This window comes from Archocentrus centrarchus, chromosome 19 (assembly GCF_007364275.1).
Source record: "Archocentrus centrarchus isolate MPI-CPG fArcCen1 chromosome 19, fArcCen1, whole genome shotgun sequence".
NCBI lineage: Eukaryota > Metazoa > Chordata > Actinopteri > Cichliformes > Cichlidae > Archocentrus > Archocentrus centrarchus.
The window spans coordinates 20755627-20895673 of NC_044364.1; the positions used below are offsets into that span (position 1 = coordinate 20755627).

At 41.6% G+C, this 140047-nt stretch overlaps 6 protein-coding genes and 1 pseudogene across 11 annotated transcripts; 6 read left to right on the forward strand and 1 right to left on the reverse strand.

Moving 5' to 3' along the window:
* Positions 1–10796: 10796 nt before the first annotated feature.
* htra1b (HtrA serine peptidase 1b) lies at positions 10797–40511 on the forward strand. Its single transcript, XM_030754903.1, has 10 exons — positions 10797–11402; positions 17641–17740; positions 17953–18067; positions 18991–19080; positions 33411–33605; positions 34329–34361; positions 34962–35076; positions 36931–36988; positions 38158–38253; positions 39863–40511. Exons 1-10 carry the CDS (start codon positions 10946–10948, stop codon positions 40029–40031), a joined length of 1428 nt encoding a protein of 475 aa, XP_030610763.1. The 5' UTR covers positions 10797–10945; the 3' UTR covers positions 40032–40511.
* A 12833-nt stretch (positions 40512–53344) lies between these two features.
* On the reverse strand, positions 53345–62027 carry c19h10orf88 (chromosome 19 C10orf88 homolog). Of its 2 annotated transcripts, none has more exons than XM_030755666.1 (9): positions 61765–62027; positions 60670–60856; positions 60292–60489; positions 60098–60167; positions 59788–59979; positions 59323–59451; positions 58466–58589; positions 58087–58297; positions 53345–53841 (listed from the first exon to the last, which is right to left on the reverse strand). In XM_030755666.1, exons 2-9 carry the CDS (start codon positions 60816–60818, stop codon positions 53619–53621), a joined length of 1296 nt encoding a protein of 431 aa, XP_030611526.1. In that variant the 5' UTR covers positions 60819–60856; positions 61765–62027; the 3' UTR covers positions 53345–53618. The 2 variants fall into 2 exon arrangements, with proteins under 2 accessions (XP_030611526.1, XP_030611525.1); XM_030755665.1 differs by lacking the exon at positions 61765–62027 and adding an exon at positions 61527–61676.
* Positions 61713–69910, forward strand: asb3 (ankyrin repeat and SOCS box containing 3). The gene is made up of 9 exons (XM_030755663.1): positions 61713–62109; positions 64191–64358; positions 64463–64575; positions 65019–65151; positions 65304–65481; positions 65759–65977; positions 66077–66379; positions 68269–68402; positions 68492–69910. The coding sequence occupies exons 1-9, from the start codon at positions 61908–61910 to the stop codon at positions 68722–68724; spliced, it is 1683 nt and encodes a 560-aa protein (XP_030611523.1). The 5' UTR covers positions 61713–61907; the 3' UTR covers positions 68725–69910.
* Positions 69911–70054: 144 nt separating this feature from the next.
* On the forward strand, positions 70055–106939 carry abca5 (ATP-binding cassette, sub-family A (ABC1), member 5). 2 transcript variants are annotated; one of them, XM_030754728.1, is made up of 38 exons: positions 70055–70187; positions 72288–72457; positions 83169–83355; positions 83448–83621; positions 84915–85012; positions 85583–85809; positions 85894–86035; positions 86349–86537; positions 86893–87040; positions 87947–88124; positions 88410–88468; positions 88873–89159; positions 90027–90146; positions 90980–91118; positions 91976–92066; positions 92263–92402; positions 93621–93740; positions 93840–94041; positions 96668–96834; positions 97612–97739; positions 97964–98101; positions 98184–98297; positions 98432–98602; positions 98693–98806; positions 99001–99138; positions 99655–99723; positions 99810–99898; positions 100176–100299; positions 100456–100573; positions 100684–100775; positions 101135–101289; positions 102057–102132; positions 102251–102345; positions 102643–102762; positions 102851–103003; positions 103093–103172; positions 103259–103314; positions 103460–106939. In XM_030754728.1, exons 1-38 carry the CDS (start codon positions 70175–70177, stop codon positions 103598–103600), a joined length of 5022 nt encoding a protein of 1673 aa, XP_030610588.1. In that variant the 5' UTR covers positions 70055–70174; the 3' UTR covers positions 103601–106939. The 2 variants fall into 2 exon arrangements, with proteins under 2 accessions (XP_030610588.1, XP_030610589.1); XM_030754729.1 differs by having other exon boundaries at positions 70063–70631.
* A 902-nt stretch (positions 106940–107841) lies between these two features.
* On the forward strand, positions 107842–120303 carry LOC115798907 (uncharacterized). Of its 4 annotated transcripts, none has more exons than XM_030755920.1 (6): positions 107842–108029; positions 111615–111760; positions 111836–111910; positions 118348–118891; positions 119016–119185; positions 119378–120303. In XM_030755920.1, exons 1-6 carry the CDS (start codon positions 107909–107911, stop codon positions 119921–119923), a joined length of 1602 nt encoding a protein of 533 aa, XP_030611780.1. In that variant the 5' UTR covers positions 107842–107908; the 3' UTR covers positions 119924–120303. The 4 variants fall into 4 exon arrangements, with proteins under 4 accessions (XP_030611780.1, XP_030611781.1, XP_030611779.1 ...); XM_030755921.1 differs by having other exon boundaries at positions 111845–111910; XM_030755919.1 differs by having other exon boundaries at positions 111615–111910.
* On the forward strand, positions 112129–114444 carry LOC115798910 (zinc finger protein 235-like; annotated as a pseudogene).
* A 5407-nt stretch (positions 120304–125710) lies between the features above and the next one.
* Positions 125711–136955, forward strand: LOC115798464 (zinc finger protein 260-like). The gene is made up of 5 exons (XM_030755308.1): positions 125711–126070; positions 129257–129340; positions 130721–130860; positions 131289–132184; positions 136740–136955. The coding sequence occupies exons 1-5, from the start codon at positions 125889–125891 to the stop codon at positions 136953–136955; spliced, it is 1518 nt and encodes a 505-aa protein (XP_030611168.1). The 5' UTR covers positions 125711–125888.
* Positions 136956–140047: the final 3092 nt, after the last annotated feature.

A 140047-nucleotide genomic window follows, 5' to 3' on the forward strand; every position in this document is an offset into this window, starting at 1 on the left:
GACTTGTGCCTGTGGATGGAGGTGGAGTTCCTGTGATGTGCTGTGGCGGCTGAGACTGGGAAATAACAGCAAATCCTTTGGTCCTCGAGGTTAAAGGTTCACACCTCTGTGGGGTCTTTGTCGTGCTCCTTGACTTCCTGATCGCTGTACACCTGGCAGTGTAGTGAGAATTGCAGTCGCACCTTTTGTTGCACTTTAAAATGTTCTGATGAATTATTCAACTTTCTTTGTGGTGCAGACCATCAAAAAATTTTGTGCTTCAGTTTTTTGGTGAGTGTACCTGAGAACTTCTGGCTCCAGTTTGAGGCATTAAAATGCATCAGTGATAACAGAGGTTACATCTATCTTTTATATACAGTCTCATATCTTAGGTAGGTTCAGAGAAAATTCTCTTGCAAATCTCTGAAAATCATTCTGCAAGGTGACAGGCAACCATCCAAGACAGATAACAATCACTAAAACACATGCTGGAGCAGACTGAGGAATAGTAATGAAGATAAAGTCTGTGTGAGTGTGTGTCCAGTCCACTAGGCGTCACTGATCTGAATGTTGGAAAGCACCTCACACACATGCCTCCCTTCAGGCGTTGTATCCTGACTTACAGTTGGAAGAAGCCTTCATTCTTCATCCTGTTATCTCATCGGGTGGAGGCTCTCCAAACGAACTCTTCTGAGGCACTTGCTGGTCATTTGGTCATGATTTCCTGATCACGGCTGTGGAGCATCGGTCCCTCAACACCGTGAAGAGTTACATAAGATGAACATGATCGTGTGTAATTAGGACATTAGTCTGAGCTAAGGCACAATGCCAAGTTCATGTCCCTGTTGGCTTATTCAGACTGCATGTTCCTCAGTGCAGTAATGAATCATTGTTAACTGCTCTCTGATTTATTTATTTATTTTTTTTTTGGATGGGGGGGGGAAGCTTCTCAGGAACCTTTTAAAGCTGGTGTACAGGGTGGTCTCTGTGGAACTTTTTTTTGTTACTGTCTATTAGTAGTAGTAGTGGAAAAAGTCCTTGTGAGAAGACGTGGTGCACAGAGCAGACAAGGTTCAAAGAAACTGGCTATTAGTGACACAGCTGACTACATAAGTGGGAACAGTGACACTAGAATTTGAAGCGGAGGTGAGGATAAAGTAATACTGATCATACAAACCACCTATCTATTAGTGCGTTGACCTTGTTTCACCAAGTCAGCTCTGAGCCATCTGGGATATCCTGTAGTGGCTGTCACCAAGATGCTAGCAGGAGATCCTCTGGGTCCTGTCTGTATTCCACTGCATCCCAAGGATGTTCTATCAGACTGGAATCTGCAGAGTTTGGGGACTTGGTGTTCATTTCAGGTTTTTTGTGGAGTTTCATGGCCAAAAAAACTACAGCTGCCCATCTGGAAGTTACAGTCACCAGTGTAATGTGTCTGAAACGATAGATGGTGACAGCTTCCTGAGTTCAGCATCCAGGTACTTGTAGTGCACAAGGTGTAACCTCCTGAGCTCAGAAATGAAGGGTAAATATCAAAAACTGCAGTTCCTCTAATGTCCACTTGAAGCTGGCTCCAAAAGTGATGTTAAAATGGTCACAGCAGAAAAGTTCAGGTTTAGCACCCACTGTGTTTTAGAGCTGTGACCACCAGTGTATGGAATTGTAGTTGCTATTATGTTGCAAGATGATAACCTAGTGCTCCACCTTCATGACCAAACTTCTGGCTCCGAGTAACAGTGGCAGCCAAAATGCTAACACTCACGCTTCAAAATATGGAGTCCAGAAACAAAAACCAGTGATGACAGGATGGGCACGTCCATCTTTTATATACAGTCTAACAGGAGCCAGTTACCATACGTGAGAAGCTGAATATAAATGGAACCAAGCAGCAATTTAAAAATACAGAAATCAGGAAAAAAGGGAAACTTGTTTAGCCTGATATGTAACGGTGCAAGATCTTAATTAAGCTGCATGTGTCTGTAACCAGGAAGCGTGCCTCTAAACACGGGCTCACCTCATTATGTAACAGCTGTTCTTCTCCAGCTGTTGCACTCAGCTTTGTTAGAAGAACTATAACTTCATATTCAGCTTATCTAAACTTCCTGAAACCTCTGTTATTTATTGCAGAGGATGAATCAGAGTGAGTCCCAGAGGTCTTTTAAAACACGTAATCTGAATTATTACACTGTAGGTTATCAAACATTAATAAATTATCAGAAATAAATAAATAAAAACAGATTTACAGCTTTTGGAAAATCAATTCAAGCTCCAAGTTTCACTTTGTAAGTACAGACAGAAGTAAATCAGATGAAATGTAGGTTTTAATTGGAGCACTTTGAACCACTTTCCACTGTAAGAATTATGTCAACAAATCCTCGAAAAGTACATTTTATTAGCCAACAACTCCTGAAAATAGCTCTAAAACTGACTACAACTTCTTCAGTTTTCAGCTGTAACGTTTTGTGCTGCTTCAAAAGAGACGGGGTCGCTTTCTCAAATGACGCACGGGTCGTTTTAAGACCAAAGATTGATGTTGCTGAGGTTCACTTCAGGTCAGCCCCTCAGCTCAGCCAAAGACCAGCCTGGTCCAAAACCGCACAGCAGAATGGTTCATGTAGTGGAGCGAGCAGCCTCCGTCTCAGATGCTCTGCTCGTGTGTCTGTTTCTATTTATCAAAAGATTAAAAAAAAAAAAAGACCTGAAATCTCCTCCAGATGAAGGTAAAATGCTAGTTCATCAATGAAAACAGAAGGATGTGTTTTCATTTCATTTTCACGATGTGTAGATCTGGACACATTCCATCTGTCATGACCTTTCACTGATCAGCAGGATATCCAGAGCTCACTCTGTACACTTTTTGGTACTTCAGTTCTATTAGGAAAGTTATCAAATGAGCCATTACAGAAACAAATGTTAGCTGAGTTGAGATCATCTGAAATTTCAGCAAACAGAAACACGTTCTCTTACTGGACACGGTTGCAGTTAAAGGAATAGTTCAAAGTTTTGGAAAATGTTTATTCTCTTGTCCGTCTCGAGCAAGCAGCAACCTCTGAAAAACGAAGCCAGAAACTGCAGTTCCTCTAATGTCCACTTGAGGCTGACTGACAGACTCTCATGTTCAAATGTCCAAATCACAGCAGATGCAAACATGTTCACAGTCTGCTACAACAAACCGTTTCGGTCTCTTTGGACAGTTTCCCCCTTCATAACAACTGTGCAGTGGGGTGATTTTTGAATTCCCCCATTTGGTTAAATTTGGTTGGTTGTTCGGATACACAGATGCTGACAGCTATCAGCTATCAGCTGCTGCTGGTGTACAAATGTTGACCACTTTATTATATTTGAAAAACTGCCTATCAGATATATGCATCTGTGTGTTGCATCTGTAATACTCACTAGTTACTTTTTCTTAGCTGGGCACCGTTATGTCCTGGAGTTCTTTCCACCTCTGGTTTTAGTACTTATTCACTTCTTGGATGTTTAATTTTTCAGGCGTGTCTACACAGAAGAAACCATCAAAAAAGGCCTTCATAATGTCTTGTAGGCTTTGAAGGTGGATTGTGATGCAGCTTAAAGAGATAAGTTATTTTTCCCTTCAGGGCCAGAAAAGGACATTTGTCTTTCCACCTGTTGTTCTTCCCATGTTCTTCTGATCTCATTCTTCAACTGAATCTTCTGGTGAGGTTGACCTGATCAGAGCCTGTCCCACAGCCTTAATCGAACACACTGGAAACCTGTTTTTTTCCTTGTTGCACAACCTGCCGTCCTCCCCACGGTGAGTTAGATTCAGTTTACGCTGAGGTTTGATCAGCGCTGGACCGCAGCCACCTCTCATCTGTCTAATGAAGAAAAACTGGCTCTGGATTGATATTTTCAGTGGTCCCCTGCTGATAGATTTTAGAAGGAAGGACCTCGTGTTCCTTTACCCAAAGAAAGAGAGAGAAACCAACCAGTGCTGCCAGCTGATGATTTAAGAAAAACCTGTGACACTGCCAAAGCAACAAGTCCCAGTCTGAATTCAGTCAAAGCTCCTTCATGTCAAAGCTGAAGCTGCTGCTTCATTTTCACAGAGAGGGCCCATGAATCCATGTATCTCCACGCCATAGCAGATTCACAGAGTTAGTACGTAAACAAAGGCGGTGATGAAGGAATGAGCAGCTGGTGCGCAGGTGGGTGGGGAGGTAAGGTGATGCAGATGGCGAAAACAATGCAGTAACTGCAGGGTCTGAAATGACTGCAGAGGCACCAGCTCTCCAAATTAATGACTGTTGTTTTGTTCCCAGTTGAGTGGGAGCTGGAATGACCAGTTAAGATTTTAAAATTCCAAATCCAGTGGGTGTCGGGGTGGCTGTGCCAGTTTTTGTTTTTTTATATGGATTCCATGCTTTATATGCTCTAGGTACCAAAATGACTGGAGTTAATAAAAGATTACGGTTTAGGTAAACATATTTTAGAAAGCTCAATTTTCCAGCTTAGCAATTAAAAAAAAAAACTATAGATCATAATTAGCCACTTGCACAGATGACTTATGGGCTTGTTTGTCTTAGACGACAGTTACTGATTCATCATTTGTGACTCAGGCTCAGTTTGAAGAAGCATCACTTCTGGCTCTTCTGTCAAACTGTTATCCTGATTTAACTAATATGGATTGCAAACAGTACATTCCTCACTGTTTTACTTGATTTCCACCAAAAATCTGCATCAAAGCTGTGATGTTTTCTGTGGCCTCTCACTTTTACTCAGTATGCAAAACCACAAACACGATGCAGCCGAGAGGCTAAATACTGCAGAGCGGCTCCAAAGCCAACGTGAAGACCTCAATCGGACTGTTTGGGCAGGACGAGGTCTGCGTCATCTTACGGACAAACGCGCATATACAAACGCAGTCACACATATACACAAGCACGCTCTGTACAGCTGCGACAGCTGCACGGTAACATGTGCCAGCTCTGACTTTGTTGTCCTCTCTTTTGTGTTTTTCACACTCTCTCTCTCTGAAACTCGGACACGCACATGCATAAATCAAATCACTATTGCTGACTGACTCAACTTGAGTGGAATTAGATTGATATTTCACACACACACATGCTCTGGGTTTCTGGGAAAAGCAGAGCAGAGTGTTTGAATTGCCTCCAACAGTCGTCACATCATAAACACGAATGATGAGCTGTCCAAGTGAAGCTGGAGAGTCAGACAGGCAGGAAGAACTGGAGCTTCTTGTACATTTGTTATATTTTAGCTGTTTTACGCTAATTCTGACTCATTGTACACATGACTCACATTTCAAAATCATGTCTCCAAAGTCGGTCATGAACTTTCAATCCCACCGCAGAAAGCGGTCAGAAAAAATTGGAATATGATGAACATTTTGAGACATCTTGTAGTGTTTCATATGCATTTCTAAAGCTCCAAAGAAATCAAATGTAAATAGTAACTCATTAAAAAAGATGTAAATTTGGCCATATTTGGTCCTGAATAGAGGAGGAGTTTATTGCACAGAAATGCACATAATTTAATTAAATGGAGTGGAACAGTTTTGAGTAAAACAGCCAAACTCTCCCTGCTAACTTTTCTTTACGATTACACCAAAGTGTCAGGTAACAGTAAATTAAACATCCAGCAGTTTGTGTGTGAGCAGAAGAATCACATTATGCTTGTTTCCTCTGTGCATGGATTATTATGTAACAGAGCTAAATCATGATTGGAAAACACGAGTCCATGTACGCTCTTGGCGGTGCTGGCAGACGTTAAATTTTTCCTCATGTTGCCGAGGATCTCGTGAACTCTTTCAAAAGTCAAAACCCTTCAAGATAACGAGTTTTTCGCTAAACGGTTGCCAGAATTTCTCAAGCACCAGTGAAATCTCTGCAAGACCTTTTTGAACTTTACCAACCAATAACACGTCTTCATAGTTCCCTGGTAACTCTTGAGTGACCACTGGAATCATTTTGGAGGATCACAGATGACAAATCCTTTACAGGACCACAAAAACCATTCAATAGTCTAAATAACTTGTTCAGGGTTTCTTAAATCTCTCCAGTCGCCAGTAGCGCCCCTTCACTGTCCCATGGGAGCCCTTCAATGATCACAGAAACCTACTAAATGATTCTGTAACTACTTCAGTTAGAGTCAAAGATCAGTGAACTCCCTAAGCACCATCTAAATCACTAAAAAGATGACTTTCAAGGCATTCAATGACCACTGAATAAGAATGGGCCAATTGTAGCACCTCACAAACCAAAGAAGACCACTGAGTGATCATCAAGAACTACTGGAACTGCCTGAAAGAGCCATGAAGCCAGTGGGTGGAGCCAAACTTGGACACTTTGAACCAGTGGGGAAGCCTTGTAGGGGACAAAACGTGTCAAAAGGTTTTTAAGAATAGAAACAGTGGTATCCTGAACAAGTAAATGGTAAAAGAACCGGTTCTTATATCACTTTTCTACTCTACCTGAGCACTCAAAGCTCGAGTATGTCATGTTACTGATGCATTGCATCATTGGCTGCTCATTCATTGTGTTCACTACATTTTTAATGCACCTGGGTTTGTATACACACCTGAGAGCAAAACCACATCAATGTCTGTCATCCAACCTGGGAACTGCAGCAAAGCATTGTGCATGCCCATCAGCCATCAAACCCTGCAAGAATCCATGAAACTCTTTCAAGAATACATGAAACCTCAGTTTCAGCTCCAAAAACCAACACAAAACCTAAGCACTCAAATCAATGAGCCCTGGAGCCTTGTAAGAGAATATTTAACCATTTGGACCTCTTCAAAGACCACTACAGTCTCAGCGTAACATTTTTAAGGATCATTTTAATATCTCCAACTCCTTCAGCGGCCACTGCAAACTCTTAATGGACCAGATTCCCCCTCAAACACCCTTAGACTAACTTTAAGGAACATTAAAGCCTGTCGAGGTCTTGAAATACTTAAAAACACATACACCCACATCTTCCTCTTGTTAAGTCAGTGAGCCTTGACTTCATAGAGACCCTCTCGAGTACGTCTCTATGGCAATGAGGGTGGTAACAGGAACACACAAACACAGAGGAAGAAAGATGGGTGAAAATCCCCTCTGCATCATGTTTTTTTCTGGGAGTGATGGGCTGCAGCAGGAGCAGCTGAACTGCCCTGAGGGTTCGGGAGGGAAGTCTTGAATCATTTGCCAGGGTGTTTACAAAATCAGACCCAAACTCTAAAAGCCTGTCTACTGACCTCCAGAGGCTGAGCTGCTCATTACACTGTCACCACTTGCACAGTGCATTCAAAGCCTTCGCTGCTGTTTTTCCCTGCAGAGAACCATTATGACTTCCTTTTTCCAGGATTTCTACTCTCATTGACATCCAGATTCAAGAGTAGAAAAAAAAATGTGAAACCAGCTGAGAGCAGTCTGCAGCTCTTGGCTCACCTGGATTACTCGTACATACATTGACCTCATATTTAAAACTTTGACCTTGTTTAGTAAAAACACCCACCAATGGAACTGTATAAATATGACAGCAAATATGGAAAAGCACAATACATCCGCACTGAAAACATGTAGGTGGTGTTTGTTTGTTTTTCTCAGTTTTTATGCAATATTTTCAGAGTGCCACATAAAGTCATTTAAAAACTCTTAGGACAGGGAAGATGGAGGAGGTTAACTTGCTCTCAATTAAAGTTCATGTTGAAGGGCAGTAATAAACACCATCATATGGCAGGAAGAAGGCACAGAAAAAAGGACCAAACTTCAGCCAAGAGAACATCTAAGATGATCCACCTACATGAATATGTTGCTGGATTATCTATCTATCTACTCCCCTTTGTGCCATGTAGGACATAGGGCATCTAGAGTGGCTCTCCATCTGACTCTGTTCTTCAATACTGCCTTCATCTCTCCCCAAGACAGATCTTAATTGGGCATCTAGGTTTCGCCTCCAGGTCTTTTTGGGTCAACCTCTCTTTCTTTGGCCCTGAGGGTTCCATTCCAGTGACTGGTATGTGATGTTGTTCTGGTCTTTTCAGAGCGTAAGTTGCTGGATTACTCACTGTGAAAAAGTCCTGATCCTAAGCTAAATGTCCACACTGAAATTTTAGTTGGCCTGAGAGTGATTCTTTTCTGACGCACTCTAATATTTGATGTCTAGGGCCCAGATATTTGAACCCTGCAGGCTGTAGATTGGTGCTAATAAAAAGTGGGAGGTTTTGGGGTCTTGAGTCTATTAGAAAGAAAGCACAGCAGCACGTTTACAAGAGAAGAGGCTCATTCAATGCAGGAGACACTTGGACCCAGAAACAGGGCTCTCACATCCTCGCTGTTTTTAATCCTGTTTAACCAAATCAAAATAATCAACTTATTTTCATGAGCACGAAAATTATGTGAATCATATGCAGCCACCAGATATAAACCCAGCTGAACACCTGATGATGTTCTCTATCATCATCATCAAACACTAAACCTTTGAAGAGAATGGTGTTCAGTTCTCCAGGGAAGACTGAAGTTTATATGTGGTGGGCCAACACCACCCTCAGACACTCCATGCTGGTTTGCCCTTTAATTTGCATTATGACATTGCAGCATACTGCGACACACATCAGGATCTCAACCGTGTTTCTCTTACATTTTGAATATTTCATTATGCAATTTCTTTTAATTACATGAGATAACCTCTTCCAAAGACAGAATATCTGCAGTCAGTTTATGGCCTGGCAACATAGAAAATTATGATTCATAAAGGTAATAACTGAAATATGAGTTAACAGAATTATGATCCCTGGTTGAGGAATACTGTGCTTGGCCACTATAATGCATGCAAAAGTCAAATTTGTCAGAAACTCTTTCAAACGTTAAAACCTGGACCTTGCTAACTTTCAGCTGCGTGTTCATTTAACACACATGTGCACACGTGGAGTCAGATAACACATCACAGAAAACACACACTCTTTGAAGCTGGTTTCAGAAGCTTTAAAATCACTCACTTTGTCACATTTGTGGGCACAAATAACAGCTCTCGCTTTCACCCTTTCTCTCTATCACGTCCTTCATCACCCAGATTTATTTGTCACCACGTTCATTCCAACACACACACACACACATACACACACACACACACCCTTCGGGGATCAGACTCTGGGTGGGTTTCCTTGGCTTCCTCCTACATCAGTAAGTCTACAGCTGCTGGAGAGGCCTGACTCAAACACAGCAGCAGCAGCTCAGCGCTGATTTAAACAGACGGGAAGGAACCGAACCCAGCAGAGGCTGTGCACTTGTATGTAGATGTGATTGTTCAGTAATTGTGTGTAAATATTTACCTGCCAGGCAGGAAGCAAAGAGCAATGAGAGAATCATATTCTTCTCAGTGTTGAGTTTTATTTTCATAAGTGTGGTGGATAACATCAGAAAACCTCTGATTTATTGGGCCCTGAATGCATGAATGAAATGAAACATCAAGTCTGTTTTAAAAACCTGCATTTCAACACCTCCAACACTGTCGCCCGCAGAGAAACCAAAGATCTGTTTGTTTCCCTGAGTATCAAATAACAGCATTATGTCACATGTGATGTCACAGAAATACTTTTCATTGAGCGTTTGGGGTTCAGAACAATTGATTGCTTCTGTAACAAAGCTTCATCCCAACTGTGACGTATCAGCTCTCCTCTGCAGACGCGTTACTGCTGCAGACTTTTTCGTGCTGAGCACTCCAGTTCAGTGAAGAAGCAAAGTTTTGCATTTCTTACTAACAAATGAGAGACCGAGCTTGTAGAAAGCTTGGAAAATGTTTTTCCTGATGGAGCTTAGATGTCCCATGTAATCCAGAACTTTGTCTCAGAGAGACCAAACATCTGTAGCTGATGAATTTCTGCTGATTTCTTGTTGTAATTAAAGATTTTTGCTTGGTTGAAGACATGATAGAAAATGTTTAAAAGAATCAAATAATACAAAAGCAGCCTCTGAATTTAACCAGTCTCACCACTTGGCAGCTACCTTGAAATGCCTCCAGGAGCTTATCTGGACAGCTATTTTTAAATTAACCTGAATTTCAGTGCTCACAGGACACAGAAAGACATTTATAGACTCACCAGCAAAATCTGCGAAAAATGCTGTGTAAAAAGTTCGCTGAATTTGCCCTTAAAGTTTTTTTTTAAGTTTTTTCAACTTCTGCCACAATCTCATAATAGACAGTTTTGTTTTGTTTTGTTTTTTAAACCACAGTAAAAACATAAAAAGCAGTTAAATTACAGTTTTCTTGCAGGTATTTTAAGAATTTTAAAACTAAAGATTTTCTTTTAAAATAACGCTGTTTTGTTTGTTTGTTTGTTTTCTCTTTTTCAGTCTCGGGCAGTCCAACATTTCAGTCACTATACTGACCTTTCTCTCTTTTGCTGGAAAAATCAATTGCTGTTGCATTAACTGTCTGCAGGTCAATGAGAAAGGCCTTCCAGCAGCAAAATGTATTCAAGGCAACAAAAGTAAGCAGTGGGCTCATTGTGCAGGCAATACATGTAATGTGAACTACTTCATATTGACTCTTCAATGCATTGCATCATGTTTTATAACCAGGTCATATGATTTGTATACAGCTCTGAAATCAGGTTAGTGGAGTTAAATGTGCAACATTTAAATAGCTGAGTAGAGATGCCAGAATTTTAAGTACAGGAGAGTTTCGAACACAATTAAATGTAAAATATCTCCAGTCTAAATGTGTCTATTCCGTGCACCATTTTAATCACATACACCTCCACATCATCCCCTCCTTCTCTCTGACAGACGTCACTTAGGTCCACCAATCGCCTCCTGTGTTTATCCTGCAGCTTTTATAAATCAGGACGGCGAGAGAGGCGCCACACTGCGTCAGTCTGTCCCACCGGTGAAGGTGTCCAGATCTCCACACTGCCCCGGAGCACACTTTACACCAGAACGAAGTGTTGCACATAGAAGTTAACTGCAGGACTGAGTTTCTGTCGGACGGTCCCATCATGAGTCTCCGGTTTATCCTGTGCGTAATGGCTCTGCTCGCCTCTTGTCTGGTGGCCGAAGCGCTGAGAGCCAAACGCCTCGCCATCGGCTGCCCGGAGAAATGTGACAAGTCTCAGTGCGCTCCCATCCCCGCTGACTGTCTGGCCGGCGACATGCTGGACCGCTGCGACTGCTGTCCCGTGTGCGCGTCAGGCGAGGGCGAGCAGTGTGGCGGCACCGGAGACCGTGAGTGCGCCGAGGGGATGGAGTGCGTGGTGACCGATGGCGTGGAGGTGTCGGCCACCGTCCGGCGGAGGGGCAAGGCTGGTGTGTGCGTTTGCAAAAGCTCCGAACCGGTGTGCGGCAGCGACGGCGTCTCGTACAGGAACATCTGCGAGCTGAAGCGCGTCAGCAACCGGGCAATGAAGCTGCAGCAGCCGCCGGTGATTTTCATCCAGAGAGGAGCCTGCGGGAAAGGTATGTGTGTGCGCGTCTGCGTGCGTGAGTGCTTGCGTGAGAGAGATTATAGCTTAAGGGAAAAGTAAAAGTTAAAAAAAAAAAAAAAAAGCAGGACTCAGGAAGCGCACACAGAGCCTGAAGTGTGATAAGACAGAAATATGTCAGTAATGTGTGTGTGTGTGTGTGTGTGTGTGTGTGTGTGTGTGTGTGTGTGTGTGTGTGTGTGTGTGTGTGTTGGATCTGAACTTGAATTACCTCAGCAGGAGACTGAACTCTCTCACCCAGCAGAACATCATCATACAAACATCCAAAATGAACCCAAATCTCGTGGAGAATGCATCCTTAGATCTTTCATCCAGACAGACTGGAGTTCACCCTGAATCAGTTTCAGGTTTGAGCTCTGCTTCTTCTGTCAGCAGCAAATTAAACAAGTGACGCTCAGCATATATTCTTTGATTAAGTACTAAAGAAAAGCCCAATGTTTGGTCTCCAAATACCTCATTTTAACCTTTTACATTAAAAGTAGGAGAAAACCAACAGAAGATCCTCACAGTTGACTTGAGACTTTACTTTCACAGCTGCCAAAAATGCATCAAATTATGAGATGAACTTTTGAAGGAAAAAAAAATCTAAGCCCAGGCTGGAGTGTCTTAAAGTGCTTTTCTTCCAGTGGCCACCAGATGTTGCTCTGTGAAAGCTCTGTTTGTAGTAAGGAAAATAATAAAACTTTATTTTCAAAGAAAATAAAATCGACTCAAAACACCTTGCTGACTCTATGAGGTTCTAATATTTTCAAAGGAGAAACCAGTATATTTCTTGCATGATGCTCCACTCCCACATAAACAACACTTACGAACATATCCCTGTTTATACAGCTTAGAGATAACAAGTTAATTAGTGTGTTTTCCCAGAAGACATCCACATTAACATCTGAAACATCTGAAAGTCTAGTAAGGACATCATTTGAATGTTTTGGATGCTTTGGGGGGGGGGGGGGGGGGGGGGGGGGGGGCACCTTTGTTAGACGTCTGCAGATACAATCAGAGTCTGTATATAAAAGATGGAAAGATGGATGTGGCCACTGCACTGTCACCCACTGTTTAGTGAAGGCATGTTGTGATAACATTTTTCTGGCTGCTCGGGAAGCCTTTTCAATATTCAAGGTAGAGGTAGAAGTCAGGCTAGTTATATTAAACCTTTATTCAACCAGGAAGTTAAACTCTTGAGATAAACAGTCTAAGTTATCCTGGGCAACATAGGAAACAATAACACTGCATGTTTTTCAATGCTGGGAAAAGCTGGAGGTCCAGGAGAATACCTGCACAAGCACTCATGTTTATATTTGTGCTGTTGGCCCTGAAGCTTACCCTCCACCACCGAGAAGACAGAAGTCATAACAGACAACAAGCTTCTTTGTAGAGAAAAGAAACTGAGTGTTAAAACTTTTCATTTCTGTTTGATGGAGTTTGTTTGCTCACTTTTTCCATGTCATGGGGAATCTGCTGTTGTTCCCTTTCCTTCATTTCAAATCAGCACATAAGCTAAACACATATAAGAATAGTTACCTACAAGAATATGTAAGAAAACACGTACTGAATTGTCATTAATTAGTAAAATCACCAAAATTATTTGCACTTGTTTCCTGAGTTAATAGTTATCTCCTAGCCTCACCTATGATAATTGGAGTCACTGAGCCGGACCTCTCCCCCCATGCTTGTGTCTTGTTGTGTGGTACAGCATATCCGAGTTTGTGTCAGTGCTTTGCTCCTGTAATGCAGCATGTTAGCAAAGTAAGCGAAGATAACTAGCGTTAGCTGATAACTTAGCATCCACCCTCTTGTCCACATTTAGCCAAAGAGTAATAACAGCATGGTGGAATCCTAAAACACTGAGGCTTCAAAATCAAGTCCAGTACCAATGGGTGACGTCACAGTGGCCATCTTTTCTTTACAGTCTATTGTTACATCCTGTAGTCTTGCTTTAACATCCAATCAAAAATTTCTCAGTGACAAATGACGCTGCAGAGTTTTTCACGGCTTTGTGATCTGTGTTTTTGTAGTTACATGTTAAACAGCAGCAACCTTTACTGCATTCTTTCAAGGTTTTAACTGATTAAAAACAATATTTTAATATTTTAGAAAGTTGAAGCCAATATCTGACATCTATTACATTATAGGAAACTGCTTTCTCATTATATCTGTAGCTCTCCTCCTGCTTTCTCTCTCAGTGTCTCTGGCATTTCTCCATCTGCTGATCGGCCCCTCAAACTGCACCAAACTCAAAGGAGGAACATTTTCCCACATATAAACCTGCCTCTCTCTCTCTCTCTCTCTCTCTCTCTCTCTCTCTCTCTCTCTCTCTCTCTCTCTCTCTCTCTCTCTCTCTCTCTCTCTCACACACACACACTCTGACTAATGTTATCTTAACAAGGCCATAATGTCTTGAAATTAGGCCAGGAAGTCCTGAGTGACTGCCCTGTGCTGTGAAAACAAATAGTGTTCTCCTGTGAGACCCAGAGTCATGAAACGATTTGAAGTAGTGAACCCACACAACCTTCACAGTTACAGCTGTAAATACAGCAGTTTGCTGAGGAGGTTTGATTCAGATTTTGTGGGGCGGACTTTGTTAAGCAAGGTCAAAATTGTTGCCCTCCTCCTGTCCTGCTTCTCCTGCAGATCCCAGCCATCCTCTTTCTTCTTCTTTGCGTTCTCCTCCTATCTTTGATCTGTTTGATCCAACATGGACAAAGCAGTTGTGTGTCAGTTATCTCCTTGTTTTTCTACTTTTTTCCATCTCATTCCTTTCTTTCATTCCCTCCCTTCACCTCAGACTCCTCACTTTCTTTCCCTCCCTGGCCCTTCATGTCTTTTAATCTCTGACCTGTTTAACCAAGAGGGATGTCCAAACCTTTAAAATGCCTCTTTGCCTTTGATTCGATTTGAACTTGAGTTTAGGAAAGAAATCTGGACCATGTCACAATGAGTCTGTAGTGATTCATCTCTTGGAGCTCATTGGTCAATTGTGTAACTTCCTAAACAGACACAGATCTGGGTCAAACAGATATTTAACCCAGATTTGAAGGGATCAAAATGTTTTTCTCCCTTTTTTCTTTTATTTTGACTGCTTCCTGCACAGACTTGCAGGCTGCTTGTAAGATTGACAGGCTTGGATACAGAGTCAACAAAACACAGTTGCTTGGCATTTCAGCTCTTTCAGGAGCCGGAGGGCTCAATCCCTGAAAACCAGGCAATTGTTTGATGTTTGATGTTTGAGGATTTCACCTTTATAAAACAAACCCAGAATATATACATATGCAGCATTTCCTCTTCATTTTACAGTGCAGTATCAGCAGACATCTGTGTTCTCCCAATTATAGAAAAAATACTTAAAATATTATTATTACTCTAAGATTTTTGATGAGGTGATCAAAAAAGTTCTCAAGAACAGGTCCATAGTATTCAAAAGCCTTGCCTGCTTTAAATTTGACTGATCAAACACTCAGAGTCATCTTCCTGTGCACCTCTGGATTGTTTTGAATGGAACTTCATTATTCGGATCTCCCACTAGAAGTTCCATCATGTCCCCTTGTATTTGTACACGTTTCCTCTGAATGTTCTCCAACAGACAGCTCAGGACTTTAAAGTAAACGTCCACATTGACAGTCTGACCCTGGGAGACAAATTTATGGTGCAAATTGCTTCTAGGTTTGGAAACTGGACTCTGTTGCAGAAAACTGCTTAAAAATTTCTTGGTCATAGCTGGAGACCCAGCTCTCAGCTCTCAGAAGCATAAGACACTTCAGGCTTTACACACACACTAAACTTGCTGAGTAGTGATATCATTCCAGAGTTTGGGTTGGCTCTTTATATGTGATTTTGACAAAAAAAAAAATTATACACTAAAGATCAAACAATACTAAAAAAACACACATTTTGGCCCCTACAACCATTTAAGCTCATTATTCATTATTTTTGCACTACTGTGAGCTGAAGATACAGTGAAACTCTCCTTGTTGGATCATTGAAGGTCACTGTCACTGAGCAGTGAACCTGCTGCAGCTTCATTCAGTGTGTGGAAATGACCTCTGTTGACCTCTCTGCATGCGGTGCTGTTACTGACACCTGCGGCATGTTTGTTGCTGCGCTGTTTCTTTGCACGTCTGACTGACTCCATTCAGTTCACTTCAAAGCTGCAGCAGCTGGTGAACCGCTAATCTGCAGCCAAACACCCGAAAAGCCAAACACACATAAATACATACAGCGTTTTCCAGATGGTCAGCTGCAGCAACGGCTGAAGCAGGGCCTCAGGAAAACTCACCACACACTCATGTAAGACTGAACTGAGTCTGACTCAAGCACTGATGTGACCTGGCCTTCAGTCAGAGAAAGAACGTGACGGCCTCGCTCTTGATTTGAGAAAATGAAATAACATTAATGACCAGATGCTTGGACTCGAGCCTCGCGATCACCGACAGATCACCAGCAGCAGTTTCTTCCAGCTGTAAAATGACCCCAGCGACTGGTTACTGTAAACCAATCAAGAGAGGTTTCATAATCATGGACTGGAAGCTGAAATTGCTCTGAAGGACTGGTTTTAACTATAGGCTGTGTGTAAAAGATGGGCGTCTTCACTGTGACATCACTCATTGATTTTGGACCCCGCATTTTGAATCCTCCGTGTTAGCATTTTGGCCCCTGCCATGTTAGGTCGAAGGAAAAGTTGTTTCTCATCTTTTTTTTCTAAGCTAAAGGAGCGTTATCAGCTGCACAGCAGAGTTGGTATGAAGGTGATCACAATGAAGCATGAGCTCATGGATTCTTCATAATTCATGGAGATAAGATCTGCAGACAGCTGAAATATGTGGATAGAATCAGCTGAGATGTGATACAGTGTGATCCTGCAGATCTGTGACCCTGAGGGCAAACAGAGGCACGCCTTCACTATCACATTGCTCCATCTGGTGTCGTGGTTCCCAGTGGTGTGCTTTGAGGGTTCTCAGTGATTTAATTTACTAGATCAGTACTTTGCACTCATTTCTCCATACTAAATAAATAAACTTTGCACAGATCCTAGATGGTGGGAATGTGATGCTTCAAAATCCCTGATTAACATCAAGAAGGATAACGATGGGGAAACTGATCACTTTGTGGAGCAAACCGCAACTGACCACCAATGCAGATGAATCACCACCTAAAAAAAAAAGAGGAAAAGTATTGTGAAAGTTAGCTCTTTTAACCAGACCGTGGATGTGAACAGGCCACAGACGCCACATGATGAGGGGGAAGAGGGCGATTATTAAGATGGTGCAGCAAGTTAAAAGAGGTTCTTTGAAACCAAACAGTCCTTCTGAGAGAAACTTGGACCCCTTCAAAGAGCCAGAGGCAGCAAGAACATTTTGTTGGACTGTGTCTGATAAGAAGATGGAGGGAAGGTTTTGTAGGATAAATTAAAAGTTTCATGCCAGATCAACAAAAATACCATCAAAGAAGAAGTGAAAATTTTCCTTCTAGAAGAAATTTCTGCAACTTGGGAGCCATCTTCCCCCACAGCCCTGGGCATCCATTTGAGCATTTTACTGGAGTGTAAGCATGGTTTTGTCTGGTAGCGTCTCAGCGTCTCACCCCATGTCACGCCACTCTGAGGAAACATGTTTACAACACACACAGATGAGGGAGGCTGTGTGATAACTGGCCCCGGCAGATCAGAGTAGGACAGACAACTCACAATCAGCTAAATGTGAAAAGAAAGGTGTTGCAGATGTTGCAGCACCTCTGGGGTCAAACCAGAAGGGGGTTATGTAAGGTGACGGTGACAGTTATGCATGAACATCCCAGCCTCCCTCCCCTGATATCTCTGTATCTTCTGAGGCGCTGAGTCATTTCCTTAGTTTTATAAGCATCAGCAGAAGCTGCAGCTGCTCTCATATGTACTCCTCATATACACTGCACTCCACATCTGGATGTAATTTAACACAGCAGCTACAGTTTGCAGCATCCTGAACCACGATGAAAGTCTGTCTGATGACAGATGATGATTGTTTGAAACGTTTAGATTTTTTTCTTATCGTCTCTGTGACTGTGGTCAGCCAAAATCCACCAGATCTTTATTTAAGACCACAGATTTACAGTTCTCCTCTCCAGCTGGTGCAGCTGCTGATCACAATCCTCGTGACTGCGGTTTCAAATTGCGCTTTGAGGATTACTGTGCGTGTTTGTGTGCAGTATAACACAATGACATTATGCTTTCCTCCCTGCAGGTCAGCAGAACCCCGACAGTCTTCGTTACAAATACAACTTCATCGCTGATGTGGTGGAAAAGATCGCACCTGCCGTCGTTCATATTGAACTGTATCGCAAGTAAGAGTGATCCAACTATTTCTAAACTTTTAAAAAATTAATGGAAGTTTAGGCAACACACCGACTCAGTTGTTGGCATGTGTTGCCTCACAGCAACTTTCTTGCTTTACACCCTTACATCAAAGCCTATTCCAGGAAAACTGCTGTTTATTGATTGGTTGATCGATCATGTCCTTGTGATATAAGCCTTCGTCTCTCCTCTCTCTTCTCAGGATGATGTTTTCTAAGCGGGAGGTGGCCGTAGCCAGCGGCTCCGGGTTTGTTGTGTCAGAGGACGGACTCATCGTCACCAATGCCCATGTGGTGGCCAATAAACACAGAGTGAAGGTGCACAAACCAGGAGAAACATGTTCACAACATCCTTTTTTACTAGCTGTCATGTGTTATTATGTTGCAGATGTATAGAAATGTGTCAGCAGCATAATTTTATTACTTGGATAATAGTTATAGACTTTTAGATTTCTTATTGGACCTTCTCTCTCTGTGACTGATGTGTACACAAAATGAACATTATCAGTGGCGGTATATGAAAACCAGCTGAATTCATGCAAGCTAAAAAATAAAGAGACCTTATCTTAATTATGATTTGTCATCTTATAATAAAAAGATTTAAATCACCTAATTATAAGAAAAGATGAAGGTAATGTTCAGTCATTGCACAACCTTCCATATAGTCAGGACTGAAAGCAGACTGTTGTTTCTATGCAGATCAGTCAAAAACAGCATGAAAAGAAGGAGCTGGGGTGGGGGTGGGTTGCAAAGCAGCTTGCAGATACACGGCACCTGTAGCTTAAATTGTGCACCCTGTATGGGATTTGTTAATCGGATATGTAGAAGGATTGTGGATTACGGCTGAGACCGGCCTGAAATCCCTCTGTGCTGGATTTAAATTTATGTGATGATTTCTCATAATTAATACGTCGTAATTATGAGATACAAGTCTGTTGCTACTTTGAAGTCTTATTGAACACAACCTAATATTTGTTATTAGGTTGTGTTATAATCCCATTTAGAATCAGGAAGGAGGATAAAGCAGAGTGTGGTACTGCACGGGAACGCGGTGTCACAGTCACCCCCCTCGATCATCACATCTGCTGACAAAAAGCAAAAAAATTCAACTTGAGGCTTTAAAAACTGGACTTTGTTAACCAATCAGTGACAGCTTGGTGGCTTCCTCCATCTTCTATATACAGTTTATGACAGCTTCTGATCAGGTGTTTTCTTTTTGTTTTTATTTTATTTTCATCCAGGTGGAGCTGAAGAGCGGAGCCACATATGATGCCAAAATCAAAGACATTGATGAGAAGGCAGACATCGCTCTGATCAAGATCGATACACCGGTGAGCAGCTAGAGATTTATTTCTGTTTTCTTATTGCCTCTGCAGGGACTTCTCTTTTTATCCTCATGTCACCTTGAGCTCACAAATTACTGTGACTGTGGAAGCAAAGAAATCAACCAGGTGCTGAGCTGAGAGCTGAGAATGACTCAGTTTATTTTCTCAGGATTCAAATCTGAGCCGCTGCTGGTTATATATGAGCAAAACCTGGGAAAATGATGAGAGGGGAGCTGTAGCACAACACAAACATAGTTTGGCATGTTTTCAATCATTCATAGAAACTTCAATGTTTTATAAGTTATTTTTCTGTCTTTGTTTTTCCACCTGTTCTTTCCTTTTAAGTTTCTGTGTTGTCTGTTTTAAGATAAAAGATAAAACTGTCTTTTCATGATTCCTCATTTTTAAGTTCTTCTCTGATTTTTTTCTCATCTCTCTCTTTTCTCCTCCTTTTCCCCACTTTCTGTCATTTTCCAAAACAAGTATTTATTGTATTTATACCTTGTTGCAAGAAATGGTTTTTGTGAAAACTTCTGGTTTTGATTTCGGTTCAGAGGGATTTTTTTTAGGCACGGCGGTTCAGCAAAATAATCATGAGTCATGGAAGTGGGGACCTGTGGAGATTTGAATTTTTGCTTTCTCACAGCTCTGTGTTTCAGTCTGGGATGACTGGACGTCCAGGTTCAAGTCAGGAAGCGAAGTTTTCACCAGCATTTATGTAATGGGACGACATTTTTAGAACGACTGGGTGGGTGTGTCCCATTTTGTCCAGACAGTCGGAGCTGCTACATCCTGTACAAGGTTAGAAATCTGTTCTAACCTTGAGGTAAAATTAGTATTTAAACCTGATGTGTGAAGGTTGAGATTTAATAGTAAAGTGAAAACAGAACAGATAAATCCTTCTTCTCTGTGTCCAGCCTGTTTGTGATTAAACACAGGTTGTTAAAGATGTCCATGTATAAATAGAGTAAGAGAAAGAATGAGGGAAATGAAATCCAGCTGTACTTATGAAAGCAGAGTGCTTTATGCAACCCTGATCTGAACTGTTTTCGTAAGACTGAAAACAGGAAAAAAAAAACTTTAAGTCATAAAATGTAGATTCCACACACAGGAGTTATAAAAGTATTACTGTAGCATTTTTAGGGGCCCAGAAAATATGTGAGAAAACAGGAAATTAATTCAAGTAAATCAACTCCAGCTTTGCTTATGAAAGCATGCAGAGTGTGTTATGCAAGCTCTGATCTAGATCCTGTTTCACAATATTAAAAAACACAGTTAAAGTTAATTTAAAGCCATAAAATGTAAATATAACTGAATTATGGTCAGTCTGTGTAAGAACACACACACCTCTGCATTACTCTGCATAAACTGTCTCTGCCCTCTGGTCTGTTAGGAGCCACGGTCAGACCTGTTGATGCCATCAGCCAGACGGAGTTGCATGCAGGAAGTTTTAGGAATTTTCCAGAGTGTCACATCAAACACCAGCATGAGCATGAATGGGATATTCTGAAAGTGATGGTGCCACTGAATTTATGATGAGCAAACAGAATGTGCAGAAACTGCTAACTCGTTTCCAGGTTTTAGGACTCATTTCTGTGGCACTCCTGAATGTAATGTGAGTCAGAGCTTAATCACCAAATCTTAAGCAGGGCTGTGTAAATCTTTCTAATGTTGGTAGAAAGTAGCATATCTTCAAATATCTCGTGGAAAAACCATCATGCATCTAAAGCTGCTGTCAGACAGACTGACAACAGCCATCCAGCAGTGACAAATTTGTGCTCTTTGTCATCAACCACTAGCAAATGAAAATTTGACAGTCGTTTAGTGAGTGCTGGATTTTGGCGAGGGGGTCACTGACCGGTATCGAGGCCCGGAGTTCAAATGAAAGAAAAAATAATAATAACTGTCTTGATGCACACAGGTTTGAACTTTATGGTCATGTCCAGCAGATTTAGTACAAAGACTGACTGATTCAGTCTAGCCCAATGTGGAGCATCCAGTGCAGTCAGAGATTCATATTGTTGCAGCTGCAAATTGAAAAGAGCCTTGAGAATTTCAGGTTTTCACATTAACATAATAAATCTCCAGACAGAGACACACCGACTGTAGGATGAGTTCATGTTTTGCTGGTCAGACAGAGACGGTGGTGGTTTTCCGTGGCGTGTTTGGGCGGCTGGCGAGGTGTAACCGGAGCTTTGCGAGATGAAATTGTGTTGGAATCCACAAATTGCTGAGCATTAGTGGTTTTGGTTTACAAGCACAGGGAAACCAAGAGGCATTTGTACTCCTGCACAAATCGCTTTCGGCCCTCCACCCATCCACCTCCACCCTTTCACAGCGTGTTACACGCTGACACCAGCGTTTGTCTGGGTCCATCTGGTCTCACCAAAGAAGCCCAAAAGCCTGAAGTGGTAGCTGTTGGGCGCAGTGTGTGAAGAAGGTGACTGAAAGCTTGACTGCAGGCTGTATTGATTAAATGATGGTCAAGTTTCACACATGACTAGAGGTTTAGCTCAGTTTACCACAAAGACAGTGTCCACATTAGGCAGAGCCATCAGCCTCATTTCCTGCCTTTAACAATGCAGTTCCAAAGAAGAAGTTTGGATACTGGATTGATTTGGAAATCACAGAAAGCCTACGTTCACTGAAACTAGAACAAGAACAAAATATGAAATGTAGAAACTTAAAAATGTTTTTTTTTGTTTGTTTGTTTGGTTGGTTTTTTTTAGAAAATGATATGCATGTTTCCAAACTGTGTGGCATAAGCTCTTTCAGCAGCACTCTGTAAGTGTTCGGGAAGTCAGAGACCAGTCTCTGTGGTTTTGGATGGTAAGTGTGCCTGATACAGGAGTTCAGATGTTAAACAGGGTCTCTTCTGGGCTTCCCTTTTTGAATTAAATAATTTGCTAAATGTTTTCAGTGGCTGACAGGCCTGGACTGCAGGCAGGCCAGTTTAGCACTTCACCTCTTTTACTGAGGATCCCTGCTGTTTGAATCTTACTGAATTAAGCAAGACTTCCCTGGATAGCAGTGCATTTTGCTCCAGAACCTGAAGATATTGTTCAGCATTAGTGCCACCTTCACAGATGTGTAAGTTGCCCATGCTATGTGCAGTAACGCCCACCCAAACATCACAGATGCTTAAACTGTGAGCTCTCTCCTCTTTAACCTGGAATCTGAGGATAGTCAATGAGCTCAGGACCAGAGAAGGCAGATCAAGATCTTGTTTCTGTCTGTTCTTTGGTGGAGTTTAAACATCATGTGATGAGCTGCGTTCACTGACTTTCATTTTCTGAAGTGTTCCTGAGCCCGTGCCGTGATGTCCACCACAGAAGCAGCTCTTTTTTAATGCAATGCTGCCTGAGGGCCTGAACACCCTCAGGCAGCATTGCATATATTTGCAAACCATTGCACTCAGTTTACTTATATTTTACTTCCCACTTTTTTGGGAAACTGGATTGTTTGATATAACCTAAGGTAATCTAAGCTATTTTTCAGCAGGAGAAGCCCTGAAAATGTCCACAAATCCTCTTAAAGTAACCAGATGAGTGTGTAAAATATGTGCAGACAAAGCAGTCAGACGTGTTGCAGTGTGTTCAGGACCGATAAGCATCAAAACTATCAGTGGAGGTTTTATGAAAGCAGGGCACAGGGTGGACTGATAGAAATTTTAGGACTTTTGATTTGAGGTTGGTTGATGTAGACATGATGCTGAATGTTCTGACATTCTAATATTGTTTCAGCTGACCTGGTGGTTAAGCTGTAAAACAGATTACATTAAGGCGTGCCACAGAAATTGGTGCTTCTATGTTGTAGAACAAACATGAAAATGCCTAAAGCTTGTGTTAACTACAAACCTTATTTCACGTGTCTAACCCAAAACCCATTAAAAAATGACTTGAGGGAACAGGCAGTGCAAAAATTGCTAACTCATTTCCAGGTTTTAGTGCCAATTTCTATGGAACACCTTAAAGTACTGTGGTTTAGAACATGACCGCCAGATCAGTTGAAATGATGTTAGTAGAAAGTGAAAGATCTGCAGGAGTTTATCTTTGCATTCCTTCTGGAAAAGCCGAGAGTCTATGTGTGTGTGTGTGTAATGGACCAATATGCTACCTAGAGGTAAAGGCAAAAGTAGCCCGTGATAAACAAGTCCAACTAAACACCGATTCTTCCTTCAACTGACCAATGAGGGACCAAAGATGGGCTTTTTTTGGATCAGGTAACGATATCATGGGGTTCAAAGACTGAGCTCACTGTGTGTTCAGTCCCTGTGGAAAGTAAATCTCAGGTCACACATATAATATCACCAACTCACCCATTCATTCATTCCTTAACTACAGCACTGACTTTCCTATTATTCAAGTTCAAGCTTTTCATATGAGGTGAGGAAAATGCTTTCTAATCTAATTCTGAGAGATTTCTTTCAGTCCAGTGTGTCTGTTTAACTGCTCACAACCAAAAACCTCTGAGTTTCTCCTCAAAGCATATTTTACTGTATAAAACACACCTTTTTTTCACATTCTGACGTCCAGCAACACAAAAAGACTTTAATCTTATTCCAGGGATCGCTCCAGTTTTCTGCCACCAGAATGTGCATGTAGCTGCAGTAATGTAACCGTGACATCCACTACAAACTGACCTCTGGTCTGTGTGTACACTCTTAGAGACTGTGTGAGGATGCATGAGCTGTAACTCACTGCTGCTGCCTCAGAGTTTAAAGACTTAATTTGCAGTGTTGTTTCCACCAAGCTTGCACCTGAACAGAGGTTTATCAGCAATGGTGTGTGTGTGTGTGTGTGTGTGTGTGTGTGTGTGTGTGCGTGTGTGTGTGTGTGTGTGTGTGTGTGTGTGTGTGTGTGTGTGTGTGTGTGTGTGTGTGTGGGGTCATAGCTTTGGTGGAGCAGGGCTTGTGTAGACTGAAGCAGTGAGTTGGAAATGAACATCAGAGGCTTTGACAGCTTGTTTTTACTGACAAATCTGATCCAAAAATATCGAATGACACGCAGAAGAATCTGGAAACTCAGCTCAGTGGATGTGTTTGAGTCTTACATTTATATCATTTTTGAGCTTCAGTCACCAGTGCTGACCTGTGTGTTGCCTCTGAGGTATGCATCCTGGAAGCATGTGCAGACAGGAGCTACTGGGCGTTCTTTTGAATCTCATTTCATTTAGTGAAGCCTTCCAGCGATATTCCACTTCAACCAGCACTGATCATTTTCTGTGACACGTGTTCATGAGCAGCTTATGGGAAATGATCTCCGAAGATCCAATCAGCTTTAACAGGCCAGGACGTCTGAAGGCCAATGGCAGCTTTTGATCCGTTCTGTTAATAACACAGCACTGACAGTGCCACCACAGGCACTAGCTTAGCACATAAGATAAATCATATCAGATGAAGTGAGAGAGATCATTTTCGGGTTACAGAGATCTGCAGGGAATCTCCTGCTAACCATTGTTTCATGTCATTAATTACTACTCGCACAAAGTTTGAATCCTCTGGTGTTATTTTTCCATTCACAAGCTTTATCCCCTCGGTGAATTCCTCTGAGAGTTGGTAAATCTCTGCTCTGTTTGTTCAGTGCAAGGGTTGAAAGGTCTGTGCCCTGCATGAAAGACAGAGAGAGTGAGAAAAAAGGAGAAAGATGAGGAAAAAAATGACTTTTTATTTGTTTTACGTGATCGTGAGATGTCAGAGGATTGAGAGAAATTGGGTCAGTGCAGTAGGAAAACATTAACAATGACTGCTGCATTAGCTGGATTTATACTTCAGCTACACCTTTGTGCTGTGACATGCAGTTGTGTCCTGGTGGCCTCCATCAGGAGAGGAGGTTAAAGCTCCACAAACACAAATTTGGTTTGGTGGGAGGCGGCCAACAGAACATCACAACATCAGCGTGTGAACAAGCGGTTGATGATTTAGGCTTTCAGGAGATACAGAAAAATATATCTGTCTGTTTATGGGGTGTGATCAGAAAGTTCTGAGAATAGAAAAACTTTAGTGGATTTAAATTTTTACAGTCATGTCATCGGCATGTCTGAATGGATTCCTCTTAAAAGGAGTTTTTCCTGCTCACCGTCACCATGTGCTTACTAATCAGTTCTCTCTCTGATGTCCTAAGGTCTTCACCTTACAGCATAAAGCACTTTGAGATGACTGGTGCTGAAATCCTCCAGTCCATTTCATCACCATCGACTTCACTGTCATAGATAATAAAACCTTTAAAAGATTAGATTAAACTCATTGTGTGCACAAGGCACACAACAAAACGTTCATTCCAGATCACTCATCCAATGACCGGCGCTACCATTAGGCAATGTGGTTTAAGTGTCTTGCCCAAGGACACAACACAGCGCAGGGACAGGGGCTCGAACCTGCAACCTTCCAGCTGCAAGGCAAGCGCCTAGCCGCTGCACCACTGCCACATAAAAGAAAAGCTTTCCTCTGCAATTTAATTAATGTGGACTGATTCTGCTCATTTCCAGCTCCATGTTTTTGTTCATGGACTTTAACTTTGCATGATTCACAGTTCAATAATCCTTCTTTATCTGCAGCCTCTCAGTTCATATTCTGTTCATTTTATATCCTTCCCCTTCCCATTAAGTCCACTCTCTTTTGATTGGCTGCCCAGATAGTTTGAGGGACTCATGCCTGAGATGTAATATCCACTCTCACTGACATCATGCAGAGCCAAGAGCAGGAAACCTGTGAAACTGACTGTTCATAGCACTCTGAAGCCTGAAGCTTCTGAGCCCAGTTGTTCAAAAATAACCTGACAGGATTAATCCAGTCACATAGGATCAAATCCTGGATTCTGGTTGTTTAAAAGAAAACAGGATTATATTATCGAGTAATCTAATCCAGTTTTTTATCCAGTTCAAACTATTTGTGTTGTTCAAAACATGTTAATAAGATCAGATCTGACCTGATCCCAGCATAAGATGTCCAACGGTCGTCAAACAAGAAAACTAGAGCTGATATTTTTAGACTTTGTGTAAGTACTATATTCACGTAATATTTTCATACACTTATTTTGTAAGTTTATTAATGATGCATTTTATTTCATACATGATGGTTTTAATGTTTGCTACCATCTGTGGGTCATTGTTTAGTTTCTTTCAGGCCCAGCAGAGTAGACGGATAGACAGAAATGTTCATATTTCAGTATTTTAGTCAAACCTGCTTTGCTAGCTAACAGCAGCAGCAGCAATTTTCTGTCTTACTGGTGACTTTTGTGGCCGTGCAGTTGTTTATTTCATGCTGTAAAGTTCCATGAAAACTGTTAATATCAAACTTATTACAGCTAATCAAGGATCTTTTATTTAGCAAAAATTTTGGTGCCCCCTGCATCCCATTTAAAGTACTGCTAATCTAGATTTGGTTATCCGTAAAACTCTGTTTCTGGATCAGAGTGATCATATCCATTTCTTTTTGACTGCATGATTGATGCAACAGAAAACAGGGATTACCAGAACCCCATCATTTTTATCTGGATTTATCTGGCTGATTTATAGGGACTGTGTTTGGAAAACAAGGAAAAACGGAACAGATCATCTTTACAGAGAGACTAAAAAAAGAAAGGCAGAGGAAGCAGTGACAGATAATGACAATGACAATGTGCCGTCTTCCTGAAACCACAGAGGAGTGAACACGATCATTTTCCTGGTGGGCGGAGCTCAGCGGGCTGCGTGTTTGATGGTGGCTTCAGATGGTCGGAGCTCTGTTTGTGGTTCAGTAAATGCAAACAGAGGAGTTTTAGTTTATCTAATGGACTAAAGGTCTGATTAGAACAGCTGAATGAATCCTTTCATAACGTGACTCACATTGTTTATGTCTGTATATGTTTGATGGTGAGGAGTGAGTTAGTGTGTGTGCATGTGTGTGTTTGTTTATGGGGACTGACATCACTGGAATCACTCCCACAGATTCCTGTTGGGATTCATTATTTTAGCTTTAATCAGTCTTTTGTTTAATTTTTCAGGTATTTAGGTCACCAGTTTAAATGCATGTTAGTGTAAAACAATGAAGAACAGAACAAGAGTATAAAGAAAAAAATTACAAGAATAGTTCAAATTCAAACAAATGTTAATAAGTAGATATTCAATATTAGCTTTTATTGAAAGGTATGTCTCTGTATTGTGTTGCTCATGTAATGCCTCTCACAAAATGATGCAGCGAGACAGTGAAGCATCCAAAAACAGAGCTCGTACAACTCTAACAAACTCAAAAGTCTGTATTTGAACTCTTTTTGGAAACTTTCCTGTCATTTCTTTAAGCAGTCTTCAGGAATAGTTCTCCAGGCTTCTTGACGGACTTTCAAAGCTCTTCTCTGGATGGTTCTGCCTTTTCTTGTGTTTCTTGAGTCATCAAGATAATCCCACACTGCTCTGGGGCGGCCGATCCTTAGCTGATCTTCAGCTTTGTTTCACTGTGTGTTTTTCTGTCTGGGTATGCTTTTACTGCAATGGCAGTGTGCGTGGGATCATTGTCGTGCTGAAAAATGAAGCTGCTGCCAACCAGATGCTTTTCAGATGGTGCTGCATGGTGGATCAAAACCTAATGGTACTTTTTTGTGTTCATAACTCCAACACCACTGGCTGAAACAATGACAGAGCCGCCGCTGTGTTTTACAGATATCTGCAGACACTCACTGTTGGACCTCTTTCCTTTCTTTTCCTTCATCTGTCCATACTGATGATGACATGAACCAAAAATCAGACCTGTTGCCACTGATGTTCAGTCCAGTTCTTGTGTAATGTGGCATACCTCAGCCTTTCCTCTGTGTTTTCCTTCCTTAAGAACAGCTTCTTGACAGCCACCTTTCCACTGAGACCATTTCTGATTCTGGCTTCAGTGAACAGTAGCTGGATCAGCTCAAAGTCCAGGTGCATCTCTCAGGTCCTGTATCAGGTCTTTGCAGGATTTTTTTCTCATTCTTAAGGACAGTACTTTCAGATAATGTTCATCTGCTATCATCTGTTTTTTTTTTGTCCTGCATGTGTCCTGTTTCCTCAGTTATTTAAGAGCACACTGCACATCATGCCATCATATGCTAAATTTTTAGCTTATAGCTCTTTGTGAATCACCTTGATGAGGCAAAAATCCTATTTTATACTTGACAAACTTTGGTTTCTTTGGTATTTTTCATAGATTCAATTAAAGAAATGAGAACAAATGATGTCCATTTGCAACAGGCTGCTAATAACAAAATACCCAATGCATGAAAATCAGAAACGCTTTCATACAAAAGCATAATAATATTTTATACAATTCATACAATTTATACAATTTCTCTGAACATTGATAAATAATTGCACAAAACACAACATGTGACTCATCTGGACCGCTGCACACATACTTTCTGTGTTTGTCTCACACACACAGCAGCTCCGTGGGCCTGGGCATCAGTCATGTACAGATGTGTTGAGCATACCTGTGGTTTCAGGCATGCTTTTACTGTGCACCTATCAAACTCTGAGGCTCAGATACAGAAGTTTCTGCTTGAGTTGTGATGCCTCCACATCTGTCTTTTTTGCTTCATGTAATCTATCCTTATTTCTTTATTGCCCTTCTCCTCACCTTGTCACTCCTTCACTCACTCCCTTGGAAGTTTTTCTGTGTCACACTCTCTCTTACAAAACCTTAAGCAAAAGTGGGTCAGACCCTTCAGGCCTGTTACTTAACAGAGGAAATTGGCAACACATGTGTCTGTCAGCAGCAGGCGAAGCAAACTACACACATGCACTCAGACAAACAGACGTTTGTCACGCTTGGTGGAGTGTGGCGTTGATGAAAGTTGGGTCCTAACATCATGACTGCTTTATGTCTCAGTTTTTCTGTTCACGTCACATCTGGGGCTGAAGTAGGTTAGTAGGACGCCATGCAGCAGCCCAGCAGCCAGTTCACTGAAGGTCAGCCAACCTCCAGACTGCTGCAGGCTGGAGCCAAAGGTTCTTAAGATGTAAAAGCATTGAAGAAGTTACAAATTGAACAGTGAGTTGGTCTTATTTCTCCTTATGACCAACCTCAGTGTTGCAACAGAAAAGCACTTTCTTCCTAAACCACGGTGGTAAAAGAGAAGTCTGTAAAAACTGTTGACAGAAGGCTTCCAAACTGCACATCAGTACCTGCAGACAGGCTGCTGCAGCTGCTTATTTAAGGATAATTCATTTCTTGCCAAAGATAAATAATCTCTTCATTTGGTTTCTAAACTTGTTTTGAAAATGCACAAGTCTGACAATGTAATAATTTTGTTTAAAGCATCTTTAGCTTAATTTTTTTTTTTGACAGATTATTGCTTCAGTGAAGCTACACAGGCTTTAATCAGTCTTTATATAACCCAGAGCACGCATATTGAACCCAGGCAGTGCTTACTCAAATATTTCTAGTTTTAAAGTGTAACTATTGTTTTACTTGGTTAGTCCTGCTGCCCTGGTGTTTCCAGAGGACAGGAGGTTATCATCTACAGTTACACCCAAATTCCATTTGGCATCACCACAGTGCTGACATGCCTTCAACTCACAAGACAAATTCTCAGACCAATCCATGTTGAGCTTTAGGTAATATCAGGATGTCTGAAAACCAACTGCATGTTTCCAGTGTGTACACAAACAAGAATTATGTGCATGGAAGGAAGAGGAGTTGCCCCAGGAATGAAGCTTGTGGAGCCAGTGTTGCACAGCTGCATGATTCACACACAATCCTTTCCATATCAGATAAAATGTATTTAAATCAGGGATGTAGCTTCCAGGTCTAAAAAGTGAGTTAAAAAAAGTGCCTCGAGCCTGCATTTTTTTCTCCGTTACAGAAATAAGTCAGATTTGAGAAACCCTCTAAAGATCTAGATTAGTTTATGGTCACATACATATACATGCAGTGAAATTCAGTCTCTGCATTTAACCCATCACACAGTATGTGTGATGTGTGCAGTATGTAGCACACACAGCACAACATGTGGAGCAGGGGGCAGCTAAAAAGTGCCAGGGGAGCAACCTGGGGGGTTAGGGGCCTTGCACAAGGGCCCACCCTGATGCCAGTCCAAGGACCAGAACCAGCATCCTCTCAGTGATAAACCCTCATCTTCTCCTCTAAGTGACCACTCCTCCAAACCATAATTTATAAAATGAACAGAATGTTGTATTAATCAAGAGACCTGAGGGTCATTTTCTCATACTTTTCTTCTTTAAACAACCAGAGATGTCGCCCCCAAATGGCCATTAGAAACAATGCTGGTTTAAGACATGTTTGCACATGCTTGACTTTTAAGACTGGGAAGGTAAACTGAGCCTCAGTTTATGTAGGCAACCCATCAGGTAGAGGGAGAGAGGGAGCGAAGCCTGAGAGACCAGACTGAAAGGATGGAGAGGAAGCCCTGAAGGTTAGAAGTGTGAAGGAGAACATTGTACTGGATGGTCAGTATGAGTCAAAGCTTTGGAAATAGGTTGAAATCAGTTGTTCTGTGCTATCAGCCCACTAATGTGAGCAATGTTGGCTGCACTTTGAGTCTGTGCAGGAAGTGCCAACATTGTAGTGCGGTTGTTGGCCAGCAAGGATGCCGAAGATGGAAAGAGACCACCCATTTTTGTTTTTATAAATATTAAGACATTCAAAAAAAAAATTGTGGCTGATTCTGTTTGTACAAAGTGTAAGGAGCTTAGGTCTTGTAACATCAAAGTGAAACACATAATTGCCATTTTCCTATTTGCTGCCACGTGTTTAAGTAAAGGTGAGTCATTGAGATGTTCTCTATAAAACTGTAAGGTCCTGAACTTTTTATGTAAACTTCCCTGAGATGCTGTGATTTGCCACAATCTATATAAATGTGTGTGTGTGTGTGTGCTTGTGCGTGTGTGTGTGTGTGTGTAGTGAGGAAAATTAGCTGTGGCAGCGCTCAGCGTGCTCTGCAGTTGGAGTATTTCCTGGCTTTAATGAAATGTGGAGAAAGTGAAACACGGAGCGAGAGAGGAGGAGAGAGCAACACTGAACAAGTCAGGGAGCAATAAAAATCTATTAAAGTGCATTTAAACAGATTATTACTTATAAAAGTTCTAACAGTTCAGGTTCATTGGCAAAATAAACTTTGTATTTCCAATAGCAGAAAGGCAAATGCAGCTTTACTTTGATAAACTGCAGTAACGACGATGGAAAAACTCAAATTTAGGCGCCAGCATATCAGAACTGCAACATGCAGCCACGCAAACAGTGCAAATAAAAATCTGTCAGATTTAGATGAACGCATCCAGATGGATTTGTTCTCAGCCTCGATTCCCATCACAGCAATTTGTTCAAACTCTAAAATCACCTCACACTTGCGCTGTAATGACACACTAGTGTGATTAATTTCTTTGGCAACATGAGTTGCTTTTTATTTTTTTATTTTTTTGCAGTTGCATGGGTGCATGGGTTGGCTGAAAAGCCTCAGCCTCAGCCATATGTTGGTGGGAAATGATTGATATGATGTAAAATGATGAGGAAACTACATTGGGGAATAGAATATGGATGGCACCCTGTTTTAACAACTGTTCAGAGTAATTCAGCAAATTTTTCACACTCTCTTTACAGCTCTGCGGTAACTCATTAATGTACAAACAAATGAGTAGTGGTCCCAATATTGAACCTTGTGGAACCCCTATTTTACAGTAAAATTAAAAAACTAATGCTTTTGAAAAATTTAGCTTTTAATTTGGGGCCTTTCTCAGGTTTAGACATACTGCTCCTACTATTTTAAAACTATCTGAAGATCTCATTATTTCTTTAAAATAATATGTTGCCATTTCTGTTGGCCATCTTGATCAAAATCCAACTTTTGAGGGTGAAGGTGGTGGTGTTGTCACTACAATGCAAAAGCAGAAAAACAAAACAAAACCAAGAATTGTAGCTCAGGTCTGCAGGAAAATGGTGTACTTAAGAAGGTTTCTGAGTGAAGTGATCCAGAAGTCTATAACAAAAACTGGTTGAATTCTTGAATACCAAACAAAACTTCTTCAGTTCTTCATTTTCTTTTTTACCTCCTTTAACAGAAGATGCCCCAGAGCATCCTTTATGAAAGGAGATGATGCTGTCCCATCAGACCATTCATGAAATGATCGACATAACTGTGCAGATCATGTAAATACTGTAGTGTGTTTTCCATTTCATACCAAAACTTGCTAACATGTATTGGGAACTTTAAAGATATTTCTTGTAATCATCATCTAACAAATCTAACTAAAGCTACCCCAACAGGGGGCAGCATTTTACCAAAGCTAAAATATTTTAAGATATGTGCTGCAGTTCTTGTTGCTTTTGATATTTCTTTCAAGTTAACTTACCCTCCTCACAAGGTTTTGCCTTTTGGGGGCCTAGCATTCTAATTTCATCTTAATGATTTGTCTGGTTAAATCAAGGTTACACAGACTCAATGCACCATCTTGTGGTACAAATTACACAAAGCCTCTATAGCCTCTATAAAAGTTTTTTTTAAAAACATTTAACATTTTTGTACATGACAGAATAAGGTGAACATTTGTGGGCATCCTTTGCCAAAATCATAGCTACAAAGCATTTTTGAATGAAACCCAGTTTTCATGTGAGATCGTCATTAGAGGATAAAAAAAAAAAGAAAACCCTGACATACGGAAACAGACTAACTGTAAGGCTGAATAACTAAATACTTGTTACAGTTAGAGGTTCAACAGCAAGAGAGCAGTGATCCTGACTGACATGTCTGCTGACTCTCAGTGGAAATGAGGTTGCGGGGCTGAAATGGTGATTTGTATTTAAGAGTTTGGGTTGTGGGATTAAGAGGAGCCTTCATCAGAGTGAGAGCTGACTCAGCTCTCCACAGGAAATCCACGTCTGTCTCCAGCAGCTTGAAGAAAACAAACTGCTGTTTACCTCTGTTTGTGTGTGTGTCCAGTAACTGTGCTGCTGTTCGTTCAGTCAGGGCACATCATCAAGGATTTTCCCATATAGAGACATTTCTAATGTGCACCAGCTTTGAAGTCAAACTGTTTTCTTCTTGTTAAATAGGGTCAGTCATAACAGTCATTTCTGATAATCCAGTCATTCGGAAAAAAAATTGCAAAATGCACAGATTTCTGTCAAATAAAGAAACACAATAACTTTACTGTTGAGGATCAAAGCTGCTTAAATGTACAGTGACCCTTCTGAGCGAGGAAAAACTCAGATCATTTATTTCACTGTTTGACCAATTTAGAAGCAAAACATGCAAAAGAAGACTTTAAATAATCTCTTCCTTCTGGATTATCAGCTGCCTTCAGATACTGAACAGATTCATATCTATTGTCTCACTCTGCGTCCTTTCTGTGTCACTCTTTGGTGTTTGGTGGAACAGATGAAGCTGCCGGTGCTGCTGCTCGGCCGGTCAGCAGACCTGCGTCCTGGCGAGTTTGTGGTCGCGATAGGCAGCCCGTTCTCCCTGCAGAACACCGTCACCACCGGCATTGTCAGCACCACCCAGAGGGGAGGCAAGGAGCTTGGCCTTCGCAACTCAGACATGGATTACATACAGACTGATGCCATCATCAACGTGAGTAAAGAAATGGCCCTTGTGGCTTTTATGAAGTCCAAATTCTGCACAAAAATTCCCCTAATAATGCTAATTTAAGTGATAATGTAATTTAAAACAGAGAAGCAGTTGTTTGTATCAGGCTGTAAACATGTGCGGACATTTTAACATGAGAGTCTGTGGGGACTGACAGCCCCATGCATGCATGCAAGTTTCCAGGTCAGAAAAATTAAGCGTCCTACCTGATGGCCACCACATGGTGATAGCTGTGGTTCCAACGAGACTTCTGGCTTTTTTTTTCTTGACCTCTGTAAACTGTTTCCAGCTGAATTTATGGGCTCAGTCACTCGTTTTGGGTCATACTGAACAAAAAGTTAGGTCTGTTTTATAAATCTTCCTCATGCCATCTTTTGAACTAGGGGATTATCTGTGATATGCTCATTGGCTAATGACTTATCAGTCACAGGCCGTTAGCCAATGAGCAAGTGGTTTCACAGAAAGATCCGCCCCTCTCATCACACCTGATGGCCATGGTAAACACAGGAGGCTTCAGTAGAGGACTTCAGAAACCAATGGATGACGTCGTGGTACCTGCATCTTTTAGACCCTGCCTCAAGTGGCCACAAGAGGAAGTGCAGTTTCTAAAACTTCTATTTTTGCTTCATTTTCAGCCCCGTAGTTGCTCTTAAATAATAATCATGACATTCTGCATTTTTATTGTGTTTGCTTGTTTGTTTCTTGCAGTACGGCAACTCTGGAGGACCACTAGTCAATCTGGTAAGTGAAAGAGAAAATACAAGCCTGATTCCAAAATAAGATTACATGTTTTGACATGTATCGTGTGTGTTGTGTGTATGTATTTATATCACTTTACTACTCATATGGTGTAGCTGTTAAAGATTTCAGTTAATAGCCATGATGGAGACTTCATTCAGACATATTTTTGACATCCTCTAGATATTAAATATTATTGAAAATATAAGTTTATCTGTTGTAGTTTCATGTCTTGCTTGGTGAGCTATATTTGGAGAAAAGTGACTTAAGAGGTGCTTTGCTTCTTCCAATCTGTGAAGCAGAAACTGAGCTCTGCATTTACTTGGACCATATCCACATGTTGCAAAACAGAGAAATACATAACCTCATATAAATAAAAACCAAGAGGCATTAATCCTTATTAGGAAAGGTAAATAAAGAGTTTAGGTAATGCTTGGCACAGGGTCCCAGCCCACAGCTGACTCTGATTATAGGCTTGTTTTCAACCAGGTGGAGGAAAATAAAGAGGCGTCAGATTGGCTGTTTCACAAGCTTCATGTGGGAACTTGACTTTTACTGGGGGACGCTAGCAAATTAATGAGTGTCCGTGTGTGTGTCCTGCAGGATGGGGAGGTGATCGGCATCAACACTCTGAAGGTCACAGCAGGAATCTCCTTTGCCATCCCCTCAGACAAGATCAGACAGTTCCTGGCAGAGTCGTACGACAGACAAGCAAAAGGTTTGCAAAGTTTTATCAGTTGATGTCAGAGGCGGAGGAGACAAGGCCAGTGAGTGGAGGGCGATGTGGCACATATTTTACATGCTCTCTCATATGGGTAGTTCCATGTGAAATCAACCAAATCTGAAAAAGTTTCCACCTGACCCCCTCAGAATCAGCTTTATTATACAATAATTGTAGTAAATTTAATGAAGCCACGCATAACTAGAACTTCATACTATGGATATCTGCGATCCAGCTGCTTCTGCATGCTCAGATTTTGAAACACTTCTGTAGGACCTAAAGTTGTTTTATTGTGATACCACAAAAGTATTAGTCAGAACATGTAAACACCAGTGTTGTGTCTCCATTTCACATCCATATAATCTACAATCATGAGTTTAAAGTTCAATTTTAGTTCAGTTCAGGTTTATATATATGTGCACGCATACAACCCAGGTTCCTGCTATACTTCAAAGAAGTATAGCAGGAACTCACCCATTGGGTTTCCAGTTGTCTGTATCTGCAACACAGTATGAGGGCATTATACTATACTAAAAGGTAAAGACACCAGAGTATTCAGGAGAAAACCCCAATAATCAGAGGATCCCCTATGAGCAAGCACTAGGCAACAGTGGGAAGGAAAAACTGGCTTTAAACAGGAAGAAACCTCCATCAGAGCCAGGCTCAGGGAGGAGCAGCCACCTGCTGCGACTCTGACAGGTGAGGGAAAGAAAAGAAAAAGGAGAGCATTAAATGTAGGTAAAAAGGAGCCCTTCATATGTTATGTTTTGACCAGCTACCTATCCCATGAAGTGATGAGACACCTGACAGTTTACCCAAAATTCACTTTTTGAAGTTTTCTCCAGTGAATTATCAAAACTGAATCAAACATCCACTGTACTGATGCTCGTTCCTGTTCCTCTGCGTCATAGACATTAAACCGGAGAGGTTTAAAGTTGGTTATAAAAAAAAATCATGCTGACACCTGGAGTGGGTGTAAAAATTGATTTGGCAGCAGTTTTTAAACAGAGCTGAAATGTGTTTTTCAGTTTAGAACGTTTCATGTGGATATCTGTGGATTTGAGGCTGTTTCTTCCAGTTAAATCAAATTCCGGTTTACCGCAATGCGGTAACCACATCGAGGTGCAGACCAGAACCACCGTACTGAGACCCTTCGAAGGAAACGGTCTCAGTGTGGTTCCAAGCAAACTCCAGATTGGTTCACTTACGGTGAGAATGCTTCCTGACCTTAACCCAACTGCCAGATGTTCACTGCAAATTTGAGCTAAACACCTTCCTGTAGCCGGCTATGAATTCTGGGATGCTGCAGAGTATATTTTTACCTAAAATATTATCCAAATTAATGCAAATGTAGTAAATTCTCCATGTTATCCAATAGTCAGAACACAGCACCTTTTTCCTGTACTTACCTTTGTTGCTCCCGCCCCAGATAGCTCTGGCCAATGAGCAGACTGGATGTGGTTTTTAGTGATGCCGTTTGTTTCAACTGGAGTTTTCTATGTGAAAAGAAACCAAATCACAGGGAAAAAAGCTACAAGTTTACAAACTGATCAAGTGATTCAGAGCAGAGTATTGTATGAAGACGCCCTAAAAAGCATTAAATTTCCACCCACCTCCATGTACTTCAGACCTGTGATTTGGACATTTTTGCATGGCTTCATTAAATTATTGCACACATATTGCAGAATGTGTTTGATTTATTTATTATAGGTTCGGACATTTCAAAGCTGCCTGTTATCATTTCATACTTTATTTTAGAGCTGTGCTACTGTTGGATTTACAAACTAGATAAGCAGAAAAAAAGATGATCATCTTTACATGAACATGAGGATCTTTGCTTTTGTTCTGCAGGTAAAACACCACAGAAGAAGAAATACATCGGCATCAGAATGATGAGTCTCACTCCAACGTAAGTCCCTGTTTCTCATCACCTCATGCTTCAGACAAATAGAAATAATATAATATTTATTTAAAAAGGATCATTATACACGTACGATGATACTTTAGTTTCTGGATTTCTGTGAGGTCAGACTGTTCCTCTGCCTCTACAACTAACTCAGTGTGGCAGGTCTTGATCTCCCTGGATCCCTAAAATGGATGTTTCTTAATCCTGACCTTCATACATAATCAGGGTGGCGATCATATTGGCAGGATGACATCACTTTTTGATACCAGCTGCCAAATGATTGCTTTGAGTAGGAATGTAAGTCAACCCAGGCCGTGTTTGCAGCCTTCAGGCCAGAGTAACGCCTGAACTGGCCCGAGAGTCACCGCAGGAAACTCCCCAAATCACCAAAACAAGCCTCATTTTATGACAGCTCAGTAAGTTTAAACATCCCCTCCGGTATATTTAAAATGAACTGCCATCATATTACTGAGAATTTACACTTTTCAGATTTCGTCCTCCATCTAAATACCAATTTGTGTAAATTTCACAACTCTGCAAGAAGCCAAGGTTACAGGTAATCTCCTAAAGTGAACATCAGTCAGTTTTATTCGTGGATCCATCCTGCCTTGTATCAGTGGTTCAGGCTGCTGGTGTGATGGTTTGGAGGATATTTTCTTGGCGCACTTTGGACAATTTTTTTCCCAGTTAGACTCCAAATGTCCTTTTACTTGGACAGCATAACGAAAAAAAAAATGCTGCCTGTGTCATATTTTGCAGCATCTTCATCAAATTTGAAGCCATTAATCACTTTTTTGGTTACACGCCACAGAATACTTGACAAAGCCTCAAGCACTTAAGAGTTATTATGCTAACAGTCTGTGCAGTTCAGCAACCACAGACATTTAATGTTGGGCCTGTCATCGCAGACGTTTTGCTTTAGAATAGTGGTAAATATGGTGACTGCATGATGCAGGTGATATTCCATTGCGGTCAGCTCTGTTGAAGATGCAGCTTTTCACAGTTTGCCATCTTCTCAGGATGTCACTTCCAATCTGAGTGAAGTTTTACATACTCGAATCCAGAATGAATCAAATGAATCACCCTTCAAGTTGACTTAAAATCAGAGTGACGTGCTGAAAATATTTGGTGCAGAAGCTCATGTTCTGACTGGTTTTTTCTTCTTTTCTCAGGCTGGCTAAAGAGCTGAAGGAGAGGCAGTCAGACTTCCCAGATGTCACTTCTGGGGCGTACGTCCTTGAGGTCATCAGCCGAACTCCAGCTGAGGCGTGAGTGTTTTGTTTATTTCCATTTTATTTCAGTGTTCACTGTCCAGTAGGTTCCCATCAGGTTACAAGAGTTCAGGATATGGATAGGATATTTCTCTATCTTGGGTGAGTTTGATTTTCAAGCCAGCAAAGGCACTGGTTGCACATTTGTCACCTGGTGGGGTTCTCATATGTTAAAATAGGTACAACAGTGCATGCTGGGTGGTTACAAACATGCTTCTGCAGAACATATTCTGACTATGGAAAGATTTTTGCTGCTCAAGCGTGTTGAAAGCAAACTGCAGCGGCCCACCTGAGAAAACAGCAGGCAGTTTGTTTTCCTGTTGTCTGCTTAGTTCATGTAGAACATAGACTGGACTCAGGAGGAGCATCTGATCTTGCTGACTGCAGGGTATGGAAAGTTCACTTCTGGTTTTAAAGCTGGTTTGCTTTTTGAAATGTCCTGGAAGCTGGCAGCAAAAACAGCAAAATGAATGTTTCCCACCCAGATGGTCCAGCTCCCTCTGGCAGGGAGGACAAACTGCGTCAGTCATAGCCGAGCAGATTCAGGTTTCACTTTGGCATCACTTCAGCTCTGAAAGTAGAGTCTCTGTGTTTAAAGGACTGTAAGAGATGGCTTTGGCTTCACTTTAATGAAACACTGAACAGCTGGGAAGCACCCTCTGAAATCTGTTTTATCAAAAATCAGATGTTTTTTATTCAGTGCTGTTACACAGATTTTTTATTTCCTGATGCTTATCTGGGTCTAGCGTGCAGGGGCAGAAGTCTAACCAGAGATACCTGACATCCCACTTCCTAACATGCTTTCTCGAGTTTCAGCAGGGGGAAACTGAGGTATTTCCAAGCCAGCTAAGAGATATAATCTGTCTTGAGTCTGCCCTGGGGACTCTTCCCAGTTGGACATTCAATTCAATTCAATTTTATTTGTAAAAATTTATTTATTTATAATGTAAATAAAATTGGTCCTAGCACAGAACCCTGTGGAACTCTATAATTAACCTTCACGTGTGAAGAAAACTCCCCATAGAGGAGTCCCCATAAACATGCTGACATGACCAAAACAAGGATCAACCTGCTCAGATGGCTCCTTTTCATGTGGAAGAGTAGGTGCCCTACTCTGAGCTCACAATTGATAGAGCTCCTCACCTCCTCATAAGGCACCCTATCTCTCTGTCATTTCCACCTCCATTGTTTTATTGTATTCATTTTTATTCTTGGACTCTAGAGTCCAAGAATAAAAATGTGGAGCTGAAATTGACATTGAAGTGAGTGTGAAGCTCACTCGAGTAGCTTTGCAGATTTTTCCTCTGCCTGATATGAGGCATTCACTCCTCTCCTGTCAGGGCTAACCTTTTTCTGATTGGCTGCCCTTCAGAAACAGAAGGTTTGAACAGCAGCTTGGTGAAGCTGCTATGAGATTAGCATGTAAAGATATTCCCTCTTTGTTCCCTTTTTGAGCAATGAGTAGAAAAACTGTGTGAAACTGAGTGTTTGAGCAGTCTGAAGGCTGAGCTTTTGGGTCACAGAGATTACTAGTACATATGTGACAAGAATATATATTTTTGTCAAACCAGAGTAACTCATCTTTGTTTTATATTTGTATAAAAAGAGCCGGCCTGAAGGAGAGTGATGTCGTCATCAGCATCAACGGCGAACAGATCTCCTCTGCCAGTGACGTCAGTGCTGCCATAAAGCGGGACAACACGCTGCGAATGGTGGTGAGGCGAGGCAACGAGGACGTCATCCTCACCATCGTCCCCGAGGAGATTGACCCTTGACCTCTCAGCTGACTGAGCAACCATTCAACACAACACCTTAACCGCTCAAGCAATTCCGAGCTGGCTCTCAGTGTTTTTCAATCAATCATGAACATTGAAAACTGATGTCACCCTGTCAAAAAGACAGATAGGTTAGGGTGTGTCTGGAGCCACACCTAGAATTTGTAATTATTAGTACTACTACTCGTCTTCCATTTTATAATGCTCGCACACACCTTCAGAGGTTTGTCACTCTGGGATCTGATGCTTCAACCCTGTCACCATACTGCTCAAATTAGCTTTCATCTTTCCTCTAATCCCCCATTTACTTTCCATCGTCACAGAACTTTTATATTCTACTAACACCATCTGTCGCTACCAAGAGGTTACTGCAGGTTACCGTAGTATCACTGTGTACTGTATGTTCTTGATGGGATATTTTTTAATAGTGTTTTTTTTTTTCCTGTATGTGTTTGATGACAATGTTTTTAAAAAAAAAAAGGGAATAAAAGTATTTTTAAAAAAAGTCTCTTTATTAATAATCATGATGCCCTGACCTTAATCATCCCCTAAAAAACGCTAATAAGAACACCTGGGTGAACACCTGTTCCATGATTCAGGTTTCTGAGTTTATTAACCCTGAAATGTGGGAAACTCGGGTTTTCAGGTCCAGAAAGAGTCAACTCTGAGTCAGTTAACATGGTAACAGACTCTGTGAACCTGACCCTGCTAGCTGGCAGGTTTTATCCAACAAACTGAGTTTCTTTCTGACTCTGGGCACTGAAATCCCAGTTAGACACTAGTTGTTTTTTTTTTTTATTTCTTGTACGTAACGAGCTCTTTTACAGAAGCTTTAGACGCAGAACACACTGATCAATGATCAGTCATTGGTCATGTTGTAAAAGGTCACTGATGGAAAAATGCCTGGATCTTGGAGATGATGCCAATATTTGAGTAAAGATGAGGCTGAAATTATTTTAAGACTTAAAAATTGGTCAAAAAGAGCTAGTTCAGGTGGTTCGGGTATCTGACTAGGACAGAGGTCTTCAACTCCAGGCCTCGACAGCCGGTGTCCTGCAGGTTTTAGATGTGTCTCTGCTTCAACACACCAAATATAGAAGTCATTAGCAGGACTCTGGAGAACTTGACTGCATACTGAGGAGGTAATTCAATCATTTGATTCAGGCGTGTTGGATGAGGGACACATCTAAAACCTGCAGGACACCGGCTCTCGAGGCCTGGAGTTGATGACCCCTGGAATAGGATGCCTTTTGGTGCCTCTTGGATGAGGTGTTCTGGGCATGTCCTACTGGCAGGAGGCCCCGGGGAAGACCCAGGACACTCTGAAGAGATTATATCTCTTGGCTGGCCTGGGAACGCCTTATGGCTGAGCTTCTCTGCTTAGGCCGACCCAGATCCAGATCCACATGAAGGGATCATCGGCTCCATAACGGATCAGCAAATCATGTGGAGACATTTCTGATAACATGTTTGCCTTTATTACAGACTTGGAAAGCTGCTCTGCATGTTTTTAGCTAAATATGAAATTATGACTGACCTCTGACCTTAAACAGTTACTCAGTGAAAAATTTCTGCTGTGGCTGTCAGAGAGCCATCATCTATCAGTGAAGCTGATCTTAGATCAGATTAGAAATGGTTAAACTTGGAAACATTAAAGCAGTTTGTCTCTAAATTTCATTCCTTATTTTTATCCAGTAATGGCAGAAATAATGAAATTATCCATTAAAAAAGGGAGGTAGCCACATTAAATTAATAGATGACAATTTTCACTGAATAATTATTCAAATAATTAAATGGTTGAAATGAAATTAAACAGTTTTTATTTAACACAAAAACTGGCCTGAGGGCAGAGCCCCCCTGGGGTCTGCTGCTATCAAAGGTTCATCAGTAAACTGTCTGAGCTGTTTCTCCAGATTTTTATCTTCAGTTTTTGTCTCCTGCATTTTGTTCATCTTCCTCGATGCACTGGATTAAAATAGAGGCTCAGCTCTTTATTCACATGGTGAATCGTGGTATCGGAGCTCCATTGATGAGGGCTTTCTCTGACGCTCTTAACTCAAGGTGAACATACTCAGAGTTGATTGAACCAACTCTGATCAGCTTTTCTGGAAACTCAGAGTTGATCAGCTCAGTTTATTTTTAAGCTCAGAGTTTGCTGAACCTGCTTCCTGGAATGAGGCTCAAGCCCTGAAATTTGTGTGTCATTAACCATTCCTGAAGTGTGACAATCCGTGTTGGATTCCCTGGGTATCCATGCTCCTCTTGGTTGAAGTTTCTGGTATGTAAGGCAGCTATCATGATATATTTTCATCACTTCCTTGTCTTAAAAAGAAACCTTTCCAGCTTTTTCTTGTTCTTTTACAAAAATATAGGAGCTTATTCTAACTGACTTTTCTCAACATGTATTTTTATAACAAATGCTTTGTTGCCTGAAGACACTCTTAAAAAGAATGGAATTTGTTTAGTGAGGACAAGAAAAAGAAGAGAAGACAGTGGGCCTCATCTACCAGTATGTGCAGGGTATTCATAAAATGTGCACCAGGAAATTTGGTTCTCAACACAGTGCTTGTGTTAGTGAATCAGATTTATTCTAATTCCACACATTTGTGGTCGCTCTTCATTGCTATGCTCCAATTTCTCGATGTAAGGAGGCGCAGATAACTCAAGGTGCATCATGGAGACAGTGGTGGAGCTGTTCTGAGAGAGAAGCTTGCACAGCTAAAGCAACAACTAAGATTCTCCAGTTGGAAGAAACTGAAACAAAAGACTTCAAGGAGGAAACCAGAAGAAGCTTTTACAAAGTGCTCCCCCCCAGTGTGCCGATGGTTTAAGAATGCAGCTGTAGTGCAGTAAATGTTGTTTACTCTGAGACTGTGGCTCGACTTAAAAAGAAAAGGTTTTACATAAAAACTGATGTGAAAGAGGTTTGTGAATGTTTGTTGTTTCACAAGAAGAAGAAGAAGGATGGATGGATTAGACTTTGTCATAAACATCTCAAAGAGCATGCACAGGTCTGAAAATCCGATGAAGCCAAGATGAAATTGCACCAGAATGATGCAAAGTGTGGATAAGGAGAGAAACAGCTCATGATCTGAAGCACACCACATCATCTGACAGACGTGGTGGAGGCAGTGTTACCATATGAGCATGTACGGGTGCCAGTGGAAGTGGGTCAGCAGTGTTTACTGATGAGGTGACTGCTGATAGAGGCAGCAACCCAAAAGTTTCTCAAGGCAAAGAAATGGGATATTATTCAGTGGCCAAGTCAGTCACCTGATCTCAACAAGAGAGCAGCTTTTCAGTTATTAAATACAAAACTGGATGCTCTGAAAATGTGGAACCAAGTGCAAGAAAAGCTGTAATTCCTAAACAGTCAACACAAAATTTCTGTTAAAGCCCTGAATTAAAGCTGAAAATATGCAGTTCAGTCGCATCTTGACGGTTTGATTTTAAAATCCACTGTGGTGATGTACAGAGGTAAAACTGCAAATATTGTGTGTTTATCCAGCTGATCATGGACCTGCCTGTGTGTTCATAGGAGACAGAGAACATGGACATTTGTGCAGCTAGGTTACCCCAAAGCCCATCTCTTGCCATCTCAAACACAGACAGACCTGCAAGGTCACATGAAGGTCGTTTGAACTTGACTATTGCAACAGTCTTTATTCAGGTGTCAGTCTGTCACTGCTTATGCGACTGCAGCTGGTTTAAAATGCATAGTTATGATCTGACACATGCGAGCAAGATCACATAACTGTGGAACAAACTGCCCCTTCACACCAGGACCGCCAACATTAGACACTCCAACACTATCGCAATCCATCCATGTTAATCTGTCCTCCTTTTTCATGCATTCTCATTTTGTTTTATTTTAAAATTTTTAATGTTTTATGGTATGTATTTTACCCATCTGGCTGTACAACTTTTTGGTCAGCGGGTGGTGTTTTTAAATGTGCTTCTAAAGAAACTTGACAACTTGAAATGGCCCAACACAGGAGAGCCGGCAGCTGAGGTCAGGACCCAAAACTGCATTTGCACCTGAATGTAGAAACACATCAGAGGACGACAATGGAGACATGATGGCTTGACGACTTTCATTCATGTGACTTTAACACCTCACAAAGCTGTTGAGTGGGTCAGCATCTCACACAATGGCTGCGTGAATCAACAACTCTCAACTTATCAACGACCCACCAGGTGATGAATAACTGCCACTCTGCTCCTGTAGAACCCTTTGACATGAGAGCTGAAGAGCTTCTAGAAACTAGAAATCAAATTGCCACAGTGTAAATGAGCAAATAATTAAACAGATTAAGTAAATTTGTAGACGCTATAGTCAGACTGCCATTTGTGTGTGTTTTACCTCTTGATCAACAGATGATTGATTTCCACTCACTAGAGCTTCTTCCTGTTCTTAACGCATAATTGAGGAACTGAAATGTTGTTTTTATACACACACACTCCCCACCCCCACCGGAACTGTTTACATGAATCTGTCCAATTACATTCAAGCCCCTGCAGATTGGGAAACTGATACAAATGGCTTTAATCATTCAACAGTTAATTAATCTTTGTTCGGATGATTGAATTAACAGAGTGCGCACTGTCGGCATACATCTATCATGTAACTGTAACTTGTGTTTTATGAGCAGCTAAAATAAAAGTTGTTTCAGTGCTGCAAAATATATGGATAATGAATGTATGAACTGAACTGCATATACAGCTGTGGAGTGGAAGTCATGACAGTCAAAGTGAAATAACTGCGACAGCTCCAGGAAGTTGTACCCTGCCCCGCTTATCAGATAACTGCAGGGCATCCCAGAGACGGCTTAAAACATTTCACACCTTGATTAAAGAAAGACCTATGGTGAATGGAGGGGTCAACGACTCTCGTATTGTCTTAACAACTCTCAGGGGCACTGGGAGAGAGATTATATACATGTGGAGCCACCACCAGTCAGTCAGAACTGCAGGAACCTTTTGGATGAGAGGAAGGATGTCTTCGACCTCAGGTAAGTTGCAGCTTGTTTTTAGCATTTAGACAAAAATGACCTGGTTGACAAATAATTTTTGTGGCTATTATTACAAAATGAGAAAGTGATTATTTTAACTTCATGATATTTTAAAGCTTAACCATGATCTGTTTCAGCCCTAGCCATTTTTTTCTCAAAAGCTTCCCAAAGCCTTACCATAGCTGTGCAAGTTTAGAAAACTGGTGACTTGTTTTAGGTCCAAATAGAAGAATTTAATTTTGACTTTAAGTTGCTCATCCATTTGCAATGTGTGTACCTTGCAGATGTCCAGCAGTTGTTTCCAATCAAAGAAGTAGTAGTTCCCTATGAATGGAGCCCCAGTGCGGAGCAGCAGGTCCCGGACCTCCTCAGCATGAAGAAGGAAGAGGATGAGGCTGGCATCCCTGATTTCCCATTCACTGCTCTCCCTGTGAAGGTGGAAAATGAAGAGAAACCACATCTGCAGCTCCACTGTGTTAAAAATGAAGACAGCAGCATGGAGGAGTCTCCAACCAGCAGTTCAGGTAAAAAAAAAAAAAATCTGAAATTGCACCAATATTTTACTACGGGGAAAATTGCAAATCTGACAGTTGAGTTTTGTTTTTTCTGTTTAGTTTAAATTTTTCTGGTTTCAGTTTCCATACTGGGTTTGCTATTTTATAATGAAGTCCATGCAACACTTTGTGAAGACAGTCAGCTCACAGTTGAGTAGATAGAATAGAATGCCTTTATTCGTCATTATATGTTAGGCTTTTTTTCCCTACTTAATTTTCATTTGAAAGTGAGTTGGGTTTTTTGTTTTTTTTCACTTAATATTCACATCCAGTTTAGTTAACTGTACTGTTAAATGTGCTCATTCATTTGTGTGCACCATGCAGGTGTCCAGCCACTATTTGTTATTAGAGAAGAGGTTCTATATGAATGGAGCCCCAGTGTGAAGCAGCAGGACCCAGACCTCCTTGACACAGAGGGAGAAGAGCAGGAAGGCTGCATCAGTCAGGACAGAATGCCGATTAATGGACTGCAGGAGGATCGCACACATGCAACAGTTGCCGGCAACTTTCCAAAGTCAATATTCAGTGTTGCAGCCCGCAATGAATCACAACGCCTCAAATTTGAACAAAGAGAAAAAATCAAATTCTGCATAAAAAGTGGACAATCCGCTAAGAAGACCTTTCAAATTCTTCAGGAAGTGTACGGCACCAAAGCAATGAGCTGGTCAAGATGTTTTGATTGGTATTTGCGTTTCAAAAGAGGCAGAGTGTCAGTTGATGATGATGATGACAGGTCAGGGCGAACCACCACAAGCAAAACCCCCAAACACATCAGAGAAATTGATCGACTTGTACGCCAGGATTTCCGGATCACCATCAGGGAGATTTCTGCCATTCTCAATGTGTCATTTGGAACAGTTCACGCAATCCTGGCATCCAATTTGAATTTGCACCAGGTAGCTCACAAGTTTGTGCCCAGGCTACTGACTCCCGCACACAAGCAGTATCGATTTCAAGTCTGTGAGGATCTCTATGACCAGGCCCGAGATGACCCAACCTTCATCTCCAGGATCATAACTGGTGATGAAAGCTGGGTGTACAGCTACAAGCCCAACACCAAACAGCCTGGAAGAGCAAAGGTGAATCAGGTTAGGACCAAGACCAAGGCCATGCTCATCGCTTTCTTTGACATCCATGGGGTTGTGCATCGTGAGTTTGTTCCCGAAGGTCAGGCAGTTGATGCCCAGTTCTACCTCAGCGTTATGCAGCGTCTCAGGGAGAACATTCAGATCAAACGACCTGAATTGTGGCAGAAAGGCAACTGGCTGCTCCATCACGATAACACATCCACTCACAATGCACTAAAAGAGTGCCATTTCTTTTGCTACAACAACACAAATCTCATTCCCCACCCATACCACTCACCAGATTTGGCTCCCTGTGACTTCTTCCTTTTCCCCAAAATAAATTCCAAGTTGAGGGGACAATTTTTTGACACAGTGGAAGAGCTCCAGCATGCATCGCTGATGGTGCTCGATAACCTGAAAGAAGAGGACTTCCAGAGTGCCTTCAAAGCATGGCAGCAGCGCTGGGTGTGCTGTACTGCAGCACAAGGCAACTACTTCACAGCAGATGGTGGCCATATTTAAATCAGATATATTTTTTTATAATCTATTTTATTGTTTCAATTTTATCCCGCATTAGCATGCATATTTACTGCCATTTGAGCTTGTTATACCATGTAGTGTTCAATAAAGTTTACTGACATGCATTCCAAGATGGAGTTTTTTTAAAAATCTTGTAATGACTTTCTGTTTAGTTTTTGAATTAAAATAAAGATGCTAAACAGTAAAAATATTGGTTGGTAAATTATCATTGTGTCCATGTCAGCATGCTCACCCAATTTAAAATAAAAAGTTGGGACAACTCCATGTTCTCCATTGTGCAGCATTTTATTTTTTATATATATATATATATATATATATATATATATATATATATTAGGGGTGGGACTCGATTAAAAAAATTAATCGAATTCATTACAAGCTTTGTAATTAATTAATCGAAATTAATCGCATTTTAATCGCATTTCAATATTTAACATGATAAATATTAATTTAAGTTTAGTTGATGAATAAATCAATATACATAAGCTTAAACTTCAAAATTTAGTTTATTTTCCCACCAGTCTACTACACAGACCAATGAAGGGTGGAAGTGCTCCTGTGATAAGCAAACTCCTAAAATTAAAGTTAAGCATCATAACTGGATAGTTTTATTCAACATTAATGTCTCACTTGTTATAATGGAAATTAATCATTCTCTCAGCTGTATTCCTTGATGTTGAAATGTGTTATGCTTGTTTTAACAGCTTATTTTGAATTAAAGACTTAAAATTAAACCACAAAAAGGAGAAAAAGTTCGTTCTCCGTTTAACAGCTGCTTTTACACAGCTGTGCTTCGCACTCACGGTTGCTAGGCGACATGAGCTACGCAGAGGTGACGGCAGCTGATATGAAGGCTAGCCGCTCACTTCCGGCCTTTGTGGGCTGCGAAAGACGTGGGCCGGGTCCTTCGCAGGATGCAGCCCCTAATTTGGACATTGTGCGTCGATATAATCTGTATGCCGGGAACTCGCGCACTGAGAAACGTTCCACGGTGCAAAGTGCGATTAAAATGCGTTAAAATTTTTAACGCGTTAATTTCCCTGTAATTAATTAATCGAAATTAACGCGTTAAAGTGAGAGATATATAAATTCCACAGAAGAGGGGCCTGAAAGCTCTGCCTTCCATCCTACTCTTAAGTATCCTAGGAACCACAAGTAAGCCAGCAGTCAGCAGAGAGTGAAGTGCTCTGTTGTGGTGATATGGTACTATGAGGTCTTTCAGATAAGATGAGGCCTGATTATTAAGATCTTATATGTAAGAAATATTTTAAATTCAGTTCTGGATTTAACATGGAGCCAAGGAAGAGAGACCAATATGGCAGAAATATGCTCTCTCTTTCTAGTCCCTGTCAGTACTCTAGCTGCAGCATAGCAATGAAAATGTATGGAATGCTTTCTAATAATACTGCCTAAGGGAAGCGTGTATAGTGTAAATAGAACTGGTCCTAGCACAGAACCCTGTGGAACTCCATAATTAACCTTAGTGTCTGAAGAAGACTCCCCATTTACATGAACAAATTGGAGTTTATTAGATAAATATGATTCAATGCACTGCAGCGCAGTATGTTTAATAAATATGGCATGTTCTAATCGCTGTAATAAAATACTATGATCAACATTATCAAAAGCTGCACTGAGGTCTAGCAGGACAAGCACAGAGATGAGTCCACTGTCAGAGGCCATGAGAAGATTATTGTAACCTTCACTAATGCTGTTTCTGTACTGTGATGAATTCTGAAACCTGACAGAAACTCTTCAAATAAACCGTTCCTCTTCAGATGATCAGTTGAAAGGAAACCTGGGGTTGTTCTTATTTTCTTCAATCACTGATAAATAGTAAGATGTCCTAGTTTTGCAGTTTATTTTTTTATTTTTATTTTTTTTTAATAGAGCAACAAACTCTTTTTCTGGGCTAAATGAAGATCTTCTAAATTAGTGAGCATGATGTGAAAGGTGTTAGTTTTTAGTTCAGGAGTGGCCCAGAATGCAGACTAGATACAAACTAAAACAGAAATCAAGCTGTATTGTAAAGCTGGCAATGACTATGAAAAAGGCAATAAAAGATGACTAGTACTAAAAAAAAAAAAAAAACCTAACAGGGCGAGGAACAGCAGCAGATAGTGTTAACAAGGCTACAAAGAAGATGGGAGGTTGATTAGGGAAGTGGAAACAGCTGGGGGAAATGAGACACAGGTGCAGATGATCAAGACAATCACAGGGGGAATTCAAAGTAAGGCACAAGAGACTATCAAAGTAAAACAGGAAATAACCCAAAAGATAATGAGTAAGCACAGAAACAAGAAATTCCCACTAAACATGACACACTGGTGAGGCAGGAATAACAAAGACAAGACAGAATGAAAACTCATCAATAGAATAAACAGAGTGTAAAACTCAGTATTAGCAGAAATAAGATTCTCAACAAACTGGAATAAATAAGTGAACAAACAGAAATCTGAAAATACAGTGAATGTATGTTCCAGATTTATTTTCCAGATTTAATATCTATTATCACACTGCCTGCACCCGACCCCTACGACACCTCCTGCGGGTGGTGGGCCTGCAGGAGGGCGGGCCCATGTAACCTCTTCGGGCTGCGCCCGGCCAAGCACCACGGGCTAATGCCTGGCCACCAGACGCTCTCCCTCGAGCTCCCTCCCCAGGCCTGGCTCCAGGGTGGAGCCCCGGTAACCCTATCCCGGGCAGGGTAAACTGTTCCCTTGTTTTTTCACTCATAAGGGTCTTCTGAACCGCTCTTTGTCTGGACCCTCACCCAGGACCAGTTTGCCATGGGAGACCCTACCAGGGGGACAAGCCCCCAGACAACATAGCTCCTGGGATCACTGGGACACACAAACCCCTCCACCACGATAAGGTGGCGATTCACGGAGGACAGGCGGATCGGGGCTGCTTCTGCAGTGATGCGGACGCTGCACCGGTCCGTCGTGGTGAAGAGGGAGCTTAGCGTAAAAGCAAAGCTCTCGATTTACCGGTCGATCTACGTTCCTACCCTCACCTATGGTCACGAGCTTTGGGTAGTGACCGAAAGAATAAGATCGCGAATACAAGCGGCAGAAATGAGTTTCCTTCGAAGGGTGGCTGGCCTCTCCCTTAGAGATAAGGTGAGGAGTGCGGCCATCCGGGAGGGGCTCAGAGTAGAGCCGCTGCTCCTCCACATCGAAAGGAGCCAGTTGAGGTGGCTCAGGCATCTGATTAGGATGCCTCCTGGCCGCCTCCTGGGTGAGGTGTTCCGGGCATGTCCCACCGGGAAGAGGCCCCGTGGTAGACCCAGGACACGCTGGAGAGATTATGTATCTCGGCTGGCCTGGGAACACCTTGGGGTCCCTCTGGATGAGCTGGAGGAGGTGGCTGGGGAGAGGGAACCCTGGGCTTCTCTGCTTAGGCTTCTGCCCCCGCGACCCGGCCCCGGATAAGCGGAAGAAAATGGATGGATGGATGGATGGATGGATGGATGGATGGATGGATGGATATCACACTGCCTTAATTGTACTCATAAGAATTTACATGTATATACTTCAAATTTATCTTTTTGGTTTTTATATTTTTAGCGTGTTTTTGGTTGTAATTTGTTTATGTGTGTTGCAGCTGTAACAGCTGAAGTTTCCCTCTGGGATCAATGAAGTATTTCTGATTCTGATTCTAAATAAACACAAAAATCTGAACCTTAAACATTGGAACAGCAGGAAAACCCTAAAAATAAACTCAAACTCAAAAATACAACCAAAGATTCAAAACTCCAGAACACAATGAAACCCACAGACCATAAAAAGAACCCAGTGGCCCAGTTTGTCCTGACTGACAGAGCAGATTTTTTTTTCCCCAGCATTCTCCACTGCTGACTCAGTGTCTGTCCTCCACATAACCGAGAAAACATCCACACATCGTTCTTTAATTTGACATCTTCCTTATGTAATCTCTGACCCATTTCACTTCTGCTGACTCAGCTCACAGCTGCCAGTGTATTTGTTGCATACCTTGGTATCATCCAACATCTTCTTCTTCTCTTCTCATACGTTAGGAACCAGGTCTGTGAATAAGATTCAGTTGATGTCTGTCCTGGACTGGACCAGCAGTTTTGGTTTGTGTGGAACACTTTCAGTGACCTTGATGGTTAGTTTCTGAGTCAGTTACTGGAAGAGCTGACGGGAAACATTGGTTAATTTGATTTTGCCTTTCGGGAAACTCTTATGCAATGTTTTCCTTTAACTACTGTTGTCAGCTACACACTATATCCACAAATTGTCAACTCTAAAAAGTAATTTTAGGCTTATGTTATGGTCAGAAAATGTACCACTGGATCCCAAGGACACCAAATCAAGGACCGAAATGTTCCTGCTTGTCATAGTTGCCATTGTATTCCTCAGTTTCCCTTACTGTTATATCTGTAACGTCCTTTTGCAGCACTGAGAAGTGCTCTTTAATGGGACTTGAGCATCATAAGGTTAACAACACTCTAGTCCACTGGCATTGGTGGTGAATGTGGGGAGCATCAGAGGGGGTCAATTATTTTTCCAGGGAGGCTGGTGCCACCTCATGCCCCCCTCTGAGCATTACTTCCTATAAATATTTAGGCTGGTGGAGGGTTTGAAACTGCAGGCAGCAACGCAGGGCAGCTGAAGGGACACTATAGACTGTATATAAAAGATGGACATAGCCACTGTCACATCACCCATTGGTTTCTGGACTCATTTGTTTTTTAGGAGCCATAAGTCACAATAATTGGTTGAGAGATTAAGAGTAAGAGAGTGCTAAGAAGATAACAGGCTAAGTAACAGATAAATAAAATCTTAGAAATTCACGCACAAAAACTGGAGCACAAACTTTTTGCACAGGTACAGCAAACCATGTTTTCTGTTTAAATTCTATTAAAAACACTTCAAAATGCACTAACTGGACAAACACAGTAGAGAGGTTCATTTCAGAGATTCCAGTAAGCAGAGGTGAAGCCTCGCAGACCATGACCAGATGGTCCCTGTATCTGGACACTTGTGAGTAAAGGTAGCCACACCCCTAACTCCATTATCCATAAGAATTTCACTTCTGTACAGTTGTTACAAAAGGAGGAAACTACTGATAGAGACCCAAACAGGTTTTAATAGCAGGCTGTAAACACATTTATTACTGCTTTCTGTAAAGTTGTGAGTCTATGGAGACTCACTTTTAGAGCCAGCCTCAAGTGGTCATCAGAGGAACTGCAGTTTTTGGCTTCCTTTCTCAGTCCTGGAGGTTGCAGCCTGAGGAGCACTGACATATCAGGGGGAGAGAAGGGAAATTTTGAAACTGTAATGATCTACCATTATCATGTTATCACATGACACAGAACATCTTGAGTTGTCAGCCTAAAGCAGCTTGCAAGCCTTGCTGTTTCTTCCTCAGGATTTCATACTTCGTGTCTCTCAAAAAACTGTTTGCTTTACCGAATTCTCCAGAAACAACAGAACTCGCACAACTTTTTAAACATTAAAAACTTTAAGATGTATAAATACATTTTTACACATCAGTACAGGTAAACATCACAGGTGAGTACAGTCATTTTAATCGTTTACAGACATGTACAGTACTTAAAACATTACAGTGTCATATTAAAATAGTTACACCTTCTATTTACTGTCCTTAGCAGGACTGTATTCACTGTGACAAGTTTTAACCAAACTGAACCGCGCAGGTCAGACCCAATAAACCAAAACCTTTCACGCATCAGTGTCTCTTAGAGCTGCGTCATTTTAGTCATCTTTAAAGTAAAGCATGTAATATTCTTTCATTTAAGCCAGTGCGAATATTTGCTGTCTTTCTTTATTAGTTTGAGACCATCGACTGGACAAACGGAGACTTTTAAGGATGACTCAATTTTAGTACCGCTCACAAACCAAACCATTAACTGTTTAAATAACTGGTAGATTGATTCGTTTCAGTGCTGATACAGTGGAAAAAAAAGAACGCCAGGGAGAGATAAGCGGTTACATTTCAATTGAAAGTGTTGCTACTGGCATTAAGTGTAAATCAGCTCTCCTGCACATTATACTACTTTATTTTCTGTTAGAAATATGTTTACATTTAGTGCCTTTTTCTCTTTCTGTATATTCTTCATGTTGTTCAAAATGCAGTGCAGTCATTTCTAGTCACAACCTGATGAGACATTTACTTACTTTTCTTTTTTTTTTTATACAGGAAAATATCTACAGAAACCGAACTCATTGTTGGTGATGGTTTACCATCTTACAGCAATACTTCTGGTTCTTTTTAACTTCCCATTTCAGCCTTTTTGTTTTATTGCTCTGTCTCTGTGTCTCTGTCCCGGCCTGCTTCCATCTGACACTCAGGTCTGGTTTGAGGTCAACGAAGAAGAGAATTAAGGCCTCCTGGTTAAATGTTAGTGTTTTAGTGCTTTTGGACTCAATTCATAGCTGGTGTTGGGGCAATTTGCTCCACCGGTCCGGTATCTGCTGCTCCTCCCCCCGTGTTGCTTATAGCTCCGTGGTTAAGGGCGACCAGTGGCAAAGCACTCAGCAGGGCCTTCTCAAGCTTCTGCTCCAGAGCGTCCAAGCGGCGGTCCATGTGCTCCTTCAGCCTTTTTTCCATCTCCTCCAGCCGGCGCTCCATGGCTGAATCCAACTCCCTGCGGATAAGAGGGACATGAGGGAAACTTTAATTATAGACAACAAACACTGGCATTTATTTATTGGGGATAATTGAGAGAGTTGCACTTAAAGTCTTGGTATATCAGATGCTGGTGTTCCTGATTTATGAGGAGGCATACAGACAAAATCACTGTTAAAGGGAGATCATGCAGAAAAAACGCACAATGGGATTTCTTCTTTAAAGCTTTAAAGTTGGCACTGAAATAGAATGAAGGGAAGGTAAGCCAATCCAAACCTTTTCATGATCATCAGTAATCAAAGGTGTGTGAACTGGAAGTTTCAGATCCTGCTTCCTTTTTCAAACAGGGTGCATTAAAACAGGCTGGTATGTATGTGAAATGTATTTCTACTGTACTGCGTGATTCTGAATTAGTCACTAAAAGGTTAAGAGAAATGTGCATTGAGAAGAGAGTGGAGGGCAGTGACCAACTCTTGAAAGTGAAGCCACATCAGAGACAAAACCCTAAACATAAGCACAGTCTAAATCTAAACCACCCACAGTCACTGCTGACCATCATCTTCCTCCAACCTCAAAATCCTGCTGTGTCCACACAGTCAGACTCTGGGTTTGATTCAGCCTAACCACCAGGAGGAAATTTTCTAAACTGAGATGCTTTTAAAAAAAAAAAAAATAAAATAAATAAATCTTTTGGGGTTTACATGCAGATTCCAATGGCATGACTTTTTACCCTCAATGATCCTCAGAAATCACAAACTACCTTAATTTCTTCTTCCTCAAGCCAATCACGTCACTCTGGCAGCTCCAGCAACTAAACCAAGGAAATTCCTGCTCGGTCAATGAGCAATGTTCATCTCGGATCTGTACCTCCTATCTGCACACCAATATATATTGCAATACATCCTTACATGGCAATGTCCCTGCTTTATAAAATATCAGAAGGTAAAAGTAAACTGATGACAGGCTTGATGTACTATCCTCTTTGGTACAGATTTTTGTGAGATCAGATCAGAAATTAAGGCCCCAGTCACAGAGGCCTGGAGACTGGTTGGCAACCGCCTGGCAACCAACCAGTCACTAAGGAAAAATTAGTATTCCCTGACTAGCTGGCAAATGGTTGCTGAAAGGTGCTGGCAGTTGCTGTGAAGCCAGCTGCTCAAGCCCCTTCACTCAAGCCTAAAGCCCAGTCAGTGACCACCTAGCAGCTACTTATCACTAGGAAAGTGTGTATTCTGCAAGTGGTTAGCAACAAGGGGCTGCTGGCAGTCACTACCATGACACGTGTAATCACTAGCACATTGCTGCGTTCGCCAACATGGAAGACACCAATTTGTCTGCAAACTACTCACCAAGCACAGACAATTGGAATTACCTTCAAAACAAAAGTTGCAGTCATAAGGCACAACTTTTAATCTGAAGGTGAACGGTCTCTGCTTTCAGTATGCGTCTCACTTTTTTTTCCAAGTGTCACTACAGCTCACAGAGTAAATGTCGAGTATTTGTCACGTCTTCCCTGCAAACTATAGCCGACTGCAGCAAGGATGCTTTTGGTGCAGCACCCTGCTTGTAGCATCCTCTTTAGACCCACTCTTTCACCCAGCAGCAGCCAGCAACCACTTGCCAACCGGTTGGAGAAAAAACATTTTTCCCTGGTGACCAAAGGTTGTCAGAGACTTGGTGGCCAGTCTCAGGGGCTGTGTGAATGTATGCATGTGGAAGCCTCAGCAGCACAGGGATCACTGTCACAAAGGATAGCTTAGATCTAAAATAATTATTCTCACATTATATGTCTGAAATGATCCTGATTATCTTGGCTATGAATTCTGGGAAAATTAAAACTTTTTTCAAACTGAAAAATGTGCCTGACTGAACAACTGCATCAGACTGTATGCATGCAATAAAAAAGCTGAGTTGGAATTAAGGCTGCTCTTTCCACTGCCTCTACAATCAAGTTCAGTCAAGACAATTTCAAAAGGGACATTTCTAATGCAATATACAAGCTGTGCATTGCATTAGAAATGTTATTAACTGTCACGCTGATAAAGTTAAAAAGGCACAGACTGAGGCCAGGAAGTAAAAACAGAAATAAAACAGGAAGCAAACAGAAAGGGAGGTAGGAATAAGCTCACATATTAAAAAAAAAATAAATCCAAATGAGTGAGAACACAAGAAGCGCAGAAAACCCTACACAAACACAAAGGAGCTGAAAATCTAAGAAAAGCCAAAGATGATTACAAAAACCAGGATAATTAACATCTACAAAGCAAAGACTTCAAGTAAGCTACATCATTTTCTTAAAAACATCATTGCTGTGATTCACTTTATTATCTATCAGTAGATTTTACTTTCCCCCAGTTTTCTGGAATAGTGTTTAAAGTCTTAAACACTTTAAATACTTTAAGCCTGATGAGCTGTGGGAAAAACGTACCGTTGAGCCGCTAATCTCGCCTCGATGTGCAGTCAGACTCAGCTGACGCTCTCTCTCAGCCCACATGTGCTGCACAGCTCTGACAAAGCGCCTGATTTATTGATGTGCAGTTTAACTCACAAAGAGATTTTTTATTTGAAGAGAGAAACTAGCGTCTGCTGGAAATTTAGCCAGTGCTGTCCAAGCCTTTGAATCAGAGCTGACAAAAAAAAAAAAAAAAAGGGAACAGATTCTGTTTGTTTTGATGCAGATCTACAAACACTTTAGTGAGTCACACAAACAGCAATGCTGATAATGAACTCTATTGTCTTTGTATCAGCCAACCACTAACCAAAGCCAGAGCCTTCCACTTAGCTGTGCCGAGGAGACCTCACCCGAGCAGATGTCATGATATGAGAGGCGGCTGTGATATCAGTGAATATTTCAGCATTAAGCAGTACGAAATGTTTAGGCGTCTGCTCATTTTTCACAGCATAACACTATCAGCTAAAAATGTGACCTCAGACAATCAAAACCATTGTTCTGTTACACAAAAGAGTCTCTGATTAATCCGCACGCTGAGACCCTCAACAATGTGACTGTGCAACAATGAAACACAGCAAACAAAAATGCTTAGTTTCAGTAACAATACTCACACCACAAGAAAAAAAAAAAAAAAAAATCCATAAATCATTAACGCCAACAAAGTCTCACTAAGTGGCTCCACAGTTTGAGAAGCACTGGTTTACGAGGAAAATGTGCTGCATACTCTTACATTTCCTCAGGCTCTTTTCCAGTGACGTGGTGACCAAACATGAGTGCAAGTACGTTTAATGACACCAGATGGAGGCGATTCTGGGAAGCAAAAAATTAATCAAATCACGAAGGAAAATCCAGGTATGTCCCGAATACAGTGGCAGAAACGGGACAGACAGATCGGTGCATTGCCTGCAGCGATGCGTAGTGGTACCAGTCTACTGTGGTGACGAGAGCACTGAGTTGGCAAAGTGCATAAAATAAAGTGCTGTATTAATAAACGTATAGCTGATGTGGCATGTGAAAACAGGTGGATTAATGTTAATTAAATTATGATGCATTTCTGTGAAAAAAAACTGTTCCAAATCTTACGTCTGTGGAGGCCCTGGCAGTTTGTACACACCACTTATACAATGTTCTCACTTCCAGAGCCACTTTCATTGATTATAGTGCAGAATAAAGGTTAATTAATGTACAGAATGAAGTGTGTTTCACTCTGAGCTACAGCAAAATCTAACATAGATTTCCTGGGGGGAAAAAAAAAAAGTCACTAAGGGGCAAAAAAGGTTGATAGCATTCCAAAAATGTGTTAAACTGAGGTGATCCATAAAAACAAAACTGTGGCAGAAAGACTTGTGTCTGATTTTGTACCAGTGACATTTTTCACTGGCAAAATCACCAGTTAGCAGCAATGAGGTGACCTGAAGTGTGATCTGCTGACAGTGAGGGAGTCGCTGGGCTGAGATGGTCGATATTTGACACATTTTAAAAAGACAATAATCTGAAAACTGAATTCTTACCAAGGAACGAACATGGGAATAGTCAAATTTTAAGATACAGCTTCAGTAAAAAGTAACAATTTTTATGCCTTTATGGAGCAAATTGCTCAGTATTTTGTAAGCTGCTGGCCTCCAGACAGTAGGATACATAAACTACGGTAGCTACAGGATTCATGTAATAAGAGTTTTATAACACAAGGTGGAGACAATTCATCTGATTGGAACATGGAGCTACTTTTCATTGACTCATCATGCAAAAAGAGGAATACTGCTGTAACACACAGGTCAACCACAGAGACCAAACTCATTAAACTCTGCTCACCAGGTGCCATTTCTCATCATCTTCTCCTTCTCTGCTGCAGCAGCATCGTCCAGTCTCAGCTGGGTCACCTGACCGCAGACACTCTGGAGCATAGGCAGAAACTTGGGGCCAGAGCTGAACCCCTGGTTGAATTCTTGGCCCTTCAGGAAGTGTGACAGCATCTCTGTCAGCTGAGTGTGGCTCATTGGGCCCCCGTTCTCACTGGGACTCGCTAGAGATGGGAGAAAGGTTTTATCCAGGTTTCTTCTTTTTGATCCAAGTTTTACAATGAAATTATTTCACAAATAACTATTTCTAGGAGAATTACATGCCCCCGAATCTACTGCTTATTGATTACACTGTGTGTGCACGTGACCAAAAGAGAAATGATGATCCTTACTTGTGTTATCAGTGCTGACACTGGACAGTGGCAGGTCTGCAGAGGAGGGGGTGGAGCCCTCTGACATCATGCTGTTCTGGGTTTGTTCATCTTCGTCTGAAGGCCTCATGAAGCTATCTGGAGGCTAGTGACAGAAAAAAAACAAACATCTGACTTATAGTGCATCAAGCTGCATGAAGCTGACAGCACACATACTGAGATAAAGGTGGATTTACATGCACATGTCTCTAAAAGAATAAAGTTACTGTCTCTACGATTATGAATCTGAGCTGCTGCTGAGAAATTACCTGACTCTTTTGCTGCCTTAAGCAAAAATACACTAACTATACATGTGGAAAAAGCTGAGCCTAGACCAGAATCTGATTCATTTATCACAAAAAAAGCAAGGTCTACACAGCCAGGCTTGTGCTTTAGCTGGTCCGACCAAACCTCAAACTCCAGTCGGTGGTTATAAACTTTCTTTGTTAACTCAGACTTTCTGTTTCAGTCTCTGTGCACACTCACAAAAGAGGGCGTTTGACATGTCATTTCACATATAATTTAATGCCACCTATTTCAGTCAGACATTATCAAAGGAGTGAGTGACAGATCTCTCAAGAATAGGCCATAATAGCCTATAATGACTGTAACAGCAACAGTGGTGCTACATGTATGAAAGTCCATTTGTGAAAATAAATGTTCTCTGGTGTGGACAAAGGTAAAAATACAGTTTTTTTCCCCCATGTTTAAATGGACAAATCTAAACACCAATCTACCTAAAAGACACAGCTATAAATTTCTGTTGTTGTTTTGCAATCCCTGCCATATTTTTTCTTATAGTAGTTAAGAGCAAAGAACAGTACAAATCAGTCATCTACCTTAAAGTCTGCAGTTTGGGGCTGAATGCTGCCGGCTGCTGGAGACATGCTGACTCCTCTCCCCAAGGCAGAGAATGCTCCACTGCCCATCAGGAGAGGCAGGAAACCAGCCAGAGAGCCGGTCTGATTCTGGAGAAACAGACCAGCATTAGCTGCAGTTCAGCTACCTTTACTCTGAGTTAGCTCTTATGCCTTGGACACTGAAACAAACTGTCACAGTTCCAGGATATGCTCAACATTCAAGACATTCAAGGTGCACTGAAATGCAAATCCATACGACAAACTCTCAGAAAACATGTTATTACATTTACCATAAATATTACGGTTCAGGAGGAAACTCCCACATTTGAAATGTCAGAGCATTATTTAACACATCAAGAGTTTTTCAAATGTTACCAGCTCCTCTTTTTCACCTGGGGAGGTAAATAAGAGTAAGCAAGCACCTTTAAACTAATTTAGTCTGACCTTTTGCTGGAACTGCACCATTTCCATGAGGTTCTGGGCTCCTGGTGACAGGCTTGTTCCCATCTCCTCCACCAGACACTGCACCCGCTGCATGTCTATGCCAGAGTTTTGGGCTGGGCAGGACTGCAGTGACTGAAGACCCACGATTACTTTGGCCACCATAACACTGCTTCTACCTGCCAGGGAGAGCAACTGGGAGACAGAACCGCAGGGAGAGAGAACCAGCTCATTAGACTGCCATACAAATATCACTGGATGACAAGCACCTTCAATCTAGATTTACACTCAAGATTTAAATGTTTAGTTTCACCTTCACTTCACAGGCAGAGGATGGCTGCTCAAGGATCAGCTGTTTCTTATAGAAAGGCCCTCTGTCAGCACTGTGATCCACAAACAAGAGAAGAAGCACCACTTTTTAACGTCTGACAATCATCAAAATCTTTATCAGAACCTCTTCATTAGACCCTTTAGTCCTCTGGCCTGTTGCTATTCTAGTCTGTGTACCTGTCTAGCTGGATGCGGTCATCCCTCAACCCCCGTACTGTCCCACAGTATTCTCCAGTCGAGCTGTATGCCTCCATGGTTCGAGCCTCACTTATAACAAGCAGGCGGCTGATGGCAGCAGGCAAGCTGGGGTTGCAGTGAAGCTTCAGGACACAAGGAGACCCTTCCTCCATCTGCTCTAGCAGCACTGGATCACCACTGTGTGATGGATATAAGTTGGAAACAGACCATTCACTTACAAATCTTACAAATCTTCACCTTTTTTATGAGCAGGAAAAGTAAGCAAAGCAAGCCTTTACAGAAACTACTGAGAGCACACCTCAAACTACCTGTTAATTATAGAGTTAACTGCTTTAATATAATCTAAAAGCCTCTCACCAGTGAGTTTCTTCTCTGTCCAGCTCACTGACTTCATCTTCCTCTTTGACCGTGTTATTGATGTGGACAGGAAGCACAATGTCAGTCAGGTGGCGGCCCTGAGCATGACACACCCAAGCAGCGTCACTTTTCACAGCGATGTCCACCATAATGCTGCCACTTGCTGTATAGCCTTTGAGGCAATAAGCTAGGATACAAAGTCAGAAACAATTAAGACAACAGGTTAGTGCATGAGTAAATTCACAGATAGCTGGAAGATCAGATTAAAGACTGGGAAAAGTTATTGCAATATGCATTATATTGTGGGTATGAGGCCGGCTGTGGCAGCGATTTGGTTCATGAGGTCTGAGTAAATGTTTTTTCTGACATTCAAAGCAGGATGACCGCATCAAATCAAGCTTAACATGCGACAAAGAGGACATCTGTGTGGAGGTAATATGGAGCATGCCCTCTTTAGGGGTCACCACAGCGGATCATCTGCCTCCATCTCACCCTGCCACACCAACCCTCTGGTGTTTGACCTCATCCATCTTCACTGCCTCTGCTCCTTTAGGTTACATACAGCTGCACATCTGTTTTCAGTGGCTTCTTATGAGACGTGTTCACCTAGAGTTAGTCAGATGGGCCACATTTCAGTCTGTGCCTCGTTTTGCATGACTAAACAGATTTAAACAGATGTAATCATTAATAATGCCACACCTCGTGGTGGTGGTTGATTTCTGACAGTTCATTTTAAGTTAAAGGCACAAACTCCGCTCTGTTCGTGTAAGACAGAAGGAACGCACTGAGCGGCTGCGTGCTGACGGCTCACAGGTAATACAACAGCATTACCGTCATCACAAATAAACCACGTTTACCTGCAAAGCGCTTCGGCTGAAACCGCTGAGCGGAAGCTTTCAGGCTTCTATCCTTCGCATTTCTTCAAACATATCTGAAAACATCTAAATTTCTGCAACAATTAACGACTAAACAATTAGCTGAAACGACAGCTGACACGCGACACAGGGTTGTTGTGGTATGACGTCATCAACAGGCGACGCGCGGATTGTCGAGCTCAACGGCTGGTTAAAAAAGGAACCATTAAGAAAAATGCACCTTTTTAATTTCAGTTAAAAACATCTGGATCCGTGAAACTGCAGATGTGATGCTGTATGAAGTCATTCACAGTACTTCTGAAGTTGTGTTTTGTCTGTTAAGTCTTGCTGAGCTTTGGTCGTTAAACAGTGACACAGCGGAGCATGGACTTCACTGAGTGTTACGGAGACACGATGTCCAGCGTGGCCGCGGCAGCTCGGTCCGGCTGCAGGAGGCGGCTGCGGAGGCTTATACAGAGAGGCTACAGCGTGGACTGTCGGGACAACCGCGGCTGGAAAGCGCTGCACGAAGCGGCGGCAGCGGGCAGCAAAGGGTGTGTGCAGGAAATCCTGTCTGCGGTCAGAGGTAGGAGAGGCTGCTGCACACCTCTGGGGCACATATACTCACTTCTTCTTTCGACTGCTCCCTTTAGGGGTCTCCACAGCGCATCATCTGTCTCACCCTATCCCAGCATCCTCCTCTGTCACACCAAGCCTCTTCACGTCCTCCTTCACTATATCCATGAACCTCCTCTGAGGTCTTCCACTTTTCCTCCTATCTGGCAGCTCCATCTTCAGCTTCCTTTGTCTAGTATATCCATTATCCCTTTTCTGCATATGTACAAACCATCTCATCCTGAGCTGTCCCTCTGATGCACCTGGCATCCTGCTCCCTCCCAATGAAGATCTGAACATCTGCCACCTCCAGCTCAGCTGATTTTGTGTGTGTGTGTGTGTGTGTGTGTGTGTGTGTGTGAGAATGTTAGATAGAAAGTGCTTGTATGAATGTGTGAATGAGCCATGCTGTATAAAGCCCTCTGAGTGCTCATGTTGAGTAGAAAAGGGCAACACATCTTCTCCTTGACAGTGATATGTGCAGGATTACACCATCTCTGGTTCACAAATAAAGTCAAACCTCCACCTTTTTTCTTGCCACTAGCTTTAGCATCTCTGTCTGAGATGAGGGTGAAACCAAGTAGATCCACATTAGAGTCTGAGATGTTTGGATTCAACCATGTTTCAGTAAAACACATGAGGCTGCACTCGCAGTATACTTTGAGTCTTCACCAATAGCTCCAGCTCATCACTTGTTGGGCAGAGAGTTGGGTTTTCCCTTGAGGACTGTTGGCAGAAAGGGCTTATATCTCCACTTCCAAGCCTTCACCTTTGCACCAGCACAGCAACCACGAAAACACCTCTTTAGCTCAGCATTTCAATGAAAAAAGCTCTTCTATTGACTAAACTCTTCTCCCCACAGAAGTATCCATCAGTACTTGACAAAAACAAAAGCAATAAAATAGATAAAAATACAACAAAAATAAAGTTTTAGTAAAGAGCTACCAGACTTTGCTGCTACCAGTTGAAGTGTATGTTGGTGGGTCAAAAATGTCAGCTGCAGTCTTGACCCTAACTGCAGCTGCTGAGCAGTGTTGACTCGCATAATATTTGATTAAACATATATGAATTAAGGTGCATCAAGCAATTAATAAAAACCCTATGATATAAAATTTAAAAAAAATGCACAAGCAAATTCTAGCATAAGAGCCTTAAAGAGCTGAAATAGGATAGGATAGGATAAAACTTTATTGGCATTACACATACAACATACATTGTACATATAACGAAATTTCGTTCAGAACAACCATCCAGAAAACAGACAAGACTAACATAGGGAGATGGGTGTCCTCAGCCGCAGCCACACTGGCGCCGCCGGTACACTCAGTTCCCAGAAAAAGAAAACAACACACATCATGGGGTAGTTAGGTTAAAAAAAGTCATCTGGTACAGTGCTCAAAATGAGCACCATACCAGGGTCCAAAAAACCACCTTAGCAAAGCATATTTGCACATTTAAAGCCAGGATAGCAATATAGTGGGGGGGGGCAGGAGGGGATGCAGATGGAGACGAGAGGGTCAGGGCATTGTGGAGCCAGATGCCAGCTCCTAGCCAAAACAGTTCGCTGATAGTGATGGAAGTTCATCAGCGGCCGTGGTACACCAGATCCAGCTTCACAAATCACAGAGAGGGCTGGGGGGAAGAGCGACTGTCACACATAGTCCTGGAGAGATATGATTGCCAGCCCAAGGCCGGCTAGGGAGCCGAATTCCTGATAATGCAGATGTTGTTTTGGAACAGGCTGCTTGTTTTTTTCCAACAGCCTTCAGTCTCACTGGGGAACCCATTCAGTAATCCAATATTCCAAATTCATTAGTTACCGTCCTCACCGTGCAGAACCGAACCTTATCTCCAGATCGAACCCCTCTCGCCTGCGAGCACGTTCTCAGCTGGACTACCTGTCCGCTTTACGGCTCAGGTCCAACGGAGCTCTCTCTTCAGATTTCCATCTTCCAGACTACAGACTGATCAATAAGTCAGTCACTTCAGCAGCTGTTTTAAATTTAAATGTGGATTTTAGGTGAACACTGACTTTTCCTTTTTCATTTCCAGGCTCCTCCAGTGGTAGTTTTGCTTATGTGAACTCTCTGACACATGAGGGGGAGTCTGCGTGTTACCTGGCAGCGCAGCGTGGACACCTGGAAGTGGTCCGATTCCTCCTCAGAGCACATGCTGATATCAACCAGCTCACTAATGACTTGTCCTGTCCTCTTTATGAAGGTATCCAACTGCACTTCATTAACTTGGTGAAAAAATATGTTCTGTTTTTGCTCTAACCCTGTATGCCCCTCTGACCCAATGAATGTCTTTAAATTTGCTCCCAGCTGTTAACAACGGGCACACCGATGTTGTGGAACTGCTGGTCAGTGAAGGTGCAGAGGTCAACAGAATGCACACAGAGTCCTGCTGGACGTGCCTTCACCAAGCTGTTTATAAGGTAGGCCATTAGTGTAGCAGCTGTTGTGCTAGTTGTGATGAGATTTGCTCTCTCTCTCTTTCCCTTTGTTAAACTAACATCTTCAATTTAATGGTAGATCACGATTTCTGTGTTTTGGTCAGAAAAAAAGGTCACTTTTTTAAAAATCTATTTCAGATTTTCCCTTGTTTGCATTTTTTTGACTGGCTGCAGGGTAACGAGAGAACGTGCCACTATGCGCATGTATTACCTTTTTCATTGGATGTGCATTATAAATAAACTAATTTCTACCAACAGACAAAGAAAAGGTACAAATTGGTGCCTAAAAATTCACCAGAATGCAGTGCTTCTTGTGATCCTCACCATGAAGGATGCGGGGCTTAAATTTTCCTGCTCTCTGCTGGCAGGATTAGCTATGGTTGTGTGTTTGCTGCCTTGTACTGAAGATTATGTTTCTCCCAAAGGGTCACAGTGAGATTGTGCACATTCTTGTTAACAAATGCAACCTGGAGGCAGTAGACGATCACGGGATCACCCCATTATTTGTGGCTGCACAGTATGGACAGAGGGAGTGCCTGGAAATACTTGTTAATGCTGGTAAATATGTTTTACTTTCAATTTTAGCTGTAGTTTGTTCTTCTGATTAAAGAATTTTCTCATGGTCCATATCCTCTCTGCCTCTTCTTTAGTAAGTACTCAAATAAAATAGATTACACGGTGAATTGTGGTTTATCCTGCTCTCACTTCAGGTGCCAACGTGAACACGCAGGCAGCTGATCTGGCTACGCCCCTGCTGATTGCCTCTCAGGAGGGACACCAGGGTTGTGTGGATTTTCTGTTGGACCATGGGGCCGACCCTAACCTGGCCTGCAGTCATGAGTGGCCCCAGTTTCCCATTCACGCTGCAGCCGAGTTTGGCCACATCGGGTATTGATGCATAACTTAACCTCTTTTAAAATCAGGCTGCTCAGGTGTTCTTAACATTTTCCAGAACTGAAATCTATTGGAAAATTCCCCAAGGGTAACATTAATGGTAGAAGAAGTATCAAAGATGTCCAGTGAATATTCAACAATCTGTAGACCAAAGCTGAATGAAATTAACCAGTTATCAAAGTTGTCATTTAATATGCTTTTAATGGTCTTACAGGCAGGAGATGATCCAGTGTTTGTTTTTTACCTTAACTCTTTAATATATTGTCACTAGTATCCTCAGGAGGCTGATAGCTGATACGGATCGTGCGTGCGACCGTGATGAGGGCATGGTGAGTCCGCTCTACATGGCCATCCACAGCAATCAGAGCCACATTGTCAAGATGCTGTTGAGGGAAGGTTACAGCCCAGATGCCCAGGACTGCTCACACACCCTGGGCATCCACTCACCACTCTCCCTGGCCTTGTGTCATACATCCGAGAAACCATACAGGTGTGAACGAATGCTGATTTGACCTTCTCGCATATATTTGCTAGATAAAAAAGACGGATTCACTCCAATATAATATTTTAATTTTAAAATGTCTTTTAGTGAGTCGGTGAAACTGCTGATAGCTGCGGGAGCAAGTTTGAGTGAGGAGGACTGGATGTATGCTTTGGCCACTGATGAAACAGACCTGCTGCAACTGATTCTTAAGCACAGATGGATTCCTCGACCGGAGGCTTTGACCAGTGACCACTCTGTACCACAGCATGATGGGAAAACTGAGCTGACACTGAAAGAACTGAATGAGCTGCTCTGTGTGGCTCTAAACCAAATACATTTTGCTGGCTGCTGGCTTCCTCTGCTCCTGAAGGCAGGACTGGAACCATCTTTACTGCTTCAGCCCCACATGTAAGCTGCCAGTGTAATATCACATCTCTCATCAGTTATCAGCAAGCTGTAAGAGGTTTGTTCCAGGAATGGGTTTCTAAAAAGCAAAAGCCAATGGATGATTTTCAGCACAGCTGCTATTTTACAGTCACAATATTTCCACGTTCTTGTGTTTCTGTGATGGCCACAGCGTGCCACAGTGGTGATCTTTCAACTCCTTCAACTTGATTTTCATTTGCAGGAAGTGGATGAAGTTATCGTGAGGCAAATCTGTGACTGGCCCAGGTGGGTCGGTGTCAGTGTGGCCAAAAATGCATACGATGGCATGCGCCACAGTTTAGATTGTTTCTCCTTTGGATACTGTAGGATGCCATTTACTACCAAAATTCTACCTTTTATTTCTAAAATTTTAGAAAAACTGGTGGCCAACCAGCTAACAGAAGTTTTAACTGCTCACAATATTTTAAATAAATTTCAGTGCCAGATGCACTCACCCAGAGCTGCTCTTAGAGTTTTAAATGATCTTGTAATGCGCAGAGATGGAGGTGAATATTCAATCCTTGTATTCTTGGATCTCTCAGCTGCAGACACAGTTGATCATGGTGTCCTGATTGAGAGACTTAGAAGTTGGGGGGTATCTCTGGTAGCTCTTGACTGGTTTACTTCCTGTCTCTCTCACAGGAGATTTTCAGTTGCTGTTGCAAATTTTGTGTCTCTTCTGCTACTTTATCTTATGGTGTGTCCCAAGGTTTGGTCCTGGGACCTATCATGTTTGTTCTATACACATCCTGAATAACTCTGAAGACATCTCATACCATTGTTACACAGATGGCATTCAGTTTTACATTTTCAAACCTCAGAATGTAGCCACATTATCTGTCCTCCAAGACAAAATTCATGCTATAAAGGTCTGGAAGGCAGCCGAATATCTGTCTTTAAATACATAAAAACTGAAGTTCTGATCTGTGCCCCTGACAACTTTGTTCCCACAGTAATTGAAAATCTTGGCCCCATTTCATCTTCGGTTTTTCCCACTGTGAGAAATCTGGGTGTAACATTTGATCATGTTGGCTGTCTTGTACAAACTTGTTTTTATCACCTGCAGAGCATTGCCAGTCTTAAACTATATTGTGTCTCAAACTGAAATGGAAATAATTATACATGTCTTTATTTCATCCCTGGATTGCTTAAAATGAGCCAAAATGCCGCTGTGAGGCTTCTCACCAATTTTTTTCTTCCTGGCTTCCCAAAAGTTTAGGGTTTAAAATGTTGGTGATCACTTTCAAAACCCTCCATGGTAAGCTGCCTTCATATATCAGAGAGCTACTACAACCATGCATAACGTAGTAGCCGGAGGGGCCGCTGTCATCACCGGTGATGGATCCTCCACGTGAAATTCAAATCAGTTTTTTTTGCAAAAGTTGATTTTTGCTCTCTGTACAACTTTGATTTCTGTGGAGAAATTGCCGAGCACATTTTCAGTCAGCAATTCTTTGACTTTTACTAACACGCCCCACGACCAACAACTTTTATCAATCAGTGGCATTAAAAAATGATTCAAATTGAATTTAAGTGAAATTAAGATCATCACAGTAGCAGCAGCAACCTTTTTTTTTTTATGCCTGCCAAAACCAGATTTACTCATCTTAGTTCCTCTCAGTATTTTCCCCCATCAGTGGGGCCATACCACATTTTGAGAAACACTGGTCTGAGCAGAACTTGTGTTTCAGAAAACTTGTCTTCTAAAAAAGCAGCTGTAATTAAAGCTGTCAGGATATGCCTGAGAAGATGATTTGAAATGAGAGATTGGCTAAATTTAAGTCGTTTTTTTTTTGTTTTTTTTTACGGAGTTAAGGCTAATTGATCACCCTTGTCATTATCTGTTTCTTTGTGTCCTCTGTTCTTGTTAGGTTGGAAGAGGCAGACAGTGAGGTGTTGAATTACCTACTTGAGTTTGTAAACTGGTCGACTGTGGCTCCCCTTTTGAAACATATTCTGGATCACAGGCGGGTAGAAAAGACCTGGGATCCACGTCCATGTTTTGGTACAGTAGAAAATATGCACTGCAGAGTTTTAATAACCTGTGTGTAGAAAAACTGCAGCAATTAATCTTTCCTCTCAACCTCCTTTCAGACTCCATCCCCTGTCTTTCCCACATCTGTCGGCTGCAGGTCAGAACTCTGCTGGGACCAGATCTACTGATGAGGACCAGTGTAGTCCAGCAGCTCCCTGTGCCCATCCCACTTCAGGAATTCCTTCAATTCAGGGACATTTCGGAAGCTTCCTACACACACACGCCGCCATCACCAATTTTAGATCGAATAGAGGAATACCGCAATACACACCAGCACAGACATGTTCTTTAACCACATCAGTGGGTCATATTTAAACTTAAGAATCTATATTGTTCCATTAAATGGAAATGTTTCATTGCATGTCTGGTGCATCATTTTATATACATTCCCTCAAAATATAACCTGTTTGGAATATGGAGGGATTTGAGGTTTAAACAGAAGAATGTCAGACACTAAAAGAGATGGTCTTATGATACAGAAGAGTGACAAATTAATGGAGAAACCAAAAGGCTTAGTGGGGTCAGGTTAATTGGTGATTCTAAATTGCCCATAGGTATGAATGTGTGACTGGCTGTCTTTCTGTGTTAGTCCTGCGGCAGGCTGGCGACTTCTACAGGGCAAACCCTGCCTTTCACCCCATGACAGCTGGGATAAGCTCCACCCCACCACCCCCACCTTGCTACCCTGAACAGGATAAGAGGAAGTGAGTGGATGGATGGATGGATGGATTAGAAAGCATCGTACTGAGTGTTGTGCCACCAGAACAGCTCCACTGCTCCTTGATGCTGATTCTTGAAATTCACTGGAGGGATGGGCACCAGTCTATCAAAATATATCCCCTCATTTGTTTTGATGATGGTGGAGAGCTATCTAATGGTCCAAAATCTCCCACAGGTGTTTATTTGTTTTGAAATATGGTGACTGAAGGCACATGATTCACATAGTGTCCAGTGCCTGTTAGGTTTGTTCAGGGGTAAAGCTTAGTGAAGAACACCTTTATTCTTCTTGTGGATTCTTCTTGTGCAAGTGATAAACATCAGGAGAAAGCAATCCTGTCGGAGCCCTCCAGCTATGCTGTGCTTATTAAGGACAGCTCTGGTGAACCTTTGGAATGTAACAGCCAGCTCACTAGTGGTTAAAATAACAAGAGCTGTCATCCTAAACCAGCTAAACCTGTCTTGTGTGTGTGAGTCATATGCTTGTCCCCTGTATTGGCACTTGATCATCAAATGTTTGCTTTAAGGGGACAATTAGATGGCTTAAGAGAGTCCACAGACCCAATTACTATAGCGGTGAAGGGTTCACCTTTTTCTTTTAATTTACCTGTCTGTAATTCAACTGTTACTTTACATAAATTATTTTAATCATTTTCATATTGTATTGTACCTAAATGCTTTGTAACAACTTGCATGGCTGAGCCTTTAGCATTAATGCTGTGATTTAATAAAATTATTTTTCTAATTTAAGTAAAAATTTCCCCCAAACGTTTCGGTTTATGCACTGATGAGCTCTGTAACGAAAATAAAAAGCCTGTTGGCTGTATTCTGATTGGTGCAGACTGGTGTCAGTAACTGGAGACTAAATATGATTGGTGAACGTCACACTTCAGGGAGCCGCATTTGACTGGAGAAAGTAGCGACGCAAGAAACAAGCTCGTTTAGGGGGTGTTTGTCTGACACTTACAAAATAAAATCTTTAATGTAATGCCCTTAAATCACAAGTTGAGGAAGGATATGCCTTAATGTATTTCATACGTAAGTATGTTGTACTTGTTTTTGTCGGAGCGGACGTGTTTCAGCCGTGGAAATAGGCGGTGCTGCGGTAGCCTGCTAGCTCGATGCTGTGTGCACACTTGTGTTGTCATTCAGCGCGTCGGATTAGAAAAGCACTAAATCTCTAGCGGTTGATTCTATGCGCAGCGTCGCTCATTCAGATGGTTACGCCTGCTCTGCTTTCCAGTCAGCATGAGGACAAAGCGGAGACGCGAGTTCTGTCGGTTTGTTTGTTAGCGTCTATTAAAATAACAGCAGGTAGCAGGTTAGCGCCAGTTCATAGCTAACGTCGAAGAGCTATTCACGAAAACCGGCGGAACGGGGTTCATTAGGAGCTTCTGACAGGTGTCACAGCGCAGCTGTCAACACCCACACTGGGTCTCTGTCAGGTAACTGTCTGATGTGCAGAAAACTCTAAGCGAAGCGGTAAGTACTTAGTTCAGTGTTTATTGTATGAACCCCAATTATGGCTGCAGTAAATGACTTCTTTTATTCATTTTTTTTTTTTTTTAAATATTCGTAGCCTCCTGGCAGTAGACTCTTTAGGTGGCCTATAATTACTTTAATGGGGTCCATAAGAGCCTCAGTGACAGTGATCCGTCCATTTTTTTTTTCCCCCCCATGCTTATCCAATTCAGGGTCGCAGGGGGCTGGAGTCTATCCCAGCTGCCATTGAGGCGTGGTGCACCGTGGGCAAGTCGCCAGTGTCGCAGAGCTAACACAGAGAGACAACCATTTGCCTCGCATCACCATTTAACGTAACCCTTGCATGTCTTTGGACTGTGGGAGTCCCGGAAAGAACCCACAAACCCCACACAGAAAGGCCACATGGTGCCGTGAGGCAACAGTGTTAACCACTGCACCACCTGCTGCCCTTTTGACTTCATTTACCTTATCAATTCAAACACAAATGGCTAAGAACCAGGAATAAGTAATGGTAAAATCATAATAAATATAAGCCACAGAGAATGTGGTCACTTTCTGTGATCACGCCTCTGATTAACAGATGCATCTATGGCATCAATTTGAAAATCATAGGTCACATTTTTCTCAAGTTACGGTGTTCACAAAATTTCAGAAATCTTGACCTGTAACTGGGGTGCCTGTGTGCAGGTAGACAGAAGATTCGTGGTTCAATCCCCGGCTGCTCCAGTCTGCATGCCAAAGTATCCTTGGGCAAGATACTGAACCCCAAATTTCTCCCGATGAGTTCATCTTAGTGTGATTGTGTGCGCGAATGTTAGCTGGAAAGCACTTAGACATAAAAGATGTGTGTGAAAATGGGTGAATGAGATATGCTGTGTAAAGCTCTTTGAGTGCTCATGTAGAGTTGAAAAGTGCTGTATAAGAATCAGTTCAGGAGATTTAAACTCATCCAAGATTTTTAGTAGATGCCTCTAATGTATGAATTTGAACATCCTAGCTCACATCGTTCTCTATCGTTAATCATCATGTTCATAAAGTTGAAAGTTGGCTGGCCACACACCCGGCGGGTTGACAATACCCCATCAGCCTTTTTAGGCTGAGGGGTAAAAAATGGTTTTACTTGCAGTCGCCTGGTTGAAGCATGCAAAAAAAAAAAAAAAAAAAAAAAAAATCTACAGATATTTTTAAATGCAAAATAATGCTCTTGTGATTAGAAATCTTTTTTGTAAAAGGCTAAGGTAGGCAGCTCATCAATCAGCAGTGCTTATACAGACCAATAGCACACACTTTTACTAGATTTACACTCATACAATAGTTGGGTGCAAAAACATCCCAAGTTATAAACTTCAACATTAAGGAAATCTAAATCATCAGAATAGGTTGTAGTCTCAGTCCTAATAGTAACTTCCTCCAAATCACTTAAATTAACCGTCTCCCTGAGATTTTGATTTTTTTTGCAGCTGTTTGCAAGCAGAAAGTGCTGCATTATGTCATCCACAAAACAAAAATATGCATGTATTAATTAGACATCACAAAGCAAAGTAATCATTGAGATCCCTGAGGGAAATGTTATTGAAGATAGCTATGATAACTCATGTCCATATGTTAAGTAATCTCCAGAGTTAATTTCTTCTTTGACATCTGTTTCATTTGCAGCTGAGGCCAGGATTAGTGAGAGGACCTCTCGTCCATACGTTATCCACATGAGGAATGCTGGGAGCATGCAGCCCACATACAGAAGAGATGCTGGAGTCTGGAACCAAACGAGAAGTCTTCTCTACAAGAATCTACTCATCAAATGGAGGACCAAGCAACAGAGCCTACAGGTGCCTTTTTTTTTTTTTTTTTTCTTCTTCAGACTGATGAGAATCGTTTTTCCCAGTCTGCTGTTTCAGAGACAGTTGTCTCCCTTATCCACAGCTTATATTACAGCAGATGAGATCATATGTTTAAAATATGGAGAAGGATTATAGTGTGCAGCTGAAAAATGGAAAACATAATTAAGTTAGCCCTGCAAATATTTCAGCAATAATTGCTGCATCAGCATACTTTCTCAGCATGTTTTGGTTGAGAAATATTTCCAAATTCAAAGTTGGAGATGTGATGTCACCGTTTGGTGGATTTTCTAGCAAGCTTAAAGTTTGTGCTTCAAAATTGTTTTATATTATCCTTTAATCAATTAGAACAAAACAAATCAAAACTCAGGGAAAGATCATCCACCACGACGGAGAGTGGTGATCTCTAACTCAGATGTTCATTTCTTCTCTAACATCTGTTTCACTTGCAGCTGAGGATTAATGTGAGAACTTTCTGATCAGTTAGCTGAGACAGAATTTACATGTTAACATGCATAAACATGTTTTTTGTTTTAACAAACAGCTGTCCAGTGATGGTATTGTGAGCATGTGGAATGGATATTGTGTGCCCACATTTCATGTAGAGCTTGACTGAGACGACATTTCATGATGATTAAAAATCCGGTACTCCGATATGTTGATTGAGAAGGGTTATTCTGTCAGACAAATGATCATATTTCATTTGCTGTATAGTTTTTGATGTGCTCATTGATGCTCTGCCCAACTCTGCTTTTATATATTTATGAATATAATACTTTTTATTTGGTTTGTTTTTCAGTTGAATTATATTTAAATCTTAAGGAAATCAACACTTCAAAGGGCAAGTTTTCAAGTTTACTAAATGACTGATATTTCTGAAGTTAATGATTAATCGTGTAGTGACCAAAATAAGTGATTTTTGCCATAATCTGTCAGCCTCATGTCATGCTTTATCCTGGTTTCCAGGGAAGTCTCGTTTGCATCATTAAGCCTTTTAGCAGGGTCATGCTTTTACAGTTGTGTGCTGTGAGTCAGTAAAAGTTGGGGCCGCCCCATCGCCTCTTTCTCCTTTCCACTTTTGCTTTGTTAGACTATGCATTATTTAATTGGCTTTAAGTTGCATTGATGCATTTTTTATGTGCCTGTATCCGCTTTTCTTTTGAGATGCAGTACTCTGGGACCTCCTTCATCTTCCTTAACAGCAGTTGGGAAGTTCAGGGCCGCCCCAAGCTCCACTGTACCTAATACAGCTTGCTTAGTTCATACAGAGACCAAATTTTACCCCAAACACTGGATTTGTTATAAAAGGATAGAAGTGAAGTTAATACTCTTAAGCAGTGCTCTGTGAGAAACAGAGTGGTTTCACAGGAAACTCGAGCTTTATTTGGGAGAGCAAAACATACATAACTCTTTTTGCTGGAACTGTCTATCACAAGCCTCAAATTGCTCTCTACATGCCATTGCCTCCGAGTTCAGTTTTAGAAGTTGTTTATCAATGGGAGAAGAAGAAGAATGGTCTTTTATCACATGGTTTGGTTTTGCAGTTAGAGCCGCTGTGTGCATGCAATCATAAGTGAAAAATAAAACAAAGTCTTTTCTTATTGTTTTAGGGGTCATTCACAAATTTCGACATTTTCCAGAGCGTACAAAGTGTATGACGGGGGGCAGGGGGGTAACACCCAGCATACGCTTTTCAAATAGTTAGAAAATGTCGGTCCGTCTGTGTAATTTGAACGCTGATGGCCGAGTCATCAACACCACTGCACCATTCCATGGTCTGCAGCGATATCAATCAATCAATCAATCAATCAATCAAATACTTTATTATCCCCGAGGGGCAATTTGTTTTGCAGCCAACAGCAAAATAAATAAATCTATAAAAACAATCAAACATACAACACACAACCAAGGACACAATTATCTAAAAGAGTTCAAAAAGTTAATAGTATTGGGAATAAAAGAGAATTTAAATCTGTTTGTTCTGCACTGTGGCAGAGAGTACCTCCTTCCTGAAGGCAATAACTGATACATTGAGGACAGGGGGTGAGCGCTATCACCCCGAATCTTTTCTGCCTTTTGGGTGGCTCGAACCCTGTACAGGAGGGCAAGATCATTAAGACTTACATTTGCCACCTTGCTACACAGTTTCACAATGTTCTCTAACCTTCTTTTGTTCTTGAGGCTCAGAGAACCAAACCAACAGATTAAAGAAAAGGTTAAAACAGACTCAATAAAACAAGAATAAAACATTTTCATAAAAATCTTATCCACGTTAAAACCCCTAAGTTTTCGATACAAATACATACGCTGATGAGCTTTTGCACAAATGGCATCTGTATTTGCATCAAGTGACAGTTTGTTGTCCAGTATAGTGCCCAAATATTTGTATTTCTCCACTACCTCTATTTCCTGGCCATAAATATGAACAGCAGGTATTGATGAGGTTTTCCGACGAAAGTCTATGATCATTTCTTTTGTTTTTGATGCATTTATGTCTAGAAAGGAATTCCCACACCATGTTACAAAATCGTCTACAACCGGGCCGTGGTCAAGATCTGCATCATGGAGCAGAGAAATGATCACTGAGTCATCTGCATATTTAATTATATATCTGTTCTTATAGTGGCTCTGACACTCATTTGTGTAGAGAACAAATAAAAGTGGAGAAAGGACACATCCCTGAGGGGAACCAGTGGAGGATAAAAGCAGATCTGATAAAATGCTGTTGACTCGCACTCTCTGTGGTCTATCTGTTAAAAAATCCATGAGCCAAGATACCAGACCAGAATCAAGATTGTATGTACTAATAAGCCGTCTCGCTAAAATATGGGGCTGGATGCAGTTAAAAGCTGATGAAAAATCTATAAAAAGCAAACGAGAAAAATTACGTGCACCATCCAGATGCTCCAGAACCTTGTGGAGCAAAGTGCACACAGCATCCTCCACACCCCTCCCTGTTCTATAGGCGAATTGGAGGGGGTCTAATTTTGTCTCAATGGCGCAAAAAATTTCATTTCTTACAAGTTTCTCAAATATTTTCATTACAAGTGAAGTTAAAGCTACAGGACGATAGTCATTTAATGATTTAGGTGCTTTAACTTTGGGCACTGGTACAATAATAGAATCCTTCCATATACGTGGCACTTTATGAAACTCAAGAGATTTTGAGAAAAGAAATGAAAAAATTTCAGCCAATTGCTCTGCGCAGTTTTTAAGGAGACGCCCATTTATTTTATCTGGACCTGGACTTTTTCGCTCTTTCACCCCTTTAAATAATTTAAGCACCAATAATCTATCAATATTAATAACTGACTGTTTTGGAGAAACATCCCTGTACACAGCCAGTTCTTCATTAAAGTTGTGAATGTTAAAACGATTGTAAAAATGATTCAAATCATTCGCCAGCTCTAAATCAGACACACCTCCAAAAGAAATGGGACACTTCCTGTGTTGCAAACCCATAATAGACTTAACCCCCTCCCAGGCAGGGCGTGAGCGTCCTGTGCCCAGCAATGACTGCACTTTATCTTTATATTTAATTTTGGCAAGCTTCAATTCTCTTTTCACTTGCTTTTGCAACTCTCTGCTATAAACAACATCCCCACGGTTGAATGCAATATTCCTCTGATTAATAATACTTTTCAGAGCTTTGGATACCCATGGTTTGTTGTTTGCAAATATGCAAATTTCCTTCTTTGGGATTATCAAGTCTTCACAGAAATTAATATAAGCTGTGACAGTCTTTGTAATTTCATCTAGATCATAGCAGGTTCTTTTGAATAAGTCCCAATCGGTACAAGTGAAACAGTCTTGAAGGGTCTGAATGGACTCCGCTGATCACACTGGAACGAGGCGACGCTGGGGTTTTGTTCCCTTCAGGACAGATTTATAGGTGGGAACCAGCAGTGGCGGTCCTAGCCTGTTTGGCGCCCTGGGCGAGCATCCCTGTCGGCGCCCTCCCACCCCCACCCCCCATAGCAATCGCGCAGCAGCGCCTACCGCACTACTCCACTTGGGGGGTAATGAGCACCTGCTGTGTGGTGCATGTAGCTTTCTGCCATGGTCTGACAGACAGGTTTTAACAGAAGGTCTCCCCACCATCACAGGCACACTCGGAATTTCTTTTAAATTTTATTTGAAAAAAACATGGAAGAAACTGAAATATTACACAGCTTCTGCTTACCTTCATCTTTGCTTATTTCTCCTGTTGTTCTTTTCTCTTTTTCCTAAACTGCACACCTGATGGCTTTGACCTTTTCCTTTCCATCTGCCGTAATTTGCACTGAAGCTGAATAGGTTATCACCACCGCCCATCCCCAGGGTTGTCAGATCTGACTGACAGTTGCCAGCCCAACACAACAAAACCTCCATTGAAACTCATGTTAATAGCACCAGGTGTGATATATATTTAACTAGAAGCACTCAGAGAGCGCAAACCTCCGCTAAGGCCATAGGGTCACTGACGCTGTAATACGTGTATCTAAATACTTTGAAATAATCTTTCATCTTTCCCAGACAACAATAACCCTCTATCCCGCAATAGTGTGTTACCTCGACCAGATCGCGGCTCCTAACCGTAGTAGGGAGACCTCTGGTCTCTACTTCGCTTGGCTCGTGGCTGGTAACTAACTTGCTCATCCATGTGGGTCACCTTTAGCAAGGCGGAGAAATGCAGCAAGTCGAAGGATTTTGGCAACAGAACTTTTATTCCTTTTTCCACTGAACACACTTTTTCCCTCGCGCTCGTCTCCCACGCTAGCCCGCATACACACACACGGAGCAGAGAAAAGTGGGTGGTGTCTCTTAAAGGGGAAGGCTCTGCCTGTATCCCGCAATACTGAAGAATCCTTAAAAAAATTCCTGGATCCAGATAGTGATTTGGATCGCCACCAAAATTTAATCACTGCTTCCTCTTGTCATTTCCAACCGCTCCACAAAATTTCAGTGACATCCGTTCATAACTTTTGGAGTAATTCTGCTGACAAACAGACAGACAAACAAACAACGCAACCGAAAACATAACCTCCTTGGCAGAGGTAAATATACAGAGCTTTGGGTGAGTTGCCTTTATTTATAATTCAGCAGTTACTGTTGGCTGTAACCAGGCCAAAACTGTACAGGCATGAATGAATGAACCCGGCTGACTGTCTCACTCTCACGCCATCACTGCTTCACTTGACTCGCAGGAGAAGGGGGCGGGGCAGCGCTGTGTGTGTGTGACGATCGAGTGAAGCAGTGACAGCGAGACAGAGAATCCCCCGCCTGCCCCTTTCCTTCTGTTACAACCTGTCTGACCATTGCAGAAAGCTACATGCAATACACAGCAGGCAGAGGGCGCCCATTACCCCACAAGTGGAGTAGTGCGGTAGGCGCTGCTGCGGCGATCGCAATGCATTGGGGGAAGGGGGGCGTCATGCCGCCCTAGATGAAATGCCGCCCTGGGCGGCTGCCCATGTCGCCCATATCAGAAACCGCCACTGGGAACCAGATAAACAACATTGTGGTCAGACATGCCAAGAGGTGCTCTGCTAAAAGACTTATAAGCTCCCTTAATTGAGCCATAACAAAGATCCAGAGTCTTCAAATTCCTCGTGGGGCAATTTACATATTGATGCAGGTTAGTGAGCGACCTCCCAAGTTTACATTGATTAAAGTCACCCATTACAAAATTGGGGGCATCTGGTGCAATGCACTGCAGTCTGTGTACCGTCTCCACTATGCTCCTAGTGGCGACTTCCACATTAGCCCTCGGGTGAACGTACACAAGAGTAACAAATATCTGTGGGAATTCTCTTGGTAAATAAAAAGGACGCAGAGAGACAGATAAAAGTTAAACATCAGGAGAACACAGTGATTCCCTCACCACCGTGTTACGACACCAGTTCTTATTAATATAAAAACAGAGACCCCCGCCCAGGGTCTTACCAGTCACAGTCGGGTCTCTGTCGAGCCTCAGAGGTTCTCCAAAACCACTGATTTCCAGCTCCGATTGTAAGTCCCGCTGCTTGAGCCATGTCTCCGTAAGAGCGATGAGACAAACATTCTTGTATTCTGGTAAAAAGTTGACGTTAGCCTGAAGAATGTCAACTTTGTTCCGCAGGGACTGCGCGTTGGCGAGGATGATTGTTGGAAGAGGAATCCTCCGATGGCCTTGCCTTCTCAGTCTCTGTCGCACTCCTCCGCGTCTGCCCCTTTTCCTCACCGCCGTTTGTTTAGATCTCCAGTTCTTGTTCATCGTGGTGAAATCATGCTGAAGGATTTCGGCCGGTAAGGCCGCCATGAGCTTAACATCTCCGACATCGGGGTTCCGGAAAAACAAAAGGGACTCTCGACTATACTGAATAAACTGATTATGTCCACAGAGACCTCTCAAAAAGTGACAGGTCATCGTCAAGATGATTAGAAGAAGGACTACCGGCCTAATATAAGCCATATTGTTGCAAAAATTCCCACACGTTAAAAAATAAAAATCACGATTAAAAACGATTAAAAAAGTAAATAAAATAGAAAAAATTTAAGTTACTTAAGATTATGTTAAGTTACGTTAAAAGACAGCTGCGCCCATAAACTACTGCTCACATACCCATACACTCTGCTGCTGCTACATGTCGCCATACTCCAGCGCCATCTTTTCGGATATGGCCTCCGGTCTGGCAGGTCAGTTCAAAGGCCTCATTGAATTCTCTAAAATAGCCCATCATCGATTCACAAAATGACTTTACTGACGATATTAGATGGGAACAAGCGGGCAGCAGGTGTAGAAAACAGCCAAAATCACTGGAGATAAATTCAAGTGGAAGCATTGTTCCAAAAATGGAAACTGCATGCAGTAAATCGCAGAAAACAATGATGGATTTGGACTATTTTCATCTATGCTGGCCCGTATATTTGTGTGTAATCTGGCGATCGGTGGCCGGGACTTTTACCAAATTTTGTGCAATAAAACTCGCTGTCGGCTGTCTCAAAAGTTGCTAAAGGACGAATTGAGGTCCAGGGGTGTGTGTGCTGTCCCACTTGGTGCCAAAGAGAGGTCCCCACAAAGGGACACAGTACGAGCACTGTATGTACACAAAACATGGTGACAGTGGAGTTTTCAGGTTTTTCGGTGTTGTCAAAAATTTTTTTTTTTTTTTTTTGCTTTGCTTATATCAGTAAATATACTGGTGCACAGGATTTATGAAGGGCTTATATATAAAATGAAGAAATGACTTGCTGTTAACCTCATTAATAAAGAATATATTGTAGCGTCTGTTAAGATGTTGAAGAAGATGGCGAGTTCTTTTTAACACGTGTTTGACCACAGCGTAGAGGCTACAAATTCAAACTACTGTGCAGGCTTTCAACACACCTTTAACCTAAATATCTAAAATGCTATGATGTAGCCTAAAATGAACACTTGCTGCACATCCAACACTTCTCGGCCTTGACCGTTTGCTATTTTATCAGATTAAGGTTCTGTGGCTGCCAGATTTTGGGAAGTATGCATATACCAATAAATATTGATACTAATCAATCGCCATTGCTCACCATTCTCATGTAATAGAGCTAACATTACCCCCATCACCTCAAAGTCCCTGTGTTATCCTAACTTTACTACCTGTTTACGTACTACACTTTCCCGCTTGCTCTGTCCCTCGGTTTCCCTTTCCAAAGCCCGCATCTCTGGCTGCTCTTCTCCCTGCCTGCTGCTGCTGTCCTCACCTACAGCAGAGGTGAAGACAGTAGGGTGCATTACTGTTTCAGCCTTTTCAATTCAATTTTTCAGTTCAATTTTATTTATATAGCACCAAATCACAGTCACCTCAAGCCACTTTATACTGTAAGGTAAAGACCAAACAGTCATCCTAATCTTAAAAATAGAGAGGGTGTCTCCGTCCTGAATCCAAGCCGGGAGCTGGTTCTGCCTCCCATTCTCCTTAGTTATCCTAGGAACCACAAGTAAGCCAGCGGTCTGAGAGCGAAGTGGGTTATATGGTAATATGAGCCAATGAAGAGAAGCCAGTATGGGAGAAATCTGCTCTCGCTTTCTAGTCCCTGTCAGTACTCTAGCTGCAGCATTTTGGATCAGCTGAAGACTTTTCAGGGAGCTTTTAGGACAGCCTGATAATAACAAATTACAATAGTCCAGTCTAGAAGTAATAAATGCATGAATTAGCTTTTCAGCATCAGTCTGAGACAGAAATATTAGGAGTGTAGCCTACTCATGAAATTAGTGTTGCTACAAGTGTACAAATCTGGACAGTTAGAATAGTCTCTTCTTTTAGGAAATTGGCATTTGTAAAAAAAAATTAAGACAAACCAAAAAACTTTCATGACAAATGTGGGTGAGCTTGGGGGCCCCCTGGTGGTCAGCGGGCCCTATGCAGCTGCATATCTCGCCCATGCCTCGGGTCGGCTCTGCCTACAGCCTACTGTTGCTGGAGCATTGCTGTTACAGAGGACATGGAGGCTACAGCAGTGAACATGTCTGTGATCTTTACACATTTTGTAGCATCTACAGTGACACTCTTAAATTTCTTCGCGCGTAACTTCTCCGCACCCCCTTTCTGCCGCTTCGGTTTCTTTATGTTGCCTCATAACATATTCGCTCAACACTGAAACAACTGGACTCAGGGAGTACCACGCTGAGAAAGGGTGGGGCCGCTTTCATCATATATCCTGATTGGTTCAGACCACTGTCTATGAATACCTGGGTCTCTCCACCATTTGGTTGAGAACTGAAGACTTTCGGATGAGAGGTGAAATGTTTTCAAGAAACAAAAAGAAGTCCAGTCTCCCTTTTTTTTCAGAGGGGTGTGGAATCAGGACTGACAGCTCAACATAGTGGCTGAACAACATAGTCCCAGCTGTTGCATTCAGGGACCATAGGAACTGGAAATGTCTGTAACGCATCATCGATATTCTATGTGTATGTGATTGGTTTTGAAAGATAACATGCTTCACCGATACAAGCAGCTTATTTGAATACATGACTCGAATCTCAGAGGAAAAAATATGATCTTGACAGATTTGCACAGCATTTTAAGTCCGTGTTGGAGATTTCTCATGCTCTCAAAGTAAAGCAGAAGCCTCGTCTTCATCTGTGGGTGCTAGCAGCGGTCAAGTAATAAAAAGAGATGGTGAGAAAACAGACACATTCACTGTTGATACCTGAGCAGTTGAAACAGCATGATATGGACCGTGTCACTGCGATACGTTGACTAGTCCGCCGTATTAGAAGTGGCAAGTTAGCCTTAAATCAATGAAACCACATGCAAAGGGAGTGGATTTTCTGAATAAAAACAACTGACATTTAACTTAATAATCATATTTTAGATGGTCTGATGCCCATTGAAATATTTACCGTTCTTCAGGGAGGGTCCCTGGGGCCGTGCGAGTGAGCGGGCCGCTTCCCCGAGTCCCATTTCCCGGTCAAAATGCTCTCGTTCCGGCTCTGGGGGAGCTCGGGGCTCCAGGGCGGGATGCTGAATTTTTTTGCCCAGCCACGGCTCACCATTCTCGGATACAATGTGTGGCCGTCCCGGTCCCTCATCTCCCCTTCCAAAGAGAAAGCGGAGATGAGGGACCTGGGGAAGCGGCCTGCTCACTCGCACAGTTAATATACAGTATAGGTATATCTGTTCATTACAGGGTGTACCCTGCATCTCACCCTATGACAGCTGGCATAGGCTCCAGCCCTCCTGCTATCTTGAAAAAGATAAGCGGAAGAGAATGGATGGATGGATTTTTATTAGTGCAACAATACAATGTTTTAATAGGTAGGGAAGAGTATATTTAATACCAAGATCTACAGAATTTTTCAAGACCAGGATTTGTTTTATAGAACCCCACAAGGGACATGGGAGATGAAGAAAAAAAAAAAAGAGGGAAAAAAGAGACAGATGTACTTTCTCATATACACACACTCAGCTTGAGCTTTTATTTTATGAATATATATATATATATTTATATATATGATATAAACAGGTGTGTCCTCCATCACTGTAATTGTTTATGAGCTGAGTGGCTGAGAGGAGAAGGGGGCGGGGCAGCGCTGTGTGTGTTTGTGGCCATCAGTGAAGCAGTGATGGCGTGAGAGCGAGACAGTCAGGTTCATTCCTTCATACCTGTATAGTTTTGACGTGGTTACGGCCATCAGGAACCCTTGAATTATAAATTAAAGGCGACTTTTTCTGCAGTCTCTCGCCGATCCTTTCAACGTCCTGATGGACGCTGATGTATCAAGATTAATGCGGAAGCGCACGGCCTAAAATTAAAAAGTTTTACGAGATCTTTGCAAAAGTAATTTTTTTTTTTTTTTTTTTCCCTCTCATGTCCCTTGTGGAGTTCCATAGTTTTAATACACCATAGTACATTATAATACCAAAGAACCAGGTGAAATTAAATGTAATGAAAAAAAGATTTTCTTTGTACGCTTTTGGGGGGGGGGGGGTCTGAAAAAGAGTACACTTTGTACGCTCTGGAAAATGTCGACATTTGTGAATGACCCCTTAGTAAAGATTTACCTGTAAATTCATGTTCTGTGTGACAACATGAATTTTTCACCAGTTTTGTGTAGTAATGCTTTGGAGATGCACACAAAAAAAATACATTCAAGAGATGACACTATATTTGCCCTGAACTGGGGGACATCAGGGTGTAGTCAGCAACCTTAAAGCTAAATGAAAAGGACACAAAATTTCTTCTGTCTGTCTCTGTACAGGAATTAATCCTGCCTCTGCTCCTGTTGGGGCTTCTGATACTCATCAGCACCCTGAATCCTCATGCTTATTATGGAGGCTTCAATACGACAGAACTGGAGAGTGATACCCACTTCTTCAAAGGCCTTGGCTACACACCAATCAATAACATCACCACTCACATAATGGAAGAGGTGGCTCAGATAATGCGTAAGTCTGAAAACCATCCATTATGTTCTGTGTCTTTTAGGTTCGAGCAGAGGCCTCATAAAGAACAAACTAAAACTTTTATCCTCCTCCAGTTATGCAGGATCGTCTCGAGATGTTTTCCAGTGAGGAGGATCTGGAGAACGCCAGCCTGTATGACCCCTCCAGCTACGTTGGTGTGGTGTTCATGGACAGCTCAGCCACATCTTACAAACTCCGCTTCCCCTACAACCACCTGCCTTTACCCAGTGACTACACAGAGTCCTTTGGTAAAAACTAGTGTGATCTCATTTAATCTTAGACTATTTTATTTTCTCCCTCCCTCTTTATTTTTATAAAAAGGCTTCACTTTGTTTAAAATGAGTACAGCTTATTTTGGCACAAGTTTCTAAACCTTTTGCCTCATTGTGAGAAAACTGTAACGAGTGCTACAAAAAGCCTTTGAAAGAGTCCTTTGGTGTAAAAGAAAAACAAAACTCTATAATGAAGCATTTAAAGTACTAGTGTGAAAGAAACAGTAGTCAGTCAGGACATTGTGCGTGACCTCAGTGGTAAAATTCTTAAATGAGTCATTGTTGCGGCTTTGGCAGGGTCTGCTTAGTCAGTGTGTCTTGCTCTTCCAACCTTAGGTGCCACCCTCCTGTGCAGCTGATTCTACTCACCATTTAGGCCAGAGACAGGAGCGCTTCAGGGCCAGAGAGCGTATTTGCCCAGTGGAGAGGAGGGTGTTGGTGATTTAACCCTCTTTTTTTTTTTTTTAGTGGCAGACTTCAGGGTTTTGTTATGATGGTGACTTGTCCATCATGTTGCCAGTTTTCCCTTGTTATCTCCTTTTCCAACCCAGTCACTTCTTGTTGCTTCGTCCACATGCCTTGAACACTAAGGGGAATGTAATGGGCATTGTTCATTTGCCTTAAGATGTTGAACAAAGTTCGAACTGTCATGACTGGATCTTTGCTGTCATTCAGAACATCAAAGAGATTGATAGATGTGTTGGAGAAAGTTTCCTCTGCAGCACTTAATTAATCAGGCATTTGAGAAAAAAGAGAAAAAAAAAAAAAAAAAGCTCCACAGCCAATCTAAGCTTAAAACTAAGTTGTAGATACTGACTTTTAGCCTTTTGGTATGAAGGGATCTGACAAGATATGGAAAACCTCACATCATTCTGGTTTAGTTGGAGCACAGGAAGAGGAGATGACCTCCTCCTAGAGCTGGAATATGAAGTGCTATAGGATCAGCTGACCAACCCAGAACCTTCTAGCTGCGAGGCAGCAGTGCTAACCACTACGCCACTGTACTGCCCCCATTGTGCATTATATATCTATTAAATGATGTTTTTCCTTTTTAATGTTCTTTAACCAGCATTACATTATCAATTTTACTTATGTTTATTGTACATATAAGCTATTATAAATGTTATTTTATTGGTATGATGTATCATTGTATATTATTTGTTCTGTTTTTATGTCATCTGTGAAGCACTTTTAACTGCTCCAACCTTCATTTAAGCTGCTTTACAAATAAAGATTGATTGACTGCCATTATTGCTGCTTCTCCTGCAGCCAACTGTTTCTCAAGCTTCGTGAACTGCAGAGCTGCAAATTACTGGTACTCCGGCTTCATTCGCCTCCAGTCTCTGATTGATGCAGCCATCATTCAGGTGAGATGGACCAGAGCTCAGCTCAGCTCATCCAGAGTTGATCCACCTGAAACTAAGATACTCTCTGTTGTACAGTTACAGTAAGTTATTTATTAACCCTTTAATACTGAACCTGTTGTCAGTGACAGAACATACTTTAAATGTCCTGCCATTCACGGATTTCCAGCAACAGTTACTTGATAACCCTATGTTGGGAGTGAAGCACAATTTCTCCGCTTTCAGAAACCATTTGAATTTTTCCAATAGGGCAAACGGTCCTCTAATTACAGTAATTGAAAGTACGTTTGATCTGAAGTCTCAGTGGTGATGCGCTCATGTTAACCAGCTGGCAAGTAAGGGCAGGTAACGGGTGAATCAGTGGCGATTGCCCCGTGTAAGAGGGTTAAAGTAGACATCAAACTTTTTTTTTTTTTTTTTGCTGTAAGTTTCCTGCTTTCTTCTATTTTGTCTGATTGAATTTTGAAAATTTGAACAGAGTTTTTCACACATGGTTTTTCTTTGATTAAATTAATGAAAAAAGTCCCAATTTTAAACCCTTTGATCCGCTGATCGTTCATCTTTTGTGCTCAGATGCAGACAAAGCGTTCGGTGTGGAACGAGTTAGATCTCAAGGTGGTGATGATGGGTCAGCCAGCCTCTGTGGAGGTTCAGAAGTTCCCCCACGCCCTCATCTCCATCTACCTGGTCCTGGCTTTCACACCCTTCGTCACCTTCCTCATTGTCAATGTGGCGGCTGAGAAGGAGCATCGCCTCAAGGATACCATGACTATGATGGGACTTTACGACACAGCCTTCTGGTGAGGAGAAACTGCTTCAGGCACTGCAGATTTAGACACTTGGACTGAAGGTGATCATATTCATGTGTGCATGTCATATGACAGGTTATCATGGGGCCTCCTGTACGCTGCTCTAGTGACCACCATGTCCATCCTGATGGCCATCATCGCTACTTACACAGCGCTCTTCCCTAACAGTGACTTCTTTGTCATCTTTTTCCTCATATTCCTCTATGGAATATCATCAGTGAGTAGAGCTGGTATGGAGGGAAAGCAAACCAATGCACATGTGTAGCTTTGTTTGAAGGATCTCTTCATGCAGTATAATTTAAAAAAAAAAACAAAAAACTTTTCACTTATTCCTAATGGGAGTTACTGGGGTAATAGCTGTTGTACTTATTATTCTTAGTTGAATAAGTCAACTAGTATTTCTTTGACAGAAAGGTTTAATTGAATATTCAGCTCATTATGGAAGTAGCAAAACTTGGTTTGGGGGAACTAAATATTTTATTATTTGTTCATCATAAATTTCTTTTTTGTTTCCGTTCTCTGTTGCATAGATCTTCTTCTCCTTCATGTTAACGCCGCTGTTTAAGAAGCCCAAGTTTGCCAGCACAGTGGGATCCATGCTGACGGTCGTGTTTGGCTGCCTGTCGCTGTTCACTGTCCTCATGAAGGATTTCCCACAGCCACTGGTGTGGCTTCTGTGCCTGCTGTCCCCCAGTGCCTTCTCCATTGGTATTGCACAGGTAAACTTAGACTGAACCACACTCTGGTCACCTGTGGAGTATTTAATACTTCTGGAATACATCTAATACTAGCTTGTTGCAGTCCCCTCTTATCTTATCAATATCCTGCTAACTTTCTGCTGGTGTTCCTATTTTTATTTAGTGTTTAATTTAAAGCACTCTTCTACTAATTGCATATTAATTCATAGTTAATATTAGGATTTTTGTGCTGCTTGCTAAAAATGTCAGTAAAAGAATCTCTCAAATGCCGTCATTTTTCAACCTTCTGGACATCTGGCATATACCTGTTTGCGGAAAGATGAATGAAGGCACAGAGCTGATCTCTCAGCGCATCTATGTCTGATATGTATTTTAGGTTGTTTACTTGGAGGCACAGGGAGACGGTGCTGTCTTTTCCTCTCTGACCAATGGTCCTCATCCCTTGTATGTGCCACTGCTGATGCTGGTTGTGGACTGCATCCTTTATCTTCTGTTGGCCATTTACCTGGACCAGGTACTACCTGGTAAGTGCAAAAGCATTTGAACTTAGCCTGGTAAATTGTTTTTGCCAGTTTATTACAAGCCCCAGCACAAAGCCATAAGTTATTAACTTAGTAAATGTATCTAAGTAGCCAGCTGCGTCTCTTTTACACAGTAACTAAACAGCTAAAAAATAAAGAACTTTAAAAAAGTTAATAAAGAACATGGCAAATGTTATAATTTGTACTGTTTTACCTGTTCAGCTGATATGTACTTAATTTCAGGTAAATTTTATTTATATAGCACCAAATCATAGCAACAGTTACCCCAAGACCTTTTATCAAGACATACAGTGAAATTGCGTTCCAGAACACTCATCTAAGGTAAAGTCCCTAAAATAATCACAGAGAAAACCCAACAATCAAAGTGACTCCTTATGAGCAAGCACCTGGTGACAGCGGAAAGAGGAAAAGAAAAACAAAAACTTCTAACAGGTAGAAAAAGCTCTCTTGCTGGTATATGGTTCTTTTGGTATGCACTGCACTCTTAAACCCACTAAATTCAATAGCTTGTGCCGAGCAATGGTGGGCTGTCATTGTGCAAAGTTAAAGCACAGAACAACATGCTGCTTGGGAGCTCAGGGAAAGACCATTGTCTGAGTCTGGCTTTATCAAATTTTAATTGCTGCCCACTATGATGACTGCCCATGCAGCAAATGGAGTTGAGGCATCCAGCCACTGGCAAACAGGGAGATGAAAAATAAGGAAAAACTGATATCAGGTGTTTGAATTCACTGAATTATACAACACAAATTTGAGTCTATATCCCCACCACATCAAAATAAACACCGCTGCGTAACCCCACCGCTGGTTGAAGCTGTTGGGGTTATCAGCTTTTTGATTGATGATTGTCTGAATCATGATTTTTATGACACACTGTCTGATATGCAGGTGATTTTGGAATGAGGAGGTCCTTGGTGTACTTCCTGAAGCCGTCATACTGGTCCAAACGCGGAAGGCATTATGTTGAAGTAAGCTCAGTGTACGACACCGAGGTGAACGGTGCTCTTAGTGGAGACGAGTCCGTCGAGCCAGTTTCTCCCGAGTTCAGAGGGAAAGAAGCCATCCGGTAAAGCCTTGTCTCACCAATATTTTATTGAACATTTGAATGGATTTTTTTTTTTTTTAAAAAAAGCTTACCACTCACATAATGCCTCTCTTAAAAGTATGTATACAGAGGAGAGAGTGAGGCTTTGAGAGCTTCTCGTAGATATCAACTTCAGGCTCAGCTCTTGGTTGAGTGCCAAACACCAGCTCCACTGTAGGATCAGCTGAGGACAGCCTGTAACCTGAGAGCTGCTCTTCAGTCTGCCTCAGCTTCTGTGTTTATGCTTGTTTCTTTTGTCTCTGACAGCATCAATAACATCCAGAAAGTGTACAAAGAAAAGGACAACATAGTGGAAGCTCTGAGGGGTGAGTCCTGAGTCCTCTTTTATGCTAGTACCCAGCATGAATCATGTGAAGGTCCCTTTTATAATGTAAGGTAAAGATCCTACAATATAAGAAGGAGAACCTCAGTGGTGGGGAGGAAGAACTCTTTTAACAGGAAGACACCTCAAACAGAACGTGGGTCATGGAGGCCCAGAAATGGTCATTATGGAGAAATGCTGTCAATATGCTAATTGGGTTAGTCTGCTCTGTATGAATGTAGCAGCTGACAATACAATTTGTTTTATAAAAAGCAGAAAATGTTTTCTCTTGTTTCTCAGAGTGAGCCTAATTTAGCTTATTACATTACGCACTATTGCACACTCATGCAATGGACTGGAGTGCTGAAATAACATCCCCTTTCTCCACCTGCTTCCTTACCTTCTCAGGTTTGACGTTTGACATCTACGAGGGCCAGATTACGGCTTTGCTTGGACACAGTGGGGCTGGAAAATCCACTCTAATGAACATCCTGTGTGGAATCTGCCCTCCGACTAATGGCACGGCCACCATCTACGGCTCCCCTGTATCGGAGATTGCCGACGCGTCCGAAATGAAGCAGCTGGTGGGAATCTGCCCTCAGTTCAACATCATCTTTGATGTTCTTACTGTGGAGGAGCACCTGAGGATATTTGCTGCCATCAAAGGGATCCCACGAGCAGACACTGATGCTGAGGTAATGATAAAAAGTATTGGTTAAAATATTCATATAGTACAAAGTGTGAAAAATGAATGTATACAAAGTTAAACCCCTAATTGCCCTTAAACCTGCCTGTAAGCAGAAATTTGGTAGTCTGTCCTGAACAGAAATACAGTGGAGAATTCAGCCCTTGTCACCAAAGAGCCAGCAGATGAACCTGGAAATGTATCAGCAAATCATGTTTTTGTCGCACACAATAGAATTTAGAATATCATATTAAAGCTGTAGGTAAGTTCTTTGTTAACCATTGGTCTGGCATTTGTTCAGTGCTCTGGTGGGATTGGCTGGAGATCCTGTCAGAACTCTGGGTTGAGCTGTCAGTGACGTTCACATGTTTGCATACAGTTTTTATGTCCAGTAACTATTGATCCAGTACATTAGATAGGAACTTCAAAGGGATTGATTGCCCAGATGGCTGCAGAGTTGATTCTAGAAGGTCTTTAAATTCACTGTTAAAAAATAAATGAGACCCAAGATAGGGTTTGAGTTTAGAGTTAAGGTTTACAATCTCTGCAAATATTAGAAATGTGGATAAATTCCAAAGCATTTTTTTTTTCTTTCTCATAGTTTTCATGAATGCGCATTAGTGATTCCAGCAGGATAACATTTGAGATCACCAGTTTTAAGTTGGTTGCAGTAGGGGGAAAAGTCATGGCTTAGGTAATGAACATTACCACAAATCTAATCAGCTAATTAAAACATTATGGATACGATGGTGCTCAAATCCAGTGATGGTGTCCAGCTTAAGCTAGGAAGAGTGTATTGAGTTTTAAAATTGTTCTTTAAAAAGTTGTTTCAGTAAGATGTTTGTTGATCCTCACTCTGATTTTCTTTCTCTGACAGGTTTCAAAAGTACTGAAGGACCTGGACTTGGAGAAGATCATGACAGCTCAAGCCAAGAATCTGAGTGGAGGCCAGAAGAGAAAACTCTCTGTGGGCATCGCCATTCTAGGAGATCCCAAGGTATGTGTGCAAAAGCTCTTGCTTCAGTTTATTTTTGTAGGCATCAGAGTGGAGAGTTTGCATCTCCTGCTTAAAATAAAGTGGGTGGGTAATAGCTACGCTTGCTTGCTAAATGCAGTAATGGTGAACTGTTCCAATAGAGAACCAGTGAAATTCTCCGCCTGGTGCGAGAGAGACTGATGTGATCATATTGTTCAGTGTGATCAGCTATGCCTGCATGACCATTGACTGGAATGGATAAAGTGGGGATTCCCTATATCTAGCAGCTGACCCTGGTCACTGAACAGCTGACAGTAGCTGATAGTGACAAACTGGGGAATCCCAAATGTCTAAATAAAGCCAGTTTGTTTATAGTGACATCAGTTCTAGACTGCATTATGTACTGTTAGGTGCATTATGTAATAATATTCATGTGGACACATGACTATAATATGATGTGAATACCATTAGTATGCATTATGTCTGGCTTATTGTTATAGTTCAGGGCAGGCAAGTCTGAAGAAGGGCAACTGTGGCCTGAAACATTACTCGTTAAAGGTTTTGGATTATATTAAATTATTATTCAGGGGATTTTTCTGGTGTGTGGACTTCCTTCCCTTTGTTTTTATAGTTCAGGGCAGGGCCTCCAAATTAGGGCAAAATAATTCTGCAGAAGATAAGATGTCTGCTGAAGGGGTTTCTTTTATGAAATGGGTCTGTAATGTTATCCTGATATCTACATTTATTTTATGTTTTCATTAATTGTGGGAGGATATCCCCATCAGTGATGGGTCTTGTTAAATCTAGCTACTGGTTCTTATTGAATAACATCAGTTTGTGGGACTTTCTCTCAGATCCTGCTCTTAGACGAGCCCACAGCTGGCATGGACCCGTGCTCCAGGCACCAGGTGTGGTCGCTGCTGAAGAGTCGCCGGGCTGGCAGAGTCACTGTGCTCAGCACACACTATATGGATGAGGCAGACATCCTTGCTGGTATGAATACTCTTTGTTGCATAATGCACACAAACCCGCATTTTTAAAACCAAATTTTAATTTTCATCTTTCTTCATAAAACCGGTTCACTGGATAAACGGTCTTCGCTCTGTTGATTCTTCAGTTTGAAGCGATTTGTATGAGGTTCTGATCCACAGCCAGTGCACATGGTGCGAGCACTGACTGGCACAGAAACGAAAGCCATGGATTGCTGCACACACAGGCAGCAGCTACTGATTTTTAAATTTTATCTAAAAGGATCCGGGTAGGTTTAAGTGGAAACTGTGTTTAGAACTCTTTCACTGCCCTTCCTGCTGTCAGAGTGCTCTTTCTGACAAGCAAGTGAGGCTGTTACACTCCAGAGGACTCCAGTGACAAAAGCAGTTACTTTATCTTGTAAAATGCAGGACTAATTCATTTACTGCTGCCTCCATGGTTCCCACAAATTACCAAATATTTTAAGTGTTGTCATGTATGCCTATTTTAAGCTATTTACTTTAAAATATGTTCTTTCCAACTTCAGTGATAATAATTATTATTGGATATTATTGGATCAGCGGTGAGTCTGTCTCTTTGCTGCAGGAGAACTTTAAGGGTGAGATTCAAGGTGCAGAGGTAGAGCGGAGGCGAGGCTGCTCAGCACACAGTTGAGCGACAGGAGAGCTGAAAACACTGGCGCAGCTTTACTAAGAAACGTTTTACTTGACTCGGCATCAAACTACATATTCACTTTCTTCAGTTTTATACTTCAATCATAAGAGCAACAAAAGTTTATCACCACCCAAGTTGTAAACATGTAATTTGTAGTAAATTCAGTGCTTGATCTGATCCTTTTTTTTTTTTTTTTTTTTCTGCAGATCGCAAAGCTGTGATCTCTCAAGGCCAGCTGAAGTGTGTTGGCTCCTCCCTGTATCTCAAGATCAAGTGCGGTGTAGGATATCATCTCAGGCAAGGACCCCTTTAATCAGCTCTATTAAGAAAAGCATATTGTACCCCTCTTTCATTTAATCAAAAAATAAAAAACACAATCCCCAAGAGGAATAATCAAAAAAAAAAGTGTGTGTGTGTTGCTGCATTTCAGTGTTTATTAACCACAAGTGTCTTTTATTTAACTAGATTTAGATGTTTTCTTCATCCTTTCCAGAATGTCTATCAATGAGGGAAGTGATGCAGAAAAAATCACGTCTTTGGTTAAGCAGCACGTTCCCAAAGCCAAACTATCCCAACAGCACGAGGCAGAACTGACATTCACGCTGCCTTTTGAGAGCATGGATACATTTCCAGGTTAGATCCATGGATGCACCCATTAGTCACATCACACGTGTACATTAAAATGTGCCAAATAAGCTCCCCTTGCTTGGCTCATCATTACTGCCAGTGACCTACTGCTGAAACACATACTGCTGTAGTAAAAATGTATTAAAATATCTGCTTCAACATAAACTACATTAGGAATCTTCTCAACATGTTTCAAGGTTTAAAAGTCAGTTTAAGCTGAATCTCTTCAAGTCATACAGTTTGGTCATGTTTTCACACATTAAACTCGTTTTGTGCAGGGATGGGATTCAGTAATTGCTGCCTGCTTTCTGTAGCAGCACAGATGCGGTCGTGCACATGTACTTCCAAATGTGTACTTCAACTTGTATTTTTGGGTTTAACTCTCTTGCTCTGACATTGTGCATTGCAAAGAAAAATATCTTCTTTTATGGTAACCATAACTCCAAATCAACTGCTTAAAACTCAAACCTGAATCTGCACTGGGGCAGAGCAGATTGATGTGTCTCAGTGTAAGGGGTGCCATAGATGGTTTATCAGGTCAAATTTGAAAGTCCGTCCATCCGTTCTCTTCTGCTTATCCTGGTCAGGGTTGCGGGGGGCTGGAGCCCATCCCAGCTGTCATAGGGCAAGAGGCAGGGTACACCGTGTATAGGTCGCCAGCCTGTTGCAGGGCTAACGCTTTCTTCTAAATGATTTAACTGGTTCAGCTACGCTAGGGGTGCCCAAAAAGCGGCCCGCAGGCCACTTCCGGCCCCACCCCCTTCTGGTCTGCGAATTGATGTCAAACATAACACACAATTTGACCCTTTAAGTTACTTTTTTGACATTTCGCTTAACCCTCATAATTGGAGGGGAAGGCGAAATGTCAAAAGTAACTTAAAGGGCCAAATTGTTATTTTTGACATCAATTCGCAGACCAGAAGTAGGGGGCGGGGCCAGAGTGGCCCACAGGCCGAGTTTGGGCACCCCTGAGCTACGCTTTATGGCTAGTTGATTAAAAATCTCATGTTTCCATTATATTTAGAAATTCTCCACTTTTACACCTTTAAAAGTTGCTTTATGGAACGTGCACTTACTGTTGGGCTTCTTTCTGTCTCTGAAATATTCTTTAAAAATGCACCCAGACACATTATTAAAAACAATCTAATCTATGACTCAGTTATGATTCAGCTTTGACTGTAAGCCATGCAGAGCGCTGAGTGGTCATTAATTTATTTTTCATAGGCCTGTTCTCAGAGCTCGACTCTCAACCCATACTGGGAATAATCAACTATGGAGTTTCCATGACAACACTGGAAGATGTTTTTCTACGGTTGGAGGCAGAGGCTGAAGTGGATCAAGCTGGTGAGTGTGTCACCAAAGTGATGCTTACTGTTGATGGGTTTAGAAAAAAAAAAATCAAACGAGCTCTCTTACTGAGTAAAATGCGTTTCGTGTTTCCAGACTACAGCGTGTTTAATCGAGAGCAGGCGGAGGACGAATGCGACAACGCGTCCCTGGACGATACAGACCTGCGGCTCCTCACGTTCTCTGACACCAAGTCGGACGCTGTGACAGGTCACGCCCTGTGGCGGCAGCAGTTCAGCACCGTGGCATGGCTGCACATGCTCAATATGCGCAGGGAGAGGAAGGCCTTCATTTACACGTGAGTGTTAGAACGGGAAAAAAGATAAGTGCAATCTCAGGTTAGGAAGACGGGGTGGAGGTACCTAATTTTGTGAGCGAGCTTTCTTTTCATAAAGGAAAAGATGGGTAAACCAAGCTTCATATTTATTAAGGGGTCATTCATATATTTCGACATTTTCCAGAGCGTACGATGGGGGGGAGGGGGGTAACACCCAGCGTCAGTAGAGTCACAAAATGACTCTACTGACGATATTAGATGGGAACAAGCTATGAGTGCAGCGCAGCAGGTGTGGAAAGCAGCCAAAGCTGCCGGAGATAAGTTCAACAAGAATTGCAAGCATTGTTCCAAAAATGGAAACTGCATGCAGTAAACCGCAGAAAACTATGATGGATTTGGCCTATTTTCATCTATGCTGGCCCGTATATTTGTGCGTAATCTGGCGGCCGGCACTTTTACCAAATTTTGTGCAATAAAACTCGCTGTCGGCTGTCTCAAAAGTTGCTAAAGGACGAATTGAGGTCCGGGGGTGTGTGTGCTGTCCCCCTCGGTGCTGAAGAGAGGTCTGGGCGATGCCACAAAGGGACGCAGTACGAGCGCTGTATGTGCACAAAACATGGTGACAGCGGAGTTTTCAGGTTTCCGGTGTTGTTTCAACAAAATGATTTCCTTTTTTTTTTTTTTTTTTTTTAAATAAATGTTTTTGCTTTGCTTATATCGGTAAATATACTGGTGCACAGGATTTATGAAGGGCTTATATATAAAATGAAGAAATGACTTGTTCTTACTCGCATTAATAAAGAATATATTGTAGCGTCTGTTAAGATGTTGAAGAAGACGGCGAGAGATTGTCAGCAAAAGTTGCCCTTTTATTAACAATTGAATGGTTGCTGTGTCCCACAACCATGCCAGAAACAACAACAAAACCTGACTCCCTCTGACTCTCGCTCTCTCTCCCTCCGTGCCCACACATATGTTCAAGGACCACCAAAACAGTGGGAAATCACAGAACATCTGCACAGAACCATCTAACTTTAACAGAATCGCTACAGTATGAAAGTCACTTTGCCAAAAACGGACGGCAGCTTCTACCATGTGACAGAAATGTTTATCTTTATGACTCAAAATGAATTGATATCATTCATAAGAGACGATGGTTGAGATATGCTTGACAGATTATAGGTCTGCAAGTCATTTACAGCAATATAAATACCAGCAATAATTTTTTTTCAACAAATACTGGAAATCACTTTATGGCACAAGACCGACTATGACAAATCGCTCCACTGCCACTCCAGTGTGTGGCGGCGTGTACATTTTCCGTACATGAAGTACAGTACACATTCACATTAAAATGCAAATCAGTTTATTGTACCCTATAAATTCTAATATTTAGGTATATCTGTTCATTACAGGGTGTACCCTGCATCTCGCCCTACGACAGCTGGCATAGGCTCCAGCCCTCCCGCTATCCTGAAAAGGATAAGCGGAAGAGAATGGATGGATGGATTTTTATTAGTGCAACAATACAATGTTTTAATAGGTAGGGAAGAGTATAATTAATACCACAATCATTTTCAAGACCAGGAGGTGTTTATATAATATAAAAACAGGTGTGTGTGTCCTCAGTCACTGTAGTTGTTTGAGTTGAGTGGCGGGGGGGTAGCGCTGTGTGTTTTTGTGGCCATCAGTGAAGCAGTGATGGCGTGAGAGCGAGACAGTCAGTCAGGTTCATTCCTTCACGCCTGCACAGTTTTGGTGTGGTTACGGCCATCAGGAACCGTTGAATTATAAATTAAAGGCGACTTTTGCTGCAGTCTCTCGCCGTATCAAGATTAATGCAGAAGCACACGGCCTAAAATTAAAGTTTTACGAGATCTTGCAAAAGTAAATCTTTTTTTTTTTTTTCCTCTCCTTGCGGAGTTCCATAGTTTTAATACATCCTAGTACATTACAATACCAAAGAACCAGGTGAAATGAAATGTCATGAAAAAAGATCAACATTTTCTTTGTATGCTTTTTTTTTGGGGGGGGGGGGGGTCTGAAAAAGAGTACGCTTTGTATGCTCTGGAAAATGTCGACATTTGTGAATGACCCCTAAGTTTATATGATATAAACTGTGCCTTGGTAGCTTCAGCTGCTGCATGGCTGAGAGAGAGGGGGACACTGCTGGATGAAGGCTATTTGAGCTATCACTCATTGGTCAAGCTGCTCAGACTTCCAGACAGAGACACAGGTGGATGTAACTTTAAGAAATATGGTTGAACTGAAAAATAGCCATGTTTATCCAATGAAAAATAAATTAGACCTAAAGTTCAGAAGAATTTGCAATAGAAACTGCAAAGTAATACTGGTTTCCGCCCACCTGTTTGTACATCACGACTACCAGCTGGTGACATAAGTCAGGGTGGCAAATTGTTACAGATGAAGACGACCTCAAATGCCAAACACAGGAGACACCCTGAAAGAAATATTACAGCCATATCAGGCATTTCTTTAAGTTTCGTGCAATGTTAAAAAGCTTATTGGACCACATGGATCGGTTATTTTTAGCTTTAGCTGGTTTTGTTTGTTTTTATGTTGTTTTTTTGGACTCTGTCATATGATGAAGCCTTTCCTAACTCTAACCACCTCCCTCCTCTTTCAGTCTGGCTTTGTTCCTGGTGTTGGTGTCTGCAGTCCTCGTTCTGTCTCTGGCCACAGGAAACATCCAGATTCACTCCTCAGACCGCCAGTTTTTGCCCATTTATCTCCTCAAGAGGAACCAGGCGCCCCGGAGATACGCCACAAGCCTGCTGGTTCAGAACTCATCTGGTGAGTTCTGCAGATAGAAACCAGTCAGCCACCTCAGCCTTGTATGAAAGTGAATTAGAAGACTTTTTGCTTTCAAGATATTCTTCTTTTTTCTTCCTGAGTGAAACTTGAATCAGAAATACTTTTAGTATTTCTCACAGGGAAATTTGTTTCATTACAGCTGCTCTCAAAGACACAAATGTTCCAGTGTAAAGAGTATAAGTATAGTAAATAAAAGGAAGAAAGCAAGAGTGGAAATAATACTTGATACAGTATTTTGGCATTATATACACAGTATACAGACTATATTAAAAATATTAAACCTAAGTGTGGTGTGCATAAACGGCAGAAACTGAATTGCAGTGTAAACCGATTTTATTCCACATTGTGTAACTGCACATGAGATATTCTGAGCTATTGAGATTAAAAGTGTGCAGTCATTTTAATTGTGATACAGTGCATGATGGGATACTGATGCATTGCACTGTTGTGTGAAATGTCCCACTGACCATAATCACTGCGATACGTCTTGTGGGTGTAATTTAACCGACCTCACTGATGATGATCTGAGCAGTTCTTTTATTCTCCATTTTGAGCACCACGCGATGCAGTTCTCAGTAAGTATGCTCTCGTCCTCCTCACGGCTACAAACTGTGGGCTCAGACAAAAAGCATAAGATCATGTGGGCTTTCCTCTGAAGGGTGTATGAGCTCTGCTTGCACTGCTGCCCCTGTGACTCAGTAGAGAATGCATGTTGGATGATCCTAGCTGTGCATTTTTTTTCTTTTGTACCTACAGGCTCTGATATTTCTGACTTCATCCACAACCTCGAGTCTCAAGACATCAAAGTGGAAATGATGAAGCAGAGTGACTACATGGTTGCGGCTCCCCACAGCGCTGCCATCAATGTATCAGGATCCAGCAAGGTCACTTTAATATTGCACAGATGGAATTTAATTACTGATAGCAGATATTAGATAAAAATTGAGCACCTCCACTTTATCTATCACAGTGCTTGTTTTCCAGCTGAAGTGCTCTTTGCTTGAGGGCTGCTGGTTCCTCTAACTGAGAGCTTTTTATTTAGATGGAGTGTTGTTGTGTTTTCCAGCATGTGATGCTGTTAACACCTTGTTACATGTGGTGTTCACAGGGTTTCAGATACAGTGTTGCATTTAACAGCACAACAGTTCACTCCTTGCCCATGGCTGTCAACATACTGAGCAATGCTCTTCTAAGAGGTCTAAATGGGACCGGACAGATCCGAACGTGGACCAAACCATTTGACTATGTGAGTATCTTTCACAGATACAGATTTAGATGGCGGGCATCTTTTCCAAGACACTAAACTTTTCCTTTGTGGCATCCCTCAGCAAATCCCAGATGCTACATCCTATGCTCTGGTTTACATAGAGGCAATCGTACTGGGAATGCTGGCAGCTGGAATGCCGGCATATTTTGCAATGGACCACACTCGCGATCGAGAGGTAACCAGTTAGTCACTGAAACTATAACGATTTTATCTCTTCAGCAAAGAATTTAGGACAGAAAGAGAAGAAAAGGTCTTATAGATGTGAGAATATGAGGCCAATGAGCTTAGCTTGTGTTTTTTCCCGTGCAGCTCAAGTGTCGCTCGACTCTGCACATCTCTGGACTGGTACCATCAGCGTACTGGTGCGGCCAGGCAGCAGTGGACCTCCCCTTCTATTACCTAATCCTGTCCTGTATGATCACCGTCCTTTTCTCCTTCCACACTGGAAACCTGCTCACCTCCGGCAACCTCACTGCTGTGGTTTGTCCAGCTGCTTAAAACACTGTGGCTCAGGCTTTATTCCTCTATAATATACACCGACTTCATCTCATGGCTTCTCTCCTGTCTCAGGTCCTCTGCACCGTTGGCTTCGCCCCAGCCATGATTCTCTTCACTTATGTGTTTTCTTTCGGCTTCACCCGAGTCCAGAGCAACAGGGATTTCTTCTCCGTCATCTCCATGATGGTGAGGCTCAGAAATAATAATGCCACACATTGCACTATAAAATCATTCACAATAAAATCATTGATTTCATGCTGTGTGTGTGTGACACTGAAAGAGCTTCTGCTGCTGCTGCTTAAGGGTTATTGTGATTCTGCTTTTGATCGAATGATCAATGAAAGCTCTTATTATTGCAAAATCATTTACTTGTGCCTCAGGTATGTGTCGTGTCGGCGTCAGTGGTTCAGTTGTCCTTCGTGAACAACAATCCAGGTTTAACAAGAACCCTGCACAACATCTTGTGTTTCTTCAACCCGCTCTACCCTCTTATGGGCTGTCTCAACTGCATCACCGAGGTAGGAGCTCAAGACAGCAATTGCTTTCTTTGCTATCAACAATTGCTGTCATACATGACTTGGAGACACATACTTTACTTTAGGTGGGGCTAAAATTCAGATTATTTTTAAATATGAATATGTTCTCAGTTAATTTCCTGATTAAGTAAAGGCTTGATACCATCTTCTGGTACAAAGCATTGCATGGAAGTCCAGTCAGGCCCTAGTTCAATTAATATCTCCCAATACTATCGAATGACATTTTGGACATAGGAAACAACTGCTATGACTTTCACATTCTGTTGGGAGAAGTCAGTTAATATTAGAAGGTTTTAAACAAGTTTGAACTATTAAAGAATCCGATAAATCAATCAGCTAAAGAGAAGAGGAACATTTTCTCTTTATTTCTTGAAATCTAAATGGAATATTTCAAAAACAGTGACTTTTCCTCCAAAATTCTTAAGATACTTTTGGGAAGGAGGTTTTGAACAGTGGAAAGCAGGAGTCATGTCATTAAGATTTTTTCTCCAATTTCAGGCCACCTTTCTCCCATCTCTCTATGAGGAGAAATTCCTGTTGAAGAACCTGCTCATTTCAGTTATAGCTGTATGTATCATATTTCAGGTAATTTGGGCAGAAATGTGATAAGCACGTGGCAGAATTGTATTTAACTGTAATCCGTCTGTGCTCAGCCCTATCTCCAGTGCATCATTCTGCTTCTCCTGCTCTGCTGGCTGGAGATCTATTATAGAGGGAGGACGAAAATCGATCAGCTTTGCAGGTGACAAACAGCTTTCAGGTCATAACTCTGATTACAGGAACATCCGACATATTTATAACCCTCAGTGTTGAGGTCGTGGTTATGTGTCTTTGTATCTCCAACAAAAGCAAAGTCTAAAAAGTTTGTGAGACCTTTGGAGTTACCCTGAACAGATTACTCACACAGTGTGGTCTGCTCTTGCTCAGTGTCACAATTTTACTAAAATGAAAGACAAGTCATTTTTTGGTGCATTTATGGAACACATTGAGGCACTGATGTTCTTTTATAATGTTCACAGGATCTCACCCAAGTCAAAGCCCAGAGTGGAGAGGAACCTAGAGGAAGGGCTGAATGAAGATGAGGATGTTCAGATGGAGAAGGCGAGAGTAAAAGAGGCCCTCAGCTCTCGGTCCTGTGAAGAGGCGAGTAAATGTGTCATCTTCATAAATTAAGGACACTTTTAAATTTTGGTCTGAGTGGAAAATCCCAATATGAATCAAGAGTAAAGCAGCATCTTGATTTCTTGTTACTCATCAGCCATCGTAAGGTGTTCGCTAATTTTATTATTATTTGTTTAGAAACCGGTGGTGGTTGTGAGTAACCTGAAGAAGCAGTACAAGGGCAGGAGAGAAGGATTTTCTCTAAACAAGAAGAGGACGCTGGCTACCAAGAACGTCTCTTTCTGTGTCCGCAAAGGTGTGTTTAGGATTTTTTTTTTTTTTTTTTAATAATCAAGCAGACGGCTGCTTTTCCCCTAAACAAGCGACTTCACCCAAAGTCTAAATCCAAACCTGCTGTTTCCTCAGGTGAAGTTCTTGGACTGTTGGGCCCCAATGGAGCAGGAAAGAGCACCATTATGCATATGTTGTCAGGTGACACTGACCCCACTGAAGGCCAGGTACAGTAGAGATAATACTGAAAGCTTTCCTCTGTCTCTTTAAATGATTTCTATTTAATAATTGCACTCGTATATGCGCGCATTAAAGCCGGTGGACAACACCAAAGTAATCTGGAATTTAAGCATAATTATGCTTTTTTATTTTTCTTTCATTCATGTGATAACAAAGAAAAACAATTTCTGAAAGGAATTAAATGATACTTTTTTGCACAGGTCCTTAAAATTTCAGGGACACCCTCCGTATGCATTAGTAGAAAAAGAATCAAAAATCTGTTCTGTCAGCTGACACCCCCCCCCCCCCCCCCCCCTCCCCCCAATACATAAATAAAAAATAAAAGCACAAAAATGTTTTTCTCCAGGTGCTGATGGGAGACTACAGCACTCCTCTGGAGCATGTGGGCTACTGTCCGCAGGTGAACCCTCTGTGGCCCCGGGTCACTCTGCAGGAACATCTGGAGATTTACGGCGCCATCAAAGGCCTGAAAGGAGAGGACATGCCGGGGATCATCAAACGGTAACGTTTCGATCTCCATCTCAGGAAAAGTTTCATCATCAGGACTGTTTTCCTCCTGGCATCAAACTGCAGTTTTTGTTTTTCCCCTCTGACAGTCACAGATGATTTAGAGCAGGAAAAACAAGCTTTCATCCAGAGTTGGGTTGTAGCAGAAAAAAGGACTCAAACAAGTGCTTAAAAATAAAAAACAAAACAATTTAGAATTAAATGATTGGTTAAGTTAACCAACAAACAGAGATGAAATGTGATATCTGTTAGACTAACTATGCTCATTAGTTTCCCATAAAACATACAGTATTTACCATAAAGCAGCAATGAATGAACCATATCTAATCCATACTGAAGGAAAGTGAAGAGGTGCAGATAATGTTTTTTCCTCCTGCCCTCTTTCAATAGACAGTTGCTGATTTTTCACATACAAATTTCATATTTGCAGCTCTAATCTGGAGTGTGAACACTATCATACATTTGCCTTTGCTGAAACTTCAAAAGGATGCTATGACTATTTTCAATATTTCACTGCCCCGAGTACTTGACACAGAAACACAATAAATAAATAAATTTATTTTTGAGCAAATACTGTAGATTGTAATGTTTGTCATCCCATTTAAAAAAAAAAAAAAAAAAAGAGAATTTCTTTTGTAAAAGATGAGATTTTATTTTTTGGTTTTGTTTTTTTTAATTCAAATCTGATTTTAACATGAAAACCTGGTAGAGAGGAGCTGTGTGACGCTAACCACAGCTGCTGTGACTCTTGTTGTTGTCAGTGTGGTGAATGCTCTGGAGCTGAAGGACCACTTGAACAAACAAGCCAAGACCCTGTCGGCGGGACTCAAGCGGAAGGTGAGAACAGGTTAATGTTATCCCATTAACCTGCTTGAATTTAATTTTAATGCTGTAGTTTTCCTGCTTGATAATAAAGTATTCATCAGAACATTGTAACATTGTTGTTTAACTCCAGTTGAGCTTTGCCTTGAGTATGATTGGGAATCCTCAGATCGTCTTACTGGATGAGCCTTCATCAGGGATGGATCCAAAGTCCAAGCAGCGCATGTGGTGAGATGATATTTGTATTACAGAAGCATTCTTCTGCCGTTTACTTGTTTAACACGTGCATCGCTCAAGATGTCTCACATGAATGTTGTTTTTCTTCTTGTTCATCCACATCATTCATTTCTGTCACTTTCAGCTTTTAATGCATGCATTAAAGAAGTTCACTGAACAATATATTTTAATTTCATCAGCATTATGAAAACAAAATGCCACCATTAAAAACAAAAATGGTGTTTTAATGGTGACAATAATAACAATATTTTTATTGTTGACTGTCTGACCCGTGTTTCCTCCGTGTAGGAGGGCCATACGCGCTGCTTTTAAGAACCGTCAGCGTGGCGCCATCCTGACCACTCACTACATGGAAGAAGCCGAGGCTGTGTGCGACCGCGTCGCCATCATGGTTTCTGGCCAGCTGAGGTTCACTCTAACAGCCGCTTTCTTGACAATTTCTCAGATGTCTATGTCTCAAGATACTACCATTTAATATTTTGTCCTTTTCCTACAGATGTATCGGCTCCATCCAACATTTAAAAGGAAAATATGGTCGAGGTTACAGTTTGGAGGTGAAACTTCGAGAGGAGCTGACTGGGCTCCAGCAGGTGGCGCTGTTGCATAAGGAGATTCTCCGAATCTTCCCTCACGCTGTCCGGCAGGAAAGGTGAGGCTCAATTGAAAATGTGTGTTTTGGCTGATAGAACTGTACTGTGAGCATGTTTTATTCTGCATCTGTGTATGCTGTCTTTGCAGCTTCAATGCGCTTATGGTTTACAAGATCCCCATGGAGGATGTCAAATCACTGGCCCAGTCTTTCTCCCAGTTAGAGAGTGGTGAGTGACTGCTTATCTGTTATTTCACCTCCGCAACTCTGCAGCTTCTGCTGTGTACTTGATCTTTTGTCTTTATTTCTCATCAGCCAAGCAAGCCTTCAACTTTGAAGAGTACAACTTCTCCCAGTCCACCTTAGAACAGGTAGGTCTGAAAGTCAAATACCAAGTGGTCAGTTTTGTACTTCTATCTATATAAGGACAAAATCACAACAACAGTCACCTCAGGTGCTACTTCTGCTCGATCTGGATTATTCACACCAAGCATTCCCTGTTTCTGTGTCCTCCAGGTGTTTATGGAGTTTGCCAAGGAGCAGGAGAACGAGGAGGATGAGGTGGGCTCCCTCAGCACAACTTTCCAGTGGCAGCGACTGCGCCAGGACGGCTCCGTCTCAGTCAACCACACAGACAGCATCGTGCACCAGCTCTGAAGTCCACCTGAGAGGGAGCGGGCCGGTAACTGACCAGGAATCCGAAACTACCAGGCTTTGACGCCTGAGGGCTCACTCCGGCACCCCCCCCTCTGCACGCAAACTGACGCCCACTGCCTTTAAAATGATAATCAGACTTGGGTGGGTGGAGGCGGGGCTTGCATACACTAGGACTGACTGTGTGTTTGGGCTCAGGGCTGTTGTGGCCTCTCTCTGTGAGTCTGAGGAGCACGTGTGTGTTACTCTTGTCCACTGGTGCTCCATGGTTTCTGAATCTCATTGACCGAGGGGCCTGCAGTCTATCTCAGCACGCTGATGTGACACTTACTCTTCTTTCTAATGTTTTTTTATCTTCACAGGAAGTCCGTTAAATGGGTAATAATATATAAATATATATATATAATATGTAATATTTATGCTTTGTAATCCTTTCCATCCATCCTCCTCAGGAGGGGCATTATAGTAAGTGTGTTTGCTTGTCTCTACAGGTGTTTTTGTCTGTTGTTTGTGGAACAGTTTTTTTTTTTTTTTAAAGCACTACCAACCAAAGCAGCACATCTCTGAACCACACCTCCTCACTTATTGGCACTGAGAAGTACCTTATGTTTGTTAGTGTCAGTAGCATGTGCAGAAATGGTCTATCAATAATGCCGGGCTGTGGAATGAACGCCTGTCTACTAACACACTCAAAAAAATATGATATAGCTCTTGAAACCTTTAAAAAAAAAAACAAAAAAAAAACATGTTTGCTTTTTGTTCCTCTGAGGCTGAAGAAGAATGTCCCTTCTCCTCATCTTACACCAGCATCTTCATTTTAATGTCCAGACACACGTTTAAACTCCCCATTCTCCAGAGTTGTTTGAGCATGCACGCTCACTGAGGAGGTCGGTTATTTTCAAATGTGGTAGCCGGTTTTTGGGGGTGAACGATGATCGTTCCCCTGCGGCCTTCCTCTCTGCAGGATTAGTGTTGAACCCAGATGAGGGGGGATGTAGTGTAGAATATGCACACCAGTACATGTAGCACACCGCCCTCATCTCATTATGTTAGCCAGAGGCGGATAACCTCTGACGTGGAGAGGTGACGCTTGACGTTGGATCTGCATGGGGCTTGTTGAGCTGTTCTTTTGATAACAGATTTTGAATGTACATTTGGCCTCCAGAGAGGAGGGTTTGAAACTCAGTGACTGCTCTGTTTCACTTTTGGTGCCACTTTGGATCATGCAGCTTGTTAACTTGGGCTTACATAAAGTGTGTATTGTGTTTTAGTATATATTAGTACAGGGGTGTCAAACACATTTTAGCTTGTGGGCCTTGTTAAAACTATTGCTTACCTTCATAAAGAAATGACCTCCAAATTTTTCCCTTTCTTTTAGTGTAAAGAAGTTAAAGCATTTACACATTTAAAGAAATCGGTTTGTAAAATTGCAGAAGTTTTGGCTGATCATTGCTTGGATTTTGTTCTTTAATAAAAACAAACTTTCTTTTAATTCCCAGAAATTTTCATCTTTTTACTCTGTAAAAAAACATATTCAGTGCTATTTAATGGTTATTCAACAGTGGGGGGGATGCACATGTTCTCAAGTTTTTTTCCTGGAAAAATAGAATTTTTAGGTAGTGATGATGCATGAAAGCACAATTGGTCCACATACTCTAAATTTAAAAAAAAAACTTTTTTTTTTTTTTTTTTAGTCATTTCATAAATAAAAATGAGGCCAAATTGTTTTTCCCTAAATATGAAACATTCTTGCTTTACAGGTAAATTTGTGTTTTCTGATATTTTTTTGTCACTTTAGCTGCGGGTAATATCTGTCAGTAAGAAGGCGGTTAGGCTGACCTCTGACTCAGATGAAATTAATAGTTCAGACTCTCATAAGGACAAAACTTTATACCACTTATATTTCTCCAATTTATTTGAATTTTCACATTGTGTTTGACACCCCTGATGTAATAGATCTGTACTAGGAAGTACGTAGTTGGTACAATATCTATCAGCAAACCGACAAATTGTAATTCTTTCATGACATTCAGGTCGGAGGATTTTGGGTTAAAGGGAATTTAAGACATTTTTTTATGAAATTTTATTTCTTTTGTGATCACAAATGTTTGTTTTTTATGTTTTGTTTTGTTTTTTTTAACTTGAGAGCTTTACAGTATGATGTGCTAACATAGGGGTGGACGGGAACAGAAGTGTGCAGCAACATCACAACTGGATTATACGAGCTTCACAGGATGTGTGCGTTTGTGTGTTGCAGGCGTGCAGGTGTCGTCCACCTCTGGGGGACAGAATTATTATCTTTCCTTGATTTTCTTCTACTTTTCAGAAAACAACCAGGAACTGAAACTAAATTTTAAAAGCATCCTAATGCTATATTAAATGCTATGTAAATGAAGATTCCAGCGTTTAAATTATTTCCTGTCCTGAGCTCGATCGTGTTTCTCTGTTTTACCCAGGCTGTCAGGGATGAGTTGCCTTCATGTGTTTTTTCATCTGTGAGGCTCTTTTTACTTGAGATGTAGGAGCTTAGTGACAGAGCTGTTTGTAAAGCTGTGAAGTGTTTTAAGAATACAGTCATTAAACTGTATTACATACACGAAAGATTTGAATAGACCTTTTCTGAAGAAAGCGACTGGGATTTCTGCTGACAGACTGCATTACTTGATGTTATGTCCTTTTTAAATGTGAAAACTCTGAAACCCTGTGGAGGAATTTTTGGTTTTTGGGGGGGTTTTGCACACATGTAGCCTTTTGTCCGCAGACTGAGTATAAACACTAACTCTGCTTTAAGTTGAACATGTGTGCTGAGTATCGACGAGTGGGTTTCTTTGGACTGGCCCATATATACTACTGTATGGAAGTCCATTTTATATTCATTTTCCCAAGTGCAATGAATGATGTTTGTTAGGATGTGTGAATTTCCTCAAACATTCATGTTGTGTTTCAGTAACATGTAGCCATCCAGAAACATCTGCTTTTTTTTTTTTTTTGGACTTATCAAAAAGTACAGAGCATTTAGTTGAAAATAATTCACATGGAGAAAACCAAAATATTCTTTAGCTCTGCAGCAAAGTGTTTAGACGACTGGCATCGAGGGGAGCAGGTTTCATTTTATTTTCCTGGTGGTGGTAAAATTGCACTATTTCTGGGAAATTTTATAACCTTTCTTTATATTATGCAATCTTTGTAAGATTATTTGTGCACTGACTTTATTTTTTAAGACTGTGGTTTAGCTGTGTGCTGTATTTGCCTCCTATTGCACCCCTTGACTGAATGGCCACGTGTCATTAAAATCTGTGGTCTCTACATGACCTTTTCATGATTAAATGTTACTGTAAAATATTTCTTGTCCTTTTTTTGGGGGGGGGGGGGGTTGTTTGTTTTTTTTTTGTTTTTTGTTTATTTGTAACACACTTCAGAGATTCCTTAAAACACAGTTTGGTGGAATGTGGGACTATTTAGTACAAAGCACCAAAGGCAGATAATCCATGGACTAACCACCTGAGCTGAACAAAGAACTTTGTGCGGTACTGTACAAAAGTATTGGCTCAACCCTTATTTCAGCCAGTCCCTGACTGATAGTGACTGTTAATGACTGTTAGGCTTGCAAAAATTTTACAAGCTCAGGGGGTTATTTATTAGTAATTCTATTATGTTTTAAAAACAATTTTAAACATGTATCTGAGTTGGTTTCTTTCACAGTTTTACGGCGCAACAGGCGGCACTGAAGCCTGTGGTGAAATGCAAACATTGGCTAGTCTCACTGTGGAATGATCATGCAGCTCACAGACTCAGATACCCGTTTATTATTGGCAACAGACTAATGCTAGAACTTAAGTCACCAAAACAGATTAACGAGTTTCTTTTATAGTTATTTATCATTGCTCCAAAATGCACCAGCACCACATGTCAGTGAGGTGATGCTTAGCAGAAAGCGTTAGGCTACAGCTGCATGTGCCGTCTACCTGCCTCTAAGCCTTACAGGTTACCACAGCCCATCTCCCTCCCACCTCGCAGGAAAGTATTTTGGTGCAGAAATATTCTGTTGTGACAAGTTATTGGTTTAAAAACAAAAACGAGTTTGAGAGTCACACAAAATTTAGAGTTTAGACTTTGTATGAATATCAAAATAATCACGTAAGATGATGGAGGGAGGAGAGCACTCAAAGTCTCCAATCATAGCGCATGATGTCATCCGTAGACGCGGGACCCGAGCAGGAGTGACGTTTATTGTGCGACAGGGTGATCTTTTGTGCTCACTCCGGAGGAGCCTGCAGTTAATCGCGAAGAAGAAAAATAACTGCGGACACCATGAATGGAGCGGATTATCTGCAGCAGCACAGCACCGAGAGTCTGTCGTTTGAAGAGATGCAGCAGATTAACGCCCTCGGAGCCCAGCAGCAGCAGAAAGATGACGGAGGCCGGAGCGCCGGTGAGAATACTCAGATTTTATGGGGAGGAAACGGCTAGCTGCTAACGGGGACGGAATGACCTGTTTACCTCCTCAGATCTGTTCATACCAGCCTGTAACAGCCTGCAGGACTCCGGTAACACTGGTGTGAGTTAAGGGTGATTATGAGTAGGGGTGCGTCCATCCAGCTTTTTCTCGTTTCCGATGTCATACTGATATCCGGTACTACCCGATAATATCAGGTAATAACAGGTATCAGCTGACATTAGTGTTGGATGCAGAAGCTGATTTTCCTCACTGCGAGGAAAAAAAATTGGGAATCATGCTTTTATGTCTGGGATTTTCCTGGATCAGAGGGATCCTTTTAGGGTTGATTCAGCATCTCCAGCTGTGGTTAGAAGTTTGCATTCACTCATTGTCGGCATGAATCTCATCATTTTTAATGATTTATCTTAACTGTTCTTTTTCCAGAGTGGAATGATTGTACAGCGTAAGCGTAGTCCACACATTTTCAATAGCATTGAGGTCGAGGCATTCCAGGAGCTTAATGTTATTCTGCTTTATCCATTCAAAAACCAGTTTTGGATGTGTGTTTGGGATCATTGTCCTGCTGGAACACCCATTTGTATCCAAGTTCCAACCATCTAGCCTTTGATTTGAGGTGAAGTTGAAGAATTTGGAGGTAGTCCTCCTCCTTCATTATTCCATCCATGCTATGTAATGTACCAGTACCGCTGGCAGCAAAACAGGCCCACAGCATGACGCTACCACCACCATGTTTGACAGCTTGTGCAGTGTTCTTAGGTTTGAAAGCCTCATCCTTTACTACTGCAATCATACCTCTTATCACTGTGGGCACATAGCTCAGTCTTTGCCTTGTTTGACCATCAAACATTTCTCCAGATGACATTTGGCTCATTCGTGTGGGCAGCTGCAAATTTCAGTCTCATCTGAAGATATCAATTCAAGAGCCGGGGCTTCTTTCTTGATCAGCACCCTGTCAGTCCATGGAGATGTTAAACTGGCTTCACTGTGGACAGTGATGCTGGTGTTCCAGTAGTTCCCACTTCATGGCAGGCTTGAGCCTCGGTGCTTCCTGAGTATTTCCTGAACATCCTAACCAATTTCCTCTCGTTTGAACCTGTATGTATACTTTTGATCCTGTGTGGGTCAGAGAAAATCCAAAATAAATTCAAACTTGTGCATCCATCCATTCTCTTCCACTTTTCCGGGGCCAGGTTGTGGGGGCAGCAGCCAAAGCTCAAAGAAATCATTAAAAGCCCCAAACTACCATGGCATTCACGCCCATGAAGAATGGATGGAAAATTTTGACCACAGTTATTTTTTACAAACTTTTGCAAACACACACGTAAAAGCCATTTGTGCACAGGCATGACATTTCTGTTCAGATGTTTCTGATAAACTTCACATTTAATATTTACATTTTAAAAAGTAATGAGAACTCAAAATTAAGCCATGATTTCAGTTACATAAGTTACATACGTTTTTGCCAGCTGATCTAATCTAAGAAATGCACAGAAAAACAAAAAGAAGCAAAACTTCATCTTGTGTTGATCAGAGCTGCAACTAAAGTTTTGGTGATAACTGTGAGGTTTCATATTTGGCCATGACCTTCTTATGTTTGGGAATGGCTGCTGAGAGCATGACTAGATGACTGCATATAGTATCTAGTAAATGTCTATAATGGCGGTTGGAAGGTGAGAGGCAAAATACTGTTCGAAACTTTTTTGTCGTTTTCAGTTATCTATCAGGTCCATGGCAAATAACTCACATAGATATTTAATGTGGAAACTGTATTATAAAACAGATGGATGTACTTCTGTTACTTCCAAGATACTTTCTTTTTTCTCTGTGTTTCACAGGGTTTTATTTGATTCATTTTTACTAATGTGTTACTTGTATGTTTATGTGCATGAATGTGTAAGTATGTATTTCTGATGGGCTACTTGTTTAAATGTCCGTTTTAATATGTAAGTGACTTTGTTTCTTAATGGGTTGTTGCCTGTGAAGCTCTTTCCATATGTGATTCTAGGCAAATAAAACTGGATTGAATCGAACTGGATCAATTTGAACAAGTTTTTGAAGTGCCGCTCAGCCTTAATTGACGAGTGCCTCAATTGCAGGTTTCCAAAGTTCAGTTTATTTGTGTTGAGGTAAAACGTCCATATTAAGGCTTTCAGTTAAATGTGATAAAACTAACCAAAAACCATGAGTACACTGACAGTTGCTTAAATACAGCAGGTAAAATAAATACACTGGTAAACAATGATTTTTATACCTGGGGAAAAAAATTACCTGATGTAAAGCATTTCAGGTATGCTGATTCCAAATCTATAATCAGAATTTCTCTAGCATGTCAGGTTCTTGAGTTATGCACATGTCAATATTTAGCTAATGTATTGCTGTACTGGCGCTTCTCACGCAAATGTAGTGTTCTAAGATTTTCTAATTTTGAAACTGAACAGAATTTAGCAATAATTTGGGTGATTTGGGGGTGCTGAATGGCGCCCCATCTTTGTCTTTTGTTCACCAGTTGTATGTTCATGGTGTACTTTTCTAATAAAATCATTGACATCGAGTTTGGCGATTGGCATTTATTGGCATAGTTACGTAACTCAAGATCCTGACATGCTAGAGAAATTCTGTTTGCATATTTGAAATCAGCACACCCAAATTAGTAAAAAAAAAAATCAGTTGTTTTTCCTCAGGTAGCAGACAAAAAGTTTTTTGTTTTTTTTGTTGACCAGTGGTATTGAACACATCACAAAAGTAAATATATTTCTAAAGTTGCTGTTGACATGAAATTCTCACCAGACGTTGGTAACCTTTCCAATCCACACATACAAATAAATCAAAACATAGCTGTCTATAAATTAAGCTGTGTAATAATGAGAAATGACACAGGGGAAAAGTATTGAACACATGAAGAAAGGGAGGTGCAAAAAGGCTTGTAAAGTCATGACACCAGCTGAAATCAATCAGTAATTAGAAAGCAGTCTTGCCACTTAGTGCAAATGAATATGAGCTGCTTCAGTCCCAACTGGATGTCCTATAAAAGTCTCATTACCAGCGTCACACAAGAAACATCTCATGATGGGTAAAACCAGTGAGCTCTCTCTGATAGTCAGTCCCTGCCATTGCTCAGCTTCCACCCCTCTTATATACATACTGAATTAAGCAGCAAATATAAAGCAGTGCCATCTGGCAGCTCCTAGAGTCCATTTGGAGATGAGGTCTGTGAGCTGTTAAACTGAACAATTAGCTCAGCTGATTTGCTCATATTCTTTATGTATTTATATCTGTTAAATATGTTTCCCGATAATACAGTATTGATTCTGAGAATTTGTCAGCCACCTTGATCAGTGTTTCGCACCTCCTGGTTAATAAATATAATTATCTTACACACATACTGCACATATAATTTACAAATATAATGCTGATGTGTTTTATTACTAATATTCCCAGTTATCTCAGTATCTGTTTCTTAGAAAGGTACTGGGCTGCAGTTTCATTTGTAATCTTCAAAATCACATTTACAGTTACAATTGAATATTATGTCTGTGTGTGTTGGGGTGTTTCCTGCAGAAGTCCAGCAGCTGTTGGTGATGAAAGAGGATCCCCCTGAATGGAGCATCAGTCTGGACCAGCAAGACAGAGAGTCCCTCCAGATAAAGGAAGAACAGGAGGATCTCTGGACCAATCAGGAGGGAGAGCAGCATAATGGATTGAAGGTGACTGATGTCACCACATTCCCATTCACTATTGTTACTGTGAAAAGTGAAGATGATGATAAAGAGAAATCTCAGTCTTTGCAGCTTCATCAAAGCCAAACTGAAGACAACAGCGAGATGGAGCCTCTGACCAGCAGCCCAACTAAACAGGTAAAATTAGAACCTGATGAAGAGGACTGTGGAGGACCAGAGTCAGAGGGAAACCTTGATACACATGTTTATTTACAACCAAAAACTGATGTAAAGGTTTCAGACTCTTCTGAGACTGAAGTGAGTAATGATGATGATGACTGGAAGGAGCCTGTATCAGATTCTGGACCTAAAACCAAAGACAGTGATGATATTTGGAAGGTGAGCAGGGAACTTGAGTCAGGCCTAAATAGTCAGGGGGCATGTAACTCTTTCAGAAAATCCTTTAGCTGCTCCGAGTGCGGTACACAGTTTCTCCATAAGCAGTCTTCCAGCTCCAGTTTGGTTATTAAGAAATGCTGTACAGTGAAGAAAAATGAAGATTCACAGAGGACAGACCACACAGAAGAGAAAACATTTGGCTGTGATGTTTGTGGGCAGAGATTTAACCAAACTGCAAGTCTCGAGATGCACATGAGCATCCACACAGGAGAGAAACCATTTAACTGTAGGATTTGTGAAGCAACTTTTAGACAGCAGTATAGTCTTGACAGACACATGAGAGTCCATACAGGAGAGAGGCCATTTAGTTGCAGCATTTGTGAAAAAACATTTGGACATCAATCTAATCTTACTCGACACATGAGACTCCACACAGATGACAAACCGTTCGGCTGTGATATTTGTGGCCAGAGATTTAACCTAAAAGCACATCTTAACACACACGTCAGAGTCCATACAGGGGAGAAACCATTTTGTTGTAATGTTTGTGAAAAAAGATTTGGAAATCAATCTAATCTCAATAGACACATGAGAGTCCATGCAGGAGAAAAACCATTTGGTTGTGATGTTTGTGGTAAGAGGTTTAGACACCATTGTAGCCTTAAAACACACGAGAGTCCACACAGGAGAGAAACCTTTTGGTTGTGGGGTTTGTGGTAAGGGATATAGACATCAGTGTAGTCTTAAAACACATATGAGAGTTCACACAGGCGAGAAACGATTTGTTTGTGGTGTTTGTAACAAAAAATTCTCACATTCAGGGGATTTGAAGAGACACCAGAGTGTCCACACAGTAGAGAAGCCATTCTGTTGTGGTGTCTGTTATAAACGATTCAAGTGGAAGATGCATTTTAAGGCTCACATGAGAGTCCATACAGGAGAGAGGCCATTTGGTTGTGAAGTTTGCGGTAAAAGATTCAAGTGGAAGATACATTTTAAGTCTCACATGAGAATCCACACAGGAGAGAAACCATTTGTCTGCGAAGTTTGCAATGAAAGATTTAACCAGAATGCTCATCTGAAGTCTCACATGAGAATCCACACAGGGGAGAAACCGTTTTGTTGTAAGATTTGCACAAAAAAATTTAGACATCCGTCTACTTTCAACAAACACATGAAAATTCACATGGGAGAAAAGCCATTTAAATGTGATGTTTGTGATAAGATATTTACCGATCACGGAAGTTTGAAAATACACAAGATAGTTCATACAGGAGAGAAACCGTATGGCTGTGGGGTGTGTGGTGATGGATTCAACCGAGGAGGAAATCTAAAGAGACATATGCGACTCCATGCAGGAGAGAAACCATTTGGCTGTGATGTGTGTGGGAAAAACTTCACACGGTCAGAAAATCTGAAAAGACACATGAAAGTTCATGTAAAAGAGAAACAGTTTGGATGTGCAGAAGTATTTACATGACAGGGAAATCTAAGCGACACATGGAGACATGCTAATCAACTGTGTTCTATAATGCTTCCCCAGTAGTTCACATTTCTATGTTTGTTTTAATTGATACTTAAAATGTTAAACAATGATCCAAGATATACCAAGGATAATATTCACACAAAACATATTTTTTTTCTTAACCCTTTACTGGGCAAGTAGCAATAATTTGCGCACACTTTATATATATGACGCCCCTCCCGTGCCTCACTGAGTTTAAGGATCATGTGGTCTCCACCCAGCCATTCAGAAGAGATCCCCTACATCACAGAACATGTCATTGTGGCATTTGACTAATCAGCAGAGACCTGGAACACATCCAATTTCCTGTTTTTGCTGAAATCAGAAAAAAGATGCTATTTTGGCTCGGCTCACTGTTTACGTTCACAACATCAAAACTAACCACGGTAAGTTGATGAAACCCATGCATTTTATTGTTGGATAGTTGTGCTAAATAATGACATATGTATTACTTGTGGACAACATAGTGAAATTAGTGAAATTACAGCATGAAAAATGTGGGCTTCATATTTGATCTTCTGCACTGTTCACTTAAAAACTAAAGTTCATTTGGTATGACCATTTTTGGACATCTGCCCGATACATGTAACACCTTTTCTGAGCCTAATATTTATGTGAGATTTTTTTTTTTTTTTTAACAAATAGGGCAGTACAACTTAGGAAATTATGTTTTAATGTTGACAGAGTTTTTATCTAACACTATACCGTAATTCAGAGAGAATTTTAACCCATTTCTAGATATTTTGAAGCTATAAATGGTGAATGAGTGTTTTTTTTTTTTTTTTTTTTGTCAGTTTATGACCTTATAACAGTTGTTTTATTGGATGTGTGTTAATTTTTAGCAAATGTCTGCTCGGATGCTTTATGGCAAGAGGACGGAGACTGTTATTGTGCCAGCCCACCCTGCCATCAGTGATGATGATGATGAGGAGGACGATGACGAAGTGGCAGACCCTGACTGACAGACCCACAACCTGGATATTCCAGGCCCAAGTGACATGGACCCCTCTGCCAAGAGGAAACACATCCATCCTGCAGTGGAGGTGCTCCAGGATAGTGACAGTGACACTTACAGTGAGGGCAGTGATGATGAAAGAGGTTCAGGCTGCTGAGAAGGGTTATCCACTTCAATGACAATACCAAGATCCTTGGCACCAGTGATCACTTCTTCAAAATTCGGCAACTGTTCAGCTTCCTCACTACTGTCTTCAGGCGTGAGCCACAGACTCCCAAACAGTCTGTGGATGAAATGATGGTTGCCTACAAAGGGAAGACGGCTGGCAACCTGAGGCAGTATATCAAAAACAAGCCAGATAAGTGGGGGTTTAAGCTGTTTACCAGAGCCTCCGAGGATGGCTTCATCCATGACATGGTGCTATACCAGGGCAAGGCTACCCTGGAGGCCCATGATGTTCCCCTGACACCTGAACAAAAAGCCTTGGGTGGCACCAGCCAGATTGTCTCTGTACTGGCCAGTACCATGTCCTCACACACCACGACACCCATCTTTGCTGATAAATTTTTCACCAGCCTGGAGCTAGTGTGGTACCTCCAAGACCAGAACTGCAGGTACACAGGGACAGCCAGAATCAAGAATCAAGAAGACTTTATTGTCATATATATGTAAACATATAATGAAAACATATAATGAAATTTGTGTTCCAGAACACCCATCCAAGAAATACAAAAAAAACCCAGAAACAAACAGGGGGGACAGGTGTCCTGAGGTTATGCAGCTGACTCGCAGCGCTACCTTTAGCAGAAGAACAGAAAGAGATACACTGGGATAGGTAGGTTCAAAAAAATCATCTCGTACTGTATTCATTATAAACACCGTACGAGGTTCCAAAAAACACCTCAGCAAAAGCATATTTGCACATTTAAAGCCAGGATAGCAATATGGTGGGTAAGGTCAGGTCAGGAGGGGATGCAGACAGAGATGAGAGGGTGGGGGCATTGTGGAGCCCAGATGCCAGCTCCTAGCCAAAACAGCTCGCTGATAGTGATGGAAATTCATCAGCGGCCATGGTACACCAGATCCAGCTTCACAAATCACAGAGAGGGCTGAGGGGGAGAGCGACAGTCGCACATAGGCCTGGAGAGATATGATTGCCAGCCCAAGGCTGGCTAGGGAGCCGAATTCCTGATAATGCAGATGTTGTTTTGGAACAGGCTGCTTTTTTTTCCCAACAGCCTTCAGTCTCACTGGGGAACCCATTCAGTAATCCAGTATTCCAAATTCATTAGTTACCCTCCTCACCGTGCAGAACCGAACCTTATCTCCAGGTCGAACCCCTCTCGCCTGCGAGCACGTTCTCAGCTGGGCTACTCACCAGCTTTACGGCTCAGGTCCACCAGGCTTTGAGTCTGAGTTTGTACATCCCTGCACAGCCCATCCACCTGGGTCGGCAGCCTCTGCAGATGTCGAACTGCCGCCCAGATTTTCTTGATTTCCCGGTAAATCAGGTATCCTCCGAGCCCAAACAGAAAAGATACCGCTACCAAATAGCCGAATATGTAGACGTCTTCAACCTCGAGGGCTGAGAAGCACACAGGTCTCCACGAGCTCCAAGAATCGATTACGTATCCAACTGGGTCTGTTCCACTCGGACACGCAGGCTCCCCTTTCCCTGATCTCATAGTGGAAAAAATTCGATCAATGGTGTTGAGGGCCCAGTTTGCCAGATCCATGTTGCTCTCAATCTTATTCTTATTCGGACAGTGTGTAAGAGACGCTCTCACGGCAAGCAGCAAGCAGGAGAGATAGGGAGGGCAGGGTGAGAAATAGAATGCGACCGTCTCCGTCAGGGACAATAGAATCAGAAAGCCTCCACTAAAGTCCATCAAGGAGATGGAGATAAAGGCTGTCCCTCGTGGTACGTGTCACTACGTCACCCGTGATGATGGGATACTGGCTGTCAGGTGGAAGGACAACAAAATAGTCACTATGCTATCAACAGACATGGGGGTGGAGCCGATGTCCTCAGTCATCAGGTACTGCAGTGAGACCAAGACAAAGGCACCTGTGAGCTGTCCTGCTGTCATCAGGAGTTATAATGCCAACATGGGGGGCATTGATAAGAGTAACATGCTGGTACACCTCTACAGCACCCCCATGAAGTCCAAGAGGTGGTACCTGCGACTGTTTGCATACATCATTGATGTTAGTCTCACAAATGCATGGGTTATGTACAGGCGGGACTGCAAGGCCCTTGGTGTGAATGGCCAGTGTTTGAAAGATTTCAGGATCCAGGTGTTCAGGAGTGCCAGTGACCAGATGTCAGACGCATCTAATTCAAGAAGAAGCTCATCTTCATCAGTTGACAGCCTGACCACCAGTGCTGATATCCCCAAGCCTGTTCGGGGACATCGCAGTCACACCCCAAATGAGGCTGTGCGGTTTGATCTGTCACTCTTCCATGCCCCAGTATATTTCAAACACCAGACCTGCAAGTACTGCAGCAGGAAAGGAAAGATTCTCCGGTCAAATGTGGTCTGCAGGGTCTGCAAGGTCCACTTCTGCATGAACAGTGACCGTAACTGCTTTGTTAGGTACCATGAAGAAATGGCCTAATTTAAAAAAAAATTAAGTTAAAATCTGTATGATCTAATGTTCTAAATGTAATGTTGTAATGAATTGATTGTAATGCTGTTAAAGTGAAGTTTTAAAAACCTTTTTGTAATGTTTTAAATGTGATCTTGTAATGAATTTGTTCTAATTCTCTTAAAGTGAAGTTTTAATGAATCGGTTGTAATGTTGTAAATGTGATGTATTAATGAATTTGGTGTAATGTTCTAAAAATTATGTTTTAATGTTCTAAAATACATGTTCCTTTCACCACATATGTGTTTTTCTTGTATTTTCACATATACACAATTTTTTTTTTTTACCACTTCTGGGCAAGGAACCAAATATGGTAACTTTATTGACCTTGATTTTCTACACAAAAATTAAACATTTTGAAAAATGTTACAAAAGTAATTAAGTTTTGTTATGCCCTCCAATAACACTGTAATTTTTAAATTTTGAATTTCAAAGTATTTCAGTGAGTGTCTTATAAAAGGTTAAGAAATTAGACCTCTGTTAAAGTATGTCAGCTGGGGTAGTAGGAGAAGATTGTCTCAAGGCCTTTCTGTCAGCTAGTCTTCCTGGAAGTCACGAAGAGCAAGAAAACCAGTAAAGACATAGTAGATAAATGGGTCAAATCCAGAACTTTCTCACAGTCGAGTGGGGCTTAAGCCCAATGTGAAATCAAAATGTTTGTGTTGAATATTAATTTAGCTTTTTGAAATTATTTATTTCTAAAAGATTTTGTGAGTTTTAGTAAAATATCATGATTGGAACTGAAACAGACATTCTTGCAAATACAAACTTTTAGTAACCAAAAGAGGCCTAGAGACCTAGAGACCAGTTGGCAACCCCCTGCCAGCCACTAGGAAAAATGTGTAATCCCTGACTGCTTGGCAAGTGGTTGCTGGAGGTTTCTGGCTGTCAGTAGGTGTAATTAATGGCAAAGAGGAGTCTGTTACTGTACCAGAAACCTCCTTGCAATTGCTTTGGTTGCTAGCAGATTGTCACCGTTGCCCATAGTTTGCATGGAAAACCCCAACTTGTCTGCAAACACTCAATAACTACTTGCCGAGTGGTTAGTGGGACTGTTTGGTGACCCTAAGACCTTTTTAACCACGTGACCTCTAACTATAAATACAGGTGTGCAGACTTCGGCAACAAGTCTTCAGCCAGTCACCCAACATGCTGCAAAAAAACATGTCAAGGTTCAGCATCCCACCAATGGAAAGGAAGACAGGACGTAGATCCATCAAGGGAAGAGGGAGATGGCAGAAGTGCCTACCAGCCAGTTCCAGCTCAGACACCACGCTAATGGCCACTCACCACCAGAAGGACTCAGATGAAAACACTATCCCTTCGCTATCACTCATAGCCAACATGTCACAGACCATCTTGGAGCCGGGCTCCTCCACCAGCCTGTCCGGGCATATTGGCCACAGAGTTGTGACCGGGGAGTCAGAGCTAGAGATAGATGATGAAAAGCCGCTGGTGACACAGTGGCCTGGGGCCAAGAAGAGGATTCGGATGGAACCAGAGGCAACTCTTTCCCCCGAACAGGAAGACCACCTCGTAGAGTGGTTTGCCGCTCACCCATTCTTCTACGACCAGACAGCACGCGACTTCAAGGACAAGCGCAGACGGGAGCAGATGCTGGATCAGAAGGCTGAGGAGCTAGGAGTTACTGGTGAGCAGTTGCAAATTATGTTTCTGTAATTTATATTGGTGCACTGTATCTTTAAACAATGGAGCTGATATTTAGTGATTTAAAAAAAAAAAAATTATGTTTGTGTTTTTTCTACTGTGCTCAGGTAACTTTCTTTGGGGGTGGTTCCGCAACATGAGGACCGTCTACGGTAAATTGAGGAAGAAGAAGAACGAGCATACGACAAGACCACTGACAGCCAGGCAGCGGTGGACCTCAGATATGTTCAAATTCTTGGACAAGCACATGACCATCCGCAGGAGCAGCCTGGGAAAGGTAAAATATTACTTCTGGGGTTTTTTTTGTTTGTTTTTTCCCTTTGTAACCGTTCTATTTTATAGTATTTCAGCAGCAAGGAATATAGTTAAGTGAAAATACATTTTCTCCAGAACTTATGAACTTAAAATATGTAGACTTGTTGTGTGCACTTGATAATTGTGTGCATGTTTGGGTGCTTGTGTTATACAGCTTCAAGGGGTACAATCTACAAATACTGGAGTGGAAGAAGAAGAGGAGGGGGAAGAGGAGGAAGAAGAAGGGGAGGAAGAGCCTGTGAGGTCATCTAGTCGTCCCGGGTCTCCGTCCCCTATTCCCTCCAGTCAAACCCCCAAGTTGAAGGGCAAAAAGGCCAAGCTCGCCAGCCGCTGCGTCAACAAGGCGGTTCTTCAAATCCCAAACAGCATGTCGTCCTTGCAGACAGCTATGAGGTCACTGCAGGCAGCTATGGAGTCCCTACAGGCAGCTGTTGGAGGGCTAAGCAACAACCGTGTCATGTATTGTCAGTACCTGAGCACGGAGGTGGGCATGCTCACAGAGGAACAGTGGTCTATGTTTCAGCAAGAGACTATGGGGATGCTCATTCGCTTCCGCACTGCCCGCCAGCAGCGGCAACAGCCCCCAGTTCCAGTTCTTCTCCCTCCAGGCTCCATGGAGTCGATTCCTGGCCCCAGCAGCACTCTTCTCAGCAGTTCCTACTTCCCTATTCAACAGTCTCGGCCGGCACCGTCCCAGTAGCTTCAGTCCCAGCAAATTCATTTTTTTCATTGACTCTGTGAAGTATTTCACAGTTTGTTTACTGATCATAGTTGAGTGTTTATGTTAATAAAATATCATGTGTCACTGGTACTTACTTCTTGATTCCTTGTCTAACAATAGTAAAACTTGTGCCTTACAGCTGCAACACATTTCAATTGGTGCAACTTTTACTTTGAAGGCTGACAGTCTCCATTTCCTGTTGGTGTTAATGTACAGCTTGAATAATAGAACAAGTAGATTTTCGGTGCGCTGAATTGTATTGCACAAAGTTTTGAGAAGTTTGCTTTTAAGGTTAATTTCTCAAAACTGGCTTTTATCATTATATTGTATTTTATACATGAACCATTGTGACCTTTAAATTCTTGCATTTTAAGTTTGAAATTAAAATTTTAAGTTCTTTTCTTCTGAGTGGATTATCCTTTATTTCATAATTATTACACTGAAATGTAGGAAACAATATTTAAAAAAAAGAGTGAAAGTGATTGCCTTATTCATTCAAACATGTCCAGAGTCACAAAGTAAAAAAATCAGGTCCCTCTACCAGAGTACAGCTCCAACAGTGTTGTAGTCACGATTGAGATGAACTCTTTGCCACTTTGTGGGTTTTTGCTATAGACATGCTGCATGTCTACCTCCAGCCTTTGGGGATAGTGTTGTTGCCATCTTCCTCGTGATCCAGGGCTGAGGTTATGCAGATATATGCGGGTGCAATCAGATTGATGGCATCTGGCACTTGTTGAAGTTTTGCTAGGGAGACAACAGAAGGTGTGGCGAAGTATCTCAATTGCGTTTTCCACTATACATCTGGTTGGGGAAAGTGGAAGATTCTCTGGTGGTCTATCAGGTGTCTAATGAAGTATTCCACACTTCAGAGAGTGCCAACTTTTTGCTCATTTCCCGTCAGCTGTCAAAGGTGCTCAACATGGACATGACTTAATCTTGATGTGCGTCCACAATGCCACCACAGACCTCATGTGCAACACCAGAAATGTTGCTTTACGGGACACAGAAAAAAGTCTAGACTGTGATAGCTGTTGACAGTCACCAGGTGCCGGAGAGTCTGCCATTTTCAAGCCAGGTACCAAAGGACACCTCCAGTTGGAAGCCATCTTTGTCAGATAGAGGTTCTGCAGAAATTATTTAAACTTGGCAGGCTCCATGCTCAGGGATTAAACAAATATAACCCTCTCTAAATCTGCTATCAAGTTCTCAGATTGCTCTACTAAATTCTGCATGTTATCCATGTCTAAGGATAGCCATGACTACACTGAGGATGAAGAGTAAAGAGACATTATGAGATATGAGCTGTCCGGCAAAGTGAGTAACATTTATTGCCAAAATTATTTGCTCACCCATCTAAATATTTTAATTCAGGTGTCCCAATCACTTTATGTGCTGCCCTTCTTGGCCAGGTCTCTCTTGCAAAAGAAATCTTGGATCTCAATGGGACAAACCTGGTTAAATAAAGGTTATAATAATAATAATAAACTTCCATGGCCACAGGTGTATAAACCAAGCACCTAGGCATGCAAACTGTTTCTACAAACATTTGTGAAAGAATGGGTCGCTCTCAGGAGCTCAGTGAATTCCAGCATGGTACCGTGATAGGATGCCACCTGTGCAACAAGTCCAGTCATGAAATTTCCTCACTACTAAATATTCCACAGTCAACTGTTAGTGGTAACATAGCAAAGTGGCGATTGGGAACGACAACAACTTGTAGTGGGCCTGCCCACGGAGGTTGGCAACTTTCTGCAGAGTCGATCACTACTGACCTCCAAACGTCATGCGGCCTTCAGATTAGCTCATGGACTGGGTTTCCATGGTCGAGCAGCTGCATCCAAGCCTTACATCACCAAGCTCAATGCAAATTATCAGAAGCAGTGGTGTAAAGCATGCCGCTGCCTGACGAATCACGCTTCTCCGTCTGTCAATCTGCTGGATGAGTCTGTGTTTGGTGGTTGCCAGGGGGATGATACTTGTTCAGACTGCATTGTGCCAAGTGCAAAGTTTGGTGGGGTGGGGATTGTAGTGTGGGGTTGTTTTTCAGGAGCTGGGCTTGGCCCCGTAGTTCCAGTGAAAGAAACAATGCTTCAGCATAACAAGACATTTTGGACAACTTCATTCTCCCAACTTTGTGGGAACAGTTTGGGGATGGCCCCTTCCTGTTCCAATATGACTGCATACCAGTGCACAAAGCAAGGACCATAAAGACATGGATGAGTGATTTTGGTGTGGAAGAACTTGACTGCCCTGCACAGAGTCCTGACCTCATCCCAATAGAACACCTTTGGGAAGAATTAGAGCAGAAACTGTGAGCCAGGCCTTCTCATCCAACATCAGTGTCTGACCTCACAGATGTGCTTCTGGAAGAATGGTCAAAAATTCCCATAAACACTCCTAAACCTTATGGAAAGCCTTCCCAGAAGAGTTGAAACTGTCATAGCTGCAAAGGGTGGGCCGACATCATATTAAACCCTATGGATTACGAATGGGCTGTCGCTCAAGTTCATATGCACATGAAGGCAGACGAGCAAATACTTTTGGCAATACAGCGTATACCCAGTCTGGGTTGGTTTCTAACCACTTGTTGGCCACCAACAAATAGTTGCCTACCAGTTGGCAAGGGGTCTGCAAGCAAGTGGTTGGCAACTGATCTGGGATCCTTTGTTTGCACAACCAGTCGCCAACCAACTAGTGAATGAAAATTTGAACTTCACTCATTTACTGGTTGCTGGGGGTCACAAGGGTTTTGGGTTACTGTGTGGTTGGCAGTAGGTCTCTAGGTCTCTAAAACTGAAGCTCTCGTGCTTACATCCATAGTCAACCACTGAAGGTACATATTGAGACAGAAAATTAAGACACAAAACAACATGTTAGAAATCCTTTCTGGCAGAAAGCCCTAAAGGCAAACTTCTCCTATCTGTGTGCAGCATTTTTAAGTTAAAACCCAGAAACTTGGACCTCAAAAGATGTTTGATTTCTGCAGAACGCAACAGGTGGTTCAGACTAAACCACATGCACGATTTAAACTAGAGTAACACAGTGAGTGTGATATTTAATAAAGTTAAATTAAAATGTAATACTTATCTTATTATAGATATATAATAGCAATAGCTTAGGTGAAGTTGTGTAACAACACCAGTATATTGGATGTGTTTGCTGCACTCCCACCTGAACCACTGCTTATTCTGACCATCAGGTTCATCTTGTCACTTTTTAAACCCCTGAACATCATCTTTTAGTAAGAAAAAAATGGATATCAGATTCCAAGATAGCATTTCAGTCATTCAGTGTTGTTAAAATTGAGTTTTCAAAATTCTGATGAAAAAGTACTTGTAGATTTTTCATGTGGTGCACATAATTTTTTCTACCCTGAGTTCCAGGCTCTGTGGTAGTGTGATGCATCATGATTAATATGACAAAATCAGTTTCATCTCGGGTATAAAGGTTCCTCCAGTTGGCTGATGGCATTAGCCACCAGTGCACTAAGTGTAATGTGCGTATAATGGTCATCTTTGCGTAATGATAAATAGTGACTATGGAGGACCAAAGCTGCCAACATTAAAAATAAATAGATGACTAAAAATGTAATCTGCTATTAGGACGCTAAAAAGTGAGTTCTAAAATAAAAGTGATCAGCTAATATTTCTGTTGCATTTGCTTTAGGATTTGTTTCTGTTCTGCTGTCCTTTGCAGTCTGATGAATTTTTTCATTCATGGTTTTTTTTGTTTTTTTTGCTTCTTCTGTTTGCTTTCCTGAAACATTAATTTCTGTATCATCTTTTGATGATGATGATGATGATGATGATGATGATGATGAAGCTGATGATGAAACGTAAACTATAACCCATTTAAACTCTGCTAAAAGACACCCTGTGGAGATTTCTTATAAGCAGCCAAAAGTAATGTTTTTTTTCTGTATGTTGTGTTGTTGAATGCATTTTCTTTCATAAAACAATATTAAATCCTTCAGTGTTTATACCTGTGTTTTGTAGTCATCACTCTTCTTATTTACTGTTTTTGTTTGTAATAAAAAACCTACACTGAGTTATGAGAAATGCATGATGAAGAAAACATGGCTGTATGTAAGAACTGCTGCGCAGTGGGCAAAAGCTCCACAGAGTACCTTTTAATAGAAGAGATCATGACATTTTTTTCAGCTTTTTAGAGACAACATAAACATTTTCCAAAACCAATAAATATTCTCAGTTTCAGCCTTTTATTTATCAGGTCTTTAAGACATTATCAGTTCAGAGGGTTCCAATGATTTGCAGATGGTTTCATTCTAATTTTATTTACATGTCAGTGCTCCAACCTTTGGGAAAGTGTTTTATTATATATAATTGTCTTAAATGTGTGATCAGTATAATTTCAGTTGTAAGCATATTTAGCAAAACTGTCCATGCATAGACCTGTTAGGTGACAGATCTTCAGAGGGAAGAGTTAAATATTGTAGAATTAAAAATTGTATGCATGGGATTTTTCTTTAATGCTCAGATTTGTCTTGTGAAGAAAGAAATACATTCTTTCAGGGAGTCTTTTTTGAAATACTGATCATGAATGTGATTAAAGATGTACTGGATAGGTGGAACCATTTTATTAAGAAACTAAAGATACAGCAAAAATAAAACCCTCGTGGAATTTTTTTTTACATTATATAAATACAAGAAATCTTTGTGTTCTTGTATTTTTTTGGCCATTGTGTGCATTTTCACACGGTGCATTATACTGTCTATAAAGGATATATATAAGCACGTGTGAGTGTGTGTATGCATATGTGTGCTTATTGTATTGTCATTATATGTATATACATTCTTCACAGTTTTTTAAATATGTACATTAAAATGCGTTGTCACTGTGTAGTGTCTTGTTTTTTTATATTGAAAAAACTAAAAAAAAAAAAACTTGTGGAATGTAACTGAGTACATTTACTCACAATCTTCTTTTCTCATAAAAAAAAATTTATAAATATAAAAATGTAGTATGCATTATAACACTAAAACTATGCACAATGAATATTTGTACATTTGAGACAAATTATACAAGAACTGGAGTGAAAATCTGTGGTAACAGGTCTGATGGAGTGATGCATCCGAATTTGAAATTTCTGGTGCAAATTGTCTTCAATGTATATGGAGGAGGTCAGGAGAGGGCTACAACAGTGTCTACAGCTATCTGTAAAACATGATGGAGGCTCTGTCGTGGTTGGGGCTGCACTCCAGCCAGTGGTGTTGGAGATCTTGTCAAAATTGATGGAACTATCAATGCAGAAAAGTACCATCAGATTTTGATCCATCATGCAATTCCATCTAGAAAGCATCTGGTTGGCAGCAGCTTCAGACACATTGGAGCACTATCAGAGGTGGATTTGCCTCCCCAGAGCCCGGACCTCAACATTATTGAAGCAGTGTGGGATCATCCTGGCAGAGAACAGAACAAAAGGCAGAAACATCCAAAGAAGAGCTTTGAATGTCCTTCACGAAGCCTGGAGATCTATTCCTGAAGAAATTATAGCAAGTTGCCTTTCAATAAATCACTGCACCTATTTCCCATTTTCCAAGCAAAATAGAAAGAAATGGGGGTGGTTCAAGAGCTCTGCACAGTTCTGCAGTTTTATGCACTTCTCTTAGGTAACACATCTTTCACGATCAGACTGTTAAACAGTGAGGAGCCGTGAAGTGTGTTAATGTGATTCCACCTGGGTAGGAACCTTCTGCTGGTTCTGTGTTGGAAGGGGGAACAAAATAAAGGTCGGATTGGTCATCAAAGAAAGGTCGGTTGTCTTCGCGGTGTTGTGTGGACCCTCCTGATGGGGGATTTTATTGTCCCTGCAGCGCGGCTGCTGGAGCTCAATATTCACTTTATGCTGTGGCCACTTTGGAAAGGTGAAAGCTGGAAAAATCGGGATCATGATCCATAATATTTAATAGGAGGAAAAGCGATGGAGCTGCAGACCTCACCGTCAAAGCAGCGAAGATACAAAGAAGCGAAACTAAATCTGGAAAGGACGCCTCAGAAAGCGACCAAGGTAGATATCGGCTTTGCTTTCCCCAGGTGGACAGCTCTGAGGAGGGACAGGTGCTTCCAGAGTGACGCTGAACTGGCGTCTTTTCTGCTGGACAGGTAATTTATCCTACCTGTGTCATTAACAAAAAGCCACGTTTCCCCAAAAGCACCTTTGCTGTACACCTGCAAATCCAAATCTGTGACATCGAGAATAAATCCGAGGTTTATACCCACGGGGGTTATTTTAATGCTCAGATTATTCAGATACTGCAAGAGTGCTTAAATCAAAATAGGAGACAACATGATGGAACAAATAAGTCACCTATGCTATCTGACCTGTACGTTACATGATTGGTCAGAAATCAGTTTACGTCCCACACGCACATGAACGGGACTGATTTGGTGCTGGTTAGAGATGGAAAGAGAAGAGCCTGCAGAAGAAGAAGGGAACTGCATGCCTGATGACTGCAGCCAGTCAGAAACACACACACACACACACACACACACACACACACACACACACACACACACACACACACACACACAGTCACAATCACTCACTCAGCCAGTCAATCAAGCTGACCTGCACTGCACAGCACAGACACCAAAGAAGAGAGAAACATCTGACCACTGGGCTGAATTCTCAGTCTGTATGAAAATTTCACACACAAATCTGTGAATAATTCATACTTTATTACCTGAACAACAAAACCCACCACTGCTGTGCTTCTTTTGACTGCTCCCTTGTTTGCTGAGAGCTGCCAGAGCAGATGGATCTGCATATTTGATTTACAACAGATGGCCTTCCTGACACAACCCTCCCCGGACTTTGTCTCTCCTCTCAGTCTTAAACCCAGAGTCTTGCATGTGTTAACCATAACATTGCTGAGCCACTTTACCCTATGTAGCCTACTGCCATTAAAGTTATTATTATTATTATTATTATTATTATTATTATTATTATTATTATTATTATTATTATTATTATTATTTACAGCTTTCCAAAATACCATAAACCAAAAATGCTCAGAATTATAATTACAAGTAAATAAATAATAAGATGTTAAATTACATGTTAAAAAAAAAAATTCTAATTTGTACAATTCTAACAAGCTTGTAAGTTAGTATTTGGCAGGAGCACCTTTTACTCTTCAACACAGCCTGAACTCTCTGAGGCAGCTTTCTGTCATTTCTTTAAGCAGTCTTCAGGAACTGTTCTCCAGGCTTCTAGAAGGTCATTCAAAGCTCTTCTTTAGATGTTGGCTGCCTTCTCTAGTGTTCTCTGTCAAGATGATCCCATGTCGTGTTTGTCTGCAGTGTGGGTGGTAGGTGCCGGCCTTGAGCATGGTGGTACCCTGGGGGTGTGGCCACTTCAGGCCTTGGACCTGCCTTCCCTGGCCTGCAGTTGGATGTAGGGAACTGGGGTTTTTAGTGAGCCAGTAGTTAGCTGGCTCTCTCCCTCCAGGGGTAGTCTTATACCTGCCGGTATATATCCTGACCCTTCCCCTCCTCCCACGCAATCAAACAACACATCACACACATGTAGGGTCTTTTGGGGGGGGGGCTTGTTTTTAAGCTTCAGGTGTTTCAGGTCTTTGGTGGGCAGGGCAGGATTCATCAGTGCCAAATGAGGACCACTCCCTTGGCTCTGCTCACTGTGCTGCATGATGTCCCACCCCTTTTTTTAAATTACGGCTCACAACACATCATCGTACACATAGGGCATTGGGGGGCAGGTGTGTCACACAGTGGTTAGTGGGTGGAGCTGCTGAGGTGGCCCCACTTGTCTGTTCACTGCTGCCTGCTCCTCAATTTTATCTACATCTTAGACATTGAGGGCCTTGGGGGGGTGGTGTGGATGGACGCTGTTGCTCAGTGCTCATGTTACATCTGTCCCTCCAATTTTAATAGCACTGTAGCTTTCACACAGTCATACACATTCTTCCCACAACATACACTCAACATACACCCAACACATCACCCCAAACATGCTGAGTGGGAGACGGGGGTGGGCGGGTCTTCCCACACACCAGTTTCATGCACCCTGCCTGGGGTAGGGAGTGGCTAGTGATTTGGGGCTGGGTTGGCTGCTTCCCTGGGTTGCTGCTGGCTCTATGCTGGTACCCGCTCACCCACACTTAATGTCCATGTAAGATCCGTGTGTGCATGTGTGCAGAAGGAAATGTTTTTCTAGTGTCCAAAAGAAGCCTTTTCATCCCTGTAACCTCCATTAAACCTTTACTGGGAAACAGCTAGAGGTCCTTCATCAACCACCTGATCAGTAAGTGAAGAAAAGAGAACTTTGTAGCTGCTTCATCCACCCTGTTTGTTTCACACAGGGAAAAACTGCAGTACGGAAGTTGAAATATGCAGATGAACTGTTAATATGAAAAAAGTATTTCTCATCCAGTCTTATCCTGACCTTCAGAATGCTGGAGAAGTATTGCTCAAGACCCCTTTAAAAAATTACAAGTCTGGTTCCTTGGAAGCAAATATGTTGTGCTTCCCTATTTAGAAAAATAGTAGTGTAGTGGTTTTTACAGTACAGGCTGCTGCTGCTGCAAGAAAAATGATTGAACCACCCCACCTGCCTGCAACATTGATTTAACTCCCTTTAATAAAAGAGCATCTTTGTAGGAGCAAACTGGCCATCATCCACACTGTTTCATTTTCTGGTGGCCTGAGGGTCGTTTTGGCCTGTAACATTCAGCAGTTTCAGACTGTGTACGATCCATGCGTCAAGCAGGACTCTCTCAATTACAGACTGTGTGCAGCCCTCTACTGTGGGTGTTTGCATTGATCAGAACTTTTCTGGGTTTGTGTAGAGTTTCCATGTTCTTCCTTCTCTGCTTGAGTTCTCTCTGGGTACTCCGGTTCTTCCGTGCAGAGCATATTAAATGCAGCTGCTTTAGAATGATTCAGATTTACTAATATAGGTGTGGTGTAAGAACAAAATTGGCGGATGTGCACATTTTGTTAAGCCAACAGTTTTGTGTGCGCACTTATTTTTTTTGTGCAGGGTAAAAACATTTCTTTGCACATATCAGTGAACAAGGTCCAACATCTCTGTGATGCAGGAGAACTGCTCCTTCCCCACCATCCTTCTTGGACATATTACGGGGTAGCAAACCTCTGGGCTCTTTTGACCATCTTCAGTGGCGCTCTGTGGCTTTGACAAAAAATTGCTGAAAAGTTGGGTTTTTTTGTTGTTTTTTTTATAGTAAAGGTTGCCGACCCCTGACATCAGAGATGGTAATGCAGTTTTATGCATATGAGTCATAGCTCTTGCTTTTGTTTCTCCAGCTATGAGAGAGGTGCTGCCACACCAAGTTCCATGAATGGAAAACCAGCAGTGTCTGAATTTGATGCTTCTAGAGGGACAGAACGGTGAGTGATCACTCTGAAATCTCTCCTGCCATGTTCCACATGTGAGAAAGCACAACTGTGGGCAATGGGTTTTATTCACAAACTGTGCATATGAGTGTTTCACAAATGTTACACAAATCCAGGAGTCATTGCCTTTTTTTTTTAACCTTATATTTACCTATAAATGATGCAGATCTGAGTGTCTTAAACTAATAATAATTATCAACATATTTAGATTTCTTTACAGGTTTACAAACAGTGTAAACAAATAAGCTAGTAATTGCAAATACTTGGGGTCAACCATCCAAACCAACGGACAATACACAAGAGAGGTGAAGAAGGAAGAGAGTGCAGGCAGGGTGGAGACAAGTGTCAGAGATGATCTGTGACAGAAGAAGAGCAGCAAGAGTGAAAGGGAAGGTTTACACGATGGTAGTGAGACCTGCTGTGATGGATGGTTTGGAGATGGTGGCACTGACAAAAAGACAGGAGGCCGAGCTGGAGGTGACGGAGCTGAAGATGTTGCAATTGTGACAGCCATCACCCCTTGTTTTTAAGCTTCAGGTGTTTCAGGTCTTTGGTGGGCAGGGCAGGATTCATCAGTGCCAACTGGGAACACCTGGGTCCTGTGTTCCCAGATTATAAATCTGAGGCAGGAACTTTCTTCTGGGTGCTGTGCACCAGCCCGTTGCCAACATGGCTTGTGTTGCATTTGTTTTCCTTCAGGTTTTGTTATTTTGCTGCATTTGCAACACTTACAAACATCTCCACACACATGCATACCCTACACCACTGAGCTTACTGATTTCCAAACCCCATCTGCCTCTATTTCTGTTGTTTAAGTTTGTTTAATAAATCATTTTAAATTGGCAAATTGTGTGTCCATATGCAGTTAGGTTTTAGACAGTGACATAGTTTTTATAGTATTGCCTCTGTATAGAATCAAAGTGGATTTTTAAATGTATTTTTTGGACTTTGTAGCCTTTATTGCAAGGGGACAGAGGAAAGAGAAGACAGGAAAGCAGGGAGAAAGCCCAGGAAAGACGCATAGTTCGTGACCTCAGGGTAGATAGGAGCCCACGCCTCTGCATTAGCCTTACATCCAGTTAACTGGAAAAGTGACCACTTTCTTGTAGGACAGCATACTGTTCTGTGTATATATATCAACATATTAGAAATGTTGATGCAATGTTAATGTTTCTATTTCCAAAGCTGACATAAACATTGTTGCACATCTGAAGGAAAAGAGGTTTTAGTCTTGGAGTATTCCTGTGTATACAGTTCTGATACACACCTTTTTACTGCATATGTATTTTGTACTCAAGTGATGAGTTAGTTACATGTGCCATTTATATTAAGTACTGCTATTAACAATTGATATTAATGTAACCACTGTTTCAGACGGCTGTACTCAAAAGATTCAAGTGGAGTGTCTGAAAAAAAAAGCTTTCGACCTGATGAACCCAGAGATCAGAGTTTTGTGTCTCCCACACGAGCAGAATCAGAAGAATTAGTGCAGACACACGTCAGGAGAAGTCTGGGTAAGAGACACACATTTATTTTCCTTTAAAGTAGCATAAAAACACAGCAAAATTAATGTGCAATGGTATTACCTTCACCTGAGTATTTCCACTCCTGGTAGTAGATTTGATGTGCTGACGAAGCAGAAGTGTTTCTTTTCTCTGGACTGTGACTCAGCAGAGTAAATGTAGCCTTCCAGTCCCAAAGACACATTAGATACTCCTAATCTTAACTGTAACAAGTCTCAGGTTTCTCAGGACCGTCATAGGGAAAGACGTGCCAGAGTTCAGTTATTAAAGGCTAGATTTAAATAAATAAATAAAGGCAGACAAATGATTATTCATGAAATGTCTGTTCCTTTAAATATTATTAAAACTCCAGAGAATCTTTTCCAATGTTTTAAATATTAAATTTAAAAATTAAATATTATTATTATTTTTTTTTTAAGTTTTCCCTGCAGAAGACCAGCAGGACCAGCAGGACCCAGTTCTCCTCCACATAAAGGAGGAACAGGAGGAACTCTTGACCAGTCAGGATGGAGAACAGCTTAATGGTCTGGAGGAGACTGATAACACCAGACTTCCATTCTCTGCTGTTATTGTGAAAAGTGAAGATGATGAAGAGAAACCTCAGTGCTCACAGCTTTATCAAAGCCAAATTGAAGATGACAGAGAGGCAGAATGTCAAATCAGCTGTGCAACAAAAATAAAAACAGAAACTGACGGAGAGGACTGTGGAGGAGCAGAACCAACCAGGAACCCAGCTTCAAATAACCTCTCCCAGCAAAATACTGATGCAAAAACTTCTGTCTCTTGTGAAACTGAAGTCAGCATTGGTGCTGATGATGAGGGCAGCGGTAACGACACGGATGACTGGCAGGAACCCTTAACAGAATCTGGATCTGAAACTGAAGACAGTGACAGTGGCTGTAAGGAGAGCAGGGCTAGAGCCTTTGCCTGTTCTGAGTGTGGTAAACGGTTTCGGTACAAGTGGTCTCTTCAGAGACACATGACAGGTCATTCAGGAAAAATGTCTTCCAGCAGTTTCGCTAATAAGAAATGTTTCACAGTGAGGCAAACTGCAGATTTACAGATCAAAGTCCACACAGGAGAGAAACCATATGGCTGCAGTCTTTGCGGACAAAGGTTTAGAGATCAGTATAATCTTAAAAGACATATGAGAATCCACACAGGAGAGAAACCCTTTGGTTGTGGTGTCTGTGGGAAAAGATTTAATGGCGAAGGAAATCTGAAAATACACAAAAGAGTCCACACAGGAGAGAAACCATTTGGTTGTGGGGTTTGTGGGAAAAAATTTAAGCAGAAGTCGCATTTTAGTTGTGATGTGTGTGGCAAAGCATTTAAATGGAGGATTCACATGAAGACTCATATGAGAATTCATTCAGAAGAGAAATTGTTTGGTTGCAATGTTTGCAGCAGAAGATTTAACTGTGAAAGAAATCTTAAGATCCATATGAGAGGCCACACAGATGAAAGACCATTTGGTTGTGATGTTTGTGGTAGAAGATTTAACTGCAACAGAAATCTTAAGATACATAAGAAAGTCCATACAGGAGAGAGACCATTTGCTTGTGGTGTTTGTGGTAAAAAGTTTTCACAAGTAGGGGCTCGGAACAGGCACAGGAGTGTCCACACAGAAGAGAAACCATTTGCTTGTGAGTTGTGTGGACAAAGATTTAATCGAGAGGGCAATCTTGAGAGACACAAGAGAGTTCATACGGGAGAGAAACCATTTGTCTGTGATGTTTGTGGACAAAAATTTACCAGAGAGGGAAGCCTGAAGAGACATATGAGAAACAAGGCAATAAACCATTTACATGTGGTGAAAGATTAACAGTAATCTGATGACTTGATATTACATTACTAATATATTTGTATCAGTAAGTCACTTTAAGTGAGAAACCTCTCCCTAGTTCCTTTTTTAGTTGACAACTTTTTCTTAACCATGTCCTCAGGATCTAAAAGAAGGCAAAAATTTGGTAACAAAAACATTGCATCATGTGCATGTGAACAACTGAATGTGGTCAGACTACTAACATAATACAAATGAAAGAGACATCAAGGGATGGTGTAAGGGTCCTCTGCCAGGACATTTCAAGTGTCAGATATTTATTTTTCTTCAATGTGGTGAAATTTTATTCACCGGTTTTTCCCAATTCTGCATCTCACACCCCACTGCAATCCTGCTTGCCTTGCAGCAGCAGTGCAAGTCTTTGGGTGTAGCCTTGGCTTAACTGGTAACTGCACCTGACAAGGTGTGACAAAAGGCATACTTGAGGCCCTGTTTACAGGTGAGAACAGTAAACCTCTGTTGCATTTTGGCCATTGGTTTACAGACAACAGCATTTTGAGTCACAAATCAGGGAAAACGCAAGTTTTCCATAACGAGTGGTAGGGGCACATGTGCACTTTGAGACTTCTATGCTTTTTCTGCACATGCGTGAATTGAAAACAGTAACTATGGCAAATTCCAGAGCACTGTTTGTGCTGCTCACTCAAAGTGTACCTTTGCTCCACCGTCACCTGGATCAGCAGAGACTGTGGGGCTTTTTTGTCTGTGGGACAAAAAAGCATCACAAAACTCACACTGCCAACTTGTGGCCTGGCATGGAAACTACAACGCTGTGTGAACAGCTATAATTTTTAAAAACATTTCCGTTTGCACGCATTAAAAATGATACAGTTTCCAGCAGATTGTTCTCATGTAAACAAGGTCTGAGGTCGGCTTGGCTGGAACCACTTCTTGATGGGCCCCATCATGCTCTCTTGGCTTCTACCAGTTAATATTTAGTCATTTAAAATAATACCTTTTCTATTAACTCCAGTGTTAGTCTCGACTTTATGTTGCAGTTTATGAGCTGGCTCATAACATAAATGGGAGTTTGCTGGGCATCTTTCAGACTCTTTTTTTTTGTGGAGACTAAAACTTATTTATTTTTTTGGTGGGTGAGTGATGGCTGATTTAAGGTGTTCAGAGAGCAAACTCTCTGTAGTCTGTTTCAGCTGTGTGGTTCCATGGAAGCACTTGTTATTTTACTTTATTGTTTTAGTTTATTGTGTTGGTAGTTATCCTGGTTGGGGGTACATTTCTGGTCTGCTGACTCAGGCCTGGTCCAGCTGAAGCACTTATTCAGCTGAAGACTGAATAGGGGAAGTTAGTTGTGTTTTTAGGTCTATGTTAGGTTGAGAGTTGCTCAAAAACCAGTGACGCTGAGTTTTGTTGGGTATTTTGACAGCAGTCTGAGACCGTTCACCACTCATGGGCTTGTGCTCAGTGCTGAAAGGCCTTGAGTTGTGCATGGACATGAGTGTGTACAACAATCAACATCATTTTTTTTATAAATGCACTTTGAATAAGGAGGTGAGTGTGTTGTACTGTGACCTTTAGTGTTGTGGAGAAGTTAGCTCCCTTTCAGTGGACCATGTGTGGTGTTGGTATGTGATGTGTGGTAGTAACGCTGTTTCAGTGATCCTTTTGATTTGTGGCTGTTGTGCTCCACTCTGTGTTGGTCACAATGTAAAGTGGGCTTAATTAGCAATTATCTGCACCTGACAAGGTGTGGATGAAGGCATGGCGGAGGCTGGCTAGACCCCATCGTCCTCTCCTGGCTATCATTTTAGCAGAAAACATTTAGTCATTAAAAATAAAGTGTCTTTCAAAATTTGCAGTAGATGGTCTTTATTTATATGAAGGAAAACACTAATATTATGAAGTGAGATGTACATATTGGTTTCAAATATTTATTCTCTTGTAGGTTTAATTTTGATTCCTGTTGAGTCAGCTCGGTTCACTTTTGTATCTTGTGTTCGGGAGAATAACCTCTTTGATTGTGTCTTCATATCATGATGAATTTATTTATTTTTTCATAATTTATCAAGACCTGGATTTTAATAGCTCAGATGTGTTTTCATGTCCAAATTTGTCCAGACATTCACAACATGTCAAAGATATCTGTGTTCAGATGATTTGTAGGAATCAAGTTCAGCTTAACGTCGGAATTGAATCAGTCGTAAAACCAAAAAGGCAGACGGCGTGACCTCAGGATCAGTTAGTGAACTAGAAACACTTCTAAACACACACAAAATAACTTATTGCTCACTGTCGTGAAAGAATAAACTGAGCCTTGAAACCAATTTGCCTTTCTGACATTTATTGAAAAGGGATCAATACAGCATCAGCACTCTTCATACCAGCTCCATTGTACTGGTATGTGTGAATCCTGCCTTCTCTGCCACTGTCCGAGCTTTCTTTTCAGTCATGGAGATGATTACTTGACACAAAGGCACAAAAAGTCTATCATGACCTAGAACACAGCTAACTGGCAGTTGCTTCATCTTTGCACGCAGTCTTTGTACAAGAAAGCTCCTGTTATATAGCAGTAGCACATAACATCTCCAGGAGACAATTTAGATCCACAGCCATCCAAGGCCATATTCCAAATACTGCAATTGTTTTGATACAGGCCGTCATAACTGACAGACCTTACAGTTTTTCTGGTTACCTCTCAGTGGCGAAAAATCCAATCAGAATTTTTGGTTCTACTCCCCCACGCAGAAACAGACACTCAAAGACTCCTCCTGATCTAATCCATTTGAATTCAGCTCTACTGAGTCTGATTGAGTTTGTACAGCTCTGCATCCCTCACAGGCAGCCTTACTAAGGCCCGAACGGCTGCCCAGAACTTCACAATAAACCAGGTATCCCCATGTCCAATCAGGAGAAATCCTGATATCAATAAACCAATATATGCCACATCCACAATTGACAGTACAGCCAGGCACGTTATCTTCCATCCTCCACGGGAAGCCATAACGCAGCCAGCCAGGTATGTCAGTCGGACCAGATGAAAGTGGGTTCTCCTTCTCCCAATCTCGTGATGAGAATTTGATCATCAATAGTGTTGAGAGACCAGCTGACTAGATCCATAATTTAATTTCCAGTTCGGGAATGTGTGAAGAGATGCTTAAAGCAGTGAAGCAGCAAAAGCAGGGGTAGATAAGGAGGTTGGGGGAGAAGAGAAAAACACGTCCGTCTCCGCTGAGAGCAGGAAGAAATGGCCTTATTCTGCTCTACAACATACTTGAAAACTTTAGACTTTATATACTGAGATGGTGGCTTAAGCTTTTGCTTTTATTTCTTTAAAATATATAGGAATTGGACTGATTTCACCTATGCTGCGATTACATGATCCGCGGTAGGTATAAAGGAAGCTGCCCATCATCAACAAGCCTAAGAAAGGCTCCAGAGCACCAATATTCCCTGAAGTAAACTGCTCAGCACTCACTGGACACCATGTACAATGAGACTTTATTAGATAAATCTTTTTTCACTATCAACTCCTGTAATTAAACAAAACACCATGACATTTTCAGAAAATACACACAAATAGAATACAAAAGCACTCAAACAATATCTTTTTTGTGCCTAAGTGCACATTTCAATAAACATATTTTCTTATTTTGTGAGTCTTTTTCAGTCCACTCTTTTTATTCGTCAAAGCTGCCTTCTGCTTTCTTGCAGTTTTCCTTGTTTGCCTCTCCCCTTTGTCCTTGTTTGTACTTGCTTTTCCTTGAGGGCTGTGCTTGTATGTTTGCTTTTTTCATTTCTTCATCTTCACTTCTCATTTTCTCCAAAGGCCACTCATCTACTTTAGTTTCTTGTACTTGACCTTCTTCATATCCTCTCTTCTTTTCCTCAAAGAGCTCCTTGTGCAATTATCCCACTTTAACTTCTGCATATTTTTTCCCCTCCAGGCACACCGCTTCCCCCTATACATGTAGGTCCTTCATTTTAAGAAAATAATAATTGATTTCAATTGATTGAATTTAAAGTAGCTAACTGCTCAGTGTTAATATTGTGTATTGTGAGGGTTTCCGAGCCACGTCTGGAGCCCGAGGGTCCACCTCAGTCCGAGCATCCTAAGCCAGAGCAGTTAGGTCACTTCCTCCAGCTCCTTGTCCTGTCTCGCTGCCGCCGTGGGGATCGCAGTCGGCCTCCTGTCTCGTCGCTGCTGCTGCTGTGGGGATCGCAGTCAGCCCCCGATCTCCTTCGTCCCCTGATCAGCCTCGCTCCCACGAGGCTCCCCAGCCCTTAGATCTGGCCCCTTGGCCCGGATAGCCTCCTGACATATTTGAACTCTGCTGTCTGGCCCCTTGGCTTGGGCGGCCCCCTGAACTTTTGAACTGTTTCGGTCTTGCTCTGCCTCAGCAGCAGTTTTTGTTGGACTTTTTTCCTCAGCCATTTGCTGCTGTTTTTTGTTTTTGTTTTTTGTTCTGGCCCTGTGTTGTTGTGTTGTTTTGCTTTGTTGCGTGTGTTTCATTCCTGGCCCTTCTGCACTGTTCTGGCCTGTCTGCTTCCTCGTTCCCAGGGTTCTTTTTTGGTTCAATTCAATTCAATTTTATTTATATAGTGATAAATCATAACAGTCACCTCGAGGCGCTTTGTATTTTAGTTAAAGACCTTACAATGATACAAAGAAAACCCAGCAGTCAAAATGACCCCCTATGAGCAAGCATTTTGCGACAGTGGGAAGGAAAAACTCTTTTAACAGGAAGAAACCTCCAGCAGAACCAGGCTGAGGGAGGGGCAGCCATCTGCCGCAACCAGTTGGGGCTGCGGGGAGAGAGACAGGACAAAAGACATGCTGTGGAAGAGAGCCAGAGATTAATAGTAATTAATGATTAAATACAGAGTGAAGCATAAACAGTGAATGACAAGAAACAGTGCATTATGGGAACCCCCCAGCAGTCTAGGCCTATAGCAGCATAACTAAGGGATGGTACAGGGTCACCAGATCCAGCCCTAACTATAAGCTTGATCAAAAAGTTTTAAGCCTTGCAAGATCTACCAGACATGACAGGCTTTAAAAAAAAAAAAAAAAAAAAAAAGTTTTAAGCCTAATCTTAAAAATAGAGAGGGTGTCTGTCTCCTGAATCCAAGCTGGGAGCTGGTTCCACAGAAAAGGGGCCTGAAAGCTGAAGGCTCTGCCTCCCATTCTACTCTTAAGTATCCTAGGAACCACAAGTAAGCCAGCAGTCTGAGAGCAAAGTGCTCTGTTGGGGTGATATGGGACTATAAGGTCTTTAAGATAAGATGGGGCCTGATTATTCAAGACCTTGAATGTGAGAAGAAGGATTTTAAATTCTAGGCTTTTCAGGGAGCTTTTAGGACAGCCTGATAATAATGAATTACAATAGTCCACCCTAGAAATAATAAATGCATGAATTAGCTTTTCAGCATCAGTCTAAGAAAGGATATTTCTAATTTTAGAAATATTGTGCAAATGCAAAAAAGCGGTCCTATATATTTGTTTATTTACCTAATGTGTATATTTAAGCCCTTAGTTTTCCTCTGTTCTTTGTTGCATTGTCATTCATGATCTCTCCACTGTGTGTCACCCTGCCCGTTAGTTTCCTAGTATTTAGTTCTGGTACCCATCCAGCCCTGTATAGCTCTGTTCATTTATCATTTCTCAATTAACAACCTTTCAGTGACATTTAGCTGTGAGTCCTGCATTCTGGGGTGTACCGGCTCCTGCCACACAGCACACCATGATAGTAAGCATTTAAAATTATTCTTATCTACCTTTACAGAATGAGACACTCAACTGTCTTTTACTTGCCCACCTTAGGAGCCCTTTGTCTCACTTGTTCCTCCTCCTATTCTGAACTGTCTTCAGATTCATCCTTGTGGGTTTCTCATCACTGATCCCATCATCTTTCATCAGCTGAACATCTTTTCTCAATGTCTTATTTTGGTTAAAAAAAAACAGTTCCAAAATGAGAATTGTGCCAACATTGGAGACATCTTTTTTATTGTTTAGAACAAAGTTAAATAAACAAAAGGTTCATGAGAGAAGCGTGAGAACATCATGAAAAAATACACACCACAAGGGAAACTCTTACCCTGACCTCCCTCTCTGGGACCCATTTCTCAGCCTACTGACTCCACTAAGTACACACCTGGTTGCTTGTATCACAGGTTTTAGTGTGTGTATGTGGACGTTGTGTGGTTAACCATTTAGTATCCAGATTAGCTGACAATCAAATGAAATGTTAAAAAAAAAGACTTAAATTTGTTTTCTTCATTGCAATAATCTGATGACATGGAAACATCAACATTTGTGCATCTGCAGTTTGCTTTTTGTTGTCATACAGTGAAAAGTTTTGTCCTGGGAGATAACATCATTTAGCAAAACTAGAGTTTTGACTTCCTGGACAGTCTGTTAACCGCACAGCAGCCAAAATATTTGTCAGATAATTGTAAGAAAAAGGCACCAAAAGACTTCAATAGCACAAACAGAGTGAAGACGTCCAATTGAGTGACTCCAGTTAGTGCAAGCTAAATCTGTTAGCTACACCTGCCTGTGTTTACTAGTCAAATAGGTTTTTAAACACTTCACTGGTGCCTGGTAGGATGTAATGTGTTACTACCACCAGAAGGTGGCAGCAGTGAACCTACAAGCCACAGAATTGAAATTTGTGTTTCAATTCTAATAACCTCAACAACATGTGTAGTATGTGGCAGGGAATCCAATCAGTTACTAACTACAGGAGAAATTTGTACATGGAGGTCAAAGACAATGGCCTTCCAGACTTTGTCAACAGCTTTTATGCCAGATTTGAGAGACTTAACACAGACTCGCCCACAAATTTCCCCTGTAGTCCTGATGATTCTGTCATTCAGGTGTCACTCAAGTTCTGAGGGCTTTTGAACAGGTAACCCCTGGAAAGCTGCAGGTCCAGATGGCGTATCACCCAGAGTCCTAACAGCCATTATAGAACAACTGTCAGGTGTATACATGGATATCTTCAACGCCTCTCTTGCACAGGCAACAGTCCCACATATCTTAAAATTCACCACCATCATTCCCGTACCTAAGAAACCAGATGCACCCACCTTGAGTGACTTCAGACCAGTGGCACTCACACCAGTCGCCATGAAATGTCTGGAAAAGCTGGTGCTCAGACATCTCAAGACGAGACTGGGTCCAGGGTGATGGTTGACAGCACACTTGCCCACGGAGAGGAAAATGACCTCATCCTCAATGTAGAAAATATATCAGAAATCATCACTGGCTTCAGGAAAAAAGCCCCTCAAATGCACACCCTCACTATCAAGGGCACTGAAGTAGTGAGAGCGGACAGCCACAAGATCCTCGGCCTTCATGAGCCATCTGATCTGAGC

Excerpts from the sequence above, each read along its gene's own strand:
- htra1b (XM_030754903.1), top strand. The coding sequence starts at position 10,946 with ATGAGTCTCCGGTTTATCCTGTGCGTAATGGCTCTGCTCGCCTCTTGT. Across the intron at positions 11,403-17,640 it reads GAGAGGAGCCTGCGGGAAAG|GTCAGCAGAACCCCGACAGT; the intron begins GTATGTGTGTGC and ends TCCTCCCTGCAG. Across the intron at positions 35,077-36,930 it reads GTACGACAGACAAGCAAAAG|GTAAAACACCACAGAAGAAG; the intron begins GTTTGCAAAGTT and ends TTTGTTCTGCAG.
- abca5 (XM_030754728.1), top strand. Across the intron at positions 90,147-90,979 it reads CCATTCTAGGAGATCCCAAG|ATCCTGCTCTTAGACGAGCC; the intron begins GTATGTGTGCAA and ends ACTTTCTCTCAG. Across the intron at positions 97,740-97,963 it reads ATGTATCAGGATCCAGCAAG|GGTTTCAGATACAGTGTTGC; the intron begins GTCACTTTAATA and ends TGGTGTTCACAG.
- LOC115798464 (XM_030755308.1), top strand. The coding sequence starts at position 125,889 with ATGGAGCTGCAGACCTCACCGTCAAAGCAGCGAAGATACAAAGAAGCG. Across the intron at positions 126,071-129,256 it reads GCGTCTTTTCTGCTGGACAG|CTATGAGAGAGGTGCTGCCA; the intron begins GTAATTTATCCT and ends TTGTTTCTCCAG. Across the intron at positions 130,861-131,288 it reads ACACGTCAGGAGAAGTCTGG|TTTTCCCTGCAGAAGACCAG; the intron begins GTAAGAGACACA and ends TTTTTTTTTAAG.
- c19h10orf88 (XM_030755666.1), bottom strand. The coding sequence starts at position 60,818 with ATGGTGGACATCGCTGTGAAAAGTGACGCTGCTTGGGTGTGTCATGCT. Across the intron at positions 59,452-59,787 it reads TGGTGCAGTTCCAGCAAAAG|AATCAGACCGGCTCTCTGGC; the intron begins GTCAGACTAAAT and ends CTGTTTCTCCAG. Across the intron at positions 58,590-59,322 it reads CCCAAACTGCAGACTTTAAG|CCTCCAGATAGCTTCATGAG; the intron begins GTAGATGACTGA and ends TTCTGTCACTAG.
- LOC115798907 (XM_030755919.1), top strand. The coding sequence starts at position 107,909 with ATGAATGGAGCGGATTATCTGCAGCAGCACAGCACCGAGAGTCTGTCG. Across the intron at positions 111,911-118,347 it reads CCAGCAGCCCAACTAAACAG|GTGTGCAGACTTCGGCAACA; the intron begins GTAAAATTAGAA and ends CTATAAATACAG. Across the intron at positions 119,186-119,377 it reads GCAGGAGCAGCCTGGGAAAG|CTTCAAGGGGTACAATCTAC; the intron begins GTAAAATATTAC and ends TGTGTTATACAG.
- asb3 (XM_030755663.1), top strand. The coding sequence starts at position 61,908 with ATGGACTTCACTGAGTGTTACGGAGACACGATGTCCAGCGTGGCCGCG. Across the intron at positions 65,152-65,303 it reads GGAAATACTTGTTAATGCTG|GTGCCAACGTGAACACGCAG; the intron begins GTAAATATGTTT and ends CTCTCACTTCAG. Across the intron at positions 68,403-68,491 it reads GGATCCACGTCCATGTTTTG|ACTCCATCCCCTGTCTTTCC; the intron begins GTACAGTAGAAA and ends ACCTCCTTTCAG.